This window comes from Adiantum capillus-veneris, chromosome 15, assembly GCF_014529385.1.
Source record: "Adiantum capillus-veneris isolate H3 chromosome 15, ASM1452938v2, whole genome shotgun sequence".
In the NCBI taxonomy this organism is placed as follows: Eukaryota; Viridiplantae; Streptophyta; class Polypodiopsida; order Polypodiales; family Pteridaceae; genus Adiantum; species Adiantum capillus-veneris.
The window spans coordinates 44,855,368-44,999,546 of record NC_140945.1 but is presented as its reverse complement, the minus strand read 5'-3'; the positions used below and the strand labels follow the sequence as shown (position 1 = coordinate 44,999,546).

Genomic DNA, 144,179 nt, shown 5'->3' with positions numbered 1-144,179 from the left:
AAATATGTTTCAATTCCCTTTAAGGTAGATTGAATCCCTCTATGCCCCGCATAAGGTGGAGCATGAGATTCATACATTACTTTCTCACGTAGTGAGTTAGTAATGCATAGTCTATTGCCATAGAGAAGATAACCATCTTGTAAAGTAAATGGTTCTTCTTTCTTCCCTAATGCAAGGGCTGACATCACATCTCTAAAATCGGGATCAATAGCATACTCATCTATCATTGAAGATAGATCATCGTGAGTTGCTATGGAAACCGCATTCACCTCGGCCGTCTTGAGAGTGCATCAGCTACTTGATTATGCTTGCCAGCAATGTGAGCAATATGAAAATGAAATTGCGAAAGAAAATTTGTCCACCTCATTTGTTTGTCGGAGAGCTTGGTCTGCGTCATGAAGTACTTAAGACTTTGGTGATCTGTTGACTTGTTGAAAGCTGGTGTATGTACAATGGGGATAGTGTTACCCATTTCCTTAGCACCTATATACACGTCTTTTTCCCTGAACTTAAAAGAGATTCTCCTTTCAGGGAATCTAACATTGGCAGCCAGGCGATCAAACCATGGTGCCCCTAGGATTACATCCTCAGGCTTGAGAGGAGAGATAAAGAAGTCCTCTTTGTCCACATAGCTTTGGACATGAAGCCTCAATTTCCCAATTAAGGGAGTGACTGAAGCTTCTTGCCCCTTGAAAGCACTGTCTACAGGTAGGACATCTCCCATCTATAGGCTTGTATCCAACTTGGTGGCCAACTCTATAGATATAAAATTGTGAGCAAAACCAGGGTCAAAGAGAATAAAAGCATCATGTTCTCTTACCTTTCCCCAAGCATGGCATAGAGGAGATCCTTTGTGGTGAGTTTGGTGAGTCTCGTCCTCTTGGATCTCAACCAAGGTAGCTCTAGGAGGATCTTGGATTCGGATCACCAAACTGGCAAAAAATTGGGTAAAAACTAAAGTTTGTACTGACTTTCTGAAACTTGAGTGTAAATTGGGAAAAAATTAGTCCAAACTTGATGAAATTTGATTCATAGGTTTGTATTGATGTGATAGACATGTGTACATGCTCAATTGATGAAAAAGATGCAAAAAATTATCAAATATAAATAATCACGATTATTTACATCTGCCCTATTTTTCAACTTTTTTGCCCAAGTTAGCATACCACTAGTTTTATCATGTTGTAATAAGCCCACAAACCAAATTTGGTGAGATTTGGATTTCTGGATTGGAAATTGTGACCAAATCTGCAAAGTTAGTTTGCGGACAGAAAACTGATGACCATTTGACCAAAAAATTGTCCAAACTTGATGAAACTTGGCTAGAGATCTTAAGTAGAGGTGCTTAACAGATCTGTGTCAAGGTTAGGACAAAAACTTGTAAAAAATTAGCTAGAGTAAATAATCGCGATTATTTATATTTTCTCCAAAAATTGACTACCTTGCATATTTGAGCATACCACAAGGTCAAGCATATCAAGTAGACCCCACAAATCAAGTTTGGTGAAATTTGGATCACAAAAATGAGACTTAAGCTACATTCTTAAAATCAGAGTCTGTGGACATGAAACAATTGATAAACTTGAACAAATTTTGTCCAAACTTATTGAAACTTGTCAAGGACCTTAACAGGTTGTATACTTGGTAAATCAAGCCAAAAAGGGTAAAAAGCTAACAAAAGTAAATAATCACGATTATTTACTACTGCTACACAGAGCCACCCATTTTGACTTTTGAGCTTGCACAATGTTAGACCAGTATAATACAAAGCCACTAGGCAATTTTGGGTTCAATCAGATCCAAATTGGTACATGTTCACTCAATTTCCAGGTTGCAGATTAATCCTTTGATTTATGCCAAAGTCGAGTTTGAAAATCTCAATTGTTGACTAAATTAGCTCGATTTGCAGTGATACACATAGACGAATCATAATAGCTAACAAAAACTATATTGTCTTTATAGAAGAATAGCTAACTTGATCAAAATTGCACAGGAATCAGGTTGCAGACGAGGAATCCGCAGGTCAGACAGAAAGTGCAATCCCGTCAAGTGGAAGAAATTGAAACACATAGACGAATCATAATAGCTAGCAAAAACTATACTATCTTTATAGAAGAATAGCTAACTTGATCAAAATTGTACAGGAATCAGGTTGCAGACAAGGAATCCGCAGATCAGACAGAAAGTGCAATCCAGTCAAGTGGAAGAAATTGAAAACAAGTCAATCCAAAGGTAAGTACTCTATTCAGGGCTTCATAAGTCTTTATGAACCTTAGATCTGGTCGTGTACTAGGAAATCAGGGCATACTTGGAGAAACCTCCATTAGAGTATCCACTAAAGAGAGCGTGAATCAAGGCAACTCCTTGCACACTATCCTTGAAGAAGTCTCATACACTTTCTCAAATTCAACATCTGAAGTGTCTTCTTATTCGACTCACTCGGAAACCGGAACGACAATGTGCTATAAGCATATACTCTCTTTTTATAAGATTAATCGCCATGGAGCTTAGGTTTACCTAGATCCTAACGAAGAGTATGCTATTCGTGTTGATGACCATGGTATTGAGTTCGAAGAGGAGATCAGGGCAAACAAACAAGGAAAAATGTACATGGATCGAAATAGAACTCAACATTTACAAGTCAAAGACCCTGACGTGATAGACAAATGGGGATTAGAAGTAAACACCATAATTCCAGATATGGCTGCAAAGGAAGGACCACCAACTTTAGAATTCGAGGGATACGATCAAGTTGATTTGAAGCCTTTGAAACGGCTTAGTATGGATAATCCTAGGGTTGGAGTCTATTGTTGGGAGGATAGAAATGTAAAATATCTTCTGTGGACTTTGCATACCAAATCAGGACAACTGACGGCCATGAAGATCATCTATATCTTCAAGATCAAGGATAAGGGATCAACAGACCTACCAACCTACCTGTTTAGGGATTGTTATGAAAACAACTTTGTTATGATGACTCCTGAGGAGGTAGAACAAACCAAATACCAAGGGTATTTCATAAGGGATTGGATATTGGGACAAGGACCAGAAACAATTCCAAGAGATGAATACCGTGAGAGATCATTTGAGAGTAATATTAAGAAACCAAAAACCACCTCATCACGAAGGAAACCAGGTGACACTAAGGCCAGTTCAGGGCTACATGAGTCACTATTTCCAACAAACTGGTTTGAAGGACTCGGAACAAGACCAACTACCAGGAGACCGGGAGTTGAACCAAATAGACGCGTCAGACCAGCTGATTTTCAAAAATGGGTCAAAAAATACAGTGGATCTGGGGATCCATACGACCACTTAGCAAGCTTTAAGCAAGTGCTAAGAGTTGAACACATATTTGATTTCCATACTCAATTCGAGGGGTTTGGAATGACATTAGAAGGGAAAGAAAATTTAACATGGTTCCAAAACATTCCATCGAGGTCAATCATGGACTTAAACACATTAATTCAAGGATTTGTAGCTGCTTGTTCCAAAACGGGGATCAAACACAATACAGTACCTCAAATTTATAGATTTAAACAGAAACATGGTGAGTTTGTTAGGGATTGTACAGCTCGAATGAAACAATACATTGCCAAATGCCCAGGGCTAGAGATACATGCAGAAGAACGACTAGTATCATTGTTTCTTGAGGTACTGCTAAACAAAGAACTTCATGATATACTCTATAACAAGAAGCATACAACCCTAGAAGAGTGTGTGTCAGATGCTATTGACTTAGGAGACAATTGTGATATTTTCCCGGGGCAGTCACTTATCAAAAGACCCCTATATCACGTGCGTTCAAGAGGTAATTAATAATACCCCAATATACATACTATACTTACACTGCGAGCCTATTTAAAAAACCCACCCCCCTCTGTATGTATACATTTTTATACATTTTGGTCTTTTAATAATCCTCTCCGGTTAACTCACGTGATATCATACACATTCTAAAAAGTGACCGCCCCGGGGATATTTTCAACGACGAAGATGTCCCTAAGGATAACAAAGTAAGAAAACAGCATCCACTAAACCAGCTCAAGTGGGGACAGCTGCTCCAGCACCACTTTCAGCCATAGAAGACATGTTCAAAAGAATGAATGACATGATGAATAACCTGCAAAAAGCACCTATTAGGAGACCAAGACAAGGGATACCTCAACAATGACAACCAATTAGACCACAAAAATGGTATGCAATCGAGGATAAATGGACCAACCATGAGACCAGTGAGTGTTATTTCCGACCAAAGTATGATGGGAATGTTTATTACGTGTCCATGAGTCCACAAGGACAACCCATGTACGGATACCAGCCTAACATGGCACCAGCTCAAAGACCACCGATGGGTATGGAAATACCTCAACGTGTCTTGGGTCCAAAACCTCCGTATCTAGGACATAATGCAGTACTTGTAAAGTATATGCATTCAAAAGGATTCATAGATGAACAAGCACTAGTGCCTGTTACACCCTATACTGAGCCTAGCCCATCTACAGCAATGGTAGAAGGAGATTGGTATAATTCACATCTGTTGAGATGTCGAGCTCTACACCTTGAGCTGGCATCCACTACGGGTCTTGGCCGCTTATGGCATTTACTCACTGGCGCGTTAGGTGACCGACATGGAGGATCTCTACCAGTGATTCTACAGCTAGACTACACTTATAGTGCCATCCTAGTACGCTTCTAGCGAGTTCACACTTAGTGACCGCATGTACATATGTGCTATTTTTCAGCTTTAGCACTTAGTCATTTCGTACTCTCTTTTCTGTGAAGAAGAAGAAGAAGCTTTCCATCTCTGTGTGCTTTGTGCTTGTCTTGTGTAGCTCTCTTGCATCCTCATTCTTTACATGGTATTAGAGCCTGGTGTAGGCAAGAGAGGCTAAGAGAGCAAGAGCATCACAATCCCTTCGTTCGCAATCCACGACCAGATGCCACACATTTAGGGGTTTAGGGGTTTTTCGCACAAGTTTTTGAACAGGTCTCCAAAGTACAGTATATAGAGATTTACTGTACAAGTACAGTGGTTGTATGTACGCTTGATTGTGGACACTCGTTGAGTGTAGAAAGCGTTACAGGTACCACGATAGCAGGTTCAGCAAATTTGCAGGTTTTTGCAGATTGCAGCTATTTTGTCTTAGTGCTTCAAGATGTCTGACGGTTTCAGCCAGATTGTTACTGAGAAGCTTGAGAAAAATAACTACCCTGCATGGAAGTTCAGAATAACAAATTTCCTAAAAGGAAAAGTTTATTGGGACTATGTAGAAGGAGACAATGAAAAGGAACCAGAGATTCCCGAGGCAAATGCTACAGCAGAACAAAGGAAAGCTTTGAGGGACTGGCAACAAGGCCAGAGCAAAGTGATGTAGTGGCTTTCTATGAGCATCACAGATGGCATGATGGGCTATCTACAGGATGCTGAAACCCCCGCCATTGCATGGAGAAACTTAGGCAGAGTGTTCGAGGTGAACACCAAGGCCAGGAAGCTTCAACTAAAGTCGGAGCTAAATTAGGTTAAGAGTAACAACCTCTCAATCAATGATTATGCCTTGAAGATCAAGAGTATCATTGAGGCTCTTGGATCTATTAAAGTCTCAGTGGAAGACGATGACATTGTCCGTGCATGCTTGGATGGTCTAGGAGATGAGTATGTACGTTTTAGGTCTTCCATGAATACAAGAGACAACATCCCCGTGTTCCAAGATTTGATTTCTATGCTTATTCTTGAGGAGAAGAACCTTGACACATCTTCTTCTCATGGCAGAAATAATTCTGAACAGGCCTTCTATTCTAACTCCAACAGAGGTACAGGTAGAGGTCGTGGTCGAGGCCCAAGGGGTTGCAGGGGCCAATTTCTGGAAGGTCAATCAAATCAAAACAATACAGGTGGCAGGGAAAACCAGTCTCAAGGCAGGGGGAGTCAAAGAGGTCGTGGTGCAGGATCAAGCAGGCAGCAACATACTCCAGATAGCAGAGAATGTTGGACTTGTGGTGAAAGAGGTCACATGTCACGTGAGTGTCCAAAGGGAAAAGCAAGTGGAAAGAGAGAACAGGGCAACTATGCATCTACTAGCAGAGATGCAGATGACAGCAAAAACGAGCGCATGTTTGTTATGCAGCAGGTAATGAATACAATGACTGCAGAGAATTCCACCCAAGATGATGTTTGGTATGTGGATTCAGGTGCCTCTAATCACATGACGTCTCGTGGAGAGTGGTTTAGAGATATGCGCAAACCAGATGTGTCAGGCTATGTGCAGACAGGAGATGACATAGCTCACCCCATTGCTCATGTAGGGGACATACCTCTAAATACGAAGAGTGGGAAATCAAAGTACTTAGCAGATGTACTTCATGTCCCAAACATTTGTGCGCTCCTTGCCGCACTGTCGAAGCAAGGGACTTGCCGATACACCTTGTGCGAGCCACAAATGGCTCCAAGCACACAACAAGACTAATCTAGCAAGCTCAAAAGAGGGCAATGGTATGTCACTCACCGCTCTATGCTCCTGCCGTGGAGGATTCCTTGATACGATGAAGAAGAAGCTGCAGTCGTGCCGCGCTCAACCGCTTCGCCGCCGTCGTGCCTTCGTAATGCTCGATCGCACACACACTCTCCCTCTCTCTCTCTCTCTCACACATACACACACACACGAGGAGGTGAAGAAGAAGAAGATGGAGATGGAGATGGAGCAAGAGCACTCTTCTATTGCACAAATGAGAGAATAAGTGAATTTTAGGTTTCGTTGGCTTTTATACGAGCACACCCCATTCACACTTGGGCGCCCATGCTTAGCCAACTAATCCCTTGAATGTCCCAGTTAGATTGCGCCTCTCATCGGCGATCACTCTTACCCTTTTCCTATTGGTCCGACAAGCCCGGTACCTGACTCTACCAAATACATAATACACGTCCGTCGTAGATGATGGGGTGTCCGTGAGCCGTGAGGGTTAACATGCCCCCCTTGTTGATGTAGATTCCGTCCTCGGAAGCTATTGAGTTGAAGCTCATTCGTCAAGGTGGAAGAGCATTTGAGATGAATGTCCTTAGCCTTCTTCAATCACTGCAAAATCAAACAACATTGGCACAGTAATTGCATTCTCATAAGTGATTAAAAAGCATATGCACTTTTAGGTAGACAAATTGATTGGTAAAAGAATTTCAAACAATTTGTCAGCAATGAACATTAAATTGCAATGTAATCAAATGCATAAACAGATGTAAAGGTAAAAAATTAAACAAGTCTGGGGTCGCTAATTTGACGATCGAAAGGCACTAAAGATCGAATATTAATACCATGGGTAAGCTTCTTAATTATCTGTGGTCAATTAAGTTGTTTATCGCGAGAGCCAAGTATTCATGTTCCAGGGCTGACTAGAGACTATATCTAGAAGACCTTGTAGTTAAGCTACCATAAAAGTAATTTCTCATGAAATCATCGCCTGACGGATTACTTTTTCTTTGACCCCCCAAAGTCTTTTCACAGTGATTCCATTTTTGATGTGTGTGCTTATTTTGTATGCCTTGGGTTTTTTGCTTTTCAAGTAAAAGCGCCCATACTGGGAACCTCTAGGGCTCTAGTACCATAGGCAATACATGTGAGTGAAGTACCAAATCAGGCTGAGATTTCTCTTCCAGCTTAAGATTTTACAGTGTGGCACTTTGATTTTTGTTTGTTCATTTTCAGCATTTTAATTTTGTAACTTTGGGGGGTCATATAACACTGATACACCTCCCCAGGCTCATCACACCAGTAAAATCCCTTTATAATACTTAAGCTAAAGGTCAATAGGGTCAATCCCACTAGAAAGCCCTAGTACATTTCACACAATGCTGCCTAAATCGGATTAAGAACCTAAGTAACCATTAATTATTAGGAAGGCATTCCCCATGGTATTGAGAGAAGATTTCTAACACCTAACTTGGTTAAACTAGTTTGTCGGACTGCTTGATTTTTAAACCTAGACAAGTGATTATGACAAAAAATTACATTGAATTAAATGTTTGATACTAAGCAAATGCGGTGAATATTAGGCTACCAATCACAATTAAAGCTGACAATCATAGATGCAAAAAAGATAAGGGGCAATGCTAATGGACAAGAAACACCTATTTGTGTCGATGGTCGCGCTTGATTTGAAGAGTGAGTCGACATAAAGATTCCATGAAGGTCCAAATCCTACCAATAGCAACACGTTCCTGTACACACTAGGAAACAAAAGGAATACCTCCAGGAGGCACATTAGTGGAAAAAGGTACCAACACTTATTGAACACAACAAAAAACATAAGGAACCCTAACCTAATTATTTGCACTCCCCCTAGAGAGTCAAGGGAATAGGATATTGTAGAGGTTGGGGGGAAACCCTAGGGCTAAACCCCTATCCTCGTCGTCGAGATAAACAAAGTCATCATCCATGAGACCATGTGTGCCATCCGTGTAGTCGTGTAAATTTTCTTCTTCATCATAGGTGCCCATGTTTACTAAGAAGGTCACTAGACGCCTATAGTCACCTTGGTCAAAAGGGTAGGCTTGTGCAATGGGAGAAACGCTCTCTACTAAGTATGGATCAGACGTGGTCAAGAGACGTATCAGCCATTCTAACTCCTCAAAATTCCTCTCACATGCTAGCGTACCTATCAAATCCCATTCACATGCAAGCACTGGAAAGACCATGTGAAATATTTGTGAAAAGTAACGAGGGTACCTCTCACCCAAGGCAGGAGTGGATGACTCTAGCATACTAGCCATATCTGTACACGCAAATAGATGATGGTTAGAGTGCAAATATTACAAGGGTCGTGTTCTTGTGCATAATTTGTTTTTATGATTTGTGTTATGGCTCTTGCTCTTTTACTTTTTTATCTTGTTTTTGTGAGTATAAGGCTTTATATATACATTCCCCAAGATTGGAGATTAAGAGGTCAGGGAGAAAGGTTGAGAGGGAAGCAAGTGAATAATGGATGTCCACAAACACTCCCCCCTTCCTTGGGTAGATCATACCATTTGAAATGATGCCATCACCCTTTGAAACCAATTGTTCCAGTTGGTAATAGGTGAGGATTTTTTCCAGTAGTTTTCTATTACCCTAGGTGCCTCGTCAAGTTGCAAGGGTGGTAAGGTACTCTCCCAGGATCGAACTTGAAGTGGTTCATCAGGTGATTCTTGAACACTGGGAGGTGTGGATTCTTTTGTAGCTTCATGGAGGTCCACTACTATAGATGGAGGCTGTGTAGAAGCTTTTACCTCTATGGATGAATTACATGAGGAGCTAGAATCTTCAGGGAACTCCCCCCTTCCTGAGCTAGGTGGAATAAATTGGTTTTGCCTTGGAGCCCAAACTAGCTCTGGACTAGGTGTGTAGCATTCTGTGATCTTTCCCTTCCCACGGTCTGCCATTGGTAGTGTTACACTGTTTGACTCATATGGGTTTGTTGTCGATAGGGAAGGACACATTTTACGTTTAGGTACCCAAATTTTCTCATTTCCATCATAGTAGCCTTGGGCTTCTAATAGTTGTTTTGGAATCCATCGTGATTTGGTCTTGACTCTCCTAGGGCGCGCTCTTGGTTTTCCGGGGAAATTTTTTCTTGGAATGGATGGGGGGTTTGAGGTAGTTGGAAGTAAGGACTTGGGGACCCATTGATATGTACTCTTAGGTCGTGCAGGTTGAGTACTTGCAATATTACTGCTTGCTGCAACTACAAGTGTTGAAGTGCTAGGTTCATGGGTAGCTGGCAAAGACGAGTTAACCACCTTGGCTTGTGAATGTTGGCTATCCTTCAACTTTGCTAGAGTTTGCAACGTAGGTAACTTTTCTTGAATGATAGGGGTAAGAGTCGGTGGTCGCGTCGTGACACTACCAGTATCCCAATCAATAGTGCATTTGGTTGCCAACATCCACGTGCATCCCAGGTTTACATTGCCTTCCATAGCTCCTACGGGCATGACTAGAAACCTCTGCACTATGCTTCCATTGTCATAGACAATAGGGGTCTGAAGGACTCCAAGAATAGCAGTTTTCTTTTTATTAATGCCCTTGACTTGCATCGTACTCGGGGATAGGGTCGGTTTCCCTAATTGACACCAAACTCCATAGGATAACAAATTGTGTTTAGCTCCCGTATCTAATAAGGCATTGTATAGTACTTTTTCATAGGGGCTATTTATCTCAATTGGTTATCGTAGGGGTGGCTCAAATTCTAATGAGTCGTCATCTGTGTCCTCGAAAAATGCTTGCGTGATTCCCAGATTAGCCTCTCGTTGGCATCTAAGACGTTGTTGTCGTTCTCAAGCCTCCACTCTTGCTTGGATTTTTTAAAGCTCTGCTTGTTCCTTGGCAGCCTTCTTTTGATGGATGGCTTGCAAATCTTCCTGGCTTAGAGGATCATAATATATTTTGAATTTACTCCCATTAAGGAATCAAATGGTTTCAACTCCATCTAGAGTCTCCACACGAATGGTACCTTGCGGGGTAATTTCACACACTCGATATGGTCCCTTACCAGCGTATTTCAATTTCTTCTTTTCATTACGTACCCCGTACATAAGAACTTTATCACCAACCTTGATGTCTTTATCCTTTAAATGGCTATCAAACCACTTCTTTCTCCTATCCTTCTCCACTAGATCATTTTGCACAGCTAATTGCCTCTCTTCATCTAGCCTTTCCAGGATATATAATCGCTCCACTAAGGGGTTACCATCCCAACCTTCTTGAGAAGCTACTCGAAGACTAGGAATGACAAACTCCCATGGCATAACTGCTTCTTGGCCATACACCATCTTAAACGGTGTGCAATTAATAGCAACTTTATACGCAGTACGATAATCCCATAAAGCTGATGTAAGCTTTAGGTCCCAATCAGTGCGATGAGCCTCGACTGTCTCTATCAAAATGGAGATGAGAGTTTTGTTGGTACTCTCAGCTTGGCCATTTTCTTGGGGATAATAGGGTGTAGACTTGTGGTGTGATATCATGAAGTTTGATGTGAGTTCTTTTATTACTTCATTTATAAAATGAGTTCCATTGTCACTCACAAGTTCAAAGGGGCATCCAAAACGTGTGATAATGTTCTCAAAGAGGAACTTAGTTGTTGTTTTTTCATCCGCCTTTCGTGTTGCTTTTGCTTCAGCCCATTTGGTTACATAGTCGGTAGCCACAATGATGTATCGTGATTGCGTGTTACGTGCAGCCGGACTAATCGGTCCTACAAAGTCTAAGCCCCACTTTTCAAATGGTTGGGTTACCTTGATGGGATGTAGAGGCATCCTATCACTTCTTTGTGGCTTCTTGAAGCGTTGGCATTCATCACATCCCTTTGCAAAAAGTGATGCATCCTTAAACAGAGTGGGCCACCAATAGCCTGACTGTAAGATCTTTCGGGCAGTCAAGTTTCCTGAAAAGTGACCACCAGCTACGCCCATGTGTGCCTCTTGTAGAATATATAAATACTCATCCTCGTGGGCACAGCGTCTAAGAACATCATCTTTTCCTCTCTTATAGAGAGTTCCAGCCAGTAAGCAATAGGGTTCGCATTCCTTGATTAATTTTCGAGCTATATCTTTTCGCAGTTCTTTGGGTGGAAAACCATTAACTAAGAAGTTAACAATCTTTTCACTCCATTCAGGCATTGTCTCAACAATGAACAAAGGAGTATCAGGCAATTCATCATCAACCCCCGTAGGAGCTTCGCCATTAGGGATACGAGATAAATGATCCGCCATGACATGTTTCCTCCCAGGCCTCACAACAACGGTGAAGTCAAACTCAAGAAGAATTAACAACCATTGTGTAATTCGACCTGTGGAACACGGCTTGTTTACCAAATATAGCAAGGCTTGATGATCAACATATAACACAAACTTGGTAGCAAGAAGGTAATAGCGAAATTTCTTTACTGCATAAATCATAGCTAGACCTTCGCGCTCTGTAGTAGTGTAGTTCATCTCGGCATCATTTAATTGGCGACTTGCAAAGCTAATAGGGTAGTCCAATTTATGTTCTCCTGGTTGAGTTAGAACACACCCAATAGCAAAATTTGATGCATCAATATGCACATGAAAAGGTACATTCCAATCAGGTGTTCGCAGGATTGGAGCACTTGTTAGGGCCTTCTTTAATAACTCATAAGATTGATGACATTCTTCCGTCCAGTGAAACTCGATAAGAAGCTTGTACAATGGACGCGCTATCTCGGCAAAGTTTAAAATAAATCTTCGATAATAACCAACATGGCCCATAAATCTTTGAACTCCTTTATAGTTCGTAGGTGGTGGCAAATCGTCAATGGCTTTAATCTTACTCTCATCTGTGGATATCCCGTTCTTGGACACTATATGCCCTAGAATGGCTCCATGCTTAACCCAAAATTGGCATTTGAAAGGGTTCAATGAGATGCGATAAAATCTGCACCTTTCAAATATTTTTCGTAGATATAACAAATGCTTCTCCCAAGAAGAATAAACACAAAGGTCGTCTAGGAAAGCTTCACAAAACTCCCTTAGAAATTCTTTAAACGCAGTGTTTATTAATCGTTGGAATGTAACAGGGGCATTCATTAAGCCAAAAGCCATAACACGAAATGCAAACACTCCAAACTCTGTGATAAAAGCAGTTTTAGCTTGGTCCTCTAATGCAATTGTGATTTGATTGTAACCAGAGTACCCATCTAAAAAGCTATAAGCTTCCTTGCCCGCAACTCTTTCAAGCACATGTTCTGAATATGGCAAGGGATAATGATCTCTCCTAGTAGCTGCATTAACTTTCTTGAGGTCCACGCACACTCTTAGTTTCCCATTCTTTTTTGGCACAATTACTATTGGAGAAACCCATTCTGAGTGCTCAATAGGGTATATGAATCCACATTGGATAAGTTTTTCAATCTCCTCTTGTACAATTTTGGCGTACTTAGGATTCATTGGATAGGGTCGTTGTTGGATGGGTTTAGCAGTGTTGATCATGGGAATTGTATGTTGCACCACAGAAGGTGGAACTCCCTTCATGTCATGATATGTCCAAGCAAAGATATCCTTGTATTCCTTGAGGAGCTCCTTAAGTACAGCCTCTTCAATTTCGGTAAGGTCTTGAGCAATAAAGACTGGTTTAGACTCCTCACCTGGTTCTGCTAATTCTATCTCTTTAACTACCGCTGAACCATCATAGACTCCACTGCTTCCATTGGTAGGTATTCGTTGGGCTTTGGCATACACAACCTTTCGCTCCCCCGTGGTATAAGATTTAAAATGTTCAGGAGCCGTATGTAAGTCAGCAGGCTCTTGTCCTGACGGAGACCTTTCTTTTAGTTCTGCCTCCTTTTGTTGTTGAGCTAACTCTCGGTTTTGACGTCTTCTTATAGTTCGACTCAATTTCGGCTCTGTAACCTCCAATTGGGCGAGGTCAATGGATCGCGGGCTGCACCACATGACACTCTGGAGATGTTCACCCCAATTGTCTACTAGCTTTCGATGAGCATCACATGCCCCTAGATAGCTAAGCCATTCTGCAGTAGATCTTTCCTTGTTTATCCTAGCTCTCACATTTTCTCGATATCGTCGTCTCTTATATGACCTTTGTTTCTTGTTAAGGTTTTGATTTTGGTAAATGTTTGAACTCGACTCGCCTGTTAGGTCTTCGCTTGTATCTTCTTCACTCTCATATGAATTACCATAGATGGTCGTACTAGGCCTTGAGTGTTCAGTTTCTATACTTGGTTCACTCGATGTTTCCTCAGGTTCTGAATCCATTTCTTTCTGAGATTCCGTTTCCGATGTCTATTGGCCTGAAGCCTTTGAGGCATCATCGGTTTCACTCTCAGGAAGGTGTGCCTCTTTCTTATCATCGGATGTTACATGCGCTACACCTAACATGTTTACTGGTGCAATGTGTGGTATCTCTTCCCCATCTGGTGTTACCCAGGTTGTTCCTCTAGCTCCCCATGTATCTATAGTTGCCCCTAGGTGTACCCAATCGACATTGTCTGACTCAGCCATTCCGGGTAGGATATCCATATAAGGAGAGTTCTCCCCAATATCCGTGTCTTCGTTACACGTGTAACAATACTGTAATGGAGCTAAGTGAATTGTTGTGTCTGATCGATTATCAATGATGAATTTATTTCCTAGAGGATGCGTTCGACCACTTAAAAGATCAACTCGAATGACAGAGTCTTGGAACTGTAAGTAGACGTGGTTTTTGGACCAGTCATGCACCATTTTTGCTTCCCTCATGAATGGACGCCCTAAGATCATCTCAAATGACATAGGATGCTTGGAAAAATCCATAACAATGAAAGTTTGCCTTACCTTGTGTCCCAAGACCTTGATTCTGAGATCCTTTAGCATTCCAATAGGCGTAACAATAGATCCATTAGCCATTTTTACCACTACGCTTGTGGCTTCAAGGTGAGGTCGCCCCATAGACTCCCAACAACTCTTTGTCACCATGCTGACTCCCGCACCACCGTCAAGGACTCCCTTTACAGTTAATCCTTTAGTAGTGATTGGCAGAGTAGCATTAGATTCATCACCTTCAAAGTATTTCCCCAACTTGTTAACGGGTACTTCAATTACAGATTCATGTCCCGCTAGGTCAGATGGTGGTGCTAAATGTTCCTCATCATTCATTACCGAGTCAGGTTTGTTCATATGTGCAAACTGTGGTAATCCGGCCTGTAATTCTCCATTGAGGAAGGCTCGAAGAGCTGAGACTAGCTCGGGGTCTTTATATAGTTTGGACATGATGGTGGTTCTAACTTCTGAAGACATGAAATCCATCAACTTGGCAACATTTAATGGCATCTTGTGGGACGTAGGACCCTGACAAGAGAATGGTGAAGATGGAATCTCCACTTCCTCAAGGGGGTCGGGCATTCCCTCACCAAACATTCTCTCTAGTAGGAAAGGTGTGTGTCCACTTTCAGATTTCCTACCCTCAATCTCTTCTTGAATGATACTGGGTATAGCTAACGGCTTGTAGTTCTTGTGAGGTTGAACTTGTGTGGGAAACACTGTGTCCGACATCTGGATATGTTTGGGTTCAGGTTCTAATGTTCGTTGAGTTTCTTCCACCAAACCCCTCAGTTGTTGGACTCGTTCAATTTCCACTGTTGGGTTTGGATAGGTTCCAATCTTTCTCTTGCAATCCTCATTTTTTGTCTCTCGTGGCTTATCTTGGGGGTTCGCAACTAGGTAGTTTAACTTTGAATACTCTTTTGGTGTTCGTCGTAATTCCCTCTCGTGATCCTCCTCACTGGCTTTTTCCTTTGTAGTAACAGTTTTGGTCTCCGTGGTCTCTATCGAATCTGAGTCATCCTAAGGGTCATTCATATACACGGGATCCTCTCCTGTCCCTATGTTAGTCTTTGAACTAGGTTTTGAGCTAGAAGCATTAAGGGATTTCTTTCTTCGTGTTTTCTTCTTTCTCGCTCGGCCAATGGATGCAGCATCTCTCTCTTCGAGGATGTAATTTTGCTTTTGGAGCATCGACCGTGTGAGTGCATTCACTGGTGCTATGTTTATAGTTGGTGGTGTCCCATCAACAATCTCTATTATGTTCAATGGTGTGATTTTCGGTGCGTTTGGATTGTTAGGACACTGTGCGATCAAATGATCTATGCCACAACGATTACAAGTGAGTATTGGCATTGCCAATGCACTCCCTTGACTTGTTTGCATTAGTGCAACATTCTTTTGCATTCTAATGGGGCACTCAGCTACTCGATGTGGTCCACCACATTCGTAGCACTGAAGAGGTGGTCTCCTGGCAAAACTATTAATGTTTTGGCCTCTTGCTGCTAGCGCAGTAGCTTGATATACCGGTTTGATTTGTCCCCAATGGTCTTCCATATAGTACATGGGACACTCCTCAAGCATGTCGACTCCATAGGTGATACTAGGGTCTATGTCCCCTTCGCAATCTACATAAGTACTAGATGACTCGCAACCTATTTGGTTCATAGGTGTAACTCTTGGATGAGGGGGTTGCGGTCCTAGCACTGGAGGTGGCAACGGTGTGGTTTGGACCACATTTTGGGTTCTAGGGACCATGTGCTGTAATGGCAACTGTTGCTCCATGGGTGGGGTAGGCATCAATGCAGGAACTCGAGGTGAGTCTGCCCAAGCTATAGGCGGTCTATTTTCCATGATGCATTTAAGCATTAGGCAATCCTTTGCTTGATGGCCATACCTACCACACACGTTACAAGTCCCGTTAAACTTTACTCTGAAAGTAGGGCATTCACTCGTAGTATGTGGACCCAAGCAAATTGAGCACCATTGTTGCTCCCTTCTTGGATACATATGAGTGTTTTGTGGAGCACGATTACCCCTAAGGCTTTCTTGGATGGCCTTGGTGAGATCTGCCAAAGTCATCTCAGATATCGTTTTCTCTTTCACGATTGGCTTTATCTTCATTGTCTCATGCCCTGATGCTTGCGAGCTACTTGACTTCGGCTCGGCAGACACTCTTTCTCCTGCAATCATTAAATTATCCTCCAATTGGATTGCATTCATGGTGACTGCTTCCCAAGTAGTGATACCTCTAATGACTAGGCCATTATAGATACTTTCATGTCGTAGTCTCCTAATGAATCTATCGAGCAATTGGTTGTTGTTGAATCGCTCGTTTGGATTGCATCGAGAGTTCAAATTCTTTAGGGGACTAATGAAGTCTCTCACGGATTCACCTTCTTCTCATTGGGCTTTCTGGAGCTGAGAGGCTACACCCCAAACTACTCCCTCTCGTATGTATTCTTTTAAGAACAGTCTCCTGAGAGTAGAGTAGATCGTTTTTTCTTCTACTCTTAAGGTTCTATACCAATCTCCAGCCTTTCCGCTTAGGGTCAAACTCAAAGCCTTACACTTATGTAGCTCATTGTGCTCTTCCAAGGAATCGCACACATGTTCAAAGACTTCCATATGCTTTCTAGCATCTCCGTCTCCATTGAATTTCTGTGTGAGCTTAGCTACTTGAACCGCCTTGCTCCTAGGCTCTCTATGTGCGGCTCTTGGGTCCCAAATTTTGTATGGTGGTGTACCAGACGGTGGTCCAAAGTTTACAGGCGTGGCCCTAGGCATAGGGGGTGCCTGATATGGCATGTTATTATTAAATGGCATGGCTCCACTTGTATAAGAGCTTGGATAATTCCATTGTGGATTGTAAGCTCTTGGAATAATCGGAGGTGTAGGAGCTACATGAGGCTGAGGTACGATAGGTGCACATGATTGATACATACATGTAGGTATAGTTAGGGGCACTGTGCTACTAGGCATCGGCGCAGTATTAACAAATGAACTCCATGGTGTACTTCTTGTCATGCTCACCACTGGGATATGCATGGTAGTCGTAGTGTCATTAAGAGAAAGAGGAGCTAGATCTGGGAAGGTAAAGCTGCCACTTGTGGGCTCAGATTGTACTGAGGCTCCTGGTGAAACAACATATGGAGGATCAATGGGGCTCACTGAGGGAGTCTCCATTTGTGACAGGGTTGGTTGGTTGGCCTTTCCCGTATCCAAGAAGCTCATTAGGCCTGTTGAAGGCCTGTTGAAGGCATGTTGATCCCTGTGTTCTGTCTTTCTAACTCGACAATCCTATGGAGGACATCACAGACTTTCTGTTGTTGCTCATCTATGCTAGTAGCACCCGATGTGGATTGTAGAACATCTAACCAACCCACATGATAGGTGTGTCCTGTGTACCGATCAGTTAAAGCTTCTTCTTGTAGGTCATACTCCCAATTTTCGTTTAGGAATATCCCATCTAGGCCTGGCGTGCTGGAGGTTTCCCTTGAAGTGGAAGCATTATTGTTCCCCATAGCTTGCCCCTCCGTGAGTGCTACCTTGGGAGCACTCGGTTGCTCGGCTGGCATGATTTTTGTCATAGGAGCCTTTGCTTTCAGGGCTCGACTTTGTTCTAGCCTTCGTAGGTTCTCAATTTCCCTCTCCCTTGTTGCTTGCATATAGCATTCGATCTCTTGTACTTCGGCAAGACTCCTACCATCGGGTAGTAAAACCTCAGAGGGAGATAGTCCTAAAGGATCAGGAGATGCAGTGGATGGAACATTCACATGCACACTCTCAAGAAGCATAGGGTCCATTTTAGGCATGAATGACGAATTTACTTCTCCACTCCCTTCATTTATTTAATTAACCGCATGTTCGGAGCGAGTAGCTCTACTAAGGGTCTCTTTTAAGCGGCTAAACACACTGGACCCGGGCCGTGAGCCCATGGCATGCATGTCTTGACTTGAACTATTAGGGTTTGGTGTAGGATACCCCTCCATGACTTCGTAGTCAGAGGAAGAATCACTAGACGCGATATGAGGATCTTGGGTCGCGCTACCTTGAGTCCCGGCCGAAGGTCCAGAACCTAGGGTGGAGGAATAATGGGTGCCTGTGTAAATGGAGGCACTACCAATATGATCGTGCTCTAACACTCGTCTAGAGCGTAGGTTCATATGACTTGGATCCCTTAGAAGTGTCAGTGAGGGCACGTGAAGGCTGCTCACCTAGTAATTTTGGGTGTTTTGCAACCCAAGTCTTTTCTTATTTTTTGATTTTTTGGTCCTTTTTTTTCTGACCCAGCTATAGAATAGAACGTATGATAGCTCAAAACGAGTGTCTCGGTCAGAGGGACGTGCCGTGTATTACAGCCCTCCATTTGGTCACTTTATGCCCTCGGAATCCCTAAAACCGTCAATTTCTAGTAGGGAACTAGGCCCGAATTAGAAAGTCTAAGGGTGCAACTGGGAAGAGAAGGGAGGAGAGTGGAGGACTTGCCCCACATGCTCTCATTCCCTCTTGAGGGGGTAGGGTATATATATAAGAGTGAGTCTAGTATATATCATAAGACTGAGGACTGAGGCCTAGGCTTGGGGAAATGATCCCGATCCCGATTTTTTAAAAATATATATATATTTTTTATTTTTTTGGGGCGACAACCGCGCGCGGATTTTGGTGACCCTTTCTTGGCCACACACACTCTCACCTACCTAACCTCCCAGTCAACAACTCACTACCTTATCTACTAACTAACTGTGCTGCTAACCACTAACTAATCTGTTAATTGCTTGCTGACAGTGAGCTAACTGTCCGCCTACTTCCTCTCTCACTACCTGCTATGCAAACACTGTGTGCAGCCAAACCTTGACAGAAAACTGTGTGCAGAACTGTGTGCAAACAGAAATTGCTAACTGCGTTCCTACTTATTCATTCACTGCAACCAAGCTAACGACTACTAATTGTGCAAAGACTGTGTGCAAACAGAAAACACAACATTATGCAGAAATCACAGAACTTGCAGACAACACAGAAATTAACAACATACAGAAAAACAACTCATTCCTCTTTCTCTTCCTCTTCTTTCCTACTACAAACAACTCATAGGAGAAGCACAAAGTGCCTCTTGGGCTTAGTGCAAGGCGATTCCCCGGCAACGGCACCAACAATGTGCGCTCCTTGCCGCATTGTCGAAGCAAGGGACTTGCCGATACACCGTGTGCGAGCCACAAATGGCTCCAAGCACACAACAAGACTAATCTAGCAAGCTCAAAAGAGGGCAATGGTGTGTCACTCACCGCTCTATGCTCCTGCCGTGGAGGATTCCTCGCCGCGATGAAGAAGAAGCTGCAGTCGTGCCGCGCTCAATCGCTTCGCCGCCGTCGTGCCTTCGTAATGCTCGATCGCACACACACTCTCCCTCTCTCTCTCACACACATACACACACACACAAGGAGGTGAAGAAGAAGAAGATGGAGATGGAGATGGAGCAAGAGCACTCTTCTATTGCACAAATGAGAGAATAAGTGAATTTTAGGTTTAGTTGGCTTTTATACGAGCACACCCCATTCACACTTGGGCGCCCATGCTTAGCCAACTAATCCCTTGAATGTCCCAGTTAGAGTGCGCCTCTCATCGGCGATCACTCTTACCCTTTTCCTATTGGTCCGACAAGCCCGGTACCTGAATCTACCAAATACATAATACACGTCCGTCGTAGGTGATGGGGTGTCCGTGAGCCGTGAGGGTTAACAGCATTACAAAGAATCTTGTTTCTGTTGGACAAATGGTTGAGCAGGGTTTGCAGGTTCGCTTCAATCCAAATGGCTGTTATGTAGAAGATTTCCAGAATGGCTGTAAGCTGATCACAGAGGGCAAATGTGTGGGCAGAATGTTTACGCTGAATGTAGACATGCCTGAGGTAAAAGCTGCATTATTTGCACAGGGCACAGGTGTTGTGGCTGATGTTGACATTTGGCACAAACGCATTGGCCATGTCAATGACCAGAGATTGCGCAGCATGCAATCAAAACAGATTGTAAAAGGTTTGTCCAAATTCAAGGTGGATGATATGCATAAAGTGTGTGCAGCATGCCAGTTTGGAAAACAATCAAAGGGCTCATTTCCACATGAGCGCAATGTATGTAAAAAGCCACTTGAGGTGGTGCACACAGATGTTTGGGGTCCAACCGATACTGCAAGTATACATGGTTGCAGGTATTATGTCTCTTTCATTGATGACCATATAAGGAAATTATGGGTCTACTTCATGCGTAACAAAAGTGAAGTGTTTGGTCACTTTCAAGACTTCAAAGTCATGATTGAGAAGGAGACAGATATGCAAATCAAGACATTGAGGTCAGATGGAGGGGGAGAGTACTTCTCCAATGATTTTTCAGATTTTTTGCGAATGCATGGTATACGCAGGCAGTTTACATGCAGATATACTCCACAACAGAATGGGGTCGCAGAAAGGAAAAACAGGCACATTGCAGAGGTTGCACGTGCATTGATGAATGCGAAGAACATGCCTCATCATTTCTGGGCTAAAGCCGTAAATACAACTGTGTACATTATGAACACGACACCTACAGCTGCGGTGCATGATGTAACACCTGAGGAAAAGTTTACAGGTACAAAGCCTGATTTGGCACACTTGAAAGTGTTTGGCTGCATAGCTTACGTGCATGTACCAGATGAGTTGCGTAGGAAATTGGATCCTAAAGCAGAGAAATGTATTCTTGTGGGATATTCCCTTCAGCAAAAGGGGTACAGGTGCTACAATCCTACTACACGAGAATTACGAGTGAGCCGAGATGTTGTCTTTGATGAGATGAGCAGCTAGTACAGTAATGCACATGGCACTATTGGGGCTGATGTAAAAGATGATGTGGTTGTACAAAATGTGAGGCCACGGTCACAGGTTTTGAGTGGACCACAAGAGTCCTCTTCTCGTGGCTCTGTTGAGAAACCATGGAATGGTAGACTACGTACGCAGGTTACTCCACCAACAGGTATAGGGAATGTATCACGAAAAGGAAAGGAAAAGGTTGATGAACCTCCCTTTATGGCTGATGCATCATCAGGTTTTTCACATGTAGACATGGATTCAAATGGTTCTGAACAAAGTCTTGATGAGGAATTTGGAATTCCGGCTGTCAGGACACCTGGTGTAAGGAAAGTACAAGAAGATGCTAGAGGGCAAAGGAGTGACCCAGGACCGCGCAGATCTAATAGAGTCAGAAATCCATTTCAGAAATTGACTTATGATGGGTATCTAGCACATCACCAAGCCTACATGGCTAAGGTGATACAGGATGTGGAGCCCACATGTTTTGAGGATGCAGTTGGAAATGTGCATTGGGATGATGCAATGAATGAAGAGATGGCTGCATTGGAAGCAAACGACACATGGGAGTTGGTGCCATTGCCAAGTGGCAAGAAATCTATTGGCTGTAAACGGGTGTATAAAACCAAGCATAAGGCTGATGGTAACATTAAGCGTCACAAGGCAAGGCTGGTCGCAAAGGGTTATGCACAGACGTATGGCATAAACTATGAGGAGACCTTTGCTCCAGTGGCAAAGATGACGACTGTGAGAGCTGTCATAGCAGTGGCTGCATCTAGAGGATGGATTATGCATCAAATGGATGTAAAGAATGCCTTCTTGAATGGTGAGTTGCAAGAGGAAGTGTATATGGATCAGCCACCTGGTTATGTCGATCCAGGTTACCGAGATTATGTATGCAGACTTCTCAAAGCTTTGTATGGTTTGAAGCAGGGCTCTAGAGCATGGTATGACAGGATTGCCAAGTATCTTGTCAATATTGGTTTTAGGAGAGCTCATGCTGATCATTCACTCTATGTACGTGAGAGTGATGTGGGGATTGTGGTCATTACCATATATGTAGATGACCTTATTATTGTTGGTGACAATGCTATGGAGATTGACCATGTGAAGGGTCTTCTCAAACAGGAGTTTGAAATGAAATATTTGGGCGAGTTGCGCTACTTTCTTGGCATTGAGGTGATCAGGACTCCAGAGGGTGTATGGCTGTCACAGAGACAGTATGCGTTGGACATGTTGTCAAAGTATAGTATGGCTGATTGTAAGCCAATTTCTATTCCCTTGGATGTGAATGCAAAGCTGAGTGCAGAGAAGGGTGATGTTGTTGAGGATGTCAACATGTACAGGAAGATTGTGGGTAGTCTAATCTATTGACTATCACGAGGCCAGACTTGAGCTACACAGTAGGCTTGGAGAGTCAGTTCATGGAGCTTCCGAGGAAGCCACATTTGGATGGAGTACGACGCACACTTAGGTATGTGCAAGGGACTCTTGACTACGCATTGTTCTATGCAGCAGATGCACCATTAGCATTGTATGGGTATACAGATGCAGATTGGGCAGGTAGCATTGTTGATAGGAGATCTACGAGTGACTTCATGTTCTCTTTTGGGAGTGCTGCTGTTACTTGGAGCAGCAAAAAGCACCCTACGGTTGCTTCATCGAGCACAGAGGCCGAGTACAGAGGTGCAGCAGTTGCGGCGTGCGAGGTAGCTTGGCTACGCACATTACTTGAGGACTTGGGAGTGCAGGTGGACCAGCAGATTGTCATTCATTGTGACAACCTCAGCAGCATGCAGTTGGCTAGGAGCCCAGTGTTCCATGCCAGGACCAAACACATAGAGGTCCATTACCACTACGTTCAAGAGCGAGTGTTGGCGGGCGACATCGACTTGGTCTACGTCAGCACAGAGGAGCAGATAGCGGAATATCTTTACCAAGGCCCTTGGAGCTGAGAAGCTTCGACGTTTCCGGACTATGCTTGGACTCTGCAACATGCAGAGCTCGAGGGGGAGTGTTGAGATGTCGAGCTCTACACCTTGAGCTGGCATCCACTACGGGTCTTGGCCGCTTACGGCATTTACTCACTGGCGCGTTAGGTGACCGACACGGAGGATCTCTGCCAGTGATTCTACAGCTGGACTACACTTATAGTGCCAACCTAGTACGCTTCTAGCGAGTTCACACTTAGTGACCGCATGTACATATGTGCTATTTTTCAGCTTTAGCACTTAGTCATTTCGTACTCTCTTTTCAGTGAAGAAGAAGAAGAAGCTTTCCATCTCTGTGTGCTTTGTGCTTGTCTTGTGTAGCTCTCTTGCATCCTCATTCTTTACAACATCCACCACCAATGGAAGAACCTGTGACTTATGCTCCACCAGAGCTTGCACCAATGTATTATGTAGCTAATCAAGGTGTTAGACCCATGGTTAAGCCAAGAACCGAAAATTGACATAAGTGTGGTAAGACCCATGGTTAAGCCAAGAACGAGAAATTGACATAACTGTGGTGCAGATGATCATTGGAAAAATGAACGCCCAGAGCCTGACAAGAACCTCAAGCCAGTTGAAACTTATTGCATACAATGTTGCAAAAAGGGAGGACACGTCCCAAAAGATTGTCCTAAAAATCCTTTAAACAAGGGTAAAATAGTAGTAAATGTAGTCCAAAGGATACCTAGTAGCTCATCTGAGAGTGAACCGATTGTTCCAATCAAGGTAATCACTAGAGCTCACGCTAAGAAAAAGAAACATACCTCCTCCGATGATTCGGAGAATAAAATATTTGCCTCTCAAAATACCAAAAGATATGAGATGAGAAGGCAAAAACAAAAGGCTGAAATCAAGGAGAAAGCAAAGAAGCTATTCCAGGAAAAGATGAAAGAAATTGGAAGTGAAATCAAAGAAACAATAGTAAAATCTGGAGGATCAATTTTGGTAGATAAAATTTTTGAGCCTATTAATACAGCCTTGGAAGCCTACCAAGCGGGACATGGAAAAAAATGGAAAAACTATCCTTCTCTAGACATGGAAGCAGCTAAGCTTGAAGCTTATCAAAATTTGGTAAGAATCACGCAAGAAATGCTGGAAAAACAAAAACCCAAGCTCAAAAGTATAGCAAAACCTGAGGATCTTGTGGTAAGAGAAACTAAAGAAAAATCCAAAGTGGTCGTAGAACCCCACCTTGAAACAAAAGAGCCAGAACTTATAGTGCCGAACAACGAAGATGCCTTAGAAAAAATTCCATTCTTAGAGGAAGACTAGCCATGACACTTATGGGAAAAAGTTAGAGAGATCCATGATGGGAGCCTAACTCTAAAGTCAGCTCCAATAGAGGCAGTTTGGCTAGACAACCTACCTCATGAGATATGGACATGGATATACAATCCTTGTATGGAGATTGTGGATCTGAAGCTTCAGGAATTTCTAAACCATTGACCTTGAAAACATTACCCTCTTACTTGAGAGATAACAAAGATGAATCCATAGTGTGTAAGACCACTCAAGCAAAAAGAGCAGAACAGACCTTAGAAATAGACAACATTCATTCAATCATGTCTACACCCATCCAATGCACTCTTACTTTAGGATAACTGTTAAAACTCAAACCATATTTATGGAATGATCTATAAAAAACCCTAGAGAAGGTGGGGATAACGGGGCTAGTCGCAAAAAATTTGGAAAATTTGAAAAACGAAATGGACAACAAAGAGATTCGATGTGTTCCAATGAACAGAGTTGGAGAATATTACGAAGGGAAGAACAAAACACAACCCTTCCAATGAAATATATTGACATTGAAACCATGGCAATACTGGATAGTGGAGCACTCATAGCCATAGCCACAAAAGCCGTATGGAAATCCTGGGGACAACCAGCTCGAATGAAATTGCAATTGGCTGACGGACACATTGAAAGACCATTAGGGCTGCTTGAAAAAGTGATAGTCAATTTCTGTGGGATTGAATATCAATGCACTTTTGTCATAGTAGACTTTGGGAAAAACTCAATTACGAAATCATATTGGGAAGACCTTTCATGCAACAGGTACAACTTATCCAAGATTGGGGTAGCAATTATCTACTTGAAGCAAGTGGATCTATAACAAGGGTTAATTTGAAAGATCACACTTATAGAGATGTCATGAAAACGCCCGTACAAGAGTTTCATTCAGTCTTCTCATCTGAAACTAATCTTCCATCGTGGTTGAACAAAGACACTCCTATTTGGATGTACGGAGCTTCAGAAAACGGGAGCTTAAAAAGAGAAGAATTGTATCCTAGAAAGGGGTTGCACAGATGAAGCCTATGAACCTGAACTCTATTTGTTTGAGCCATTTGAGTGGACTCAAATTTTAGTGCCAATGGATGTATGTGTGAATACGACAATGCGTACTCAATTTTGCAATGAGGACGGCTATGACATAATTCCCATCCACATGATTTCAACCCTTTACATCGAAGATGAAATTGAGGAACCCAAGGACTTGATGAAAGCTTAACAAGTCTTTTCAGACCTCTATTACGATGCAACAGATGAGTTAGATGAACACTCAGCTACCTTAGAAGATTCGAGGTCAAAAAAAGAACATGTGAGAGCTAAGCTACTCATGAAGGGAGGGGAGAAAAAGTTTTTTGACTTTCCTAACCAACAACCAAAAAGACAAAAATGGTATAGATGAAAAAGAGACACCAGAAACGTGAAAGCTAGACCTATGCCATCAGTCTCTAGTAGAACACAGTTCCTAATGTAGGTAGATGCACAAGATTGTGTCAAGGACAAAATCACTGGAAGATATCCTTCAAAAGAAAACCCAAAAATGTCAAAAACATCGAGAAAAACGAGGAAGAATACTCGAGCAAAGCCAAAAAAAATAAGAGAAGGAGCCAACCATGACACGAGTTGAGCGGAAAAAGAAATATCAAGAGTTGAAAAAAGCTCTAAAGGAGATATATACAACTGAAATGGAAACCACAGAAGAGGATAGTAAAGATGTAATGAGTGTTCCATCCCAGTACAAAAAATACTCTCTAAGGTCAGAAAATCATAGTAGAACAACTTGTTAGAGAACTGTGAAAACACAACGAGTCCTACGAAGGGCCTGAAAACGCGAAAAATATAGATTTGGTTGAAACAAGAGAAGAGCCTAGACTTGCCTACATTGCAAATAACCTAACAAAGGAAGAAGAAGAGATTTTGCTAAGCTTTCTAAAAGAATACCGAGATATCTTTGCTTGGTCTTACAAGGATCTCAAGGGTGTTGATCCAGAAATCTGTCAACATACCATACCCATGAGAGATGATGCGAAACCAAGTAGACAAAGGCCATACACATATAATGAAACATTTGCCAAGAAGATTAAAGAAGAGATTGAAAAACTAAAGGAAGCCGAATTCATTTATGAAATTGAAGACACAGATTGGGTGTCTCCAAGTGTGGTAGTACCCAAGAAGAATGGAAAATTACGAGTGTGCGTCAATCTCAAGAAAGTGAATGCAACTACCATTAGAGACAACTTTCCTCTTCCAATCACTGAGCATGTGTTAGAATGAGTTGTAGGAAAGAAGCTTACAGCTTCTTAGATGCCTTTTCGGGATACAATCAACTTTTGGCTGACCCAAAGATCAGCATAAAATTGCTTTTGCAACGAAATGGGGTATTTTTGCCTATTGGGTTATACGTTTTGGGTTAACTAATGCTTCTGCCACCTTTCATAGATTGATGAGCCATGATTTTAAAGAATATCTTAGGAAATTCTTGGAAGTATATATGGATGATCTCTGCATACATTCATCAATCCGGGCTGATCGTTTTGAACACCTAAAAAGGGTACTCGAGAAATGTAGACTTTATAGGATTTGCATAAATCCTGAAAAGCGCACATTCATGGGTAGACAAGGAAAAAACCTTGGACATATAGTGTCTAAAAATGGCATATCTGTTGATATAGATAAAATTCATGTTATTGCTGGTTTGCCTAAACCAACAACAATCAAGGGGGTTCAAGCCTTCATGGGACATTTTGGATATTACAGACGGTTCATTTACATGTACGATATAATTGCAAAACCCATGTATAGCTTGATTACACACTTTGAGTGGACTGAAGCATCTGAAGAATCCTTCATGAAGCTTAAGAAAGCTCTCACCTCAGCTCCGATATTGAAAGCACCAAATTGGAATAACATATTCCACATACATGAAGATGCTTCCAGTTTTGCCATAGGATGTAGACTAGCTCAACGAGGAGAGGGAAAATTGATTTTCCTATTTCTTATGCTAGCCAAAAATTGAACATGTCAAAAAAGAATTATACCACCATCAAAAGAGAAGAATTAGCAATGATCTATGCCGTAAAAAATTATAGACATTACCTATTAGCAAACAAATTTGTGTTCTTCGTGGACCACCAAGCTTTATTGTACTTGGTCAACAAGCCATGCATCACAAGAAGAATAGTGAGATGGTTCATCATTCTTCTGGAATTTGATTTCACTATAGGTTGTAAAAAAGGGCACTATTCATCAAAGAGCAGATCATTTGTCAAGGATTGTTTCAGGGGAATCACCTAAAGGGGTAGATGATGATCTACCATATGCCTATTTGTTCTCTGTGGAAATGATACCTCGATGGTCAGAAAATATGGTATCATTGATGACCATAGCTCAAGTGGACTTGCAAATACCACTTCCTATTACAATCAGATTAATTGAGCAATTGGCTATGTATCAATTACTAGCTGGTAGGCTACACAAAAGAAATCGAGATGGAATATTGCTCTTGTGCATTAATGCTGAAGAGAAACCCAATACCTAAGTCAAGCACATATTACCATAGTAGAACTTCACTTTGCTGAAGACCAAACTATGCAAAGGATCTTGAGACTTGGAGTATTTTGGCCAACTATGAGGAGTGATGTTCGCTCTTTTGTAAAGGATTGTCCTCAGTGTAAAAAACAAACACCCATACCTCATGTAACATTGTTTCAAATGTCGCATGTTCCTAAGTGGAGTAACTATTTAGTCACTTGCTTATCGAGCCAAACATTTCCTGAGGATATGAGTAAACGTTGTTAAAGAGCAATTGAAACTGAGCAAGAGACTATGCTCTTATTGGAAACTAGTTGTATCGGAGAGGTAAGGATCAACATTTGCATCTTTGTGCAAATGAAGACGAATATATTCAAATTATAGAACAAGCATATGCTGAATTAGCTGGAGGTCACTTTTCAATGAGACCACCGCAAGAGCAATCTTAATGGCAGGCATATGGTGGCCAACACTTTTTGCAGATGCCAAAGAATATGTTCGAAGGTGTGATGCTTGTCAACAAGAAAAAATACCAAAAAGAGTAGATAGCATGTCCTTAAGACCAATGATGGGGACTAGAGCTTTTGCAAAATGGGGTATAGACTTTGTTGGGCTAATACAGCCACCTGCTTATAGAATCCAAGTTCAATATATCATTGTAGCTACGGACTATTTGACTATGTGGGCCAAGGCTAAAGCAACTCAAAAGAATGATGCCAGAACCACTCCCGCATTCTTATATGAGTATGTGTTCACAAGATATGGACTGCCAATAGAAATTGTCAGTGATAGGGGAACTCATTTCCTCAATAAGGTGATCAAGTATTTGCTTAATGAATTTATGGTCATCCATAACAAATCAGCTCCCTATCACCCACAAGCAAACGGACAAGCTGAGTTTTGACTAAAGTGGTTAGTTCAGGAAGGACAGACAGAAAAATGAATCTCCATGCAGCTCTATGGGGTTATCGAGTTTCATTCAAAACAGCTTTAAATGCTACACCCTTTAACCTTGTTTATGGTCTTGATGCCATATTGCCAATAGAATTTCTATTGCCGACACTACGGGTAGCTAAAGATCTTGAGTGGACTGAACATGAATTGTTAGAGAGACTTGAAGATTTAGAGAAGCTAGATGAGCAAAGGCTAACTACTGTAGCTCACATCTATGCACAAAAGTTGAAACAAAAATAGTTTTTTGATTCACATCTAATTACAAAAATCTTCGAGAAAGGGGACTTAGTTTTAGTCTATTCCCTTAAGCAACACATTCCCAAGTTTAAGAAAAAGGGAAACGGGCCGTTTTTCATTGAAGATGTATCTCCAAGTGGAGTAGTTAAGCTATCCACCCTAGATGGTGAACCAATGGCTAATTGGATTAGTGGATGTTGTTTAAAGAAGTACAATTTGCCGCTAACCAAGGAATTGCTAGAAAGAATGCATGCAACTAAACAAAGGAAGATAAAAAGACAGCAGGTTATTGATGAAGCCCAAGAGGAAGCTTGGTTTTTGGTACTCAAAAGAAAAGCTGCTTTCAAGACTCAACAGACACCTATTCCCATCACACATTGGAAATAGATAACCGACAATGGGAATTGCCGAAATATGCAATGTCAACAGATGATAAATGGCTAGATGGAATGGACCTTTGTATCAAAGTACAGTTCAACAACCATAGCACAAATGCATTGGTCAATACAGGGGCTAGAGTAAATGCAGTCAGTTATTCCACGTACAAGAAAGCAACAAATCAGTCTTTGACAGTAGGAATAGCGACTATCAAACGATGCAACAAGAACCCAACACCAACATTGGGAGTAGTCAACCTGAATGTGATGGTACATGGATGCTCATGCCCTCATAAGTTTGTATGCTTACTAGATGAACACATGAACGAGACGATGATTATTGGAATTCCATGGATGCGAACATACAAGGCAGAAACCAGATTGGGATACAAATCATCTCAAGCTATCACCTAAAGGCGGACAACTCATTGTTCCAATTGCATCAAGTAAGGAGGAATGGAAAGGAAACAGTCAACAGACCAAACCACGACATAATCAATCTTCTCCATCCTATCGACAAGCAAATGCTACAGGTAGCATGCAAGAAGTCATGCAAATTTGGGTACCGAAATCACAGCTTAAGGACAAGCCGATTCAAATGTGGGTGCCCAAAATATCATCGACAATACCAAAGATGATTCCAAAGGTCAAAACACAGAGACGAGCATCTCTAAGCAGCGAACCTAACATGAAATTAATTTGGCAGAAAATAGAGCACTTATCTTCTCGGCAAACTGGAAAACCAATCAAGCAATGGAGAGTTAAGCCTCAGAAACCTCAACCACACCGTTCTATACCAAGCAAACCAAGGTATCAATGGCGAGTAAAAGATCGACAACAGTCAAAAGTGATACCAAAAGCTCAGGAAATTAGTGTGCTAAAGCATCCTAATGGCACAATCAAGCAAAGAGCACACACACTACAAGATTTGCTCTTTGGAAGACTGCATCAGAAAGCCTCGACATCATAAACCCTTAAGTTAATTACTCAAGACCCAACTCTTTCACAACATAATGGTTTGAACTGCATTGATCTTCAAAGCATGGTAGAGCCAACCCAAGGTATGCATAGACACGATTGTTCAACCCATGCACACAGTCGTCCTGGAGTACGCCAAATGTTTGAAGAGGGAGGAAAAAGTTTGATGTTAACGTGTGATTTTTTGCATAATGCCCTTATAAATCATCAACAAGGAAAATTTAACTGATAATATTGCCCCGATGAGTGTAAATAGTGTATATACTATCAGAAAATCATCAAAAAATACTCCTTTTTTATTATTTTTTATCATTTTTCTCGCTATTGAGACTTAAAATTGGAGAAATCCAACAAAAAACAATAAAGCTGTGTTTTTCAATGGATTTTCTTAATTATTGGATTTTCACTTTGCTTTTTTAGCGCATTTTTCTGTTTTCTTTGATTTTTTAATAAACAGGTAAAAACATAATAATAAATAGCAAAGGAGCTCCGGTGGTGATCAGAAAATCTAGGCGGACAAGCACAAAAAATTTCAATCAAATTGGAAGATGCAAGCGGGAAGCCTAAATTAGGCGGCCAGACCTACTTTTGTAAAATTCTTGCAGAATGAGCTACAGGAATCCGATTGGGGAAATTTTTTAGTCTAACATAGATTTCACGGCCTACTAGGACTAACGAGGGAATCTGAGGAAAAATGATTCGGAAAGCCCGAGTATAGATACCCAAGGTAGGCTAAAATCACCTCATTTCCACTTGTTGCCATTGGAGAGAGAGCATTTCGACTTCTTCGCGCGTACTTTCTGTTAAGTATGGAGCTTTATTTACCCTTGTAATTTTCTGTGGTAAAAGCGCACATTTGTAAGGCCCCCATTATGAGGAGAAGCCATCGTGCGTGAAGGAAAATCACTCACCGGAAACCAAAATTTTCACGGACAAGAATCAGGGGCAACGACTTTTTTTTTCGCCGGAATATTATTTTTCACCGAAATATTATGGCCGGACGGCGGCCGGAAAGTGGTCGGAAAACAACCGGTCGGTTGGCCGGTGGCCGGTAGTCAATGGCCGATGGCCGGTGATCGGAAGTCAATGGCCGGTGGCCGAATTCAAAAGCGGACTTGTCTTCTCAAGGGCGGCCACACATGGGCGGATTGGAGGGTCTGATTTGGACTTATTCGCACAAGGGCGGCTACTCATGGCTGTCTCTCATAAGAGAGGGCAGCCCTTTTGGCCTATAAAAGGAGGCCATTTCTACACACATTTCATAGTGTGAAGTTGATGCAACAAGGTGAGTGTGAGGTGGTGAGAGTGAAGCAAGGCGGGAGCTCCATTAAGGGTATAATCCCTTTGTAAACTACTTCTTGTTTTGAAGTACTAAAGCCATTGAGTGGCTGCTTTCCCGTGGACGTAGCCCACATTGGGTGAACCACGTATATCGTGTGTACTCTCTCTCTCTCTCTCTCTACTCTATAATCTCGTGTATATAAATCTGTCTCTCTCCATTAAGTAATCTACTCAATTATCTATTTAGCTACGTCTTATTTCCTAACAACTGGTATCAGAGCAAGGTTTGCTCGTAGCTAAATTATCTCAAGGAAAGGATTCCTTGAATTGAGTGGGAGTTATGGCGGAGGAAGGGAAGCTCAAGATTGAGAAGTTCAACGGCAAAAACTACCAACATTGGAAGATGCAGATTGAAGACTATCTCTACCAGAAGGACCTCTATTTTCCACTAGGCGGTCTTGCGAAGAAGCCTGCAACAATGGCAGATGAAGCATGGATTGTCCTTGATCGAAAGGCACTGGGAACAATCCGGTTAAGCTTGGCGTCAACGGTGGCCTTCAATGTTTCGGAGATGAAGACCACGGAGGACTTGATGAAGTCACTTGACGACTTCTACGAGAAACCATCGGCATCCAATAAGGTATTTCTTATGAAGCGCTTGTTCAATCTAAAGATGGCAGAGAATGGTTCAGTTGCAGAACACCTAAATGAATTTAACACAAACATAAGTCAACTTCGATCAATGAAAATCAATTTCGATGACGAAGTGCGAGCTCTCCTTATACTATCATCTCTACCGGATAGTTGGGACAGCCTTGTGATGGCTGTAAGTAATTCTATCTCTGGCACAAATACTCTTAAGTTTGATGATGTTGTGGGTGTTCTCCTAAGCGAGGAAATGCAAAGGAGAAGCACAGGAGAATCATCAAGTCCTGCACTATCAGTGGAAACAAGAGGAAGGCTTAAGGAGAGGTTCAAAAACCAAAAGGGTCGTGATCGCTCAAGGCGGAGCAAGTCACGCACAAAGTCAGTTCTTGAATGTTGGAACTGCGGAAAGAAGGGCCACGTCAAGAAGGATTGCTGGTCCAAGAAGAAGAAGGAGACAGAGTCTCAAGACAACAAGCCAACATCGGAGGCCAATGTGGCAGGTAAAGTAGAGCAAGATGCTCTAATTCTCTCATTAGACAATGTGTCTAATTCCTGGATAGTAGATTTTGGGGCTTCATTCCATGCGACACCACACAAGCAACATTTCCAAGACTACACCAAAGATAATTTTGGGTATGTATACTTGGGAGATGATGAAGCTTGTGAAATTGTCGGCAAAGGTACAGTTTCTGTCAAAACTGCTAACGGAAATGAATGGAAGCTGAAATATATTAGGCATGTTCCTTCTCTTCGCAAAAATTTGATCTCTACAGGAAAATTGGACGATGAAGGTCACAACATTGCATTCGGAAACAAACGGTGGAAGATCTCAAAGGGATCTTTGGTGGTTGCCAAGGGTGAAAAAGTCGGTACACTTTACTTGTGTACTGTTAGCACGCAACCTTCAGCTTGTGCAGCAACTACAGAAGTTGACAGTGCGGTGTGGCACTACCGACTTGGGCATATAAGTGCCAAAGGAATGCAAATCCTTCAAACAAAGAAGCTTCTACCAGGTTTGAAAGAAGTGGACTTAGAGTTCTGTGAAGATTGTGTTTATGGTAAACAAAAGAGGGTAAAATTTCAAAAATCAGGAAATGAAAGAAAAAATAAAAAACTTGAGTTGGTTCATTCTGATGTTTGGGGTCCTGCAAGTACACCATCACTTGGTGGCTCATTATACTATGTACCATTCATAGACGATGCGACTAGAAAAACATGGGTTTATGTCATGAAGAATAAATCCAATGTATTTTCTATATTTCAAAGGTGGAAAGCCTTTGTGGAGAATGAAACAGGTACCAAGGTTAAATGCCTCAGATCCGACAATGGAGGCGAATATTGCAACCAAGCTTTTGAAAGCTTTTGTGCTAGCAATGGCATTCGGAGGCAAAGGACAAACCCAAGGACACCTCAACAAAATGGGATTTCGGAAAGGATGAACAGGACAATCATGGAACGAGCACGAAGCATGCGGCTACATGCAGGCCTACCGCTTGAGCTTTGGGCGGAAGCTGTAAGTACGTTGTCAGGAGTTTTTTGGAGCAACGAATTGTGCATATGTACATATCCATGCATGGTGCATCGAATAAAGGATTTCCCATTTTCCAGAGCCAGGTGGTTACGTGGGGCCCACATGTGTACAGGTAGGACAGCATGTACATAGTGCATCGATTTTCACTATTACCAGTACCAGTGTGTTTTTTCTACAATAATGAGGATTTGGTAGCGCATAAAAATTCTTGAGGAAGCTATCCGCGGGCCGACGGCATGAGGTAAGCTGGTGCGTCAGATGGCATCTAGTGGCGTCAGGAGGGCGAATGGGGTCAATACTTGCACGCGGAGAAGTACGGACACAACGTGGGTGTTTGCTTGTGAGAATTATGCAGAAAGTTCATCATGAGGACCTTTTTTTGGGGCCACTTCACGTGGTTGAGGGATGCATTATTGGGGAAAGCTGAGTGCCAGGTGTGCGGATGATGCAAAAAAGGTGACAACTATGCACTGCGAGGTCAGTTTTTGGCCTGTTCGGGGTCCGTTTGAGGTCATCTAAAAAGCCAAGGGTGCCCAACTAATAAAGCTAAGTGTGGGAACTGAAAAAACAGAGAGAAGACCAGAAAAAACGTGGAGAAGAGAGGAGGAACAGCCGCAAGTGTGTTTTTTGGGTTTTTGGAGCCTGTTTTGGCCGTAAACTGCTCATCCGAGGTCGGATTTGAGCACTTTGACATTGTAGACTGGGGTTTTGGGTCGTTCCGGACGCGATGGCGCTGTCCATTTTGCCAAATTCCTCACTCTTATCCTGCTGTTTTTCTGTGTAAGTTCCTCCTATGAGCGAAGTTTCTGTTCCAGTTTGTGATCGTATCTGGCTTCTTTTACCCATATTGTGTGAGCTATTTGCCCTATTGGTGTTGGCCCAAGCTCAATTGTATCTAAACATCAAAAATTCTCCTCTTTTGAGCTGAGTTTTTTGGGTGTGTGTGTGTGTGTGTGTCTATGTGGAGTGGGCAAGTGGATAGTCTCTCTCCTCTCACTCCAGAGGTGTGTTCCCTGTCTCGGCCAGGTGTGTTGTGTAAGCCGAGTGGTGCCCCATAGTGTGTGTGTGTGTGTGTGTATCTTCCCAAGAGTGTGTGTCGGGTCGTTATAGAGGTGCTGTGTGTGTTTTCATCCCGCTCACATTCTTTTGGCGCCCCCACGGAGGATCTTCTTCGAGTACCTTCTGCTTCGAGCTTCGAGCTTCGGGATTACAGGTTGCAGGTTGCAGGTTGCAGATTACAGGTTACAGGTTACAGGTTACAGGGACAGGTACAAGTACAGGTGATTCACACAGGTACAGGTAGCTGGAGTACAGTGATATACTAGCAGTGATGTCACTTGCAGTTGTTGTGGGAATGCATCACTCGGTGCCTATTTGAGCGCATTGTCTGCTGGATTGTACATTACTTGTGGAAACTGCCATTGTACGCATTTGTGGAGCCATACTTGGTTGTATTTGGCAGTCCCAGCCATTTCTGAGACTTGGTCTGGAAGATAGTCATTTCTGAGACTTGACTATATGCGATTTGCATTAGCCTTCGTGTGAGGGTCGATAGTGTGAGGTTTTTATTGAGCTGGGGGATTCTCAAATGTGGAGATCCTTTCGGTGATACAGGTAGTTGGAGCACCCTTTTCATGACCTCTCCATAGGCTATGTACTAGTGAGTCCTATTTGATGCTCGGGTTATATTGTTGGCAGTTTATGCATACAGATACAGTCTATATTTTGGGTTCTCATTGCTCTACTTATGGGGAAACTCTGTCAAAATTTTTCCAAGTTATGATGGCTGGTCTTTTGGTGTTTTGAGCCATTTTATGTTGTTATGCTGCTGAAATTTTGGCAAAATCAAAGGATAAGACAGGTGTGCTTTCTTGGGAGCTTCATGGTTGGCTTTAATGGATGATCAAAATGGACCTCAATTCACTCCATTTCATTTAACTCAGAGAATCCAGATAAATGTTCATGTGTCAAGGAAGATTTTTTTCCAGCAGCGCATAGTCTTTATGTTCGGGCTAAGAAGATTACGAGAGATCCTGGAATGTCCTTTGCCTGTTGCAATTCCTATGATCAACTATGAAAACTCATTTGATGTGCATGTGTTTGTCCTTATCTAAAGCTGAGCTCCATTGAAGTTTCTGGGGATTGGGTAGTCAAAAGTCTTGGGTTCTTGCACGTGTGTTCGAAAGGGTTCTCAAAGCATTGTAACTTGGGTAGCCATGGCTTTCTCTTATCCGGAATTTCATGGAAGAAGTGGTGAAGATGCGGAAGACTTTCTGGAGCAAGTCGAGGTGGCATGCATAAGCAACAATATGTGTGATGAGGAGAAGATTTTGAAGCTATTTGGATTGCTTTTGAAAGATGAGGCCCGTGTTTGGTTCATGGATTTGGAAGCTAAAGAAGCAGTGGATTCTTCTTATGGTTTGAGTCTTGACAAGTTTATAGAAGCGTTTTTAGAGCGTTTCCAAGTTTTTGAAGATGCAAATGCAGTATGGAATGAGCTCAATGCTCTTAAGCAAGGTTCTTGTCAAGGTGTTGATGCCTATGTACACGGTTTTATAGATTTATGGACTCGTTGGTGTGTTGCTCTTAAGGATGAGACCCCCCCTTGTTCATTGAAGAAAAGTTTTTTTGTTGATGGTTTGTCACCTTGGTTGCGGTTCGAGGTTGAGTTGAAGAGGCCCGAGTCTTTTGAAGATGCGGTATGCATTGCAAAGCACAAGGAATGGAAATTTAAGCGTCTTGAGGAACATGGTATCAGTACAGGTATGCATGTGCAAGATGGATTTGACATTGAAGATGAAGTTAAGCCTAAGCAGGTGAAAAGTAGCCTATCCTATGATGTTTCTTGTTTCTTCCCAAGGTCTATTGTGAAGCGTAAAGAGGTCTTGCAGGTTGACAGGTTTATGGAAGAGACTAAAGAGGTGAGTAATGCTTTGGATACAGGATTGAAAAGTCTTGAAAAGGATGCATTGGCTACTTGTGTACCTTGTGATTCTGGGTGTGAGTGTGAGGTTGAGGTTATTGATGATGAGCATGTATCCTTGGATACTAGTTCCTTGGAAATTAGGGAAGAGGGCAAGGTTGAGAGCCATTTTGTGGATTTGTTGGATGTGGAGCATGTTTTGAAGCCATATTTTGATGTATGTGCAGTGATTGAACCGATTTGTGAGCATGATTGTGGTTTAAAGCAGGGATTTGTATTCTTGGAGACTGATGAACCCATACTAGAAGCTATGGATAGTGGTGATAGCCATGATTATGATGTGGATGAAGTTATGTGTGATGATGAGTATGCTTATGATGATGAGAAGGGGTTTGGCATATATGAGTCCAATCTCAGCTATGTGGATGCCTATGCTAGGGATATGTGTTCTGCGGGGATACTTTTGTGCTTTGGATATCAACAACTTTACCTTCACACAATGCTTTTAGCTACTTGGGTGCATGATTTGCAGGTTGTTGCTATGGCTGGTGAAGCCAAGATGCCAGGTGATGAGTCACTTGAGTTGTCTCTATCGGTTGGGTTGAATGTGGCAGGCAATATTTATGCTTTTGGAACTCCAGACAGGTCGGATGTGTTAGTTGGATATGCCTATGGTGCATTTTGGTTGATTGTTGACAAATGTAGGTGTGGTGTTATGATGCTTCTTGTGAATCACGCAATATGCCTTTGGCCTTTTGATCCAGGTGGAATGAGCATCTACTAGTGCTGCTGCTGAGCATGAATGCTCTAGCAGGCTAGGGGGTGGGCAATGTATGTCAGGAGTTTTTTGGAGCAACGAATTGTGCATATGTACATATCCATGCATGGTGCATCGAATAAAGGATTTCCCATTTTCCAGAGCCAGGTGGTTACGTGGGGCCCACATGTGTACAGGTAGGACAGCATGTACATAGTGCATCGATTTTCACTATTACCAGTACCAGTGTGTTTTTTCTACAATAATAAGGATTTGGTAGCGCATAAAACTTCTTGAGGAAGCTATCCGCGGACCGACGGCATGAGGTAAGCTGGTGCGTCAGATGGCATCTAGTGGCGTCAGGAGGGCGAATGGGGTCAATACTTGCACACGGAGAAGTACGGACACAACGTGGGTGTTTGCTTGTGAGAATTATGCAGAAAGTTCATCATGAGGACCTTTTTTTGGGGCCACTTCACGTGGTTGAGGGATGCATTATTGGGGAAAGCTGAGTGCCAAGTGTGCGGATGATGCAAAAAAGGTGACAACTATGCACTGCGAGGTCAGTTTTTGGCCTGTTCGGGGTCCGTTTGAGGTCATCTAAAAAGCCAAGGGTGCCCAACTAATAAAGCTAAGTGTGGGAACTGAAAAAACAGAGAGAAGACCAGAAAAAACGTGGAGAAGAGAGGAGGAACAGCCGCAGGTGTTTTTTTTGGGTTTTTGGAGCCTGTTTTGGCCGTAAACTGCTCATCCGAGGTCGGATTTGAGCACTTTGACATTGTAGACTGGGGTTTTGGGCCGTTTCGGACGCGATGGCGCTGTCCATTTTGCCAAATTCCTCACTCTTATCCTGCTATTTTTCTGTGTAAGTTCCTCCTATGAGCGAAGTTTCTGTTCCAGTTTGTGATCGTATCTGGCTTCTTTTACCCATATTGTGTGAGCTATTTGCCCCATAAGTGTTGGCCCAAGCTCAATTGTATCTAAACATCAGAAATTCTCCTCTTTTGAGCTGAGTTTTTTGGGTGTGTGTGTGTGTGTGTGTCTATGTGGAGTGGGCAAGTGGATAGTCTCTCTCCTCTCACTCCAGAGGTGTGTTCCCTGTCTCGGTCAGGTGTGTTGTGTAAGCCGAGTGGTGCCCCATAGTGTGTGTGTGTGTGTATATTCCCAAGAGTGTGTGTCGGGTCGTTATAGAGGCGCTGTGTGTGTTTTCATCCCGCTCACAACGTCTGTGTACTTAATCAATCGGTCACCCTCAACGGCATTGGATGGGGGAGTTCCAGAAGAGGCATGGACAGGTAAACCGGTGAATTATGCATTTCTCAAAGTGTTTGGGTGTGAGGCTTTCATGCACATAGATAGAAGCCTAAGATCAAAGTTAGATGCAAAGTCCAAAAAGTGTTTCTTCATTGGCTATGGAGAAGGAGTCTTTGGGTATCGCCTACGGAATGCTGAAGATGGTAAAATCTTAAGGAGTAGGGATGTAATTTTTAACGAAAAAAATATGTACAAAGATTACTTGGAAAGAAAACAAACAAAAGAAACAGGTGATGAGTACATGGAGCTTGAGGACGGTGAAGACTCAAGGACTGCAAATGGTGACAATGTTCAACAACGTCAACCAAATGAGGAGCCTCAACCTATTCCCCGAAGATCTACAAGAGCAAGTAGACCTCCAGAAAGGTTTGTTCCTTCCTTCAACCATCTCTTGATCTCAGATTCTGGAGAGCCGGAATCATATGAAGAAGCTATGCAACATGAATCCAAAGAAGAATGGACGAAGAGCATGCAAGTGGAGATGGACTCACTACATCGCAACCAAACATGGGAGTTGGTTGAGTTGCCTAAAGGTAAGCGGGCACTTCAAAACAAATGGGTGTACAAGCTAAAGGAAGAAGAAGGTGGGAAGAAAAGGTACAAGTCTAGGCTTGTGGTAAAAGGTTTTTCTCAAAAGAAAGGTATTGACTTCAATGAAATATTTTCTCCTGTTGTAAAAATGAACTCAATTAGGCTTGTCTTAAGCCTTGTGGCTGCTCATGATCTAAATCTCGAGCAAATGGATGTAAATACGGCATTCCCTCACGGTGACTTAGAGGAGGAAATCTACATGCTTCAACCAAAGGGGTATGAAGTAAAAGGTAAGGAGAAAATGTTTTGCAGATTAAAGAAGAGCTTGTATGGTTTAAAGCAAGCATCAAGACAATGGTACTTGAAGTTTGATCGATGGATGTTGGATCATGGATTCACAAGATGCAACTCGGATCACTGCGTCTACACGGAGAATTTGGGAGATGGGAAATTCATCATCCTAATGTTGTATGTTGATGACATGTTGATTGCAAGTGCTAACATGCAGGACATCAAAGACCTAAAAGAGGAGCTGTCCAAATCTTTTTCAATGAAAGATTTAGGTGCTGCAAAGAGGATACTTGGTATGAAAATATCAAGGGACAGGACGAAGAAGACAATAAAGCTATCTCAAGAAGATTACATCAAGAAGGTACTAGAAAGGTTTGCAATGCAAAATGCAAAACCAGTTTCTACACCTTTGGCTGATCATTTTAAACTAACGAAGGATATGTGTCCAAAGACACAAGAGGAGATAGCCTATATGTCTAAAGTTCCATATGCTGCAGCGGTAGGTTCTCTAATGTATGCTATGGTCTGGACAAGGCCAGACATTGCACATGCAGTGGGAGTTGTGAATAGGTTCATGAACAACCCAGGTAAAGAGCATTGGCAAGCGGTGAAGTGTATACTTAGGTATCTAAAAGGAACAACAACAAATGCTTTGTATTTTGGAGGAACTGATATTTTTCTAGAAGGGTATGCTGATGCAGATATGGCAGGTGACAAAGTAACTAGAAGGAGCACTATTGGCTATGTGTTCACGGTTGGAGGCACAGCAGTAAGCTGGGCTTCAAAGCTGCAAAAAGTGGTTTCACTTTCTACCACGGAAGCAAAGTATGTAGTAATGACGGAGGCAAGCAAAGAAATTCTGTGGCTTCACAGATTCTTAGAAGAGCTTGGATTCAAACAAGACAATTGTGTCTTGTACAGTGATAGCCAAAGCGCTATCCATCTTGCGAAGAACCTAGCCTTTCATTCAAGGACAAAGCACATTGAGGTGAGATATCACTTCATACGCACTCTTTTGGAAGAGGGACAACTAAAGCTAGGAAAGGTGCATACAAGTGAAAATCCTGCAGACATGTTTACAAAGGTGGTCAACAAGGAGAAGTTGAGCTTTTGCTCATCTTCAATCGGCATTCAAGGATAAGAAGCCAGAATGGAAAGCAGTCACAGGTTTGGTTTGGAGATCAGTCTCCAAGTGGGAGATTGTTAAGTATGGAGCCTGATTTACCCTTGTAATTTTGTGTGGTAAAAGCGCACATTTGTAAGGCCCCCATTATGAGGAGAAGCCATCGTGCGTGAAGGAAAATCACTCACCGGAAACCAAAATTTTCACGGACAAGAATCAGGGGCAACTTTTTTTTCGCCGGAATATTATTTTTCACCGAAATATTATGGCCGGACGGCGGCCGGAAAGTGGTCGGAAAACAACCGGTCGGTTGGCCGGTGGCCGGTAGTCAATGGCCGATGGCCGATGGTCGGAAGTCAATGGCCGGTGGCCGAATTCAAAAGCGGACTTGTCTTCTCAAGGGCGGCCACACATGGGCGGATTGGAGGGTCTGATTTGGACTTATTCGCACAAGGGCGGCTACTCATGGCTGTCTCTCATAAGAGAGGGCAGCCCTTTTGGCCTATAAAAGGAGGCCATTTCTACACACATTTCATAGTGTGAAGTTGATGCAACAAGGTGAGTGTGAGGTGGTGAGAGTGAAGCAAGGCGGGAGCTCCATTAAGGGTATAATCCCTTTGTAAACTACTTCTTGTTTTGAAGTACTAAAGCCATTGAGTGGCTGCTTTCCCGTGGACGTAGCCCACATTGGGTGAACCACGTATATCGTGTGTACTCTCTCTCTCTCTCTCTCGACTCTATAATCTCGTGTATATAAATCTGTCTCTCTCCATTAAGTAATCTACTCAATTATCTATTTAGCTACGTCTTATTTCCTAACACTTTTCAGAGTCTACAGTTGTCCGTTTTTAGCGCCGTCTCACACGAACATGAGGGGAGCCATGCAAGTAGCAAAGAAGGCCAAGAAGAAGATCAATCAAAAAGAAAAGTTGCAAGAGCTAACATCATACCAACTGGACCCCGATTCAGTCAAAACCGCCAAAGCAACCTATCTGTCAAGAGAATAGCTTGAAGAGCATAACACCACAGTGTTCACCAAAAGATTTAAGAGAGAAGAGGGACCTTAGGTAGAGTTGCATAACACCACAGTGTTCACCAAAAGATTTAAGAGAGAAGAGGGACCTTAGGTAGAGTTGCAACTTCTACCAAAAGAAGTTTACGATGTCGTTGCAAAGCCCCAGACCAAAGAAGCCAACCAAAGGCTTGGACTCGGAGATTTCTATGAACAAGAGCCGTGTGGAGTGGACTTCCAAAAAGCTTATGAGCTTTTTTCCACGATCAAAGAAGATGGAACCACTCAAATCTCTAACCCACAAGGGAATAAAGTTGAAGTGGTGATTACTAAGGAGATAGTGGCAGAGGCACTCAAACTGCCAACAGAGGGAATGACAATGAGGGCAAGAGATAGAAAGACGGCGGGTACTTTCACCAAGGAAACCACCGCTACAACATTTGCTGACCTCATCCATAAATATATGAAAGAGCTGCAAGGTTGTACCACCAGCATTTCCACTTCCTTGCCAAAAGACCACCAAGGTATACAACACCAAATCATGCGGTTGCCACAACCTTTACGCAAGTCCTCAAATCAACAACCAGGCAACCAATTCACCATGCATAGTATGTTTTTTCCACATTGAAAGGGACAAAGAAAGAAGGAAAAATCACATACCTGGGAGAACTAGAGGTTTTGACCGGGATTGCTTACCAGGCCATCGGCATGGCCTACAACTTATCGCCTGTCCCAGATCAGAACACTCGGATAGTGTCAGCACAACCTCCTCCTCAAGCTACAAGATCTACCAAGAGATCATACAAGTATGATGAAGAGTCTTTTGAGAGCTCGCCAGAACGGCACATTAGTGAAAGCTCTGATAACGAGGAAAAAAGAGAATGACGGAAAGAAATGAAGAGAAAACCTGTGGCAGCACACCAGGAGGAACCTGTACAAAACAAGCCCGATTTGTAAGAGAGAAGCAATCTTAGGGACGCAGCCTCCAAGCACAAGGCAAGGACCCAGCAAAAAGGTACCCATTGAGCTTAAACGACCAAGAACTAAGCATCATACCAGAAAACAGGCTGAAGATCCCACGGAATCACTGGAAAAGATGTATCAAGAAGCAAAAGCCTTGAAGCGAGAAGCCCAAGAAGCGGCAAGGAAAGAGAAAGAAGCAACAGAACATCAAAAGCAAGCAGAGGAAGCAATTGAACAAGGAGCAACACGGCATGGACAAGGTGATGTGTCTCCCCGCCCTTCTTCACCTTGTTTCTGAACAGCATGATCACCCCATGCCGAGCCCACCACCTTCACCATCAGATAAAGCCAAAGAACCTGAACCCAGCAAGGAGACAAAGCTTGAACAAAGAGAAGCAGCTAAATCTGCACAACGGGCAGCTGAATCTACAGAAGACCAGCAAAAAGAGCAAGACAAAGAGCCAGAAAGGGTTGCAAGTCCTGCACCAGTAGAGGACAGCACGAAGTTTGAGCAACCAAGAGAACAGGAGGCCGAGGAAACACCCTCTACCTCAACACGACAAGAGAAGGCTGAGGTATCCACCAAGCCTCATGATGACAAAGCAGAAGAGGATCAGCCACAGCCACAAGGGCAACAGCAACCAGTCGCCATGAAGCTACCAAAAGACACAAAAGAATATGCAGAAACATTAAAGCAACTAGCACAGAAAAAAGATTGGCAATCAAACGATGAAGTGATCCTGCAAGTTAACGAGTATGCCAAGAAAATACAGGACATGACTGAACGACTTCACTCAGCAGCACTTAGTCATAGCACAAGGGCAAAAGAATTAGAAAATGGTGATTGACACACTCCAAGGGGAGTTAGACGACCGACTAAACGTCATCACCGATCTACAAAGGCAAGTGCAGGAGTTGAAAGCGGAAACGGAACAACATCAGCTTGCAAGGGATAGACAGCAAAAAGAGATGGAGGATCTTGGTGATTTTCTTGCAAAATTGTCAGATGCATGCAAAGCAAAAGATGAACAGCTGATAGAAGTTACAAACAAACTTCTAACTACAACCCTGTTAGTTTAGAAGATTCAGGTTCAGTTAGATGTAGAAAAGTCTCCCTCCAGTACTCAGAGCAAAGAATAAATGATGAGGCAATTTTCTTGCGGCAAATCAGAGAAAATCCTGACGTAGCCTCGATCAAAGGAACAGACGAGGTCTACAAAGCATTAGAGAAGAAGAATAAAGACCTCGAGCTGGATCTTAAACTGGAGCAGTCTCAGCGCAGAGATCTGGCTTTAATGCGGGTCCAAAGAGAAGACAATGTGCTGAAAGAAATAGTTAAACTTAAAAGATTCAACCGGCTATTGAGAGAGGGACAGCCAGAAACACAAGAAGTGGCAAGCACTTCAGAGTAGCCACAGATAGAGATCCCCTCAGTTTCATTTGCTTGGATGGAGACACAACCAGCAAAAGAGCTAAGTGGCGAGGAGGAGTTTCAAGTACACATTACTGAAACAAATACAACGCCAATGGTCGAGCTCTCCAAGGCTGAGGAAGATACACTGAAAGAGAAAATTACACAAGAGGTAGATGAGCAGTGGAAGGCAGCAATGGATTGGGAGCTGAGAGTTCTTCACTCCGTTAACGTTACACAACTCGCTACCAATCAAATCAATGTGCAACAGCACCAACAATCCCTACCCTATCCTTTGATTAAAGTGGAGTTGCTACAAATGAAAGAAAGGCTTTACACAGACATGCAGGTCAAGGGCGCAAATCAAGACCACCCGAAGTGGAGGCTGAGCTAGTTGAACAAGAAGCCAGGTATTTGATTCGATTCAGAAGAGCACCTGCAGCCCTACAAAAGGATCCTACTTTATGTCCTATACCAAGAGTAAGGACTTGGGAAGTACATGAGGCACTAATAAAGAAGCGTCCAACTTGGTTGAATTACCCCAAATTGCCTGCTCCAAAAAAGGGACCACCGACGGAAGAGTACATGGTGAAAACCCTAACAGGCGCCATGTCCTTCTTCACAAGTCTACCAGATCTATCATGTGCAATGTTATACAAAATCTACCGAATGTTGCTCACCTACACCAAAGTATTCCATGATCCAGAGCAAGCACGTACCCCTTGGATGTCATACCTTGAGGGTAACAAAGGGTTGTGCTATTGAGGGCGAGCTTTTTGAAATGGGGCCTCTAAACCCAAACCAATGGGCCTACCCTCACAAAATGTTCGTAAAGAGGTACGCACACTACTTGGGGCACCACCTTCTTTTGGGAGTGGAGAAGGAAACCAATCAAAATAACACTTGCACTCACCCACTCAAGCAACACACTTTGAAAACCCCCTTACTCTATATACACTTTGGACACTTGAACACCGTCAACGATTATGCAACCCAATGCCGTGCATCAAAATGAAATATGCAATTTGTGGAATAGCATTCACCTTCTCCCCATAAGAATACCCATAATACATCCAAACTCTTCCTCTCTCAAGCACTCATCAAAAAATCATGCGCACGAGACTTGCCTCTCAAACACACAAGAGAATCACTTACATCAAACTAACACACTTTGCATAGAGAGCTCATCTCCATCTATGCAATGCCGTGACACAAATAAAATCACCATGAGAGGTAGCCACATGCATATGTAATGAAGCAAAAGAGAGTTGGAGTGAGAAATTTCTTTAGACCAATTGAATAAGTGTGGAGAAACAAACCAATGGTAAATTGAGAATAGAACACTTACTTGATTTCTCACACACCTTTCAAGGGGAGGACAGACGCTTGCTAACCATCACGAATTGCGACACTTGAAAGTTTTGAAGATGATTTCATGATCATTAACATAACCATGAGAGAGATCATGATGTATTTACAAGTTATTGAGGTGCTACAAATGATTTATTGGGTTGATGGAGTAAGAGAATGTAGAATGGAAAGAGTGGAGAATAGAGTTGCACTTCCTCCAAAGAGGAGGGTTAGGAGAGAGGATGTGAAAGAGGGAGAGTTGAGGTTTTCTCTACTATTGATCAAGAAACAACATGAAGTTGAAAATATAGGTGTGTGTCCTTGAGTCTCTCCAAGGGGGGCTATTTATAGTTGTGTAGGAGTGGGATTATGCTACACTTAATTAGAGTAAGTGATTAGACCTAATTAAGTGTCCTTTGACCACTCATTGAATATTGGACATAAAAGGGACTATTTATTCACCAAAAATATCATTTTAGACCGTGAAGGCTCCATAGGGGTGCATAATGTAGGTGGGCCCCACCATGAGGCCCTACGGGTGGCTCCTGCGGGGTATCTAAACTTGTCTGTCTTGGCATTTAGAAAGCATCTTTAGGTTGGTCCCATCACATGCAAGTGACCTTGAACACTCATTGCTCTTCTAGAAGATGAGTAGGGGAAAGATAAGATCTCACCCTCTTGATTTACTTGATTTACAGTTCCCTTTTGCTGCGAATCTGACAGATTTACACTATTTTGACCATAACTTTTTACCTGTAGCTCGGAATGACATGCTTCAAAAGGCAAAATTGACCTTCTCAACATGTTTGATATGAATTTGGACTATTCTTCACGCCCATGCACCAAGGAATTCGGTTTGGAAGGTCCACACTAGGCTAGGGAATTTTTTGCTTCCAAGTGTTCTTGTATGGGCCCTTTGCTTGTATGCATCCAAGGGGAATCATGCTTTTTCAAAAGGCTATGATGCTTAAACAAATAGAGGAAGGCCCAATATTATTTGCTTGTGAAAAGAATATACAATTGGAGTCTTTTTGAAAGGAGAGAAACTATATGTATATTCTTAAGAGATATTGGGCCACCTATGTAGGGGGCATAGAAGACTTGTAGAGAGGGACCATAATCTTTGGTAAAGACAAGTGGAGAGTTGATTTCCATGGGAATTTATCTATATGGGGTGGAAGATGGATATATTATTTTTCTACTACTAATTCACAAGAGGTAAGAAAGTTTGGGGGTATATAGTTGGTTATTGTATGCTTATTATATTTACAAAGCAAAAAAGAAAAGGGTGGTAATATAAATATATGACTAAGGTGACATTTTTGGGAAGAGTATAATGTATGTGTCGCCACAAAGGTTAAACGAAGAGGGGGAATTTACTCTAGATAACTTAATAGCGTAGAAAAATATATACACATATGAGGAAGAGGACGTTGAGTAGGCTGATAAATGTTGCAAAAAGATGGTTACCATTTTATGCCACTCATATTAGCCCTCCCCCAAGCCTAGAGATATTCATATCTTTAGGAGGACGGTGTTGCTTCTTTTTCTTCTTTTTTTTCTCTTTTTTTGTCATTTTTCCTTTTCCACTTTTTTTTTTTTTCAATAGGAGGAGTGTCATGTACTCTTTTACTCCATTAGACTTGCTTTTCATTACCTCAATCCCATAAATCGGAGATGGGAGGGTTGCCTTGGGTATGTTCAGATTCCAAGGTTGGTTCTTCTTTGCACATCAAAGCTTTAAAAATAGGTGGAGCATTTGCCAAGCCGAAGGGAGCCATGTCAATTTGGAGCTTAGACGATGTAGGCAGATGACTGCCTATCAACGGATTGATACGTTGAAAGTAGAGCTTTAATCTCCATCCATTGACTCTGGTCTTGTGGAGTTTTCCTGATAAATCTACTAATCTGTAACTACCATTCCCAAACTTTGTTTTTATCATGAAAGGTCCCTCCCATCTTTGCAAAAACTTTTTGTCAAGTCGAGTATCAAGTCGGTTATCATAGCGAAGAACCAACATACCTTCCTTCAATCCTTTCCCCTTGAGCTTCTTGTTGATTTTATCCCTTTGGCTTGTCGTTTTGGTGATGTAGTGATCAATGGACTCTTCTCTATCTAGCTCAAGTCGTTGGAGATCTAAGATCCTTTCATGTAGAACCTTTTTTGGTTTTTTTGCCACTCTTGCAAGAACACGCAAGCTTGAGAGCTCTACCTCAATGGGGAGAAGTGCCTCCTGTCCATAAACTAGATGAAAAGGGGTGAATTGGTTAGATACCTTGAAAGATGTCCTATACGCCCAAAGAGCAGCCGTCAAATGGAGATCCCAATCATTAGGCCGGTCCACAACCTGCTTAGAAATGATCTTACATATCATTCCATTCACTTTTTCCACCAATCCATTGCATTGAAGATAGTAGGGTGTGGAATGCAGGTGTTTCACTTTTAACCTCGTCAAGAGATCATTCAGAAGGTCAGCCCTAAAACCCGGGCCTCGATCTGATAAGATTTCTAGGGGTGTTCCAAACCTACTACAAATATGATCAAAAATAAACTTTGATACCTCTTCATCTGTGATTTGGGTTGTGCTTGTTGCTTCCGCCCATCGTGTCATGTAGTCAACACCCATGATGATGAAAACCTTCCCTGTAGAAGTACGAGGTAGAGGACCTATTGCATCCACACCCCACTTTTCAAAAGGGCCATAAGATATTATTGGGACTCGAGGCTCATATGTTAGTCGTCTATCCCCAATAATTTGGCATGGCTTACATGCCTTACACCAATATTGGACATCACGATGTAAGCTCGGCCAAATAAACCCTGCTTGTAAAATCTTCCTACTTGTAATATCTTGAGAAAAGTGACCACCACAGACATCATCATGACATGAAAGAATAATTTTCTCTATCTCTTGCACACCTGGTACTCTCCTCAAGACCAAATCTTTCCCTTTGTGATATAAATCATCCCCGATCAACTGGTAAGGTGTGGCCTTCTTAACTAGTCTATGTCTTTGCACCTTGTCTAAGTGTTTGGGGCACTCACCTGCTTGTAGAAAGAAGATAATGTCTTTTAGCTCCTCTTGACCTTGATATTTGGGTTCATATAGTTTCACACCTCCTACCGCCATTTGAAGCGTTTCATTTGCGAGTAAGTCTGCTTCCTTGTTATGAGTTCTCACAATGTGTTGTACCTGTGTTGCTTTAAAACCCTTCATCAAAGCTCTTACACTACTAAGCCACTCAAACAATGTACGATTCTTGCACCTCCAAGTCCCTTGGATTTGCCTGACCACTAGCAAAGAATCACCTTTTATAATAATTCTTTGTATGCCTAATTCTTTGCATTCTTCTAACCCAAGGGTTAGAGCAGCATACTCAGCCTCATTGTTAGAGTGAACACTGGGTAGAGTGATACCTTTTCTAACCATTACCTCCTTTTGTGGGTTCAAAATGATGATTCCCCCTGCTGCTTTGTCTTGTTGGCGTTGATAAGCTCCGTCAAAGCATAAAGTATGGGCATTATCAATCTCCTTCACTTTGAACTGTTTTGAGCCTTCCTCTCTTTGTAGTCGTGATCCTTCCCTTTCTCTCACTTTGTAGGTGAGAATGTCTGCAAGTCCTGCTCTTGTGCTATCTTCTACAAGGAAAGTGTATTCAAATTCTTGGAGTTCAAGCACCCACTTTGCTATTCTAGATGAGAGGCTCATGTGTTGTACTACATATGGTAGATTGTGCTCTAAGGTGAGAAAAACAAATGGCACAGGGAGAAGATACGATCGAAACTTCCTTACCGCAAACAAGATTGCAAAGACCACTTTCTCCATTTCAGTGTATCCCTTCTCGGCTGGAGTCATCACCTTGCTCACGTGCTTCTTCTAAGGTGGATGGGAATTTTAGCTCTACTTTAGCCTTTAAAAGTGGATACAAGCCAACCATGAATCTCTCTTTTTTTAGAAAGTTAGGTGCACCACCATGATTTTCTAATGTAGCCTCCCACCTACCCCATAGATTGACAAAGGTTGCTTCATAAGAGGGATAGTCTTCAAGTGATACCTGCTTATGTCCAATAAGACATTTCCATAGTCCTTCAGAAGTATCACCTTGCCCGAACTTGGAGAGGAAGCTTGCTCGCAGTCTCTCCCAATTGGACTTGATTTGGGGTTGCAAGGTCTCATACCATGCTTTAGCTTCTGCTTTTAGAACCAACGGGAAGGCTCGTAGCTTTACTTCCTCTTCATCTCTCCCGGATATGAGATGTGCCATCTCCAAGTTGTCAAGAAACTCTTGAGCATCTTCCCCACTTCTTGCATAGAACGTGGAAAAAGAACTTGACATTTTGTTAAGACTTTTTGAAATTTCTTTTTTTTAAAGAAAATTTTCTCTTACGGGCCGCACAAGATTGTTGACACTATAAATCTGATTACATTAAAATGAAGATGTACACATCCATTGTTAATTCGTACTTTATCATAGGTAGAATAAATGGATTAATTGAAGCATTGATTTCATTGAGGCGAGTGGATCCAAATATCCTCCTTATGATATATTGAAACCTAAACTTAGTTGCAATGATTATATGAATGGATTGTCGAGCAATAGGCCTAAAAGGTTCATTGTTTTGATCGTGATTCGTGTGCTACTCCTCGTTGTTGGTTTGAAGACCTCGTTCCTTCATATGGCCCTTGAGCACCCCTTCACCACTCCTTGTTCCTGCCTTTAAAACAAAATGAAAACGTGAACATCAAAAGAAGTTTCATAATTGATGATTGCAAGTATAATTGGATTGGGTGATGCCAGTATTTCTCTAAGTCTTTCTGCACCAAACATAAAAACAATGCGTTGCTGGAAAAAGACTTTTCTATCTATGTGAACATTTACTCTAATGTGTTGTGCAAAATGAAATGGATAGATGGGAACTCCATTGTTCATCACTAAAAAATTTGAAGGTAACTTGGAAATATGTTCCTCCGTGGGGGCACCACTTTATGAGGGCGAGCTTTTTGAAATGGGGCCTCTAAACCCAAACCAATGGGCCTACCCTCACAAAATGTTCGTAAAGAGGTACGCACACTACTTGGGGCACCACCTTCTTTTGGGAGTGGAGAAGGAAACCAATCAAAATAACACTTGTACTCACCCACTCAAGCAACACACTTTGAAAACCCCCTTACTCTATATACACTTTGGACACTTGAACACCATCAACGATTATGCAACCCAATGCCGTGCATCAAAATGAAATATGCAATTTGTGGAATAGCATTCACCTTCTCCCCATAAGAATACCCATAATACATCCAAACTCTTCCTCTCTCAAGCACTCATCAAAAAATCATGCGCACGAGACTTGCCTCTCAAACACACAAGAGAATCACTTACATCAAACTAACACACTTTGCATAGAGAGCTCATCTCCATCTATGCAATGCCGTGACACAAATAAAATCACCATGAGAGGTAGCCACATGCATATGTAATGAAGCAAAAGAGAGTTGGAGTGAGAAATTTCTTTAGACCAATTGAATAAGTGTGGAGAAACAAACCAATGGTAAATTGAGAATAGAACACTTACTTGATTTCTCGCACACCTTTTAAGGGGAGGACAGACGCTTGCTAACCATCACGAATTGCGACACTTGAAAGTTTTGAAGATGATTTCATGATCATTAACATAACCATGAGAGAGATCATGATGTATTTACAAGTTATTGAGGTGCTACAAATGATTTATTGGGTTGATGGAGTAAGAGAATGTAGAATGGAAAGAGTGGAGAATAGAGTTGCACTTCCTCCAAAGAGGAGGGTTAGGAGAGAGGATGTGAAAGAGGGAGAGTTGGGGTTTTCTTTACTATTGATCAAGAAACAACATGAAGTTGAAAATATAGGTGTGTGTCCTTGAGTCTCTCCAAGGGGGGCTATTTATAGTTGTGTAGGAGTGGGATTATGCTACACTTAATTAGAGTAAGTGATTAGACCTAATTAAGTGTCCTTTGACCACTCATTGAATATTGGACATAAAAGGGACTATTTATTCACCAAAAATATCATTTTAGACCGTGAAGTTTCCATAGGGGTGCATAATGTAGGTGGGCCCCACCATGAGGCCCTACGGGTGGCTCCTGCGGGGTATTTCAACTTGTCTGTCTTGGCATTTAGAAAGCATCTTTAGGTTGGTCCCATCACATGCAAGTGACCTTGAACACTCATTGCTCTTCTAGAAGATGAGTAGGGAAAAAATAAGATCTCATCCTCTTGATTTACTTGATTTACAGTTCCCTTTTGCTGCGAATCTGACAGATTTACACTATTTTGACCATAACTTTTTACCTGTAGCTCGGAATGACATGCTTCAAAAGGCAAAATTGACCTTCTCAACATGTTTGATATGAATTTGGACTATTCTTCACGCCCATGCACCAAGGAATTCGGTTTGGAAGGTCCACACTAGGCTAGGGAACCTTTTGCTTCCAAGTCTTTTTGTATGGGCTCTTTGCTTGTATGCATCCAAGGGGAATCATGTTTTTTCAAAAGGCTATGATGCTTAAACAAATAGAGGAAGGCCCAATATTATTTGCTTGTGAAAAGAATATACAATTGGAGTCTTTTTGAAAGGAGAGAAACTATATGTATATTCTTAAGAGATATTGGGCCACCTATGTAGGGGGCATAGAAGACTTGTAGAGAGGGACCATAATCTTTGGTAAAGACAAGTGGAGAGTTGATTTCCATGGGAATTTATCTATATGGGGTGGAAGATGGATATATTATTTTTCTACTACTAATTCACAAGAGGTAAGAAAGTTTGGGGGTATATAGTTGCTAATTGTATGCTTATTCTATTTACAAAGCAAAAAAGAAAAGGGTGGTAATATAAATATATGACTAAGGTGACATTTTTGGGAAGAGTATAATGTATGTGTTGCCACAAAGGTTAAACGAAGAGGGGGAATTTACTCTAGATAACTTAATAGCGTAGAAAAATATATACACATATGAGGAAGAGGATGTTGAGTAGGCTGACAAATGTTGCAAATAGATGGTTACCATTTTATGCCACTCACTATGATCTCCCATGGCCAACCTTCCGTCCTCTATGGCTTCTACGCCACATGTATGTTTTTACATTCTCATAATATGCTGGTGTTTGAGGAAGCCACACGGTTCTTCACTTGGCGAACGAAGATATTTGGGCCAGTGATCAGCAACCTTACTTCGAGATTTGTAGGCTACTCAACAGTGGAGCTTAAAAACAGAGTAACAATGAAGTTTTTGCAGATACCAGACAAAAAGAGAAAAATCAAATACGAAAAGGTCCTAAACGTGCTTAAAGACCGCCTCGCGAGTCGTCAACCCAAAGACTCGTTTATCCCATAAAGCTGTGTCAAGGGACAACACATGCGAGAAGGGGGGGAATACGGATATCATTTTTTGGAGCTCCCATGTAAAAACACTTAGTATTTTTTATAAATCGGGAATATTGTAACTCTCATTTTTCGAGTAAACCTTGTAATAATTGAGCCGGGGCAACAAGCTTCCAGATTGTATTAACCTGTCATTACCTATCTTTAGTTAGAGCTCCCAAATTATTAGTTTTAACCACCAAAAACCTTGGCTAAGGTATAAAAGCCAATTTTTGTAAGTTATTTGCAAGTTTTGGATAATGAAATACACAGTGTGAGTTAACGGCACTCACTTCTCTCCTTCTCGCGCTTCCTACTCCCTCCCCGCTTGTCACATTTTAGTAGCGTTTGTTGCATTGCAACCGCAGGTAAGAGCTCTATGCATTGACATAAACACATCACAGTATTTTGTAGCTTTTGGCATCGCCGACCCACGGCCTAATATCATCTTAAGTAGGAATTTACACTTCAAAATCAAAAACTAAGCATAGGCGGGGTACTGGGGCATCATTGCTAAGCATTTAGGTGCATTCTGGGTCGAAAACAACTAGGTCAAAAATCCACTGCAGCTAATAATCACGATTTTGGCACTTGACCTAAAGTGGGGTTTGAGACCATAAGCATGTGTGCTTAGGTCTTATAAACTTGTCCTAGAAGTTTCGTTACATTTGGATGTCATTTGATATTGTAACGGATGTGATTTGTTTGCCGATGAGCGATTGGCTTCTGGTGATTTCAGTCACTTGAGTGTAGCTTGAGTTAGATGCAATTTGTCAGTTGTTTTTCGAGAGATTGACAACCTCTTGTAGCCTCTATGCACTAGTTGATTCAACTTCGTCCCATGGATTGACAATTTAATCGTGGTTCTCGCTAAAATTGCAATAAAATACGCTAGTGAGGTTAGACACCCGTCCCACAGAGAGAGAGAGAGAGAGAGAGAGAGAGAGAGAGAAGGGGGGGGGGGGGTAGAGAGGGAGTGGGTTAGAAAGAGGGAGAGGTAGAGAGAAAGTGAGTGAATGAGAGAGAGACAAATAGAGAGAGAGAGAGAGAGAGGTAGAGAGAGGGAGAGAGAAAGAGAGGGAGGGATAGAGAGAGAGAGAGAGAGAGAGTGAGAGAGATAGAGATAGAGAAAGATAGAGAGAGAGAGATAGAGAGAGAGGGGGGGGGGAGGGGGAAAGAGGGAGAGAGAGGGATAGAAAGAGAGGTAGAGAGAAAGAGAGAAAGAGAGGGAGGGATAGAAAGAGAGAGAGAGAGATAGAGATAGAGAGAGAGAGAGAGAGAAGCAGAGAGATAGAGATAGAGACGGAAAGAGAAAGAGAGAGACAGAGATAGAGGGAGAGAGAAAGAGAGAGATAGACATAGAGGGAGAGAGAAAGAGAGGTAGAGATAGAGAAAGAGAGGGAGGGATAGAAAGAGAGAGAGGTAGAGAGAAAGTGTGTGTGTGTGTGTGTGTATGTGTGTGTGTGTGAGAGTGAGAGAGAGAGAGAGAGAGAGGGATAGAGAGGGAGAGGGAGAGATAGAGAAAGGGAGGGAGAGGGAGATAGAATGAGAGGGAGAGAGGGGGATAGAGAGATCTAGATAGAGGGATGGAGAGGGAGATAGAGATAGAGTTAGAGAGAGATGGAGATAAAGAAATAGGGATAGAGAGAAAGAGAGAGATGGAAATATAGAGAGAGAGAGAGAGAGAGAGAGAGAGAGAGAGAGGTATGTTCTTGTGAGCTTACAAGGAGATAAAGAGCAATGGTTGTAGGCAAAGCAACCATTTTGTGGTGTGCATAGTGCAAGTATGCTTCCACTTCTGTATAGTGCTTTGATAAGAACCTTCTTTATTGAAAACAATGGAATTCAAAAACAACTTTCTACTCTCTTGTCCTTACCTTCTCTATCTTTCTCTCTCTCTTCTTATCTCCCTCTCGCTTTCTCCCTCTCTTTCTCACCACAGACGTGGCATTAGGCTGGATTTCTTTCAACGGTATTGTACCTTCGAATGGAGGCAGGCATGCAATGTGCACAGTAATCCCTCGAACAAGGAGTTGATGTGCAAGAAGCACAATAAAGAAGCTCCTCTTTAAAGCACTCTACAGAAGCATGAGCACTCTTGCACTACACACAACACAAAATGATGGCTACATTTATGTGATGTATATACTTAAATTATACTTAATTGTAGAGAGTATGTAATTGTATATACTTAAATTATAGGGAGAGAGTGTACGTATATATTTGTTTATGCATGTATATAGGCACTAAGTACGGGAGCATAGCATCAAAAGGTTTGACGCTTCCTCTTGGGTATAGTCCTTTTTAAATTGTGGTGTTGCAGTCATTGATCTACTCATGCATGGATTACCGCAACGTGCCTGAACACCTCTTTACGATGGTGCACAGTACTCAATGATCCAGGCATTATTGGAATTTCTCAACTTGCAAGAAACATTCGGTTGGAGCAATGCAGGTGTCGATGCACTCCTTGGGTAAGTTCGTTATATGGCTTTTTATACATCTCTCTCGCTTCATGGTGCCTCCTTGAAATTTTATTAATACGCTTGTTTGTTGTAGTTTGATGGGGAAAATGGTGACAAAAGATCACCGCATGCCTCCAGATCATCGACGAGCTAGATCGTATGTCACTGCACTTGTCAAGGAGTATGAGCGCATCCACGCGTGCGTCAAAGATTGCATACTATACCACAATGAGCACGCACATGCTACCTCATATCCCGTGTACAAAGAAACATACTACAAGACTGGAGTGAGCGGGGTGCACCTACCCTGCAAGGTATTGAGACATTTTTCATTAATCACTCGCATTCAACACATGTTTAAAATCAGGTCTATCGTGGAGCTTCTCACATGGCCCACCAACCACCACTCAAATGATGGAATGATGCGTGTCCTTGCCAATTCACCTACATGGAGGCACATCAAAATTCAATGGCCAGAGTTTGGGTTGGAGCCTCCACACTTGAAGCTTGGGTTAGCAAGTGATGGTGTCAACCCCTTTGGCACTAAGTCTACTTTATGGAACACTTGGCCTGTGGTGATCGTCAACTACAATATTCCACCATGGGAAACAACCAAGAAGGGCAATATACTTCTTTCCTTGCTTATGCCAGGGAAGTATAAATTGATGTATATTTATTTCTACCTCGAGCCCCTCATTGAGGAGTTGGAGGAGTTATGGAGAGGCATCCCTGTTGTAGATATCTCATTTGCAAAGGGGGGAGAGAAGCCATTGTGAGAGGACTCCTTATGTGGACTATGCACGACTATCCTGGGCTTGGAGAGATTTTTGGTATCTCACTTTTCCTTCTCTCTCTATTTCTCTCCCTTTAGTTTGAAGCTTCTCTCTAACAATATGATATGTATGCAGAGTTTTCCACATCGGGCCACAATGCATGTCCTACTTGCGGGACATCATTGGTGACAGAGAGGCCATCATTCAAACAACCATCATTTCTTACCCCAAGGTCATAGCAAGCACAAGGCTCTAACAAATGGGAAGATGCCTTTAAAGCTCACGATGGCAGATTGGGCAACTATTTGGGAAGAGCACTACAACAGCAATCTTGCTCCGAGCTCTCCACCAAAGGTATGTCAAGGTATTCCATATTTTTAAGGCTTCCATATTGGAAGGACTTAAAAATACAACATCTCTTGGATCCATGCACACATTCAAGAATGTAGCCTAGACCCTGTGGGACCACATTATTGGCAAGGACTCATTGGGGGCAATGGAGGATTTGAGGGTCTTGAAACGTCGCCCCGCCTCTGCTACTCCATGCCGTGCCCCCAATGGGAAGATTGTTCTTTTGAAAGTGCCATGGATGGTATCCAAAGAAGAATTGGACCAAGTGAAGGGTACCATTGTGTCTATTCACACACCAACAGGATACATGAGGTCGCTAAAGGGATCTTTCACAAAAGCGAAGAAAGGTGGAAGCATTCAATTTTATGGGTTGAAGTCCCATGATTGGCACAAGATGCTTCAGGTAATGTCCCTTTCTCTATTCTCTCTATTATTTGTTTTTTAGGACACATATAATTTGTGTGTATGACTTTCTCTCACTTTCCCTTCTTTCAATCTATATTGTAGTTCATTCTGCCGGTGAGTATGCGCATATGCCGGGACAAGAAAGTGAGAGATGCTATTTTTAAACTTGGAGAGCTAGTAAGGTACACCACAAGACTCCACTCAACTACACTTTTCTATGTACATAATAACATCAACTAACACTTAGTGCCAATTCTTGTGTGTTTTCTTACAAATTTGTAAGTTCCAAAGAAATTGAAATAGATGCTATCCCTACTGCTCAAACACTTGCAGTAGAAACCACGTATGCCCTTGAGGATGCATTTCCTTGATCAGTTCACCTTAGTCAAATCCACCTCTTCATTCACGTTGTTGGGGGATATGTGTTTGAAACATTAGCCAGGAAGGCATCGCGCGCCTCTGGATGTGAGATGTGTGAAAGAGAGAGAGCAGTAGCTACTGAAAGATCTGGTAAGCATCGTCATCATCAATTAATTGAATAATGTTTTCAGTACAACTTAATCCTTAGCCAAGGCAGACTGTTAGCAGCATCGTCACTTGGACAAGCTAAAAATTAGGAGTTTAAGCTCTCTTTTTACAAAATTAATCAGGTTGTTATTAACAACATCGGGACTTAGCAAGATGATTAATCAATCTCTAGCTGATGAAGGTTATGGAAATATTCTTCAATTGCCCTTGGATTCTGCCACCTTTAAGTTTGAAAGCGGCCTCTTGCTTCATCTCCATGCTTGTCCGAGAGAGAGAGAGAGAGAGAGAGAGAGAGAGAGAGAGAGAGAGAGAGAGAGAGAGAGAGAGAGAGAGAGAGAGAGAGCGTGGCTAAACCTTACTCATGCACGCATGTTTTTCTCTTCTCTGCCAAAAAAAACTTTGTATCTCCCCAAAACTGTCAAAGAAACTCCCTTTTTAAGGTGCGTTCAATCTCTTATTTTTATCCCTCCCTTCCTCCTTATTTAGCTTCTACATGTCGTTTTCTATCCTCACTTTTCCCTATTTTTTGCCCCTTTAAATGCTATTCTTAGCTTGCCTTAAGCTCCACGGCTCAATCCTTGAATATTGGTACTGGTCTCCTGGGTACTGGTGCTAGACACTGGTAATACTGGAGATGTTGGCTTGATCTTGAGACACTGATGCTGGAGACTGGAGACACTGGAACTGGTGACACTGGACACTGATACTGGTTCTCGAGTTACTGATGCTCGAGACTCTCTAACAATGAACACTAGAAATACTGGAATTGTTGACACTGAAGATGTCACTAGAACTGGTGCAGTTGGTTGTCAAGACGCTTCGACACTCTAGCACTGGAGACTAGAATTGGAACTGGTTCTCGAGACTGGCTCCTGAGATACTTTGACACATGTAGTACTGGTGCTGGCTGGTAGTTTTTTTAATACTGGCTCTTGAAACTATCTTTCTAGAAACTAGAACTGAAGACACTAGTACTGCAACTGGAGCTAGAACTAGAGACACTGGCATCGGACACTAGACACTAGAACTCAAGATACAGGCCCTCGAGATACACTATCACTGGTGCAGCTGGTACTAGAGATACTGAACACTGGAATTGGTACTAGATCTTGAGACTGGCTCCCGAGATACTCTCGCACTGGAGACATTGGACACTCTCAAGACACTGACTCTTGAGATACTTTGATACTAAACACTGGAAATGCTGGCGCTGGAACTGGACACAGGACTTACTGACACTAGCTCTCGTGATTGACACTGGAGACACTAAGCTGGAGACTGGCTCTTGACTTATTGACGCTTGAGACTAGCACTGGAACTGGAATTGGTTCTCAAGTCACTGACGCTCAAGACTCTCTAACACTGAACACTAGAAACACTGGAACTGGTGACACTGGTGTTGTCACTGGAACTGGTGCAGCTGGCTCTCGAGACTCTTCCGCACTTTGGCTCTGGAGACTAGAACTCAAATTGGTTCTTGAGACTGGCTCCCAAGATACTCTAAAACACGTAGTACTAGCATTGATTGGTACTGGTGCAGCTAATATTGGAGATGTTGGCTCCCTTTTAGCATCATTAAGGCTTTTGTTGGCCCTTTAAAGCCACATCTTGCATACACTAACCATAAAAATAGCTTGTTACCAAGCCTTGAACACTCATCATCAATCAAGTAAGCTTCAAATAAGCTCGACGTGCATCTTTCTAGTATCTTCCTTAGCATAGGAGCGGAGATGCATGACATCCACCTCCTCTAAACCTTCACAGCCTCCGGTCTATGCCAACTACACTTGAGAAGCATCATCAAGAGCATCATCAGACTCATCTTCTGATGCATACATAGCATTATCTTCAGGAGGTTGATCTATGTTAAAATCTTCAATATTAATTTCACCTTTTTGTTGCTTAAACAACTAACTCTTTTTCCTGCAATAGGCACTTTAAGCTCAATGCCATCAAGCTCACATAGCTTATAGGTCGCATTATCATAAACATCAAGTACTACATATGGTCCAAACCATCATTTAACCATCTTCCTCATAGCAGTGTATTGATACAAGGATCCAATCCCCATCTTTAATAGCATGAGGTTGTAGTCTATGCTTACCATCAAATGCTGCTTTATTCTTTAACCTTGCTTCCTTAAGCTTCACTTTGGCCTATTCCAATATCTTCCTGACGCCTTTCAAGTTGGCGAGTGTGCAAAGAAAGCAAATATTCTATAGACATACCTTCTTCCCATGGCATTATGGTCCAAGAATTAATCACTTCCTCTGTAGATATAATGGGTTTTTGCCCATGCATCAACTCGAATGGCATAAAACATGTAACAGAAGTGTGTGTAGTACAATATGTTGGGTATGCAAGCCCTTGTGTGTCTACTTGTGGGAAACTCCCTCTATAGCATGCAGATCAGCTTTAGTTGCAAGTCAAGTTATGCATGGCAAAGTTCTGCTATTTATATTGTAAGGTGTTTATACACAAATTATTATCAATCATAGCGTTGTTGTTCTTTGTTGCTGTGTCGACTCTTTCTCTCTCTTATTCTCTTCTGTTGCACGCCCTCAAGACCATGGCTATTCTCAGGCGGCATCCCCAATAGCTTCGCAGCCCAACACGATCAGCCCATAAAGAAAATGGTAAGAGTTTATGCCAATCACCAATATGTCCCTGGCATGCCTTTGCTAAAGCTTTAACAATAGGCGGATGCCCTCTTTCACTTTTTCCATTCCCTTCTGGATTGTATGTTGTAGTGAGAGCTAGTTTAATGCCCAGCCGAGCAAAGAAATCCTGAGCTTCATCAGCATCCAACTCTCCTCTACCAACAGTAATTCTACCAACACATTCACACCTGGAAATCACATCTTCAAGCAAGAACTTGCATACATAACTGGTAGCTTTGGTATGCAAAGCTCTGCCTTCCACCTGATTAGTAAGATCTTCTCTGGCAAGAACAATGTACCACATCTACCAAACACCTACTGGCATGGTAATCAGTTCCACCACCCACTTGTAGTGCATAGCCAATGGATATGTGGGATGAAATCCATCTTGATGTCGCACATTAGAATATTGTTGGCATATTAAGCAGGTCTCCACAAACTGAGCCACATCTTTATACATACCTTTCCACCAGTAACAATCCTTAATCTTGATAGAAGTTGACAAAATTCCTCTATGTCCATCCCATAAACTTTCATGAAATTCCTTGATAATAGAAAGAGTCACTTTATCACAAACAACCCATTGTGATACCCCTCCATAGCGCTTTGGTTGCTTCCATAAATGTCCATCCTTCATAAAATAGTTGTAAGCCTTCGTTCTGATCCTTTTATACTCTTGATCAGCCCACCCTTCATGCTTAGTAAGAGTGCTAAGGTAGCGACCAATCAAAAGCCACTCTCCATCATAGAACTCCTCAAAAAATACCTCAAAAATATGAGCAATATTACCACAATTTTCATGTAGATAAGAAGACATATAGAACTTCAAGCCAACATCATCACTTGTGGTTAGAATCTCTTCCTTATCTTCAAAACCTAGCTCTTGATAACATATCTGCAAAACAGGATTATCTCTTCCTGCAATATGACAAAATTCAGGGTTAAGAGACTAAATATAGGCTATCCATTGCAACATAGCAATATTCGGAGTAGAGCAGTTTACAATTCCTATCAGTGGCAAGCAATCTATCTCTACCACAACTGAAGCTCTAATAAAGTATTCTTTGTCAGACCTTGGAGCAGTAGAAACGCCCCAAAGTTCTCTCTTACCTATTGATAGCCTCGTTGATGAGCATTGAGCACTTTTGCTCCAAATCAAACCGCATACATGTGCCCTTCTTCATCATTCTGACCTATAATCCATTCAATATCCGTAGGGCTAGTGTCAAAACTGTTAAAATTACTGGCCTTCCACATTTGTAGTTGACTTTCCTCAAAATGGGAGCCTCGAGAAGCATCTTCTCTAACTTCTTGATGGCTCATGTGTGAACTTCTTCCCAAACAAATCTTTTACCTTTTCTCAGCAGTTGATAAAGCACTTCTTCACCATGAGCAAAATGTGGTAGCCAAATAAAATAGAATACATATGCACCCAAAAACTCACAAATTTCAGTAACCGAAGAGCACATTTCCTTCATCTTTTGAATAGCTTCAACTTTAGCCGGACTTGGCCTTCTACCTTCTGGATTGCACATATGCCCCACAATTAGAACCTCTTTAGCACCAAAAGTTGATTTTTTCCTTGAAAGTGTTAACTTCTTCAAGCCTAGATAAAATAGCATCACAGTCAGCACTATGTTGAGCAATAAACTGTCTGCACCCCCTCTGATCTTTTACCTCATCTTTTGAGCCTTCCTCACATCCTTTAATTGGTAGATCATCAATCAAAGGCATAGTAACATGAGGGATAAAGTCCGTTCTTCCTATGAGCTACAGAATTAGAAGCACCTTGTGGCAAAGTGCACATCCTTACCAACCTAAGAGGTGTACGCATTGTAGTAAAATCCCTCCTCTCCAAAGCTAAATGAAATTGATCATATCCAGAGTAAAGATCACCCATAGAGTACATTAATCTACCTGCAAAGGCCTCAACAAATTCTGTTAAGTATGGAGCCTGATTTACCTCTTGTAATTTTCTATGTTACACGCACATTTTTAAGGCCCTTGTTATGAGGAGAAGCCATTGTGCGTGAAGAAAAATCACTCGCCGAAAACCAAATTTTCACGGCCAGTCTCGAGCTGGAATATTCCTTTTCGCCGAAATATTATGGACGGACGGTGGCCAAAAAGTGGTAAGAAAATCGCAGGTCGTTTGGCCGATTTTTCGATGGCCGAAAGTCAATGGTTGGTGGTCGGTGGCCGATTTCAAAGGCGGACTTGTCTTCTCAAGGACGGCCACACATGGGCAGATTGGAGGGTCCGATTTGGACTTGTCTACACAAGGGCGGCTACACACGGCTGCCTCATGAGAGAGGGCAGCCTATAAACGGAGGCCTCTTCTACACACAAAAACGGATTTGTGAAGCATTATGTTTCATTGTGAATTTGATGTGAGGTGGTGAGAGTGAAGCAAGGTGGGAGCTCCAAAAGGGTATAATCCCTTTGTAATCTACTTCTTGTTTTGAAGTACTAAAGCCAGTCAATGTCTACTTTCCCATGGACATAGCCCACATTGGGTCAACCAAGTATATTTTGTGTACTCTCTCTCTCTCCCTCTCTCTCTCTCTACTATATAATCTCTTGTGTGTGAAAATTATCTCTCTCCCCATTAAGTAAACTACTCAACTATCTACTTAGCTACATCCTATTTCCTAACATCTGGTATCAAAGCAAGGTTTGCTCGTAGCTAAAGTATCTCAAGTAAAGGGTTCTTTAAGTTGAGTGGGAGTAATGGTGGAGGAAGGGAAGCTCAATATCAAGAAGTTCAATGGCAAGAACTACCAACACTGGAAGATGCAGATTGAAGACTATAGAAGGACCTTTATTTGCCACTAGGCGATCTTGCAAAAATAAGCCCGCAACAATGGCAGATGAAGCATGGATTGTCCTTGACGAAAAGGCACTGGGAACAATCCGATTAAGCTTGGCATCAATGGTGGTCTTCAATGTCACGGAGATGAAGACCACGGAGGACTTGATGAAGTCACTTGACGGCCTCTACAAGAAACCGTCGGCATCCAATAAGGTATTTCTAATGAAGCGCTTGTTTAAACTAAAGATGGCACAGAATGGTTTATTTTTAGAACACCTAAGTGACTTTAACACAAGCATAAGTCAACTTTGATCAATGAAAATCAATTTCAATGATGCAATGCGAGCTCTCCTTAGACAATCGTCTCTACCGGATAGTTGGGACAACCTTGTGATGGCTGTAAGTAATTCTATCTCTGGAACAGATACTCTTAAGTTTGATGATATTGTGGGTGTTATCCTAAGCGAGGAAAAGCGAAGGAGAAGCACAGGTGAATCATCAAGTGTTGCACTGTCAGTGGAAGCAAGAGGAAGGCCTAAGGAGAGGTTCAAAAACCAAAAGGATCGTGATCACTCAAGGCGGAGCAAGTCATGCACAAATTTAGTTCTCGAATGTTGGAATTGTGCCAAGAAGGGCCACGTCAAGAAGGATTGCTGGTCCAAGAAGAACAACAAGCCAAACATTGGAGGCCAATGTGGCAGGTAAAGTAGAGCAAGATGCTCTAATTCTGTCATTAGACAATGTGTCTAATTCTTGGATAGTAGATTCCGGGGCTTCATTCCATGCGACACCACACAAGCAGCATTTCCAAGATTACACCAAAGGTAATTTTGGGTATGTATACTTGGGAGATGATGAAGTTTGACCTAATCTCCAAGGAGTAGAGATGTATTTCTATTGGCCTACCATGAAAGTGGACATACAAGAGTATGTTTCAAAATGTGTGGTATGCCAAAAGACCAAGTATGATAGAGGGAAGCAACCTGGATTACTCCAGCCATTGCCTATTCCAACCATGGGAGAGTATTTCCGTGGATTTTATCTTTGGATTACCCAAGTTTATCCATGGGAATACGAGAATATGGAAAATAGTCAACAGGTTGAGCAAGTAGGCACACTTTATTCCTGTCAAAAACACTATTAAGGTACACCAAATGGCAACTCTTTTCATATCACATATTTTCAAACACCATGGATTGCCAACATCCATCGCGTCAGATAGAGATACTAGAATGACCAGTAATTTTTGGAAAGGTCTCTTTGAAAATCTAGGAACAAGATTGAATTTCTCTTTGGCCTATCACCCACAAACGGATGGCCAAAGTGAGATAGTCAATCTTACAATACTCAATCTACTAAAGACTTATGTTACCGCAGTAGATCAACACTCACAATGGGAAAAGTACTTACCTCTTTTAGAGTATGCGTACAATAATATTGTACATATTTCTACGAGAAAAGCGCCTTTTGAAATCATTGAGGGAGGACCTAAAACTCCCTTGCTACTTAAAGTACATGGGAAGATATTAGTTGCCAATGAGTATGACTTGACCTACAAGAATCTTTTCAAAAGATTAAGGAGGCTATATCCATCTCTCAACAAAGGCAAACAAATTTTACTGACAAGCACAGAAGGGCCTTAACATTCAAAGAAAATGATTGGGTCTTACTTAAGTTTCCCAAGGCTTGATTGAAACAAACAACATGAAAAAATCTGACGGGCCATCAAAAGTATTATGCTAAACTAGCAAAAAGATACTATGGTCCTTTTCAAATCTTGAAGCCAATCAATGAGATGGCTTATCAACTCAAGTTTCCCAACCATTGGCTCATACACAATTCTTTTCATATGAGCCTACTTAAGACCTACAAAGGAGAGCCACCAAGTGAACCAATTATTGAAGATCCTCCCAAAATCGAAGACCAAGAAGAGGTGCTACAACCGGAAGCTATCCTTCGGCATGAAGACAAGGTACTACGACATGGTAAGATTATTCAATGGTATCTTATTAAGTTCAAAAATTATTCTTTTGAAGATGCAAGATGGATGCAAGGAATAGAGCTCAAGGATAGTATGAACCTTGTCAATGCTTTCAATGCTACATTAGAGTCAGCAAATGTACAAATTTCTTTTGAATGACCAATGTTTTTGTCTTATAAGACTAGTTCTCTTTTTATTGTGCACAAATTTAAATAGTATGCATGCTTAAGATCATGTTTGTGATGATGACATACCTCAAAGACCCAGTAGAATTTGTCACTCTACTTGAGAAAATGAAATGGACTAAAGAGCAGACATGCTTGCAGCAGCTATGTCTCCCAAGCACCAAATGGATTACTCATCCATCTTGGAATGATGTCGTAGGGTAAAAAGGGATCCTCTACCCGTTAAGAAAAGTTCACTAATGACTAAGGCTTATCTCTTCTACCTCATAGTCAAGGAAGACTATGATTTCAAGAGAGAGGTAATATCATAAAATATAATATCTAACCAACCCAAATGATTTCCTCATATTAAATTGATTATTTAATGTGGGAGAATCAATAGGAACAAGGGTTAGAATATAGACAGGTCTATCTCAACACGGGGCCAATGGTAAAGGTGTCCAAATGAGAGATGATCTGTCAAAGAGCAAGGCTAGCCAATGGAGCTTAAATACCTTAGGGTTAGCTTCATTCAAGACCTCCAATAGTTAGTGTTAAAAGTCCTTTGACTTAGGTAACCTAGGTTGGAGCTTGAGGTCGGAACATTGCTTTGTCGTGCTTGCCAACTAAGATGCTTGAGGTGCTTGTCGTGCTTGCTGACTAAGATGCTTGAGGTGCTTGTCGTGCTTGCTGACTAAGATGCTTGAGGTGCTTGTCGTGCTTGCCGACTAGGGAGCTTGAGGTGCTTGTGGAAACACTACCCAAGCTTGTCGTGCTTGCTGTGACTAAGGGGCTTGTGTTCCAAAATTCAACAGCGTCCCTACAAAGGACGGGGAGAGCCCTAAATCTAGGGGGATGAGAGAACACACACACACACACACACAAAAGATAAGCCAAGCCTCAAGTGGAAGCAAGGACACGTGTTAAGCCCCTAGCCATGTTGCCCAAAAGGTGTTCCTGAATCATATTGGATAGCCTCCCAAGGGGTCCAATGATAATTTAGTTGATTTAATTAATTTATTTTGCATTTATCAAGTCCTCTCTCTCAAAGGGTAAAGGGGGACACTTGTCTCAAGAATACCCTTGTTGCTTGATATGCCTCTTGCATGTGATTGTCTAGGCCTGGAGGGGTCCAATAAGATTCAAGTATGAGCTACATGTTCGGATAGGCATGACCTTCTATAATCATGGGAAACGCCTCTATACTTGTATAGCTTACTTACTATATGGCATCTAGCCCACGTGTTGTAAGGTTTTCTATTATGGCTATGGCTATGTGTAAGCCAAAAAGATGAGGAGCTCCAGCCAGATATCTACTCCAGGCTTATAAATAAAGCCCTCTATGTACATATTTTTATGCTATGGTGTGTACTTTAATGTAACACCTTTTGAGTCAAAATCACAAGTACTCTCTCTCTCTCTCTCTCTCTCTCTCTCTCTCTCTCTCTCTCTCTCTCTCTCTCTCTCTCTCTCTCTCTCTCTCTCTAACTGTATAAACTATGTCTGCACACACACACACACACACACACAAACCTCCTTGAGCACTCACCCATACACACACACACACACCATCAGCCTCAACAATTGGTATCAGAGATAGTTGGCACCACCATGAGCTTAGCAATCTTAGCACTATTATAGAGATTTCCAATCTTTTGATCTTTTAAGAAATTAGTCACTGATTAGAAGGTGATAAAGAGGCCCAAATCAGCCCCTTATTTGAAGAAAATCAAGAGCATGGCTTGAAGTTGCTTCGATCCGAGCTCGAGGATGTTTTTTCGGCCTTCACTAAGGCACTCTCTCGTGCAACTTTGGATCATGCAAAGCTGAAAATTTCAACCAATTGCCTCATTGGACTGCTCCGGCTTCGCTTCAAAATCTCTTCCCGACCTTGGAGTTTCACCGATCAGCCCCTACAGATGCAATCGCAGCTGAAAAAAGACCCTCCCTACACCCCTTGATAGAGTGTAGCTACAAGTTCTTGCTCAACAAGCCAACTAGCGACACCTGCTTCTCTACAGCTCTCGCCACTTCTTAGCACAGGTCGTTTTTCTTTTGATTTTTGATTTCAACTTAGCTTTGAGCTCACAAGGTGCTCGTTCACACCATGTGAAGACAACCTCACTATCAAAGTGGGAGAATTCAAACTTAATCCCTTCGAGGCTTACAAGGCAGCTGCCGCCCACACCAAGCAAACTAGCCCTTCAAATTGTATACACACGACAGCTCTTCATGCTTTAGCAAGACGAAGAGAATCAAATCTAAACAAGAAGGCAAAGAAATTCAAAAATCTTCACACGAAGCAATGCAAAGCAACCGTAGTTTCTTTTAATTCTCTCAAGGCGGAATAATTATGTGAAGGGGTGCTTCACAAATCTTTTGTGAAGGGTGACTTCAGGAATTGTTTTAATCTCACGCCACCTATTGTAAAGATGCAGACAGTGACCTTGACAAAGCATCAATTGTTAAGACCCCTCTATTGGCACTATGGGAGAAAAGGGAATTAAAAAATTTAATGGCGAAGGCTTCCACACCTGGCAAACCAAGCTGCGAGGATATCTTATGAAAAAGTAATTGTGGTGTGTTGTAAAACCAAGAGTAAGCAAACCAACCACTATGAAGGCACTCTCACTAGGGCCCAAATCACACAAGCACAAGCTAAAGATGAATAAGCACTCGACATAATTATCACATCACTCCATGATAATTATGTGCACTTTATAGATAGCTACACCACTGCAATCCAAGCATGGGATGTTCTGGAACATAACTTTGGTGCTAAACAAAAGCAAAGTAATATTAGCTTAAAGAAAAATCTTTTAAGCTTACTATTCTTCAAGAGGAGGATGTTTCAAGCCTTGTTAACAGACTAATGAGCTTAATCACACAGCTCACTTACATTCAGTACTAAGTCCCGGAAGAAGATCAAGTCGTTGTGCTCCTGAGTGCTCTACCTAAAAGTTTTGACATCATAGTCACAATCTTAGAGAAAAAGGAGCCCATGCCTTCTCTACAATATGTTACAGGGGCAATCCATGAAGAAGAAAAAAAAAAAAAAAAAAAATCTGAATCAGTGGGAGGAGCTTATTTTACATCATCATCATCACCTAGATTAAATAACAAGAAGTGTTATGAGTGGACACTTCTCCAAGGACTGCTACAAGAACAAGTATTGTAGCAATTACGGCATCAAAGGTCATCCACCATCAGAATGCCAAGGAAGCAACAACAAAGACAAAAATAGAGTCGATCTGGAAGAAGAAGAGGACGGAGATGCAACTCAACAGGCAGAGAATTGTCTCCATGTGTGTACCATCCCCCAACTACTTTTGCGAGTATACTGATGTACTGTAAATGGTCTTCCACCTTCTTTGTTTAAGGGGAGGATTTATTAGTCTGTGTGACACCACATGATGAGACCACTCAGTCTGTATGACTTTTGTCTGACTACCTCGGTTTGTGTGACTATTAACCTGTGTGGATTTAGGTCTCAATTCAGCTTCATTCAGCTTAGTCCATGCCTAAGGGGAGGATTGTTGGGATAGCCATGTCCTTCTGTAACCATGGGAAACGCCTCTACATTTGTATAGCTTACTATATGGCATCTGGCCCATGTGTTGTAAGGTTTTCTATTATGGCTATGTGTAAGCCAAAAAGATGAGGAGCTCCAACCGGATATCTACTCCAGGCTTATAAATAAAGCCCTCTATGTACATGTTTTTATACTATGGTGTGTACTTTAATGTAACACCTTTTGAGTCACAATCACGCGTACTCTCTCTCTCTCTCTCTCTCTCTCTCTCTCTCTCTCTCTCTCTCTCTCTCTCTCTCTCTCTCTCTCTCTCTAACTGTGTAAGCTATGCCTGCACACACACACACAAACCTCCTTGAGCGCGCGCGCACACACACACAAACACACACACACACCATCAGCCTCAACACTACAAGGGGGGGTCAACTAAAACAATAAGGGGGGCTGCTTGGGGGTATAATCTCCCACATACACTCACACACACTCTCATTGTGTGAAGTGAAAAGTGCAAGAGCTCCATCTCCTTCTCCAAGCTAGTAGAGAAGTTAAGAGCCTACACCAACACTCCTGGCTATGGAATGCAAATCCAACCAAGACCCATGCTTCAATGATTAAGCTTTCCATCTTCTCCATTTTCATTACTATGCTATTATGTATGCTAGCAAAAAGAGTGATGATAAGTGAGGAACTACTTCTTTCTCCTATGGAATGTTTCTTCTTCCTCTTCCTCTTCCCTACCCTCATTCCCTGCTAGCTCTCTCCACCTTCGAAGGTGTTTGAGGACTTGGGACTGAGGCTTGGGATAGTTAATGCTTTTTACAAATTTTCTGTTATGCTTGTGATGCATGAAGTTTTCCATCTTCATTGCATCACCTAGGTCACAAGGAACACAAAGATTGTATTGTACCAAGTCTCTCTTAATGGGAGAATCTATAAAACAAATGCCTTTTGGAGGGGGGACCGGCTCCACATAAATCCGATCCTCAACTCTTGTCAAGTTCTCTAAACTCTCTCGCTTGCAAAAGTATTGTTCATGCCAAGTTAATTAAGTACTATGTTTATGTTGCTACCATCAATTAAGTTCACTGTTCTCAATGTAACCTCACAAAAATGCTCTCTTTGATTCTCCTTCTGCTATTCTCAAAGTTCATAGGCCATTTCCATTACACCTAATATCTACTAACTATTTAACTTTGAAAACCATTCTACATATCTATTTAGATTTTATGTTATCGGCTCGTGTGTACTCAAATTTTTCATTGTCATTATTTATTTTAGTAGAAAATCACCACCACTTCTCACCAGGTTTTTCACTACAAACTTGCATATTGCTACTAATAAATTTGATATGTAGGTAAATCCTTGGTTAAATCTAGCAAAAAACCATCTTAAGTGCTTTTTCTTTGAGAAACAAATTTACAGGTAAAACTAAACACTTGAGTTAAAGTGACTCAAAATCATTGTCAAAACTTGTATGTGTTTTCCTACTCAAACAATGTATATTCTAAATGAGCTTTCTTTTACAAAGTAATGTAGTTTGCTTATCAGTTTGATTACTAGCTCTTTCTTCAAAGAACCTCCAGGTACGTAATTTCTCATTGTATTCTACTAATATACATCTAATGAAAGCATTGGCATGTTCTTTGATGATTCAATTCTCTCTATAAGCCCAAATGTCGTATATAATGCACCATCTTAGTATTTCTTCTATTTCCTTTTTTATCTTAGCATCCCCACATTATACACCACCTTCTACAAGATCTTTTCATACGATAATCCCCCAGTTTGATACACTCGTTTGAAAAATTCTCTCTTTCTTTTAAGTTACACTCCTTGTTGTACATGTACCTAAGAGGACACACCCAGGAAGTTATGTAACAAAGACCAACACCATTGATTTTGGCAGGGCTCTTTTACTTGCCTGCATTATCTTATGAGCTATCAAATCAACAATTTCTAACGTTGTTGCTATACTTGCAATTGAATGGAAATACTATTGAGACCATTTGACATTAAGTTATGAAACTACTCACACGAGCTGAGGTACTTTAGATCAAAAAAACAGTTTGCAAGTACTTTGCTACTCAATTATACTTCAATGTGGTGTCAAAAAGGTACTAAATGTTTTTCTCTTTTATGCCTTGCCTAGTCCATTGGTCACATGTACATAGATTCGTTGATTTAGGTAGTGTATAAATTCTCATTCTTGTGTAGTTCTTTGATTTAGGCAACACCGGTTATCGTGATTATTGATATCCTAATCCATCAAGATATGTCATATACTGCTTATTCTCATGGTATAAGACACTAGAATATGCAGTATATGTGGATGATTATAGGCATAAGTCAAATTATTTGTTTAAATTTAAGAGTTTTATTTCTAGCAGTGAGGTATGTAATGGAAATTGAAAAATACTTATTTATTACAACTGACAGGTGGCAAAAGCATAAGCGGTCAATGGACTATGCAAAAGGATATCACATTTATGGACATTTTATTATTTAAGTGCTCTTTATGAGCTATGGTCATTATTATGTCAGGCCAAAAAGTCTGCAATCATTTTGAGAATTCAAGAAATGTATAAATAAATATGTACAAGAGGAAATGCTCACTCTTGGATGCAGAGAGATTGCACCCAGTGTCTATGTATTCCTTATCCTCTCTCCCCTCTCTTGTCTCCCGTGCTTGTGTAGCACTCCGCTCTAGGAGGTACAGTTGTACATTCTTTTCCCCTCTCCCTCTTACTCTCTACCTCTCTCATGTCGATCTTGCTATGGATTCTATGCATACGTAGTTGTTCAGGTATGCAAATCTGTTGATTTTATCGTCGATTTCTTGCTGTTTGTGTATTTTACGATCCCTCTTCCCTCACGGTTGTAGCAAAAAATGGACATGAAACTTTGTAGAAGCATAGAAAAAACTCTATTCCGGGCCTCTACAAAGTTTCATGGCCATCTCTCACCATCTTGATGGTTAGGGGTGGCTCGAATGCCAATTGTTTGCCATTGGACCCTTAGCAAGCCCAATGGCAAAAAATTGGCGATTGTGTGATGCCACACCAATGAGACGGCAGCAGATGACTATGAAACTTTGCATGGATAATAAAAACACTTTACTTTCCACCCTTGAAAATTTTCATGGCCATCGCTCACCGTCTCAATGGTCAAGGATGGCTAGAAAGCCAATTTTTTTCCATTGGACCCTTAGCAAGCCCAATGGCAAAAAATTAATCATTGTGCAATGCCACACCAATGAGATAGATGCATATGGCCATGAAACTTTGTAGAGGTAGTAAAAGCACCTTACTCCCCACCCCTACAAAGTTTCATGGCCATCGCTAACCGTCTTCTCAATGGTCAAGGATGGCTCGAATGCCAATTTTTTGCCATTGGGCCCTATGGCAAAAAATTGGCGAATGTGCAATGCCTTGCTAGAGAGATGACAATAGATGGCCATGAAACTTTGTAGGGGTGGGGAAAACACCCTACTCCCTACCCTTGCAAAGTCTCATGGCCATTTTTAACCGTCTTGAGGGCGGGGACGGCCCAAACGCCAATTTTTTACCATTGGGCCCTTGGCGAGCCCAATGGCAAAAAATTGGCGATTGTGCAATGCCACACCAATGGGTGGCAATGATACTTTTAAGGGCAGGTGAAAGAATCCTACCCCTACAAAGTTTCATGGCCATCAACAATCAAGGGTGGCTCAAATGAAAATTTTATATTGTTGGGTTCTTAACGAGCTCAATAGCAAAAAAACAAGAGATTGTGCAGTGCCTGACCATCAAGATGGCAACATATGGCCTTTGTAGGGGTGGGGAAACCTTGCTTACCTTTGTGAACTGATCATGCACATAGGGCATTGTAAAGTGTGATCTTTGTCCTAAAGTGTGAGTCAAGGAGAGAAGAGTGGAATTATCCCACATGCTATGGTGAAAGGATGTAGAGCTACTTAAAGCTCATTTCATAAATGACTAAACACAACTCTATTTTGCACTACATGCTTGTCTATGGTGAGCCTGTACTAAGCTAATTCAATACTCAAGATTGTGTTTATGAGTCCAAGCTAACTCTATCTTGGAACCTAATTCACTTGAGTGATAATTTTGCTTACACACACGCTTGCACTATGTTTCCCTTTCATCCACCCTAGCTAGCATGATCCAATTCTTAACAAGTATCAGAGCTTTAGTGTGCTAGCTAGGTTATTGCCATGCATTTATGCTAGTGTGATTAGCACTTGGTAGGATTAGTATTCCTTTGCATTGTATAATTCCCTTCTTTGTTTAATTACATGCTAATCACTCTTTTTTGAAGCTAATCAACGATGGGATATGCACCCTTGAAAGGATGTGCCACTACCCACGTTCATTGAGCTGATGAAGGAGGATTGGCCATCATTAGAAGTATGCTAATAGGCACTTTTGCATAAACGGTTGCATTTTAGATTGCCCTTTTGTGTCAATTTTTGCATCATCTTTCCTCTTCAATTATATTCATTGAACTCATTTTCTCTTTGCATTACTCTCATTTCCTTGACGTGCTCAACACAAGCTTCTCGTCGAGATTTCAAGCACTCAAATCCGAGCTCGAGAACCCCCTAATTTAAGTATTTTTTGCTTTACCTCACACAATGGCCCATGGGGCCCTTTGGCTTAGCTCATTAACACTCTAAAAGGTGTAGCGTGTGGAGTCATGGGGTCAACAACCGGATTTGGAAGGTGGGCTCGTGGGCGGATTTCAAATTGGCGGTCAACTGTGCCTTTTTAAGGCTTGGTGGGTCCGCTGGGTTGGAGTCCCACAGCCGCGTCATCTTGTCGGCAGCCTTCAAAGGGCTCTCCTTTTGGCTCCATTAGCGGGCCATCCCACGGCCTCCTTCATCTCCCTCGGCCCTTAACAGGCTCGCTTTCCCACAGGGATTTCAAAGGCCACTAGCCTTTTTAAACCCTTCCTTCAAGACTAGGTAGTGCAATGAAGATGAAAGCTTCATGCACTAAGCAAAACACTTAGCAAACACAGCTTGAATTATCCCCGTTCTCAGACCCAAGACCTCACACACCTTCGAAGATGGTGAGAGCTAGCAGGGTATGATAGTAGATTGAGAGGAAGAAGGATTATCTTACGAGAAAGATGTACATCTCCTCACATAATCACTCATATTAGCATAGCTTAGCTTAGTAATTAGCTTGGTAGAGGAGATGAGCATGCATTGAAGCTTGGATCTTGGTTGGATTTGCATCCACATGCCAAGAGTGTGTTGATGTAGGCCTCTATCTCACAAGCTTGGAGTAGGTGATGAGCTCTCCATTAAAGCTTGGGAAGAGATAGTCTTCTCTTTCTTCACACATCAGATTGTGTGAGTGTGTGTGTGATAATGCTTTGCAAAAATCAGCCCCCTCTCTCTCTTGGGCGAGCCTTCTTGCTATTTTCTCTTGCTCCAGCCTCATTGGCCCTCCCCAAGTCAAGCCAATGACCATTAAGCATCATAAGTGATAGCCTTTTGACATGTGTCCCCCCTTTCCCCTTTTGTGAGAGCTTTAGGTAATTTAATAATTAAACTAAACTCTCATTGGACCCCTTTGCCTCCTGGCCAATAGGAATCAGGCAAGCCATTGGGCTCCTGAATGCTCATTGGACCCCTTGGGAGACTGCCCAATAGTCTTTTAGGAGACTTAATTCTCATTGGTTCTTTTATTAAGTGTTTTTAAATTAATTAAACTAGATTTACTCTAGCTTAATTCTCATTGGTCCACCTCCAAGGCCATCCAGTAGGAATTGGGCACACCTTGTGGGCATCTGGGCTAGGGAGCTGACATGTGTCCCTAATTCCCTTTGTGTAAAGGGAGCCTCTGTGTATGTGTGTGTGTGTGTGACTTTCTCTCTCATCCCCTACCTTTAGGGCTCTCCCCCTCATGTGTAGGGATGTGTGTTGACTTTGGAGAGCACACAAAGCATCCAATTCCCCCTAAGCTTTAACCCTTTGGACACAACCTTTGAATTTTGGAACCTTAGCATTTTGGAAGTCTTAATGGGCTGAACCTTAGGGTCTTTTTAGCCCATTGTTGCACATGGCTCTTTTGCAAATGGCCTCCCCTTTGGATCCCTATTTTCCCTCCTTTGGATCCCTACTGTGGCCGGTCTGCTAGCTTAACCAATATTCTAGCTTTTTCTCCCCTGGCACTTCCCCACATTAAATGATCAGTTTAATATGAGAAAATCATTTAGGAGAATTAGATATTGATTATTATGACATTACCTCTCTCTTGAAATCATAGTCGTCCTCGACTATGGTGTAGAGAAGATAAAGCATATTCATGAGTCCTTTTCTTAGCGGGTAGAGGATCCCTATGTTACCCTACGACATCATTCCACAATGGATGACTAGTCCATTTGGTGCTTGAGAGCCTGAGGCTACCGCAAGCATGTCTGCACATTAGTCCTATCAATCTTCCATAGTAGAGTGACAAGCTCTACTTGGTGTTTGGGAGACGTCGTCTCCGCAAACTTGATCTAAGCATGCATACTACTTCATTTTTGTGCACAATAAAGAAAAAGAGAGTCTTATAAGACAAAAAAAACTTTGTTCATTTTTAACATTTTGTACATTTGCTTACTCTTGGGAAGCATTGTAAGCATTGACAAGGTTTAGGTTATCCTTTAATTGTATGCCTTGCATCCATCTAGCATCTTCAAAAGGATAATTCTTAAACTTAATAAGATATCGTCGGATAGTCTTACCGCCTCTTAATACCTTGTCTTCATGTCGGAAAATGGACTCGGGCTGCAGCACCTCCTCTTGGTCCTCGATCTCCGGTGGGTCTTCAATAGTTGGTTCTTGAGGTGGCTCTCCTTTGTAAGGCTTTAATAGGCTCACATGGAAAGCATTGTGTATGAGCCAATGATTGGGCAACTTGAGTTGATAGGCCATCTCATTGATTGGCCTAAGAATCTGAAGGGACCATAGTACCTTTTTGCTAGTTTAGCATAGTACTTTTGGTGGCCTGTAGGATTCTTGCCCATCGTGTGCCTTAATCGATCCTTGGGAAACTTTAACAAGACCCAATCGTTTTCTTTAAAGGCTTGGGCTCTTCTGTGCTTGTCAGAAGTAGGCTTTTGCCTTTGCTGTGAGATAGAGATAGCATCCTTAATCTTTTGAAAAGATTCTTGTAGGTCTGGGCTATACTCATTTGCAGCGAAGATCTTCCCATGCACCTTAAGTAGCAAGGGACTTTTTGATCTTCCCTCAATTACCTCGAAAGGTGTTTTTCCCGTGGAAGTATGTACAGTGTTATTGTAAGCATACTCCACTAAGGGTAAGTACTTCTCCCATTGGGATCTTTGATCTACTTTCGTTACATAGGCTTTTAGTAGATCGAGAATGGTTAGGTTAGCTATTTCACTTTGGGCATCCGTTTGTGGATGATAGGCCGAAGAGAAGTTTAGCCTTGTCCCTAAATTCTCAAAGAGACCCTTCCAGAAATTACTGGTCATTCTAGGATCTCTATCCGACACTATAGACATTGGCAAGCCATGGTACTTGAAAATTTGTGAAATGAAGAGGGTTGCCATTTGATGGGCTTTGATAGTCTTTTTGACAGGTATAAAATGAGCTTGTTTACTGAACCTGTCTACTATCGTCCATATTCCCGTATTCCCATGGATAGACTTAGGCAATCCAAAGATAAAATCCATGGATATGCTCTCCCATGGTGAATTAGGGATTGGCAAGGGTTGAAGCAATCCAAGTTGCTTCCCTCTATCAAATTTTGTCTTTTGGCATACCACACATTTAGAAACATACTCTTGTATGTTCACTTTCATGGTAGGCCAATAGAAATATGTTTCAATTCCCTTTAAGGTAGACTAAATCCCTCTATGCCCCACATAAGGTGGAGCATGAGATTCATACATTACTTTCTCACGTAGTGAGTTAGTAACACATAGTCTATTGCCATAGAGAAGATAACCATCTTGTAAGGTAAATGGTTCTTCTTTCTTCCCTAATGCAAGGGCTGAAATCACATCTCTAAAATCGGGATCAATAGCGTACTCCTCTATCATTGAAGATAGATCATTGTGAGTTGCTATGGAAACCGCATTCACTCTCGGCCGTCTTGAGAGTGCATCAGCTACTTGATTATGCTTGCCAGCAATGTGAGCAATATGAAAATGAAATTGTGAAAGGAAATTTGCCCACCTCATTTGTTTGTCGGAGAACTTGGTCTGCGTCATGAAGTACTTAAGACTTTGGTGATCCGTTCGCAGAATGAAAGGAGTCCCCAATAAATAGTGCTTCCATGAGTCTAAGGCATGTAGAACTGCAAGGAGTTCCTTTTCATATATGCCTAGAGCTTGCTCAACAGGGTCGAGCCTTCGACTCTCATAGCCTATGGCATGCCCTTCTTGGAGCAAAACAGCTCCAAGGCAATCACCACAAGCATCACATTGGACCTCAAATGGTTTTGAGAGATCCGGTAGTGTAAGCACAGGTTGAGAGATAAGCTTTTCGAAAGCATTGTTCTCCTTAGCATACCATGTATACCTAAAGCTTTTCTTTGTTAGGTCATGTAATGGTCCCGCAATTTGTGAGAACTTTTCTATGAAGCGTCTATAGTATGCACACATACCTATAAAGCTTCTTAGTTCATGAAGATTCCTTGGTTTAGGCCATCCTTTTATTACCTCTAACTTTGATGGATGATTTGGATGCCATCTTGAGAGATAATGTGACCTAAATACTGAATCTCTTGCAAGAAAATTTCACTTTTCTTTCGATTAACATAAAGTTTATTCTCTCTCAAAACTTGAAATATTACCTGGAGGTGTTGCTTGTGTTCGTCTAATGAATTAGAGTAGATGATAATATCATCAAAGAACACTCCAGTGAAGGTTCGATGAGGCCTGAACAGCTTCTCCATCAAGCGATTGAATGTGGCTGGTGCATTGGTCAAGCCAAAAGGCATGACAATGTATTCGTAAAGACCAAATGTGGTGCGAAATGCGGTCTTTACAATGTCTTGATCAACTATCCTTATTTGATGATAGCCACTTTTTAGGTCAATCCTACTGAATTAGGTCGATCCTTGTAGCTTATCAAATAGGTCTTCTACCCGTGGAACGGGAAACCTATTCTTGATAGTGATCCTATTTAGTGCTCTATAGTCGACACACATATGATATGTGCTGTCTTTCTTCTGCACTAGTAGCACAGGTGAGCAAAATGGAGATGAGCTTGGCCTAACCATACCCTTCTCAACTAACTCATGCACTTGCCGCATAATCTCCTCTTGTTGAGCTTGAGAAACTCTATAAGGAGGTTTGTTAGGCGGTGAACTTCCCGGAAGAAGCTCAATTGCATGGTCATCATTACCTCGTTTAGGAGGTAGCTCACAAGTGATGTCGTCAATAAAAACATCTTGAAACCCCTTGAGAAAATTGGATAACTCTAATTCCTTTTGGTTACTTTTATTTTCCTTTGCTAAAGCATTAGTTTCTTTTTGAGAATCTTTAACAAAAATCATGCACACGGAAATAGAGCTCTTTATTGACTTGTTGAAAGCTGGTGTATGTACAATGGGGATAGTGTTACCCATTTCCTTAGCATCTATATACATGTCTTTTCCCTAAACTTAAAGGAGATTCTCCTTTCAGGAAATTTAACATCGACAGCCAGGCGGTCAAACCATGGTGCCCCTAGGATTACATCCTCATGCTTGAGAGGAGAGATAAAGAAGTCCTCTTTGTCCACATAGCCTTGGACACGAAGCCTCAATTTCCCGATTAAGGGAGTGACTGAAGCTTCTTGCCCCTTGAAGGCACTGTCTGCGGGTAGGACATCTCCCATCTCATAGGATTGTATGCCTAGCTTGGTGGCCAACTCTATAGATATAAAATTGTGAGTAGAACCAGGGTCAAAGAGAATAAAAGCATCATGTTCTCTTACCTTTCCCCAAGCATGGCATAGAGGAGATCCTTTGTGATGAGTTTGGTGAGTCTCCTCCTCTTGGATTTCAACCAAGGAAACTCTAGGAGGATCTTGGCGGTTGTTCTTTTGGGGACAAGCGTGGTACGCATGCCCTTGCTCGCCGCACTTGAAACACCGGTTATCCTTACGATAACGCTCAAGCTCTTCAGGAGAGAGTTTGTTCTTACCTTTGTAAACTCCCTTCTCTTTAGCTTTGTTGGAGTTGCCCTTAGGAGACTTTTGGACATTGTCCTTCCCCTTAGGCTCATTGGAACCCTTGTTTTCCGTGGGCTTATTATTTCTTTTAGCCCCCGTTTGGAAATTGATTCGAGAGGCCACCATAGTATGGTGTATTACCGCCGATATGGTACGTGGCCTTTGAGAGTTGACATACTCCGCCATTTCTTCGGTTAAGCCCGCAATAAATTGTTGCTTTTGTTCTCCAAAATCCAACTTTTTGAAGACAGTGGCTTTGAGTTGTAGGTCCCAAAACTTGTCTACATATTTGTGGATGGATTCATTGGGAGAGAGCTTTAAGCTTCGCCATTCGGTGAGTACTTTGTCTTTGGCATCGGTGGCCAAAAACTGCTTCATAATGGAAGCTCTTAAAGCTTTCCATGTTCGTGGAGCTTCACCGTTGGCTCGTAGGCTAGACCACCATTGTCTGGCGGACTTTTGAAAGTGCATAGCTACATGGCGTAGCTTCGAGGACTCCGTGAAGCCCTCATCTCCAAACGCCACATCAAATTGCTCGATAAAGGCCAAGACTTTGTCCGTAGCACCAAAGGTACCATCATAGGTAAGGAAAGAGATGCTCTTCCCTCCCTCTTTGAATTGCTTCAATTTGGACAACCTCTTCCATGCGGCATAGGATTTCCTATGGCCTCTTCTTTTTGATGGTTCAAAGGTTGCACCATCACTTTCTTCAGAAGATGAAGAATTTGAAGAAGGTGGAGAAGAGGGTGACCTCTTTCTCGCCTTTTTCTTGTCTTGATCTTTGTCGTCTTCACCATCGCTTTCATAAGAGGAAGAGGATGAAGAAGATGGAGAAGAGGGTGTCCTCTTTCTCACCTTTTTCTTCTCTTGCTTTTTATCATCCCTCTTTGAATTATGGCGTGGAGAAGAGTGTGATGGTCTTCTCCGTTTTGGTGGTGATGGAGAGCGTTTAGCCCGCCGTCTTCGTGGAGCCATCTCCACCGAGGTGGCGGAAGACTCACTTCTTTCTCGTTCCTTTGGTGGAGGCTCTTGAGTTCTCCTTTGGGAAGGAGATGCATCATCAAGAAGTAAATTCTTGAGCCCTTCATATGGATTCTCTTCTTCTTCCCGAATCGGAGAGAGACCTCTTTTGGTAGTCTCACAAGGAGGCTTCCTAGGTGTTCTCTCGTCATGGTGATGAGCTTGGAGAATCCCGTGAGCACGAAGCTGCCGTTGCACTTCACTTTGGAGAGATGGATTGCCCATGGCTTGTTGAATCCTAGAAACAAGATAGTTAACAAGCATTGAAGCATCATTAGTAGCTTGCTCATGAGCAAAATCAAAGTTATCAACATTAATTTCACTCTCTTTACTATTGTCAGCCATTCTAACAACCTTTAGGTGTAAACTTTTTAGGTGTACTTTGGCACTTCAAGCCCTAGCTGCTACTCCTCTTTACACCTTTAGATAAAGCACTCAAGCTACTATACCCGCGGCTCCAATACCATTAATTGCAAGGAATAGAAGAGATGGTCTTTCGACACCAAAACAGCACCAGCTCCTGTCAAGCTTCTAATAGCTCAATAGTGGTTAAGCCGTAGGCAAGCCCCGTAGGAATCCATAATTAAGACCATAGCTCTCGACGGTGATGCCCCCTTAACTGCACGAAGGCAGGCGCACTGCAAGGCTGAAAAATCCCTATTCTACTTACTCACAGGCAATTAATAATACCAACCATTTGTAGCTAGCTTGAGGACCTCCCTTCTTGAGCAAGAAAAGAGAAACCTTGAGCTCTGAATCCAATGTAACATTTAATGGTCTAAAAACTTATGTGTAGCGGAAATTAGCATGAACATAGTGGGCATTTCATTAGAATAGATTCCTAATGAATTACAAGAGTGCTTGGGTGGATAGAGAGCAACAAAAAGCATAACACCTAGTTAGATAGCATCGACAATACTTTCAAAAGAGAGAGAAATTACGCTAATGACAACATTTGAGGACTGGATTTGCATGGAGCCAGTCCCCCCTCCAAAAGGCTTTGTATTATGGTTTCTCCCATCAAGAGAGACATTGTACAATACAATTCTTTGTGTTCCTTCAAGACTAGCTAGTGCAATGAAGATGAACGATTCATGCACTAAGCAAAACACTTAGCAAACACAACCTGAATTATCCCCGTTCTCAGACCCAAGACCTCACACACCTTCGAACATGGTGAGAGCTAGCAGGGTATGAGAGTAGATTGAGAGGAAGAAGGAGTATTTTACGAGAAAGTGTACATCTCCTCACATAATCACTCATATTAGCATAGCTTAGCTTAGTAATTAGCTTGGTAGAGGAGATGAGCATGCATTGAAGCTTGGATCTTGGTTGGATTTGCATCCACATGCCAAGAGTGTGTTGATGTAGGCCTCTATCTCACAAGCTTGGAGTAGGTGATGAGCTCTCCATTAAAGCTTGGGAAGAGATAGTCTTCTCTTTCTTCACACATCAGATTGTGTGAGTGTGTGTGTGATAATGCTTTGCAAAAATCAGCCCCCTCTCTCTCTTGAGCAAGCCCCCTTGCTATTTGCTCTTGCTCCAGCCTCATTGGCCCTCCCCAAGTCAGCCAATGACCATTAAGCAGCATAAGTGATAGCCTTTTGACATGTGTCCCCCCTTTCCCCTTTTGTGAGAGCTTTAGGTAATTTAATAATTAAACTAAACTCTCATTGGACCTTTGCCTCATGGCCAATAGGAATCAGGCAAGCCATTGGGCTCCTGAATGCTCATTGGACCCCTTGGGAGACTACCCAATAGTCTTTTAGGAGACTTAATTCTCATTGGTTCTTTTATTAAGTGCTTTTAAATTAATTAAACTAGATTTACTCTAGCTTAATTCTTATTGGTCCACCTCCAAGGCCATCCAGTAGGAATTGGGCACACCTTGTGGGCATCTGGGCTAGGGAGCTGACATGTGTCCCTAATTCCCTTTGTGTAAAGGTAGCCTGTGTGTGTGTGTGTGTGTGACTTTCTCTCTCATCCCCTACCTTTAGGGCTCTCCCCCTCATGTGTAGGGATGTGTGTTGACTTTGGAGAGCACACAAAGCATCCAATTCCCCCTAAGCTTTAACCCTTTAGACACAACCTTAGCATTTTGGAAGTCTTAATGGGCTGAACCTTAGGGTCTTTTTAGCCCATTGTTGCACATGGCTCTTTTGCAGATGGCACCCCCTTTGGATCCCTATTTTCCCTCCTTTGGATCCCTACTGTGGCCGGTCTGCTAGCTTAACCAATATTCTAGCTTTTTCTCCCCTGGCACTTCCCCACATTAAATGATCAGTTTAATATGAGAAAATCATTTAGGAGAATTAGATATTGATTATTATGACAATGCATGAGGAAGATGATATGGACACTTTCCTTGCTAGTGTGAAGGATATCAATGAGCAGCTTATTTCTGCAGGTGAAGTCATTTCAGACAGTTCCCTTGTGCAGACTGTTCTTGATGCCTTACCAGATTCTTACCAGACTTTTGCTAGTACTTGGAGATTGATGACCCAAGGAAATCCTGAAGTTGTCAAGTTTGATGCATTATGCACATTGCTATTGCAAGAGTCACTTTCTAGAAAAAACAGGACTAGGCAGCGTGCAGTTGAACAGGCTTTTATTGCTTCTCAAAGAAAGGGTGGTAACAGTAATGCAGCCACTTCTTATGGTTCTGCTGCGAGTGGAAAAAATTATGTTCCTAATGCTTCTGCTGGCAGTACTTCTTCTGGCAATTCTGGTGATAAGGGCAAAAAGAAGATGCGTTGCCATTATTGTAAATCCAATGATCACTTGATCGAATCGTGTCTTAAGTTGAAGGCCAAAGATGCTAAGAAGAAAGAGGGTGGTTCCATTGCAAATGCTGGTTCCACTACAAATGCAGCCATTTTTGAGTCTTCTGTGAAAGGAGACTGTGTTGCTGATGTTGATGCAGAATGGGCTTTTAGCGCAGAGTGCACTTACAATCCTGTTGTCCATGATGCATCATTAGGAAATTCCAGAGGTCATTTGGAGGGCCATATGAAGAGAGAGAAAAATAGAGCGCGTCCAATGAGCATGAAGGCTACGTTACGTAGGAAAGTACGTGGAAAGACTCAAAAAATAGGAAAATAGCATAAAACTTTCACGAATCTAGGATTGTAGCATAGTAATTTCCTTCATTTTACCGAGCTTTTAGGTGCTTGCATGTGGTCCCACTTCTGATATTCTCTTATGGTCATTAACGTACTGGAGGGTGACCATTAAGCCCACACAAGATATTGGAATTCTAAAACACTTTCCCTCCATTAGAATGCTTTCAAAGTGAATCTCCCTCCACTAAAGCTTTTCTCTGGCAGCTATGGCGTCCACGTCTTCTCGCCCAAGAGGCTCCAGGTGTTTACTGTCTCTCACACCAACAACCAACAACTGCAATTTGCCTACAAGGCCAAGTAGTAGCATATCCTCAATTACAATACCAGCTTCAATAAGTGCAGAGAACCAATGGGTTGGACAAAGGATAAACAAAGGTTCATGGGTCCTCATGCAACCAAGAAGACCTAAGAGGTCTAGTGGTATCAATGTTTACCGCTCAGCATGGAAGGCCAGAGTGTTGGATTTCAAAGTTGAAATCGGCAAAAGATCTGTAAAGGAAGTTCTTGTTCAGCATGTGTTTACCCATCCTGAGGTGATAGCAAATGGTGGAAATGTATCAGATATACATCAACCACGTTGCAATTGTAAGTACTCTTGACATGTGAACTTACTGATACTCTCATTATAACTTTTCTTATATATTTTGCAATGTTTCTCCCGCTTATTATGAGTAATGTCTCCATTCTTCACAGCTTAATTACATTAGATTTGTCATTTGTACTTATTGATACTCTTAGTTTAACTCTTCTTATATATATTGCAGATGTTTATCCCTCTTCTTATGAGCAATGGGAGCCTGTGGAGTGCATAATAGGCCTCTTCCATGTTGTTCATGCCCACATTGGTTCTCTACAGTACTCAGAGAGGAGCAGCAAAAGACTGGCTGATGAGGGAATCTTTTTTTATGACCACTTTTACCAACTCAGCTCAGGGAATAAGAATGGCATGTTGGTGAAAGTGCCTCTACCAACCGATTGGAACACTGTGGACTGGCCAGTTCCCGAGGAAACAATGGTGGAGGCAATGCGAAGTAAGCTCTACAAGGATATACAAAGGTCTCTACGTAGCTCTATTCCTACCAAACTGGTTAGAAGTGCAAACTTCTGTCCTGTTGCACTCTTCATAGAGCTGTTTCATAGCTACAACATCCGAGTTACAAAAACTATGTTCATGTGCAAGTCATTTCAGCAGTCATCCTGTGACAAACTTCTTGACAAAGGATGGTATGCAAAGCAAGAGATTGGTTTACGGTGCGAGGTCGCGCTTGATACTCTAGTTGTCAAGTACATGATTGCAAGCCAATCACTGTTACTCTCGTTTTGGTATATGCGATCACAAATGCTAAACGGTAAGTACATTCCTATGGACCAGGTTTCTGCAGGTTTGGAAGATAATCCTACTGTGGATGTGGAAGTGATTGATAAAGAGCATGGCCTACTATTGGTGGTTACAATAAGGGAGCTATGCAGTCTTCAGCATTTGCGAAATGACATCATTGAAGAGTCAATGGACAAGGATCTATCAGATTTTTCCTTTTTCCTAGTTGGCCGTAAGGTGATGCGGCGAAGGGAAAAATATATTTTGTGCAAAGAGTTGGATGGTCGGGTTGAAGTAGTGTCAATGTAACAGATATTCTTGTGAACCCGAGTGTATACAAATGACTTTCAAGACATGAAGTTTATTGAGCTCATTTTTCAATTGTGCCCTGTGAAAAAGTGTGTTTGAAATACATTTCTTTACCACGTCAAATCTCTCTCTCTCTCTCTCTCTCTCTCTCTCTCTCTCTCTCTCTATATATATATATATATATATATATATATATATATATATATATATATATGTTAGACAAGACAAAGACATGATAGAAGAATCATCTTAATTCATTAGAAAGTACAAACTCGTCCGTGAACAATGGACTGAGATACAATTTCTGTAAGTATGGAATCAGAATGTCTTCAAGGTAAAAATCAAAGGAATGCCCCTCGAAAGAAGGTGGTGAGACAATTATTCCCGGCGGATTTAGTTCTCCCTTTTCAGGAGTATCATCAATTAGTAGTGTATTAGTTGCATCAAAGGGTACACCGATTTGGCTAAACGGTTTGTACAAAAGAGGTAAGTGTGGTTTTTTAGGGTGGTAGTGGCCCTCAACGGTAACGCATTTTCTTTTATCATACAAAAAGGCAAAATCTAACGTGTGAGCATGGCATACACTGCAAACTATTGCAACTAGTGGCGACAAGTTTTGCCTTTGCATTGAAGACCATATGGCAACTCTGAAGCGCGGAAGAAGAAACTGAATAAATTCCTTGGTTCCTGGACGAACCACGACTCGACAAGTTCCCATCCGAAACGTTTGCAAATCCTCAAAGGGTCCTCTGTCACCGAGAGGCACCCGCATCAGCAGCAATCCATTGACGTCCAAGATAATCAACCTCTGTAAAAGTTGACAAGTACATATAAGTAGTTAGAAGCTGAACATATTTTGCCATACTTGAATAGACATTACCGGAACAACCGTATCTATAGGTAGCAAGGGTCCATACTGGGTCTCTGTAGTGTTCATGTCGTTGTTGCTCTCCTCCGCTTTATCTTCATAGTCATCATTCACATCTTCATCAGGGGTCTCCCCCATGGCTCTTTCTGCCTCATTCAAGGTTTCCTCCAAGGTCTTTTCGTCTCCCTCGGTTGATCGGCTTGCCTCATACATCCTTGCCTGATCCATATCATTTTGCTCATCCCTAGGTCTGCTTTCCTCATCCATATCCTTTTGCTCATCTATAGGCCTACTTTCCTCATCTTGGGTTTCAGCCATAGGCTCTTTTGGCTCTTCCACTGGCTGACTTGGCTCCTTCATTGTCTCCTCTGGTTGTACCTTAGCACCTTCCATATGCTCATTTGACCTTTCCTCATCCTCGGCTCTTTCATCTTCTGTTGATATGACCCCCTCGGCCCGTTGTGATTCCACTATATCGGATGTAGGGGTTTGTCGTGGTGGCACGTCATGTTTTGTAAGATCAATAGTGCGCTCATCCAAGCCGCTATCTTCAAGCTCCCTAGGGCTAGACATAGTAAGCAGGTGTTTGTGCACTCCTTGCCGCACTGTCGAAGCAAGGGACTTGCCAATACACCGTGTGCGAGCCACAAACGGCTCCAAGCACACAACAAGCCTAAACTAGCAAGCTCAAGAGAACAAAGGGTGTGTCACTCACCGCTCTACGCTCGCCTTCGTGGTGGATTCCTCGCCGCGATGAAGAAGAAGCTGCAGTCGTGCCGCGCTCAACCGCTTCGCCGCCGTCGTGCCTTCGTAATGCTCGATCGCACACACACTCTCCCTCTCTCTCTCTCTCTCTCTCTCTCTCACACACACACACACACACAAGGAGGTGAAGAAGAAGAAGAAGATGGAGATGGAGCAAGAGCACTCTTCTATTGCACAAATGAGAGAATGAGTAAAAATTAGGTTTAGTTGGCTTTTATAGGAGCTCACCCTATTCACACTTGGGCGCCCATGCTTAGCCAACTAATCCCTTGAATGTCCAAGTTAAAGTGCGCCTCTCATTGGCGATCACTCCTACCCTTTTCCTATTGGTCCGACAAGCCCGGCACCTGACTCTAAATAATACATAATATGGTTACAGTGTCCGTCGTAGGCGATAGGGTGTCCGTGAGCCACGAGGGTTAACATGCCCCCCTTCCTGATGTAGATTCCGTCCTCGGAAGCTATTGAGCTGAAGCTTGGTATGTCCATGTTGTAGAGCATCTAGATTTGAATCTGCAAGGCAAAGTCACTGTTTTAGCAAGCGGAATTATATTGCCATAAATCATGAGGGGAATGTAAGGTACATGTGGAAATGAGTAATTGCAAGACTTATGAAATGTTAGACTGCCATTAAGGACAAATAAATTGCACTTTGAGTAGATTAATTAATCAAGAGTTTTGAGCTTATGGGTGAGTCTATCAATTAGTTAGCTATGACTAAGGTTAAAACAACTACTCTAGTACTAGCTAAGCTAAGAAGATTATCTAAATGCAAGATTCCCTAATTATGCTTTTCAGCTTTGATTAGCCAACTCGCTCTCACAACTGCAAACAAAAGCTTCAAATGTTAACTGTAAGCTCAATGGAAGTCTTTTAATTTTTCTTGATCTTTTTTTAATACTTTTTCACTTTGGGTCACAATCATGTGACGTGTGTGCTTATTTTGTATGTCCGGGGTTTTTTGCTTCTCAAGGAAAAGCGCCCACACTGGGAACCTCTAGGGCTCTAGTACCATAGACAATACATGTGAGTGAAGTACCAATTCAAGCCAGGATTTCTCTTCCAGCATAAGATTTTTCATTTGTGGCACTTATGTTTTTTTTTTTTTTTTTTTGCTTCCATTTCCTTGGTATTCGCACTAGTGTTTTTTGTTGTTTGAGTGAGCAAGCCTTTCTCTACCTAAAACATTCCTAAGGTCTCAAATACTCGGATAATTTTATTAGCTAGGCCTAGTGGTCAAGTAAATGAGTTAACCTAAAGTCACGGTCTCCTAATCTCCAGGCTCATCCATAAGATTAAACTGGAGTTCAATCAACTTAAGCAAAGACAAATTTATACATCTATAATGGCAGATAATAATCATAACTATTGCACTCAAACAAAGAATGAAAAATCATTATTAGCAATTACACATATCCACCAACATGAATCATGGAAAGTAGTACACCTGGAGGTATGGAGTGGCTCATTTCGTTGAAGCAGATGTCCTCAGCCATGTGGATGGAGATCCATATAAGTCCTACCTAACACATCCAAAAATAGGCACTATACCTCTAGGAGGCATGTCAGTGTGAAAAATTAAAACTCCTAAAAAACAAACTCAAAACACAATCTAGACCCCTAACCTACCTATCTGTCACCCCTTTTAGAATCAAGGAAAGAGGATATTATATAAACCGGGTGGCCACCCTAAGGCTAGGCCTCTATCCTCATCATCTAGATAAATAAAATCGTTGTCTGTGAGGCCATAGTCTTCCTCGGTCTCTATTAGTTCCTCTTCATCATCCTCTTGTGCAAGCATGCTAATCAAGAACCTCGTGATGCGTGGATACTCATCTTGTGCAAAAGAATAAGCATGTGCCATTGGAGACACATTCGCTACTGGGTAGGGATCACTAGTTAGCCATAGACGTATCAGCCATTCTAACTCCTCAAAATTTCTCTCACATGCAAGGCTCTCTATCAAATCCCATTCGCAAGAAAGTATAGGGTAGCATACGTAGAACACTTGAGGAAAAGACAAAGGGTACCTTTCATCAAAAATAGAAGTGCATGCCTCTGGTGAAGTAGCCATTTCTGACAAGACAGATAGATTTGGTTAGGCCTTTAAAACATAAGAGTTGTTTTTGTGTGTTGCTTGAATTGACACGGTGAATTTGGACTTATATATAAGATCTGATAGGGTGCTCTCTCATTGCTAGGTGCTCTTGCTCTTTACTATTTTTGTTTTTTTGTGAGTATAAGGCTATATATATACATTCCCTAAGATCGGAGATTGAGAGGTCAGGGAAAAAGGTTGAGAGGGAAACAAATGAATGATGACTGTCAGCAAACACTCCCCCCTTCCTTGGGTAGATCATACCGTTTGAAATGAGCTTGTCACCCTTTGAAACCAATTGCTCCAGTTGGTAATAGGTGAGGATTTTTGCCAGTAGTTTTCTATTACCCTAGGTGCCTCGTCAAGTTGCAAGGGTGGTAAGGTACTCTCCCAAGATCGAACTTGAAGTGGTTCATCAGGTGATTCTTGAACACTGGGAGGTGTGGATTCTTTTGTAGCTTCATGTAGGTCCACTACTATAGATGGAGGCTGTGTAGAAGCTTTTACCTCTATGGATGTATTACATGAGGAGCTAGAATCTTCATGGGACTCCCCCCTTCCTGAGCTAGGTGGAACAAATCGTTCTTTCTTTGGTACCCAAACTAGCTCGGGAGCGGGTGTGTAGCATTCTGTGATTTTTTTCTTTCCACAATCATTGATTCGTTTTGGAGCTACGGGATTGGGCTCACTTGGGTCAGGTGATAGGTAAGAGCACAATCTACGTTTTGGCACCGCACCCAGATTTGATCATTTCCTTGATAGTAGCCTTGGGCTTCCAATAGTCGTTTAGGGATCCATCGTAACATTTTCTTACTTTTCTTGGAGCGAGTGGTACGTTTCTTACAAGGCTTCTGTTTTTAAGCATTAGCTATGGTCACTAAAGAAGCTTTAGGGACCCACTTGTATGTTTTCTTCGTGACATTAGGATGAGTCTTGTCGAAAGCGATATGCATTGCTTGTAGCATATTTAAGGGTATAGGCATTTCATCCCCCTCAGGTGTTACCCAAGTCGTCCCTCTATTTCCCCAAGTGTCTATGGTTGATGCTAGGTGGACTCAATCCACATTGTCTGATTCCGTCATACCCGGTAACACATCCATGTAAGGAGAATCTTGGCCAATGTCTGTATCCTTCTTACAAGTGTAACAATATTGTAGTGGGGCCGAGTGAACTGTGGTGTCAGAGCGATGATCAATAATGGTTTTACTCCCTAAGGGGTGTACCTTACCAGTCACCAAATCCACTCTAAGGACAGAGTCTTGGAATTGCAAATAGACATGATTTTTAGACCAACCGTGAACCATTTGTGCTTCCCTCATGAATGGTCGTCCTAAAATCATTTCATATGACATAAGGTGTTTAGAGAAATCCATTACAATGAACGTATGTCGTACCTTGTGTCCTAGAACTTTGATCTTAAGATCCTTGAGCATCCCCATAGGTTTGGCTATGGTACCATTTGCCATCTTTACCACAATGTTAGTAACACTAAGGCGGGGTTTTCCCATGGATTCCCAACAATCTTTTGTAACGATGCTAACTCCCGCACCACCATCAAGAATTCCCTTTATAGTTAATCCCTTGGTAGTGATGGGTAGGGTCGCATTAGACTCGTCGCCTTCAAAATACTGCCCTAATTCGTTAATGGGTACCTCGATCACAGACTCGTGTCCATCTAAGTCAAGTGATTGCACATGATTTTCCTCATCAATCATAATCGAGTCAGGCCTATTTGGTTGCGCAAACTGCGGTAATCCCGTTCGTAGCTCTCCGTTAAGGAATGCTCGAAGTGCAAGGAATAACTCAGGATCTCCATACAGCTTTGCTATGATCGTGGTTCGGACCTCAGAAGACATGAAGTCCACTAGTTTGGCAACATTCATTGGCGTTTTGCAGGGTGTAGGTCCTTGACTAGGAACTGGTGAGGATGGAATCTCATATTCCTCAATGGGATCAGGTATTCCTTCGTTAAACATCCTTTCCAACAAGAAGGGTGTATGCTCACTTTCTGATGTCCCGTCCTCACTCCCTTCTTGGATGATACTAGATATGGCTAACGGTCTATGGTTCATGTGGGGTGGATGAACTTGCGTGGGAAACACTGTGTCATGAATTTTGGCATGCATGGGTTCTGGTTCTAGTTTCCTTTGAGTTTCCTCCACTAAACCTCTTAGATGTTTCACCTGCTTAATCTCGTCTACTGGGTTTGGGTACGTCCCAATCTTCTTTTTACGATTTTTCCCCTGCGGTTTATCTTGGGGGTCTTCGATTGGATTTGGAAACACTTGTGGTGTTTTCAGAGGCTCTTTATGATTTTCTCTTATTCGGTTTTCATTTGGTTCCATGTTACGGTTTTCTTTGTCGGTCTTTCTCTTTGTGGTATTGGTTCTAGTCTCCATTGTCTCGACTGAATCTGAATCATCCTCGAGGTCATTCATATACACGGGGTCATCTCCTGTTCCTATGTTTGTTTTGGAACTTGGCTTTGAATTTTCCGTATTCTGCGACTTCTTCCTTCGTGTCTTCTTTTTCTTTGCTTGGATAACTGACGCGGTATCTCTCTCTTCGAGGATATGGCCTGGCCCTTGAAGCATGGACCGTGTAATCGCATAAGCGGGTGCGACGGGTGGTATTGGCGATGTCACACTAGCAATTTCGACCAAATTTAGGGGTGTGATTTTAGGCGCATTTGGGTTATAGGGGCATTGGGCAATCAAGTGATCTATGCCACAACGATTAGATGTGAGTATTGGCATTGCAGACGTGCTCCCTTGATTCATTTGCATCTGTGCAGCATTCTTTTGCAGCCTAATAGGGCACTCCGCTGCTCGATGTGGTCCACCACACTCGTAGCATTGAAGAGGTGGCCTCCTAGCCTGGGTGTTGATATTTTGACCTCTGGATGCGAGAGCAGCAGCTTGATAAACCGGCTTGACTTGCCCCCAACAATCTTCCATGTAGTATATAGGACACTCTTCCAATGTATCAAGTCCGTAGGCAATACTAGTGTCTATTTCCTCCTCACAGCCATCTGGATAAGCATTTGATGGCTCGCAACCCACTTGGTTCATAGGGGCGACTCTTGGATGCGGGGGCTGCGGTCCTAGCACAGGAGGTGGTAGCGGTGTAGCTTGTACAACATTTTGAGATCTAGGGACCATGTGTTGCGGTAGTTGCTCAACAGGTGGAGTAGGCATCAATACAGGAGCTCGAGGCGCATCCGTCCAGGCTACAGGTGGTCTATTTGCCATCATACGTTTGATCATTAAACAATCCTTAGCTTGGTGACCATACCTACCACATGCGTTGCAAGTTCCATTAAATTTTACTCTAAACGTAGGGCACTCACTAGTGCTATGTGGACCTAAGCAAATGGAACACCATTGTTGCTCCCTTCTTGGATACATGTGACTATTTTGAGGGGGTCGATTATCCTTAAGAGACTCTTGGATTGCCTTGGTGAGGTCTGTCAAGAATGTCTCAAATACCTTTGGCTCATTGGCAATGGGCTTTGCAGTCATGGGTTCATACTCAATGGCTTGTGAGCTAGTGGATCTCGTGTCAATAGACACCCTCATGCCTGCTATCATCAAGTTGTCCTCTAATTGGATTGCATTGGCAGTGACATCTTCCCAGGTTGTGATACCTCTAATCACTAGTCCATTATAGATTCCTTCATTCCTCAACCCTCGAATGAATCGATCAAGCAGTTGGTTATTGTTGAAGCGCTCATTTACAGGGCAGCGAGAGTTTAAGTGCTTTAGACGACTAATGAAGTCCCTTACTGACTCTCCTTCCTTACGTTCGGCCTTCTGTAGCTGAGATGCTACACCCCAAAGCACACCTTCTCGTATGTACTCCTTTAGAAACAACCTTCGAAGGGTAGGGTAGATTGTTTTCTCGTCCACCCTTAGGGTTCTATACCAATCTCCAGCCTTCCCACTTAATGTCAAGCTTAAGGCATTGCACTTATGTAGTTCGTTGCGTTCCCCTAAGGAATCACATACTTGTTTAAACACTTCAATGTGTTTCCTAGCATCTTCGTCCCCATTGAATTTTTGCGTGAGTTTGGCAATTTGTACTGCCTTACTTCTAGGCTCTCTATCAGATGCGTGACGCATATTTTCCGCGATAGATCGGCCTATGGTTTGAGCAAACGCTGCCAAGTCACCTATGTGAGGAGGCAGGGCCGGTGGAGGTACTCTTGGAATCATATGTGGGAGAGGGACGGGTGCCGGTCTTGGCATATGTGTGGATGATGCAGGATATGGAACATAACCGGGCATAGGTCCACTCGGATAAGAGCTAGGGAGCGGCACTCAAGGAGCATAAGCAAGTGGTACAATTGGAGGTGTGGGGGCCATGTGTGCATAAGGGGCTAGAGGCACATATGGTCGAGGCCCCATATTAGGTACTACGACACTAGGTAGTGGCACTGCGCTAACCGTAGATGTCATCGGTACATTCTCTGTCAGGCTTATCCCTGGAGTGAGCACTGTGTTTTCCTTAATAGAGGGTTGAGCCAAGTTAGGGAAGCTAAAGTTTTCGCTCGAAGGCTCAGATTGCATAGAGACCCCAGGTGAAATGACGTAAGATGGGTCCATGGGGCTCATTAGAGGAGTCTCCATTTGTGATAGAGTAGGCTGTTGAGCCTTGCTCGTATCCAGAAATCTCATGGGGCCAGTTGAGAGTATATTTACCCCTCGGTTTTGCCTTTCGGATTGAATAATGCCATGGATAACATTACAGATCATTTTCTGTTGATCTTCGATGCTCGTGGCACTAGAGGTGGATTGTACAATCTCTATCCATCCTTCATGGTAGGCATGGCCAGAGTGTAGATCCGTCAACACCTCAGTGTGGAGGTCGTATGTCCAATGATCATTAATGAACAATCCTTCTAGAGTCGACGTGTTAACGGTTTCTTGTGAGGTAGAAGCAATGTTGCTCCCCGTGGTTTTACTTGTCACCAACGGTACTTTAGAGGGAACTTCTGAAGGAGGCAGCTCAACAGGGCCTTCTTGGTAAGAAGTTGGTAGGATATCCACATGGACACTCTTTGGGGGTGTGGGGTCCACGTGCGATGTGAAAGGATAGTCCACTTCCCCACCCCCTTCGTGTGCTTCATTTGCATCAGGTTCCGAGCGAGTAGCTCTACCTAATGTTTCCATGAAACGGCTAAACATACTAGTACTAGGCTGTGGAGCTTCGGGAGGTGCATGGCCTTCTCTCTCAGTGTTTTGGGTAGGGTATGCTTCCATGATTTCTGAGTCGGGGGAGGAATCACTAGCGGCTATTTTAGGGTCTTGGGTGGTGCTACCTTGTGTCCCCGCTGAGGGTCTAGAGCTTATCGTGGATGGGTAATGGGTGTCCGTATGAACAGAGACACCCTCAATATGCTCGTGTTCTAGCACCCGCCCAGAGCGTAAGTGCATGTGCTTTTGATACCCTAAGGTGTCAAAAAGCTGCTCTAGGAGGCCTTGTGACTAGTTTTTAGCGTGTTTTTTGTTTGTTTTTTTGCTAGATTTTTTAGAGCGTGTCGTGGAATGGGCCATGTGATAGCTCGAAACGAGAGTATCGGTCAGAGGGTCGTGCCGTGCTTTACAGCCCTCCGTTTGGTCACTCTATGCCCTCGGAATCCCTAAAACTGTCAATTTCCAGTAGGGAACTAAGCTCAAACTAGGAAGTCTAAGGGTGCAAGTGGGAAGAGAAAGGAGGAGAGTGGAGGACTTGTCCCACATGCTCTCATTCTCTCTTGAGGGAGTAGGGTATATATATAAGAGTGAGTTTAGTATATATCATAAGACTGAGGGCTTGGGCTTGGGCTTGGGCTTGGGGAAATGATCCCGATCTATCTTTTATACAAACCAACCCGTCCGTTTTAAGAGTCACGTTTTTTATTTTCGGAAAAAACCACCGCCCGCTCACTCGCGTTTTTATTTTCCGAATTTTTTTTTATTTTTTTTTCCAGATTTTTTTTTAAAAAAAAATAAATTTTTTTTTTTTTTTTTTAATAATGCAGAAAACGCAGAAATTGCAGAAATTGAAATGCAGAAAACGCAGAAAATTGAAAAAACGCACAGAAATTGCAGAAATTGATGGAACTTGACAGAAAATTTAACACAGAAAACGCAGAAAATTGCAGAAATTGAAACTTGACAGAAAATGCAAAAAACGCAAAAAACAGAAATCTCCACACACTCCTTCCCTGCCTTTCCTATGATAGAAATTGCACCACAAGGAAGCGTAAAGTGCTAACCGAGCTTAGTGTAGGGCATATCCCCGACAGCGGCGCCAAAAATGTGCGCTCCTTGCCGCACTGTCGAAGCAAGGGACTTGCCAATACACCGTGTGCGAGCCACAAACGGCTCCAAGCACACAACAAGCCTAAACTAGCAAGCTCAAGAGAACAAAGGGTGTGTCACTCACCGCTCTACGCTCGCCTTCGTGGTGGATTCCTCGCCGCGATGAAGAAGAATCTGCAGTCGTGCCGCGCTCAACCGCTTCGCCGCCGTCGTGCCTTCGTAATGCTCGATCGCACACACACTCTCCCTCTCTCTCTCTCTCTCTCTCTCTCTCTCTCTCACACACACACACAAGGAGGTGAAGAAGAAGAAGAAGATGGAGATGGAGCAAGAGCACTCTTCTATTGCACAAATGAGAGAATGAGTAAAAATTAGGTTTAGTTGGCTTTTATAGGAGCTCACCCCATTCACACTTGGGCGCCCATGCTTAGCCAACTAATCCCTTGAATGTCCAAGTTAAAGTGCGCCTCTCATTGGCGATCACTCCTACCCTTTTCCTATTGGTCCGACAAGCCCGGTACCTAACTCTAAATAATACATAATATGGTTATAGTGTCCGTCGTAGGCGATAGGGTGTCCGTGAGCCACGAGGGTTAACAGTGTTGTATTAAACTTACCCGGTATCTTTGCAAATAATCATATGTGTAGTTTTTTAAAGCACTCTGCAAAATTGAAAGACCACATGGTGAGAATTCTTTTATAGACTAAACCAAAACTAACTGAATGCATTGCCAAATGGGTACCTTAGTCATGAAAGGTTTTAATGCAAAGTAGCTTTGCAGGACATATTCTGCATGGAGAAGACATCTCCAGCCGCAAGAATTTCCATCGGTTTGATTTGGGACAGGTACTTCTTTGATTGGGGCCTTGTATAGTTCATACCTTCCACATAGCTTGCCATAGGCAAGCAACAACCTCTTTATACAACTGCACAAAGCAATGTCAAGATGTTAGCATGAGGCTTCAAATTTACATGGATATCTATAAGAAACACTTTCTGATACAAAACACTTACAGCCTAATTTCAGGGTGGGTTCCTTTTATTGAATTGAACACCCACACTGCTGGTTGGTCAACATCAAGGCATATGAGACTCCAGTGATGGTTGTTCTCATATGGAAAGATGATCACAGTAACTTCCAGCATAGCACAGTGGAGAAACCAACTCTCAAAGGTCCCAGATGGACTGTTCTTTTGTCTAATAATCACTGACATTTGTGGATCAAGAAGAAACACCTCTATGTGAGTGTGCAATGGGAGTTGACTTTTGATCAGGCTGCAGAGACTCTACCTGAGTTAGCAAACCTATTATCTGAGTTTTCAAAGCTAGCAAGATAGTAACACTTACTTAAGACAAGCATAGATAATTGTGTCTGAAATCTGAGCATCTGGATTCTGCAATAAATTAATGTCCACTTTTTCCAGAGCTAGCTTTCTGGCTCCATCTACAAATGGTATCTCTGCAAGCAAACCATCCTTCATTGAAAGTAGAGTTTCTTGATTGCTTGCCTCTATGGACAGGGTCACATTGCACTCTGTTTGCCTCTGGGACTCCACTGCTACTTTTGCTTTCTCCTTAAGCTCTGCTTCCCTCATGTTCTCTGTTTGGCGAGCAATAGTCTCTGCCCTTGCCCTTGTATTGACATCATGTGTGACATCTACAACTGTGAGTTGTGGCACTAGCTCCGGGGGGTATAACAAAATTTCCCTCATTTTCTTATCCTTGCAGACATTGGGGACTAGTAGTTTGTCATACCTCCACCTTATTCTTTTCAGTGTCTCACTATCTTTGTCCATTATAGTAACCCTGTGGGCATCGGCTGCAACAATGGTCATGTCACTAAAGTACTCCAGTAGGAAGTCCTCTGCTGCTTCTTGTAGAGCCATTAATGCCACCACCTTCCACCTTTTGGTGCCTCAGGTAGCTTCATCACATATGGACCTCACCATCCTCTGGAAGGGCAGCTTTGGTATGCATAAATCTACACATTTCTGTGCCTTTCTGATTTCTCTGAAAAGTCCCATGCAGGTTTGCAACTTCTTCATCCTTGGCCCTTTCAGAATTTTATTTGGTTTTCCAGGTCTTTTCTTTGGGGTTGCAGATCTGCTACTTGCTTTAGATGCTAATCCTGGTCCCTTGCCTGCCTTCCTTACAGTGGCTTTTGTTCTAGCCATCTCACTGTACACCAAAAGAAGAGTCTCAATCCCTTTCTCTCTTTCTATGACTCTCTCTCTCTCTCTCTTCTCTCTCTCTCCTTTCTATAGCTTAGCATATTTAAATAGAGAGAGAGAGAGAGAGTGTGAGAGAGCCCATTACTAAAGGCGCGCGCGGAGCACGTTTTTACCTCAACAAACACCTCCGCGCGCCGTTAGTATAGGGTAAAATAAATACACACATACTCTCTCTCTCTCTCTCTCTCTCTCTCTCTCTCTCTCTCTCTCTCTGGTCAATGCACAGTACTAACGGCGCGCATAGAGACATGCACTACGGGTATGCCTCTCTACGCGCGCCTTTGGTATAGAGAGAGAGAGAGAGAGAGAGAGAGAGAGAGAGTGTGTGTGTGTGTGTGTGTGTTTGTATTTTAAAGATGTGTGTCTGTGTGTTTGTGAGTGTGTGTGTGTGTGTGTGTTTGTATTTTAAAGATGTGTGTCTGTGTGTTTGTGAGTGTGAGTGTGTGTGTGTGGGTGTGTATGTGTGTGTGTGTATGTGTGTGTGTGTGTGTGTGTGTGTGTGTGTGTGTGTGTGTGACTGTTTGTGTGGGTTGTTTGCTAAGACTGTGCTTGGTACTGTGACAGAAACAGAGATAAACTGATAGAGGCAAAGGCAGAGGGAGAGGCAGACCTTCGTTATGTCGATGGGTCGGCTTGCTGTCGGAGACGCAGACGACGGCTCTCTCTCTCTCTCTCTCTCTCTCTCTCTCTCTCTCTCTCTCTCTCTCTCTCTCTTTCACTCACTCTCTTTCACGAGGTGTGGTTTTTCTCTCTCTTGACCTCTTTATATGACGTACAAAAGTATACGGTCTCAATAATGACCACACATGTGACAGCATACAAATATACTCTAATTTATAGTGACACGTGGGGCGCCGCCGTGTGTATCCGTTATAAGTGTGATTTTGAGAGAGAGAAAGAGAGAGAACAATAGAGAGAGAGAGAGAGAGAGAGTGAGAGAGCGAGAGAGAGAGAGAGAGAGAGAGAGAGAGAGCCATAGAAAGAGAGAGAGTGATAAAGAGAGAGAGAGAGAGAGAGAGAGAGAGAGTCTTAGAGAGACAGAGAGAGAGAAAGAGAGAACAGATTGTGAGAGAGATAGAGAGAGGGAGAGAGGGAGAGACACAGATTGAGAGAGAGATAGAGAGAGGGACTCCTTACTCTCAAAGAGAGAGAGAGAGGGAGGGAGAGAGACAGAGTCAGTTTGACACACAAAAAAGCAATGGAGGAGACACCTCCCTTGGAGTTCCTGCAAACCCCACCAACAAAAGGTGATCTCTCACTCTTTCTCTCTGTATTTCCAACAGTTGGTACAAATTGTGTGTGTGTGTGTGTGTGTGTGTGTGTGTGTGTGTGTCTAAACAAAGAAAAACCCAGACTGTTGTTCAACACACACACCTCAATACCCATACTTCCATAGACAGAGACACAGACGCACATACACACAGACACACACACAGATATATACACATTGTCTCTCTCCCTCCCCTCTCTGTACATGTTACTAACGGCGCGCATAGCCAACCAAATACTGGCTCCCGCTCTCTCCGCGCGCCTATAGTATGGTTATGACTCTCCCTCAATTGTACTTAAGGCGCGCGGAGAGAGTTGCAAAAAGCACTTTTCCGTCCTTGCGCGCCTTTAGTACAAACAGAAAAATACAAAGAGAGAGAGAGAGAGAGAGAGAGAGAGAGAGAGAGAGAGAGAGTGTCTGTGTGTATTTTTTTAGTGTTCTTTGGAGAGAGAGAGAGAGAGAGAGAGAGAGAGAGAGAGAGAGAGAGAGAGAGAGAGAGAGAGAGAGAGAGAGAGATCATGATGGTTTGGTTTTGGCAGAGTTGTCATGTTTCCTGATGAATAGGATTAAGGTCCAGTAGGCAGAAGAGGCTGAAACCTGATCCAGAGCTTGTGCCAGGATTTCAACCCTTGCAGGCTCAGTTGCTTAATGTATCTGCCAAAAGAACTGTTGACTTTTGTCAGAACATATCTGAAGAAAAGTCAATTGGTGAAGATCAATCAGAGAGGTCACCAGGGCAAGAGGATCCCTCACCCTACAAGGCTGTGGTGCCCTCTTTAATACTTCTGAAGAGAAATACAAGAAAGAGGAATATAGACTTCTCAGATGATACAGATGTGCTAGAAGGAAGTCCCTGTGCAACTAAATGTAAAGACAAAGAGGATGTGTCTTCTCTGGAAGACCCAGCTGCAACTGATGAGAGGCTGTTTGATTTTGGAGCATCTTGTGGTGCTGGGGACAAGTTTGATCTAGTTCATTCTATGTTTAATCCAAAGTTTGACATTGAAGACCTGTTAGCTTAGCACAGTAATTTCTTGCAGTCCTACAGAGATAAGTTTGAAGTGATGGTGCAGGTAGGAAGGGTTGTTCTGCCTACTATGACTCTTGTGCATTTAAATGACTGTGGTGGAAAGGGACAGGGACTGAAGAAGTATAGGGAATTACCACCTTCTTGCCGACATTCAGCCTGCCCTTTGCATCAAAAAGAATGCAAACTCATTCAGGAAGCCTTTGGCTTTATGATTTACCTGAACAGCCTGTTTGGATTCCTCATGCAGAATCCTGATGAGGTGTTAGAGGAGCAGGATGCAGCACCAGATGAAGAATGCGAGGAGACAACTCATATGCAAGAAGTCGAGGAGGTTGAAGACACAGTCGACCTTGAGGTTGAGGCAATTGAAGTACAAAGAAGTAAGATGCTCTCTGTGAAAACCACAGAAATCAAACTTCCATTGGATGTCAGTAACTTCACTGAGAAGCATGCTCAGATGATGTTGCCTGCTGTGCCTGAGTTCAGGATTGGAGACAGGACCTATATCTTCTTACATGATGTGCAAAGTGTCTTTTATTTAAGGGAGGATTTCTCCCTGGCTATTATTTCCAGAGTCCAAGAGGAGAGGAGTGGATTTGTTTCAGAGGATAGTAGTGATGATGAGGCAATGGAAACATCCAGCAATCCAATGGAATGCCTTCGAAGATGCTTTGAGAAAGCTGAAAAATACAAGGAGACACTACCTGATGAAGCCACCTTCCAAGCAATAAGACAAAGCCTAAGACCATCGAAAAGTAACAAAGAAGTGGAGGATTCGTTTAACCATTCAGGTCAGGGGTCAACTACATCTGTAGACCTGTGGCAAGAAAACCTCTTTCTGCAGGATGAGAGCTTCATGGTAACTCTCTCTCTCTCTCTCTCTCTCTCTCTCTCTCTCTCTCTCTCTCTCTCTCTCTCTCTCTCTCTCTCTCTCTCTCTCTCTCTTTGTGTCACTTCTGACATTGTATGTGCAGTCTTGGATTGCTGACAAGGATGACTTCCTTCGGCGCCGGACAAGAGAGTATCGAGGAAGGGATGCGGCCCTAGCACAGTACCTTTCAAAGCTTTGCGAGTCGCCGATAGTAGTTTTTCACAATTCCATGTCACAAGAGGGTTCAATAGCAACTTACACATTCAAGACACTATCACGCTTCTTGGGTGGACCGGTGCTTCCCAAAAGTGCAGATAAAGTCATTCTTGTGGACAAAGTGTTTGCTAGAGATTGTTTTGGTTACTGCCCAGGCTATACAGGTGGTCAGGCAGCGTATTACTACACCTACACAGCAATGGCACTAGCTCTTGGTAGACAAAACCCAGATGAACTTTTAGAGTATGGCAAACATCTCATGATTCGTTACAAGGGTGACGTGCCAAAAAACAAAATTGAACCTGCAAAATCTTGATACACTTCAAGTAGCAATTGTATAAGATCATGTATTACATAAATTTTGTACAATGTCATCCACTCATAGTATCTTTCTCCACTTGTGATTCACATACACCATTGTCTTTCTCCACCTTCGTTGACTTTCACGAGCTCCGGAGTTGTTGTATGCCATTGATCTTTTAGCTTTTTGTTGTTGTAAATGTCTGATGGCTTGTGCTGTTGCTAAATTTGCCAAGACTTCTTTTGCCTGCATTCGATGAATGATTCTACGATAGAACCATTCAAATAGTTCTCTCAAACTGTTAGCCTTGATTCGAGAGCCACCATGTCGTGTGTGCCTGAAATAAGCATTTCTCGCCATGTAATGAGACTTTTCCATCCCTTGGGTATTCCATATTGCCGGGTTCCCATACTTCTGTATAAAATATGGCAAATGATTGAAGATGATGTGCTGGATATGAATACAGATTAGTTAGAATGTTTTACAGTCACATATTTGCACATAAGAGAGAAAGAAATACATGATAATACCATGTAGTGAGTAATCTGGGTGTCTGTCCATGCTGTCTTGAATGATTTTTTCAGAAGGTTGAGATTTTCCTTGAACTTGTTCATATCACCTTGTGACCAGTCATCTTTGTCGCACATCAAAAATAGGATGTCTATTGATCGCCAAACTTCAGCCTTCGCGTTACGAGTAGTTGGTTCGTGGTCTTTGACTGCAATATGTAGCTTTTTCCAGCTCTGATACTCTACCTTGCTAACATAAGATGTGTTATATATTTTTCCATGTTTTGTTAGCTTTGGATCTCTTGTACCTTGGGGCTTAGATAAAAACCTCCGTGCCTTCACCCCAGCGATGGATGGTTTGCATGGGACATCCTTCTCAGCAGTTGATCTCTTTTCATCCCGCTGGATTTTCACATTGCCACCATGAAGCCCCATATCCGACAATACCATTTCTAAGCACTGCAGGGCTACTTGTCGTTTTGCGGAGTTCTTAATCTTCCAAGCAAACCCGATGTATAAGTAGACCAATTTCTCCACAATTCTACAAAGGGCATGCATTGTACAAATGTGGACATTCACAAGTGGTATTTTCAAAACCGGTCGAAAAGCAGGATCCTCAATGTGACGTGTTGGAGCTTTTCTCCACCACTTTGGGTCCATGACCTTTGCAGGCTCCATGCAGAACAAACACGGTGACTTTGCCATTGCACCCATTCCACAATTATACATGCACTTTAATGTTTTAAGGTCACCTGCAAGATGCCACTGAACTTGAAAGTCTCCCCTTCCATCTAAACGTAGTACGTCTCCCTGGTTAGTCTGTCGATCAATCACCTCCGGAATATTAGTTCGATGGAACACCCAATATAGAATCTCATGATCTTCTTTCTTTACCTGCAACACAAAATAAATGAGACTTAAGTAGATCTGAACATTTGAGATTACTTGAGAATCTCGCTTACCTCAAACGCACCAAGCCACCATATGTTAGATTTTGATTGAACACTAAAATATAAAGGATCATCACTGGGACACTTTGAGAGGGCTCTATTCATTAAAGTAATAGTAACACGCTCTAGCTTTTTCTCTTTAACAAGCTCACACTCATCCAGTTTTAACACAAAATGTAATACCCCACGTGACTCTTCAAATGTGATGTTGTAAAACTCCACCATTCTCTTCTGTAATATCCGCAGGTCCATAAAAATATTGTTGAACTCATCATATGCCATGTTTGCTCCATGGCCACTGTAAGTTGCTTTAATATGAAAGGGCTGTCCAAGATAGTCTCCCTGTGCCTCGTTAAGCTGAAGCCTCTCTTTCCAAACACTTGAGGCTGATAGTAGAAGTTTGGATTTTATACCCTTCCTAACAAAGATGGATGAGACAGACTTTTGGATAGCCGAATATCCTCTTTTGCTTACACCAAGTGAATCAAGTGTGCCTTGTATCTCTTTTGCAGGCACTGAGTTCTCTGAAATAAAGCGGTCCACTACATTTCGTTGTAGGACCTTAAACTTCTTGTCATGTACTATATCTGCTGCCAGGCTTCTACTTATAAGTGGCTTCAATCTCTTTCCTATATTGGCTTTGGGGTCAATGTTTTCCTTGTCAGGATAGATTGAATCTCTACATGAAGACAATGCATAAGTAAATAACAGAAAATTTGCTTCACTAACACTATTTAGGCACATGAAAACAATGCATAACAAGAAAAAACAAAAAGATTACTTAACTAAGACAATGTAGCCAACCAAGAAGCATCACCTTAATGCTCGGATTCTTTTCTTGAGACCTCCTGATGCAACCTGCAATGTTTCAAGATTGCGCAATTTCTTCTTTCGGATACGACCACCCAAGATGGTGTCCTTCATTTGACAACTTCGCACCTTTCCTTTCAGTTCTTGTACCTCTGTTTTATGTTGCAAAATGGTAACCTGATCTGTAGAATGTAAATGTGAAAGGCGAACAATCTCACATTGTTGAGCTTGGAGAATGCTCTTGTAAGTTTAAGCTTCTCTTGTAAGTGATTTACAATAACCCAGAAGGCCCTTTTCTCCATCACCAGCAAAGGTCAATAAGCTTGTAGGATTGACAAACGGTGGAGACGCATTAGTTATTGGATTCTTAGGGTAGAGAGAGCCTCTCGTCCAGATATCTATGTGTTTAGCTCCTTGAGCTCTGAGCGTGTCTATGGAAGCGGGAGGTATATGTGTGTTTGTTTTACTGCGCTTAATCAATGGTTGGTACTCATTGTCCAAATCAATGTGAAGGTGATATTTGGCTCGTTTCTGGGTAACATTTGTGCCATTTGAGGAGTGCGCCATTAGCCAAATGTGCAGGTTTAATGGAAAGTGAATAGCGGCTGCGGATTCGTCCCTCCATGTTAGCCTCATTCCCTCCATATTGACGAGGTTCATTCAATGCAACTGAAAAGAGGATTATCCCTCAATCACTACGAACGAATGTTCAGAAGAGTAAGGAATCTACTTAAAGTACACTTTTTGAAGTTTTACTATGAAAGACCCAGCTCTTTTATTTGCCATTTTTTCTAGAGAGAGAGTGCAAAAAATACATTTTCTTAGAAGGCCCTCCAAATGACCTCCGAAATTTCCTAATGGCTTGTTAGTTGCTGCAGATTCACATGTGTGGTATTTCGACAGTGGTGCTACAAAGCACATTACCTCACATCATGAATTGTTTACCTCTCTCGAGTGTGTCCCTCATGGGAATTCAGTCACTTGTGCCAACAATGCCTCTTATCCAGTTCAGGGAGTTGGAAAGATTGTGCTTACTGCTGCTAATGGCAATTCTTTCACACTTGTTGATGCACTTTATGTACCTAGGATCAAGAAGAATCTCTTGTCTGTATCCGCACTTGCTAGACTTGGACTTGTAGTCAAATTTGTGGATGACAGATGTACAGTTCATGATCTCAATTTTGGTGATGAAATTGTTGCATCTGGCCTTTTGTGCCGTGGGCTATATAAGCTCACTTTGTATGACAAGTGTGGACAAAATTTTGCAAATGTTGTTGCAGATTCAAGGGCTATTTCAGATGCAAGACTTTGGCATGCACGTTTTGGTCATCTGAATTTTGCCAGTTTGCTACGTTTACAGAAATCTGATATGGTTGCTTCTTTGCCACCTCTTGAAGCACCTGTCAAACATGTTTGTGAAGGCTGTATTTTGGGTAAGATGCAGCATTCTAAGTTTCCAAAGGATGGTTCAGTTCGGGCCACATGCAGGTTGCAGCTTGTGCATAGTGATGTTTGTGGGCCCATGCAAACTCCGTGCTTGGGCAATTACCTGTACTTCGTGACTTTCATTGATGATTACTCCAGGCATGCATGGGTATTTCTGCTTAAAGCGAAGTCAGAAGTTTTTATGTGCTTCAAACAATTTCCGGCTATGGCTGAAAATGTCTCGAAATGTACTATGGGCACCCTCCGTTCTGATCGAGGGGGAGAGTATATGTCTCATGAATTTAATGCATTTCTGGCTAGTCGTGGGATAAAACACCGATTTACAGTGCCTTATACACCTCAGCAAAATGGTGTTGCTGAGAGGAAAAACAGGTCACTGACGGAAATGGCACGATGTATGGTCAAAAGTCAAGCTTTGCCGCATTCTTTTTGGCTTGAGGCCATTATGTGTGCCACTTATGTACTTAACAGGTGTCCTACGAAAGCTTTGCAGTCTATTACTCCATATGAAGCATGGCATGATAGAAAGCCTTCTATTGAGCACATGCGTGTTTTTGGCTGTTTGGCATATGCTTTGGTGCCACAAGTGCAGCGCAAAAAATTGGATGATAAGACTGTCAAATGTATTTTTGTTGGTTATAGTGCTGAAAGCAAAAGTTACAGGTTGTATCATCCGCAAACAAAACGTATTCTGGTTTCACGGGATGTAGTGTTTGTGGAAGATTCTGTTCAGCCCTTGCTGTCATGTACTAGAGACAGTAATGTAAGCTCACAAAACATTTATGACACATTGTTGCCTCTTTTCAGTGGTGTAAATACGAATGTAAGTTCCAATGAGGCAAATGTACAGCCTATGGGGGTTTTTGAAAATGATTTAGATCAGCCTATTACTGATGCAGATGTACATGATGTACTTGATGAGGAAAGGGCTGAAAATCAGCAGGCTAGAGGTATGCCAAAATGGCTGGTGCACACTTTGCGTGACAGTAAATTGGATGCACCTTTGTCTAGTCGTACTCGTTCAGGCTCTCGCCATGCATCTTATGCATCAGATTGTTATGCTTTGGCTGTGTCTAGCTTACATGATGTTGAGGAGCTTTTGACTTTTGATAAAGCACAAAATTCAGAAAATTGGATGGCTACCATGCAATCAGAATATGATGCACTTATAGAAAATGACACATGGACTTTATGTGATTTGCCTCCTGGCAAAAAGGCCATTGGTACGAAGTGGGTTTACAAGTTGAAACGCAAGCCGGATGGTGACATCGATCGCCATAAGGCTCGACTTGTTGCAAAGGGTTATGCACAGCAAAAAGGCATAGATTATGAAGAGACTTTGGCTCCCACTTGGCGTATGACTACTGTGCGTTTTCTATATGCATTGGCAGCTCATTTTGGTTGGGATGTACATCAATCACACATTGTTATTGCTTTCTTGATTGGTGACATATTTAAGGAAGTTTATGTAACGCAGCCTCGCGGTTTTGTCATAAAAGGACAAGAGGACAAAGTGTGCAGATGTAAGAAGGCTTTGTATGGGTTGAAGCTATCTCCTCGTGCTTGGTATGAGAAAGATGACACTCATTTGGTCAAACAAGGCTTTCGTAACAGTCCAACAGAAAGCTTCTTTATGTTGATGATTTGTTGATCACTAGACCAAATGAGAGACATATTGCTGAATTTAAGGCTGATTTGAATGCTACTTTCAAGATGAAAGATTTGGGGTTGTTGCATCATTACTTGGGTATACAGTTTAAGCAGTGTGATGGTGGTATTGCTTTGTGTCAAAAAAGTTACATAGAGACATTGCTATGTAAGTTTGGACTTGAGGATTGCAAACCTATTGCCACTCCCATGGAAACAGGTTTGAAGTTGAGTCTACATGATGCTGGTGATCCTACTGATGTCACTCTTTATCAAACTGTTGTTGGCTGCCTCATTTATGTGTGCAACATGAGGCCGGATATTCAGTTTGCAGTCTCACAGGTCAGCAGATTTATGCATAGCCCAGGGTCTAAGCATTGGCAGGCTGTCAAGAGGATTTTCCGCTACCTTAGTGGCACTTTACATCTTGGCTTGTTTTATCCCAAGGGGGGATCATTGCCTGCAGACTTACATGCTTTTTCGGACTCAGATTGGGCTGGTTGTTTTGACATGCGAGTGTCCACAAGTGGTTTTTGTTTCATGCTTGGCAGTTCATGTATATCATGGTTGAGCAAGAAGCAACCTATTGTGGCCACTTCGAGTTGTGAGGCTGAGTACAGGACAGTCTTCACAGCTACGGTTGAGTGTGTATGGCTCAGACGCCTTATGGCTGATTTGGGTGTTGGACAGGACACTGCCAACACTATCTACACTGACAGTCAGAGCGCATTGGCAGTTGCGAGGAACCCAGTTTTTCATGCTCGCACAAAGCACATTGAGGTGCATTACCACTATGTCAGGGAGAGGCTCGTAGCAGGAGAGATCGGCTTGGCTTATGTGCCAACACAGGACAACCTTGCAGATCTTTTCACAAAGGCATTGTCTCGTGAGAAGCTTGAAGCTTTCCGCAAAGCTTTGGGCTTACTCCCCTTTGTGGACTGATCCTGTCCTCAGGGCATGGCACTTCCCTTTACTCATGTGCCATCTCTCGTTCACCGCATCACTCCAGGGGGGATTTGTTACCTTATACATGTGGTAGTGATGTGTGTGAACACACTAGGACCGCCGGGGCATTTTTTTCCTCTTTAGGAGGTTTTTTCCCCCGTGCATTGTATATACGCCCATCACTCTAGGGCTATCTATCTTTCCATTGCACACTAAGTACCACACTCTCTATTGTGTCCCTTGAGCTTCCTTCGTCTTCTCCAAGCTATGTGTGTTTCTCTGCAACCCTAATTCCAACAGTCATGAACCGGAAGAAAGTGTTATGAATGTGGAAGAATGGGACACGTAGCGAAAAATTGCTACACAAACAATCCTTGTAACAAATGTGGTAAGAAGGGACACCGTCCTTCTTGATGCTACTCAAATGGAGGCAGTAGCAGTGGAGAAAGCAGCAGCAGTAGAAGCAACAACAGAAGCTACAAAGGCAAGAGACATAACAAAGGATCAGCTCACATGGTAGAAGACAAAGAAGACAAAGGAGAGACCAACCTTGTCTTTTATGAAGACGTACTTTGAAGATGCAGCCTCTCTACTTGTAGGGGAGGACTTTTTCATGTGTGGATATTATCATCCTGTGTGGATTTTGTCAGCCTGTGTAGATTTTACCATCCTGTGTGGATTTTGTCAGCCTGTGTAGATTTTACCATCCTGTGTGGATACCAGCTTATCATCCAGTGTGGATAATGCATCTTCAGTATTTCGTCATAGTCCAAACCTCAAGGGGAGGATTGTAAAGTGTGAGCTTTGTCCTAAAGTGTGAGTCAAGGAGAAAAGACTGGAATTATCCCACATGCTATAGAGCTACTTAAAGCTCATTTCATGAATAAATAAACACGACTTTATTTTGCACTACATGCTTGTCTATGGTGAGCCTGTGCTAAGCTAAGTCATTACTCAAGATTGTGTTTATGAGTCCAAGCTAATTCTATCTTCAAACCTAATTCACTTGAGTGATAATCTTGCTTACACACACGCTTGCACTATGTTTCCCTTTCATCCACCCTAGCTAGCATGATCCAATTCTTAACAGGCATGATACTTCCCTATATGCTATGTGCCAGCTCGCATTCACTGCATCACTCCTAGGGGGGATTTGTTGCCATGTATATGGTAGTAATGTGTGTCAACACATTTGGGACTATTGGGACACTTTTTCCCTATCCAGGAGATTTTTTCCCGTGCTTTGTATATATGCCCATCGCACTAAGGCTAATTTATCTTGTATTTTCACACCTATTAATTGATTCTTCATTTTGTTCCTTGAGCTTCCTCTCCATCTCTAAGTTGTGTGTGCATTCTATAACCCTGATTCTTGACTCCAACATAAAAGGCACATTGGTCAAAAGGTATCTTCATAGGAAATGGAAGTCAAAGTCTTGCAGTTAGGAGAGAGGCATGTTGTATCTTGGAATTTAGAATGTGATCTCTCTCTTGTTTTTGTAATGTTTTGTGTGTGTGTGTGTGTGTGTGTGTGTGTGTGTGTGTGTGTGAAAGAGAGAGAGAGCATGTAGAGGTTGAGCTTGTACAACACTATTGTTCAATAGCAATGGAAATTGTAGCACCAACCGAGATTCCTGCAACACCAAAATGGGAGATTTGTAGAATCCCAAACCTTTGCATTCTCATGCAAAATGAACACTGAGGACATGCACAATCCAAAATGAACACTGAGGACATGCACAATCCAGAGGACTATAGAGAATTGCAAAATGCATGATCTCTCATGAACATTATTAAAATCATAGATCATTGTCGATGCGGAATGTCTCCCGAGAATGTGGTGGTGGTGGGGGGGGGGGGGGGGGGGGGGGGGGGAGTGTAGTACCAACACACGACAAAGGACAATGCAGTAACCCTTGCCCTCAAGCACCTCTATGGCTACTCTTGCTTGCCACTCACAACTCTTTAGACACAACTAGGCTATGGTGCCATGTGAAGAAATATAGAAAAAAAGAGCTTGAGCTCTTGCAAGTGCGCACACACAACCAAGAGAGCACACAATGGAGATAGAAGTTGAAAGGTGTTTCGTTGTTTTTACAACTCAAAATTATGATAAGGTCTACGAAAAAATACATGGAAAACACAACATAATAAGAACTATGTACAACCATAAATGCTAGTGAGTGAATTGGCAAGATAAATGGCCATCACTCTCTGAATGTAGACAATGTTTATGAAGTGAAGTTGCAATAACATTGGCGATGATCCTTGTGCTTAGTACTTTGTGTAAGTGATAAATGTAAGGAAGAAGTAGTCTAGGCATACCATGTTGAGCTTAATATCTCAACACAAAGATATTGCCATATGATCAAGCTACACACTTGTCTTCCCTTTTCATAAATACAATAATTGATTTAAAAAAGATCATTTTGAAGTATATAAAATTCCCTATGCAAGATAGCATCTCCAAAGGTACCTTTGAAAGGTACTCTAAGAGCACCTTTTATAGTTACTTTCAAAGTGCCTATAACGGGTAACTTTCAAAGTCCTTGTCGTAGGTCCTTTGCAAGATAAAAGCCCAAGGTAACAGGTTCATTGAAAGCTACAAAAATTTTCAAGGTACCTTGAAAGTAATGGTACTAGGCACATCAATCAGAGTACTTGAGAAGGAACTTTAAAAGTACTTTGGCTCTTTCAAAGTCCATGTCATAGGTAGTTTGAGAAGTAAAAACCCAATGAATTTTTGCAGGTGGTGAGTAGGGCTAAAATCTCAAAGAAAGCTTCAAAGCACGATACGGGTTTTCATCGTGGCGTTCAGAAATAGCGTGCGGCAATAGTTTACAATTACACCAATTTAAAGCAAGAGCAAGATTTTCATCGTGGCGTTTAGAAATAGCGTGCGGCAATAGTTTACAATTAAACCAATTTAAAGCAAGAGCAAGATGAAAATTCCCACTAGAAATTTAAGGAACATGGTGTAAATTACCCAAAAAAAGGTATGAATTCCCTTACCAAAAGAGAGAGAGAAGTTTGTGTGTGGTTTAGAGGGCTCCCCATAGGCCTATTAACAGCGCCTTCACAGGGCCCTTTACGAGTCAAACTATAGCTGCATGAGCGCTCAATTGTGTGCATTTGAAACTATGTCTAGTAGCTTCGCTAGGGGGTGATTTGACCAAGAGAAGCACTTTTACACTATCTCAGCTACGTCCCACCTGGTTTACTACGTGTAAAGGCTCCTCAAAAGGTTTCATTGCTATCGCCAGAGTTTATGGGGGATGCGCAAAATTACCTAGAGGCCACTACAGGGCCCTCCAATGTGTGGGGGAGTCCTCTATCACCCAAGTGTGGTAGATTGGTTATGCCATTTCCCTCTTGAATAACAGGTCTTGAGTTCAACTCCTCGCCAACTACATTTTTAAGGTCTTTTGGGATAGTTTCCTACGACGTTAAAATTCTCTTCTTTTTCCACGTGTGTGCAAGGGTGCTCTTGTCGTTAGTTACACGGAGAAGCGAAGGAATATGACAAACGTGTCGATGAGCGCAACGGGGAGGAGGGTCATTACCTACACATAAACGTAGCAAGGCGCTCTAACTGCCACTCTAGTGCTGCTGCTGCTGCGCTCTCTCTCTCTCTCTCTCTCTCTCGTGCGGGCGCGGTTGCGACCTCCGCGTGCGACGTGGGCAGATGCAATTCTCTGCCGGCGCACCTGTCTGAAATGAGAGAGCTCATGCAGAGGAGGCCGGCGCTCTGCCTGGCTTTGTGGGCGCTTGCAGTGCATTTCTGCGTGTTGGGGGACTTACCGGTTTGCAGGGCTCTACAAAGCGAGGCGTCGGCCCGCCGCTTGCTATTGCAGCAGGAGGGCGTTAATAATATTGGGCATGATAGCAAGGTGGACATCGGCGCCATGGTGCTTGTGGTTCTTGTGGTCCTCGCCTTCTTGCTGGCCCTGTGTGAGTGCTGCCCCTCTCGCTCCTCCTCCCCCCACGAGCCCTTTGAAATCAAATACCTCATTGAGAAAGTTGCCCTTCGCACTTCCCCTCATGACTAGTTAATCAGTCACCTATTATTATTGCTTTGTACATTTAATTAATAATTCACTCTTGTTCTTCTTAACGATTGGGTTTGAATTTCGAGCGCTAGTGCCTACGTGACACTAGTGAAAGTCATTGATTTAAGGATCTTGAAATTTTTAATGGCGATGGCTTCTCTCACATAGGCAGAGAGAGAGAGAGAGAGTAGCAAAAGCTCTTGCTTTTATCAAAATATGTGCAAATTTATCACTAATTTTTTCTTAGCTGCCTGCAATATGTAGCCCACCGAGAGAACCAGGTTTGATCTTCCCCTTTGTTTAGCTCCTAATCTGGAGATTGTCATGCACTATCCCCACCCTTGTAGTAATTATGAAACAATGGCCCATGGCTAGCTAATCTCTCTCATCGACATGAAATTACCTGATTTGCAAGTTCATATACGTCAAGAGCTTGTAGAAAGTATCTTCATCATGCTGATAAAGGAAGAAAATTACACCTGGATTTGAGAAAGTGGCCCAAGATAGTGCTAAGACTTTGTCAAGCATGGCAAAACCTACTCTCATACCAATTGTTGGAGATAGGGTTGCATGCTCACCATATATCATATTATATATCTAAGAAAGTGATCTTGAGGGTGCTCACAACACTACCCAAGATGCCAAATCTTGCTCAAATACCAATGGTTGAAAATAGGGTTGCGGGAATGCACACAAAGATGGTTGTGAGCAGATTTATGCCAAGCTGAGTCAATCAATAACCATTGACATTGTTGATTTAAGTTGATTTTCTTTCACTATTTGGTGCCTGTTTGCATGTAATAATGTTTCTATTATGGGTGATGGGCCAAAGCGTGTATTGGTGGTCAATGTGACATATCAACGAAAAGTTTCTGAACGGAGAATATTGAATTGCAAGATTTATTGACTTTTTAAGCACATTTAGAACAAGGGATCATAATATTAAATTGCAAGCTTTGAACACTTTTTCAGCACATTTAGAACAATTTTGTTCCTCCCTGCATTTTTTGAGGATACTACCAAAAGCATGCAAAAATGAATGGTGCCACCAATACATGCTTTCACCCTTTTTCTTTTTAAATGGCCCATAGGGATTTTGTGGATCCAAACGTTGTACATGTGTGTGGAGACGTTGTACTCTATCAAATGTCTTTGAGACATTGCCATACTCTTTATGCATATTACAGTTTGGTTTTTTGGTTTCATCAAAATTTTATCAAATTTTCATAGACTTAGATTTAATGATTGTGTAGTATTTGTTCAGAAAATAATCTATTTACCCTATTCAAGATGTTTAATGGTATCAACTTTTTTTTCTATAAAAAGAGAAGTTTTAGGATGTCATTGTATAGAAAAAGTAGTTAAGACCATCAGATAGTGTAGCTGCTAAGCAGGATATAATATGTTTGATCAAGACTGGGAAGTATCTGAATTTTTTTTCCCTTTAATGATGACAATACTTGATGGCCCTTCTATGTGCACATGTTTACTTTCACACATGCTTTTGGTAATAAGCCTTATTAATCTTAGCCACAAAGGCAAGTGTGGTACTCTTTACCCATTACATGTTGTAAAAATAACTCAATAGTCAAACACATCTATATCTATGTGGCACAGCTAGTTGGGCCACATAAGCCAACGTGGAATCTCATGGGATTCACTGTATAATCATGTTAATATCCTACATGGGTTCATCAGAAGGGGTTTTTTGTTGTTGAAAATTTAAGGTTTTTTTCAATTTGATGATGTGCAACAACAAGTAGTTTTATAGTATTGCACCCACACACCCATGCTCGCATATTGGAGGGTCTAAACATAGGTACATTGACAAGAGGGGTTTTTTAAATCCATTTTGAAGAAAACCCCCTTAATTTGTCAAAAAAGAGGGTTCAATCCATTTGTGTCAATATTTTAAAAGAGGGTTTTTGGCCTACTAAAGGCTTTAGTGCACTATGGGTGAAGGTGTTCAATCTTCCTTCATTAACAAGTGTCCCCCTTGCTTAACAAGTGTCCCCAAGGAGCCTTAAAAAGTTTGTGAATGAAAAGAAATTATGGTTTTTTAAATGCCATTCTTTAAAGTTGCATTGACCTTTTTGGATTAAAAAGTGTATTCATAAGAGTTTCATCCCATGATGTAAAGTATTGATAAAGAGTCTTTGATTTAAAGACTTTATAAAGATTTATTTTATTATTTTTTATGTTTATTAAATTTATTTTTTTAATTAAAAATACTAAAATATTTTTTTAAAATTGTTTTTATTTTACTTTTTTCTCATTTTATTTTGCTTCAAAATGTAGATGTGCATTGTGCACCTTTCACATTATTTAAGTGGAGCCCTTCATAATATACAAACCATTTGTGATTATATATGTATATTAGATAATATAATTTGATATTAAAACATACTAAAAAATCCATGTGATTGTAAGCACGTATTTAAACTTACACTCCCTCATCTCTCCGTAACTTAGTAGGCCTTCGTGTCTCCTCACCTTGTTCAAAGTACTTTGCAAACGCATGGAATGAAAGTTCTTTCTTTCTTATTTGAGTTGTGTGCCACTTAATACAACAAGTAAAAGGGTCCCGGTGGCTTTCTAAAATAGTAAGAAAATGATAATATCACTAGGTTGAGTTTAACTAAAATTATATAAGGTGGAGCATTGTTCGCAAATGTCTCTTTTATTAAGCGTAAGAAGCAAACGGGAAATACTAGCAAAAGTTTTAGATTTTGAAACGTTTTTGAACTAAGTTCTCACATATTTCATCTGTTTTTCTTTCCTTTATCATGGTTTTTCATTAATATGTATGTGTGTGTGTGTGTGTGTGTGTGGAATTTATTAAAATTATGCAAGGTGAAGCTTCACATCAAGCCATGCGAAATGAAAGGTGAAACAAGTGAAAGGGTCACGGTGGCTTTCTAAAATAACAAGAAAATGATAAAATCATTAGGTTGAGTTTAACTAGAATTATGTAAGGTAAAGCATTGTTCAGGAATATCTCTTTTATTAAGGGACTGAGTTTCCTCCTTGCAAAGAAGCAAACCGGAAATAATAGTCAAATTTTTGAATTTGCAAGATTTTTGAACTAAGTTCTCACATATTTCATCATTTCTTCTTCCCTTTACCATGGTTTGCTCATTTAGTGTGTATATATATATGTGTGTGAAATAAATATATATATGTATATATATATGTGTATGTATGTATATGTATAGTATCTAGTAGAATTATGCGAGGTGAAGCTTCACTTTAGCATTCTAAAATAATAGAATGCAAGTGGAGTCAAGCCATGTAAGGATGTGAAATGAAAGCTGAAATAGAAAGATTCATTTAATATTTTAAAATGGAAATAACATTAAAAGTAAGTGTCCATCATGGCACTGAAAACAATGAAAGTATGCCTAACCCAACTCAACACTAGGGCTTCCTTTAGAAAGCCAATAAAAAGACGAAAGGTGAAATAAAAAGATGTATATAATATTCTAAAACCTAAATAACATTTAAGGTAAGCCTCAATTATCATTGAAAAAGTTGAAAGGATGCCTAACTCAACTCTCTCTAAGGTTGTTGGAATTAGGGTTGCAGAGAAACGCACACAGCTTGGAGAAGACGAAGGAAGCTCAAGGCAGACAATAGAGAGTGTGTTACTTAGTGTGCAATGAAGAGATAGATAGCCCTAGAGTGATGGGTGTATATACAATGCTTGGGGGAAAAAATCTCCTAAAGAGGGAAAATGCCCTGGCGGTCCTAGTGTGTTCACACACATCACTACCACATGTATATGGTAACAAATCCCCCCTGGAGTGATCAAGTGAACGAGAGAGCTAGCACATGAGTAAAGGGAAGTGCCATGCCCTGAGGACATGATCAGTCCACAAAGGGGAGTAAGCCCAAAGCTTTGCGGAAAGCTTCAAGCTTCTCACGAGACAATGCCTTTGTGAAAAGATCTGCAAGGTTGTCCTGTGTTGGCACATAAGCCAAGTTGATCTCTCCTGTTGAGAGCCTCTCCCTGACATAGTGGTAATGCACCTCAATGTGCTTTGTGCGAGCATGAAAAAATGGGTTTCTCGCAACTGCCAATGTGCTCTGACTGTCAATGTAGATAGTGTTGGCAGTGTCCTGTCCAACACCCAAATCAGCCATAAGGCGTCTGAGCCATACACACTCAACTGTAGCTGTGAAGACTGCCCTATAATCAGCCTCACAACTCGAAGTGGCCACATTAGGTTGCTTCTTGCTCAACCATGATATACATGAACTGCCAAGCATGAAACAAAAACCACTTGTGGACACTCGCCTGTCAAAACAACCATCCGAATCTGAGTGCGAAAAAGCATGTAAGTCTGGCGGCAATGATCCCCCCTTGGGATAAAACAAGCCAAGATGTAAAGTGCCACTAAGGTATCGGACAATCCCCTTGACAGCCTGCCAATGCTTAGACCCTAGGCTATGCATAAATCTGCTAACCTGTGAGACTGCAAACTGAATATCCGGCCTCGTGTTGCATACATAAATGAGGCAGCCAACATCAGTTTGATAAAGAGTGACATCAGCAGGATCGCCAGCATCATGTAGACTCAACTTCAATCCTGTTTCCATAGGAGTGGCAATAGGTTTACAATCCTCAAGTCCAAACTTACATAGCAATGTCTCTATGTAACTTTTCTGACACAAGGCAATACCACCATCACACTGCTTAAACTGTATACCCAAGTAATGATGCAACAACCCCAAATCTTTCATCTTGAAAGTAGCATTCAAATCAGCCTTAAATTCAGCAATATGTCTCTTATTTGGTCCAGTGATCAACAAATCATCCACATAAAGAACCACAATGAGAAGTACATCACCCTCACGCTTTACATTCAATGTGCTTTCTGTTGGATTGTTACGAAAACCTCGTTTGACCAAATGAGTGTCAACTTTATCATACCAAGCACGAGGAGATTGCTTCAACCCATACAAAGCCTTCTTACATCTGCACACTTTGTCCTCTTGTCCTTTTATGACAAAACCGCGAGGCTGCGTTACATAAACTTCCTTAAATATGTCACCATTCAAGAAAGCAGTAACAATGTCTGATTGATGTACATCCCAACCAAAATGAGCTGCCAATGCATATAGAAAACGCACAGTAGTCATACGACAAGTGGGAGCAAAAGTCTCTTCATAATCTATGCCTTTTTGTTGTGCATAACCCTTTGCAATGAGTCGAGCCTTATGGCGATCGGTCTCACCATCCGGCTTGCGTTTCAACTTGTAAACCCACTTTGTACCAATGGCCTTTTTACCAGGAGGCAAATCACATAAAGTCCATGTGTAATTTTCTATAAGTGCATTATATTCTGATTGCATGGCAGCCATCCAATTTTTTGAATTTTGTGCTTCATCAAAAGACAGAGGCTCCTCAACATCATGTAAGCTAGACACAGCTAAAGCATAACAATCTGATGCATACAATGCATGGCCAAAGCCTAAACGAGTATGACTAAACAAAGGTGCATCCAATTTACTGTCACGCAATGTATGCACCAGCCATTTTGGCATACCTCTAGCCTTCTCATTTTCATCCCTTTCCTAATCAAGTACATCATGTACATCTGCATCAGTAATAGGCTGATCTGTAACATTTTCAGAAACCTCCATAGGCTGTACATTTGCCTCATTGGAACTTACATTCGTATTTCCACCACTGAAAAGAGGCAACAAAGTGTCATAAATGTCCTTTGAGCTTACATTACTGTCTCTAGTACATGACAGCAAGGGCTGAACATAATCTTCCACAAAACACTGCATCCCATGAAACCAGAATACATTTTGTTTGTGGATGATACAACCTGTAACCTTTGCTTTCAGCACTATAACCAACAAAAATACGTTTGACAGTCTAATCATCCAATTTTCTACGTTGTGTTTGTGGCACCAAAGCATATGCCAAAGAGCCAAAAACACGCATGTGCTCAATAGAAGGCTTTCTATCATGCCATGCTTCATATGGAGTAATAGACTACAAAGCTTTCGTAAAACACCTGTTTAGTACATAAGTGGCACACATGATGGCCTCAAGCCAAAAATAATGCGGCAAAGCTTGAATTTTGACCATACATCGTGCCATTTCCGTCAGTGATCTGTTTTTCCTCTCAGCAACAACATTTTGCTGAGGTGTATAAGGCACTATACATTGGTCTTTTATCCCACGACTAGCCAGAAATGCATTGAGTTCATGAGACATATACTCCCCCCCTCGGTCGAAACGGAGGGTGCCCATAGTACATTTGGAGACATTTTCAGCCATAGCCAGAAATTGTTTGAAGCACATAAAAACTTCGGACTTTGCTTTAAGCGAAAATACCCATGCATGAATGGAGTAATCATCAATGAAAGTCATGAAGTAAAGGTAATTGCCCAAGGACGGAGTTTGCATGGGCCCACAAACATCACTATGCACAAGCTACAACCATGTTTGACAAGTGCTTCAAGAGGCGTCAATGAAGCAACCATATCAAATTTTTGCAAACGCAGCAAACTGGCAAAATTCAGATGACCAAAACGTGCATGCCAAAGTTTTGCATCTAAAATAGCCGTTGAATCTGCAACAGCATTTGCAAAATTTTGTCCACACTGGTCATACGAAGTGAGCTTATACATCCCACGACACAAAAGGCCAGATGCAACAATTTCATCCCCAAAACTCGGATCATAAACTGTACATCTGTCATCCACAAATTTGACTACAAGTCCAAGTCTAGCAAGTGCGGATACAAACAAGAGGTTCTTCTTGATCCCAGGTATATAAAGTGCATCAACAAGTGTGAAGGAACTGCCATTTGCAGCAGTAAGCACAATCTTTCCAACTCCTTGAACCGGATAAGAGGCATTGTTGGCACAAGTGACTGAATTCCCATGAGGGACAGACTCGAGAGAGGTAAACAATTCACGATGTGAGGTAATGTGCTTTGTAGAACCACTGTCCAAATACCACACATGTGAATCTCCAGCAACAACTGACAAGCATGCATCATGGACAGCAGGATTGTAAGTGCACTCTGCACTAAAAGCCCATTCTGCATCAACATCAACATTACAGTCTCCTTTTACAAAAGACTCAACAATGGCTGCATTTGTAGTGGAACCAGCATTTGCAGTGGAACCACCCTCTTTCTTCTTAGCCTCTTTGGCCTTCAACTTAGGACATGACTTGATTAAGTGATCATTAGCTTTACAATAATGGCAACGCATTTTCTTTTTACCCTTATTACCAGAATTTCCAGACAAAGTGTTGCCAGCAGAAGCATTGTGAACAGAAGTTTTGCCACTCGCAACATAACCATAAGAAGTGGCTGCATTGCTGTTACCACCCTTTCTTTGAGAAGCAATAAAAGCCTGTTCAACTGCACACTGTCTAGTCCTGTTTTTTTTGGAGAGTGACTCTTGCAACAACAATGTGCATAATGCATCAAACTTGACAACTTCTGGATTTCCTTGGGTCATAAGTCTCCAAGTACTAGCAAAAGTCTGGTAAGAATCTGGTAAAGCATCAAGAACAGTCTGCACAAGGGAACTGTCTGGAATGACTTCACCTGCAGAAATAAGTTGCTCATTGATATCCTTGACACCAGCAAGAAAAATTCCCATATCATCTTCCTCATGCATAATCTTCGACTCCAGCTCTTTACACAGCAAAGCAATTTTAGCCTCATTGCGACTTGCATAAAGACCAGCCAAAATATCCCAAGCTTGTTTTGCAGATTTTGCTGAACGGATGTGAGGAACAATGGTGTGCTTCACAGACAATGCAATCAATGCATGAGCCTGTGCATCCTTACATCCCAATGAGCTTGTTCTGTCGTAGGCAAAACAACTCTAATAGCACCAATCCTTGCAGCAAGACCTGCAACATCCTCAACATCGCCTACATCCTCCGAACCGGGACGTACATCAATGCCCTGCACAATATTCCAGACGCCCTTTGACACAAGAACGTGTTGCACCATATAAGTCCACATAGGGTAATTGTCCCTATCCAACCTGTCCTCAGCAGGAAACATCTTGAAGACATATGTGTTGTTGTCAACCATGGTAAATGCTGCACCTGATGTGAAAACTGCTCGAAAATAGGAGAAATGGAGCTGGAACAACACGTGCTATATAGCACAAACCGTAGAAGACTGTAAGGCACCTGTTATGCAAAAAACGGCACTGACAAAAATTCTGCACAAAATGACGAAATTGCTTGTGCATACCCGACTATAGTGAAAACGGAGGCCGAAATGAGCCTGAATCAAAAATCTGAGCAGACTGAGCTCTACGAGTTAGCCCAAAATATTTGTCTACGTGCGAACGCTCTCAAACCTCACTGTAATGGGAGAAATTGAGCAGGCGTGTGCTGGAGCAGCTGGCAACTAAGCCCGGGAGGACATAACCTACTCTGATACCAATTGTTGAAATTAGGGTTGCATAGAAACGCACACAGCTTGGAGAAGATGAAGGAAGCTCAAGGCACACAATAAAGACTGTGTTACTTAGTGTGCAATGGAAAGATAGATAGTCCTAGAGTGATAGGCGTATATACAATGCTCGGGGGGAAAAACCTCCTAAAGAGGAAAAAAATGCCCCGGTGGTCCTAGTGTGTTCACACACATCACTACCACATGTATATGGTAACAAAGGCTTCTTTTAGAAAGCCAACAAGTGTGTGACGCTGTGTGTGTGTGTGTGTGTTTTTTTTTTTGACTTTAGCATTCCAAAAGAATAGAATGCAAGAGAAGTCAAGCCATGTGAGGATACTAAATGAAAGGTGAAGATATAGTAAACTTGGAGGTTCTTCAAGTCAAATTTCACATAGGAGGCCAGTGGTTTGACCACGTGGCCAATCTTTTTTAGCCAATATTTTTTGAATGGAATTTGAAAGCATTTCCTAATTAAACCATAAGAAGTTTTCCATTCTCATGAATTAAATTAAAATTTGACCATATGGCCAAACATAAGCCCTATGTAACTTGCCAAAAATTTCAAAATTTCCTACAGTATCTAATATGGTGTGACTATTTGAATATTTTTTATTTTGAGTATTTGAGAATTTGGTTTTTGATGAGCAAGCTAGATGAGCCCATAAGAGTTTTTCAGACAAAATGGGGGTCAAGAAACTAGACCTAGTACCTTCAGATGCTTGTGGGCCTATGCCTACCAAGCTCGGGGGGTGCACTTATAAGAAACCATCTATATCATGTGCATTCAAATGGTAATTTTTTAAAAATCTTTCTATAGGTAAAATAATTTAAGCTAAAACAAAGCTTATGAATTAAAATACCCCTCCTATTAAATACGCATCATTTTTTGTGCCCGTCGAGCTACCAAGTCAATAGGTAGTGCTACATAGTTCATAGCATTCATAGGTTGTGCAACTTGTAGAGTTTAGACATATGCTATGGCTTGATCAAATAATGCATTTTGGTGCTTGTCTCTCAATCAAAATCACTAAGGGAAAAAAATAGAGTTTAGACATATGCTATGGTTTGATTAAATAATGCTGGTCTCTCACTCAAATAATGGTGGGGACTATATCTCTAATGATGTCCAATGTTTTTGTGATACAAATGGCATTAAGAGAGCTTATTACTACTCATAATTCTACTTAAATTGGTGTTGCAAAGAGAATGAATGGCATGATATAAGGGAAATTGTGTACCATGCATTTTGATGAGATTTGAGTTTAGCTTTACTTGGGGTCTCCATGTGGGCCAAACTGCAAGAAATTGGATCTGCATCAAAATTAAAAGAACGCTACTAGTTACATTTTAGCCAGATGCACTAATTGTATTTTAGATCATGTGACATTTTTTAGAAGCAAATAATGTAGGAACAGAGCTTACTTCCTATACCTTTGAGGATGAAGCTTGCTAATAACAACAGTGAGAGAATGAATGAGTGTGAGTGTAATTATCTATAATCTTAATTTTCTCTGTAATTGAGTTTGTGACTCTTAGGAGTGTATAAATTATTGATTTAGATGTGTCTACATGGTTATTAATATAAGGTGTGTCTACATAGTCATCAATCTAATTAGGGTGTGTTTTGAATGCAAAGTGCTTAGATAGTTTAAAATTTGGAATACCAATTTGAACATTTGAAACACAAATTTGATTCTTTGATACCATTATGAATTTGTTTTTCATTTAGTGAGTTGGTGATTAAATGATCAGGAGAGAGAGAGAGAGAGAGAGAGAGAGAGAGAGAGAGAGAGAGAGAGAGAGAGAGAGAGAGAGAGAGAATTGGTAACTTTAAAAATACCAAAAAAATTATTTATACATATTACATATAGATTTATATTTATATATTTATACATATTGATCTATTCATATTATTATATAACTACATAATACATAGAAATACGAATATACATTACATTAATCAACTCACAGATAGATATTATTATATCACTATAGAAATATTATGATATAATAGTATTGTGAAATATTATCGACATATTTATATGCATTTTATTTTAGTGGTAATTCATCTAGTCATGCATGGCATTGTGTGTGTGTGTGTGTGTGTGTGTGTGTGTGTGTGTGTGTGTGAGAGAGAGAGAGAGAGAGAGAGAGAGAGAGAGAGAGAGAGAGAGAGAGACATTTCACTATTGTCCTCAAAGGTTAAATATGACCTAGGGAACAAAAGAAACATATCTGCGTATGTGGTGTGTGGAGCTAATAAGTGACTCTTGAAGCTCAAGCATTGTGGGAATCAGCATCACAATTGAGAGTTTACATTGTGGTTTGAGAGGAATGTGGTTGTGCAGAGTTCGTGGCTGAGAATTTGGAAAAACTAAGCTCTAATGTGCTGCAAATGTAAGTCTGGTGTGATACTCAGACTCACAAACATGCTAAGCGCATAAATTACATAGTTGATATGAGTCCATTTAGTGCTCCAACAACCTTTTTTGCATTGCAGAGAATGAGAAATAAACCGGATCGAGGCAATAGTGTATGGATATGATTCTCTCAATCAATGAAGAAGATGGTGTGTGGTTGGGAGTGATGAATCATTGCCACCAAAATGAACAAACTTATTGCCTTACATTGGAAAAGTAAGGCTATTTTTGGGTAAAAAGAAGGCAACAGGAAGAGGAGGGAGTTTTTGTTTTGAGGTAGATATGTTGCTTGATATGTTGGTGTGTAGAGAAGGGAGGAAGAAGGGTTATGGCATAGAAGGAGATGAGAGGCTGGCTCACCATGCCATGGTGGGAGAAAATCAACCGACATGGAATTCTTCTTCGTCAGGTGTCCTCCTTCTTGTTGGGGGAAATTTCCTCTTGATGGGTGGCCTTGCTTGAGAATATAGAGTGGAGGTTTTTTCTTGTGGACAGAGTGAAGGAGGAAGAGAGGGATCCTCTTCTTAGAAGACATGGCTACTTCTCTTGTGCTTATTCTAATTCAATCATTTGAGTCTACTTGGAATCTCTATCTGTCGGTTCTCTTGTCTTTGTTTTGATATGTCTATCTAACAACATAACCTTGTATTTTGTGAAATTTCTCAAAATGCCCCTCAAATTTCAAAAATTCCCAAATGCCCTTGCACCGATTTTTGATGGATTGCTCCAACTTTCAGATACCTTTTCCTTTTTACATAATAGAGATCTATCTTTAAAAGTCTGAGAGAAACATTTTCATGACAAATAATGTCGTTTGTTTAAATAAATAATGAACAATTTGATCCCAAGAGCCCACAATTTGATCACAAATCGTACTCCTATTTTGAATTAACAACGGAGAACCAATGCAAAAAATTATGTCTTGCGAGAAGTATGCGGGATTAAATTAGGAGCATATTCAAAATTTTGATAAAATTGAAGGGCATTTTGGGAACTTTTAGCCAAATAAGAGGGATATTTTGGGAATTTTTGAAATTTGAGGGGTATTTTGGTAAATTTCCCCTTAAAATTTTTTTAAAAACTTTGTAGGTAGCTTTGAAGCGGCTTTGATTACATAGCTTTGAGAACTTGCCGTAACTAGCCCGCGCCGGCGTGGACTGGTTGCAACAATTTCACCAGGGCTGGAAAGAGGCATCCGCAGTGAGGAAACCTGCCCCTGAATACCGACTTCACTTGGCTGCTCTCTAACTTGTCCACGATGAGCAACTACTACGTGTAGATGATAGGGATAAGCATGAGTCACAATTTTCTCTCCCTCCCACCGGACATCTTCAATATCGACCCTCACAACAATGGAAACAGCTAAGTTCACGAAGATAATCCAAGAAAGCAGGGGGCATTCATCGCCATTGGGAAACAAATAAACTCTAATGAGTGGAATAGGGTCATGGGCGTTGCAATGACTGACTTGCATGGGTAAATGTGTGGGCTTATCCTTTGGCATGGGGTGGCTCCCCTATCAGCAGATGTATCTTTGATCCTTTGAAGATGTCATGGCTTGTCACAAGCATGGAAGGAATTTGTAACTTTTTGGTTATGCTAATATAATCTACTCACCGTCGTGAGTTTTGGAAAAATAAAAATAAAAATTTAACTTCCTATATATGCTTCGAGTCAATTTCCTATGGTCATTGCAAAGGGACGAGCACTAGTCATTACCCAATGGAGAGACAGATTGAAGCTTTTGTTGTCTAGGTATTCTTGTATTTTTGGTAGGACAGAGTCTCACACACAAAAGAAAATCGTCTCAAATTCTCCTTACTACCCCAATCAAGCTCATTTGATGAATGTTTTTTAAATTTTTTGAAGTAGTGGAGACCATTTGACACCGCAGATTTTTTAAGTCGTGGAGACCATTTGACACCATTTGAACACAATCGTTTGAGGTTGATGTGAACTACGGCAGATGTGAACTTGCATATAAACTTTGCAAGTTATGTGTATTGCAGTTTGGTGGTGTGAATTGGATGTGAACTCGGCGATAACTTGGTGTGAACGAGAATCACTAGCATGTCGAAACTACTCAATATAATGCTACCATCTACCCCAGAGGCAAAACGCGTGCGCTAGCGTAGTGGTAAGGCATTTGCCTAAAGATAGGGAGGGTCCTCATGGGAGACCCTAGCTTTTACATTTCATTTCATTTGCGTTGCCCTTCCCCTCCACCTCGACGGCGACAGAAAAAATGTAGGGAAAATTACTAGAATACCCCTCTTATTTGTGGAAATTCCCAAAATACCCTCAATATTTTGTCATAAATTGCCAAAATGCCCTTCAAAGTTTCCAAATTTTCTGAAATGCCCCTAATTGTGAGATTAAATTACTCCAAGGATTAAAAAATTTGTAGTTTTTCATAAGAAAATTGATTGTCTATCAATACAAGATGCTAAAACTTGAATTTGAGTTGGTTATGTAGGCTTCGGAGATGAATTGCTTCGTTATTTTTAGACATGACAAATTACATGCTAAGCACTCAAAAACGGATCTCAATTGTCACAAAGATTATTTGAACAATCCAACCAAAATATATATAAGGGCATTTTGGGAATTTTTTAAATTTGAGGGGTATTTTGGGATTTTCCACAAATTAGAAGGGTATTTTCCCAAAAGGGTTCTTTCTCTGAGTCTGGACGGTCTGCTGTATCAGCGACGAAGCGATGGCTCCTACAGCACCGAAGAGCGGGCTTGCGGTAGGCTCCAACAAGGGCCACGTCGTCACCAAGCGCGAGCTTCCTGCCCGTCCTTCCTCTCGAAAGGGGGTTAGTTCTCTGCGTATGTTTGTGTCTCTGCCTCCATTGTTTTTACTCGCCATTTGACTCGTTATCTCTTTCTTCGTTTCTACAGAAAACTGGAACGAGAACCTCCTTTGTGAGGAAGTTGATCCGAGAAGTCGTAGGGCTAGCACCTTACGAGAAGCGTATAACTGAGCTTCTGAAGGTCGGAAAGGACAAGAGAGCTCTGAAGGTTGCAAAGAGGAGGCTTGGAACACACCTGAGGGCCAAGAAGAAGCGTGAGGAGATGTCTGCCACTCTACGGAAGACAAGGTTTGTGAAGACTTGCTACACACTAGTTTGACGTAACATACGGAGTGCATTAGTTCCTGACATTTTCGGCAATCACGCAATGGTCTGTGCATACACAGCTGCATGGGTTTTTGTATATTGCCTGCAATACTTGGCTGATTGATCTCATCACCTCTGCAAGTTTGTATGCATTTGATATGGACTGGTGAGAGTATACAAATGTCAGATGTGATCTTCCCACTTTATTGGAGCAATACTGAAGTGTGTGAATCATGTGAGCTATGTACGCTCAGGAGTGCACAGGATCAGGTGTTTGTAATGCGGAGTGGGGCTAGAGTCCATTATATGACTGTAAACATTTCACGCAAGCAGGTAGGGCCTATTCCCTCGATTGACTGTCTACCTAGCCTGGAGCGTCTTCTTGTAAAATCACATGAGGATCGCCAACACACATGAGGCTTAAATTAGCCTCCACCATCGGGGTTTGTGGTGGGATTTGCGTGATCCTCGGGTTAGGTTTTTGTTTGGATCCTCATGCATAGTGAAGCTGGTGTGCTTGTTTTTTTCTAGTGAGTGCCCATAGTGTACCTTGAGTTGTATATAAATTGCCACTTTCTGATTATTTGTGCTGGTGGTGGTTTGGAGTAGGATGCACTACCGCTGGCCCTGTGTAGTTTTGCAAGTCACTTAGAAGTGGGTGTGTTATCTAGAAGTCCTAATATTCATGGGTACAGATTAGAAGGTTTCTTTTGATTTGGATTGGGTTATTTCCACCACGGAGGTGCTTGTTTGACCATATGATATGCGGCCCAAGGAGTGTGCTTTTGTTACGCTATATTTCAACGCGGTTTCCAGATAATTTTGGTTTTTCTCAATTATTGTATGGAAGTTCTTATTTTGCTATTGTTTTGCATTAGTTTGGTGAGTGGTCACCAGGGTTAGGTTGGAGGGTGGGTGTGTTTTTTGGCGTCCATGTCTTATGCTTGTAGAGATGCAGTTTCTTTCTCTGATTTGTCTCTTCTATTGCAGATCTGCTGGTGGCGCTGAAAAGAAGAAGTGATGAAGATTGGAATCGATTTTACTTTCGAAAGATTTTGTAGCTGAGTAGCCCTAGCCTTTTTGTGCGGCTGGACTTGAAAATGTTATAGTTTGAGAATCATTACACTTGCATTGCTTTGTCATTGACTGCATTGGAATGAGAACTTTTAAGCCGCATTCATGCATGGAGGCCCTACGGTCTCATCTTTTAATAATAGTTAGTGATAGTACCATCCTATAACCTCTTTGCTGTGAGCTTATTGGATTCATGGTTGAAGTCCTTCACGCTGGTCAGAGTGCCTTTTGGTCGTCTCGCACAGCAATAGGCAATATTCAACTGGATTTGTGCGGACCTCAATCTGCTTCTCTCAGGGTTTGAAGTTTGAGTGGTGATGAGAAAGCACAATGTGGAATCGTCACTCATGAAATTGATAGCACAGTTGGTGATGTTTCGCATTGTGCCTTGTTCTGATGTGATGTGTGTTTATATCAAATGAATTGAGCAGACTTGATGATGGCAACTTTTTCTTGTGGATTCTATCAAGTTAGCGACTGTAAGTACATGTCGAAATGGTATCATGGAATGATTGCCCAACTTTTTCCTCATTTTGAACTTGCTCATGAAAAAATGGTATCATAGAACTTTTTAAACTTGTGCAAAACATGCCTTTCTGAAGTTGGATGGATATTCATTTTGTAGGTGAGAGAGTTGATAGCTTTAGGACGGTCTTTAACCAGTTTTCAAGGTATCAGTAGTTTGGTCAGATAGTCTGCCTGGCATCTGTGGAGTTATGACTGAAACTCAGTATGCAGATCTTTGTATTGATGTATTGCTCGTGTATGTGTATGTGTACGTGTATGTGTGTGTGCGCGATTGTGTGGGGTGTGGGTGTGTGTGTGCGCGTTTGTGTGGGGTGTGGGTGCGTGTGCGCGTTTGTGTGTGCTTGTTTGTTTGATCACTTTGATCCTTGTTCACCAGAGATGCATGCGATGGGGCTTCGTAGAAGTTCCATGTTCCGACTTGAGCTGCGATGCCTATATCCCACAAGCTTTCAGCAAGTCTACTGTGTTTTAGTTATATGCTCTTGTGTGGAATCAAATCGATTATTTGTTTATAGTGCTTTTTTGAAGACCAGATATGAACCCTGGGGGATTCACTTATATTTAGGGGGGGGATGTCCATTGCGTGCAATCATATGGGAAACTTGTAGCACTAACCCAACCACTAATCTACAAATTCTAAAGAACTCATGTACTTCCCTTTCTACGGTGCTTATAGAGTCAATTTGACCCCCTCCGGAATATATATACAGGTTGTAACAATTGTCATTTTTTGAGATTTTGTTAGTTTTCTTTGTACATTAACACTAATTTCATATTTTTGATAGCTTCCTTTGTACCTTGACTAATTTAAAAATATTGTTATTTTTAGATAGCGTCTTCTTTGTACATAGTTAGAAATTTCGAGTTGACACTACTTTCAAAATCTCACTAGGTACGATGGGGAGCAACAATAAGAGAGAGGGGAAGCGTGATGTTTCCAAGGAGATTCTGTGTTTTGTATGCCTCCTAAACAATTAAAAAGGGTGAAATGGTCCCTTACGGCAAGGAAAACTTCTTTATTTGGGTCAGCTTGTGCTTGTAGAATTGTAGCAAATGTTCTCTACAGATAATTTTGCAATAATCTCATCATTGCAACCAAAATCCACCCTAGCAAGCAACATTTTTGATAAAGGATTCTACAAAGGAACCTCGATAATCTTCATTCCCAACTTACCTTAGTGAAGTGCAACAAGTGGAGGCAACCCCTAGCGGTTGTGCTAGGAAGCCAAGCAAGATGCATCTTGTTGATAGATTGAATCCGTGTTTTGTTGCCCATGCACAGCTTGTGACAACACCACTACAAGCTTGATAGTCAGCAAAACCGACGTACCCAAAAAGATTGCATTGTTGCTACTAAATGATAGTATCACGTTGAATATAGACTAGGGGACTACCATTGCCTCTACCTTAGTGAGTAGGGTAGTCCCATCCGCAATTGTACTTTGTCGCTTGTGAGTTATCAATTAACACGCGATCAGTCTTAGAGTGCAATGTGCATAGATTTTCGTGATGAGTCATTAGAGAAATGTTGTAACTCTGACTTGTAAGCAATAACTGAAATGTGATGATTGCATGACGAGCCTAAGAGTCTAAGAGAGGGAGTGGATGGCTATTTGACTGTAGGAGATGACCCTTCTTTCTTGTTGTGGATGTACTAGTACCCAGTGCCCTCTCTCTCTCTCTCTCTCTCTCTCTCTCTCTCTCTTTGTGTGCACAACCCACACAACCACTTTGCTACAGGCGCAGTTGTTCCTCTCAGCCTCAGGAAGACCCCTCCCCTCCATAGCGTATACGGTTCCCTTATAAAAGTCAATAGACATTTATTTATCTAAATAGCCTTGGACATATCTAGAATGTGATGAGGAGTTTTGACACTCGTCATCTTTAGAATATCTTTGATGAGATTGCTCTCTTGCTTCTTTTAATCCTTTGGTGTGCCTTGGAAACTACAAGTGATGACATGCTCATGCTTCTTGCTTCAAGCTGTTATTATTTGATAGATAAAGAAAGGTGGAGATGCAAGAGAGAGAGAGAGAGAGAGAGAGACTTGGTGCGTGTGAGGCGAGGGATGGGCATCGATAATTGATGATGAAGACCCGCCCCCCTCCCTCTTTTGGAGTTTCCCACGCATGGCCCGCAAACAGAGCCAAAGTTATACAAATTCAAAGATAGTAACAACTAGTATGTTGATTTTTTTTGAATTAAAAAAAATAAAGGCAAGTTTTTCATGTACATGATGATGAGGGTGATGCCCATTGTCTAGTGCCGACTTTCAAGCTTGCTTTTGTTAAGGCCCTTGTTTGTCGATGCTTCTGAGTACGCTTACATTAGTTCTTATGAAGCTTTCCTGTAGCACCACGTGTCGATACGTGGAGCTACAAGCAACTCTGCAAAGGGCTTAAAGCCCTATTGAAGATTCCTATAGCGCCATGTGCTAACACGTGGCACTACATGCAGCTTCATAAATATGTAGCTTCACAAAGTGCTTAAATTAGCCCCTTTCAAGCTTCCTATAGCACAACGTGTCAGCACGTGGTGTTATAGGTAGCTCCACGAAGCGCTTAAATTAGCCCCATTTGAAGCTTCCTATAGCACTACGTGCCGATACGTGGTGCTACAAGCATCTCCATAAAGCAATTAGCCCCTATGAAGCTTCCTATAGCACCACGTGTTGATGCATGATGTCATACTAAAGCGCTTAAATTAGTCCTTATGAAGCTTTCTATAGCACCACATGCCGACATGTCGTAGTACAAACAACTTCTCAAATGGCTTAAAGCCCCTATGAAGCTTCTTATAGCACCACACGCTAATATGTGGTGCTATAAGTAGCTCTGCAAAATGCTTAAAGCACCTATGATGCTTCTTATAGCACCATGTGTCGACATGTGGTGCTACAGGTGTCCTAGCCTTCCAGACTTGAAGTAATAAAATTTAGCATTTTGTGTAAAAATTAGGAGCGCTTTGTTTTTCATCACCTTCTCTCCTAAGAACATAATGTTCTTGAAAAACTTTATCTTCTAGGTCTTTTGAATCCATTTGCAAATCTTCCCTGCTAGGCTACAAACCGCCGGGTACTCCTTGAATAAGTGAGGAAGGTCTCTCACTTACTGTTTTGCACCCTGAGCATCTATCTAAGCCATTACCTCTCGTTAGAATCTTTATGCCTGTCGACAAAGCCCGCCATAGAACCTCCCACAAAAGGATCTTCATCGAAAGCGGCCATTGTGGGATCTAGATGTTATTCGTCGCTATCGCCACCCATCTTGATTCCGACCATTGCTTTCCTCACTGTTTGTTGAGAGAGAACTAGTGAGTCCTAATCATTAGTGTGGTAGATATCCTTGGTTTGCAGTTTGAAGAAACGCATGCCCTTGGGCCACCGTTAGGCTGTCCACTTGAACTTGGACTCACATCTAGGCAACAAGTCCTTCTTCATCCCTGCTGATTAGCAATATTTTGATACCATTAAGGTGGAACTGGGTAGCCAATTGGTATGTTCCTTTCCAACTTTTGTTATTGCTATCCCAAAAATGGGCTAGTAGTCTAAGTCCTTTGTTATTGACCTCTTTGGCAATTTCTCTCCAAAAGTGGGTTCAATACGATGCTCCCTGCTTAAGAGAGCCAAGGGAACCAGTGAGTTATGCAGCTTTGAAAATACCTTGTTAGCTCTCCTCACTCCAAAGTCTCCCTTGCTCTAGTACACTTTCGTACCAGCTTGCTCGTTGTGCCTGTAGACGGCTGGATAGTTCACTATGTGGGAACGTCTTCTTAGAAGATGGGCAGCGAATTACTTAGTAATTACTATGGTAATTACTACACTAAACCCGAAGTGTATAAATAGGGCCCATTACATTGTAATCGGGTTGGCAGTTATTATCATTTGGGTTAGTTCCTTGGCTATACTTCTACATGAGAATCATTGGCAGTATTGTCGGCTGTACTTTCTCTCTGTAAATCATATTTGCTGTAATCTTGATCTGTAATCCCAATCATGGCATATATTTCAGTTATACTTACTTCTCGTCCAGTCTTATGAATCTGAATCTGAATCTGAACCTTCTTTCCAGTACATAAGTCTGATTCTTATTTCAGTATCCACATTCCAGTCTAGTCTCTGATTCCTGTCCAGTCTGCTGTCTGAAATCTTCCCACACTAGTAGCTAAAATCTTCCAACACTAGAATTAGCTATCTCAAGAGATCAGCTCTAATTCCATTTTGGCGATCACAGTGGCTAGAGCTGAAGCTCGTTGACTGAAAGACTCTTCTCCCAGTTCGAAGTTTTCAGCAATGGCACCAAAATCCAATCGAGGCCGAAAATCAACCATTCGTGTTGACTCCATTTCTGAGGAGTCAAGAAGAGAGTCTGACCCCAAGCAAGAGAAGATGACTGACACTGAGGCTCATGAGGAGCATAGCCAGGCTGATGAGGCGCATGACTCACAACACTCAAGTCATTCTCGACGCCGACGGGCAGAACAGGAAGCACGGAAGGCAAAGAGTTCCAAGAGTTCTCGATCTCGGCAAAGCGATGAGGATACCAAGGGCAGTAAGGGAAGTCACCGTACTTTTAACAGACAAACCAGAGAAGACACTGACACTGAGACAGAGACAGAGATTGATTGGGATGCTGACACTGAAAATTGTAAGAAGGCTCCCAAACGTCATTCTGAATGTAAGAGGAGAAGTGGCAGGATCAGTAGTAATCGAAATGATTACACAGCTTCCCTGAAGATTTCCTTTCCAATATTCAAGGGGGGGAAAAAGGATGATCCGGATGTTCACATACAAGCTTTCGAGCAGTATGATGAACTAAAAAACATTGATGAAGATGATTGGGGGGAATATTTTCCACAAACCTTGAAGGAAGCAGCGAGGAAATGGTATTACCATTACCCTGCATGCCAGCTGAGATCATATAACAAATTTCTTAAGGCCTTTAGGTTGGAATATTTCGACAATAGAGGGGACGAAGATATTCTCTGTGAATTAGATAAGATCAAACAGAGGAATTTGTTAGTCCACAGCTATGTGGAAAAGATAAAGGAGTTAACCAGGCAGTTGCAAGAACCGCCATCTGAGAAGAGATTGAGGGCATGGTTCTTGAATGGGTTCAGAAGCAAGAAGCTTAGGGAACAAGAGGTACCAACCCCTACAAAAAAGTTCAATGATCTGGTCCAAAGGGCATTAAAGCTGGAACAGCAGGCTAAGAAGGAAAAGAGCCACAAGAAGCGAAGGACTAGTAGCAGTGGCTCTGCTACTGAAACTTCTGATTCTAGTGAAATGTCCAGTAGCTCCGAGAGCATCTCTAATGAACGAGCAAAGGAGAAATCAAAGAAGGGATCATGGACCAAGAAAATTGAAGAGATGGCTAGGCAGATTGCCGAAATTAGCCACACAAGACAGCCAGTCCGAAAGATGGAGACTTGGTGTTCAAGATGCAAATCCAAGGACCATATCTCCACTGAATGTCCACAATGTACCTACTGCAAGGCCTTTGGTCACCTATGGAATAATTGTGGCATCAGAATTCACCACTTTAAGAAAGGAAAGGATGTCAAGGACGTGGCAGATACCAACCAGGAATGGGCAGAGGCAGAGGAAGAGGCAATTTTTAGAACAGGAGCATGAATTGCTATACTTGTGGAAAGTATGGTCATTTTGCAGCCCAATGTCCAGATGCACCTGTAACGACTACTATTGAGGCTAAGGCACCAGAGCCAGTCCCAGTCAGGGTAGTGTCAATCTTAAGAGCAGCAAGTGGGCTCAACAAAGAGAAGTTTGGAAGGCTAAAGGTAAAGAGAAGGTGGTAGATGAGTGGCAAGAGCAGAGGGAACTAGCAGCTAAAATCACGGAGGATTTAGCTAAGAAGCTGCCAGAGTAGCCAGAAAGTTCCGAAGCTAGAGTCATTCAGAGGATACCAGCCCAATCGACTGATAAAGATCAGTCAGTACCGGCCATGACCGAGACCATGCTGGCTGTGGTACATGGACTAGCTGATAAAATGGGAGTGGATGGAAAGAGTGGAAGCACTGCAGAAGAAGAATGGCAGTGTGAAGATACCAGCTCTTCAAGCTTTGACAATTAGTCTGACCAAGAGAGAGAAGAAATTCAGGTGAAAATTTTTGATAGAATCCAGAAGCTGACTGTAGAGCTGGAGGATATAAGAAAAACCTTGCCTGAGGTGGCCAATTTTATCAGACAACACAGGAAAACTGAGGCAGAGGCCAGAACAGTGGACCTGACGGCTGTTCGAGATGATGAAGTTCCACTTATTCAGGTAGACTACAAGGTCAGGAAGCAGTGGGAACCTCTCTCAAGCGTTATCCTGGATGGAGGGGCAGGAGCCAACATACTGGGAGCCCATCTTCAGCAAAGAATGGGTATCACTAATATGAGACCAACACCATTCAAAGTAAGAATGATAGATCATAGAGTCGTACAGGCGACGGGTATGATTGAAAACATGCAGATAAGAGTTGGGAGGGAGAAATTCAAAACCAGTTTCCTAGTCCTGGATGTGCAGGGAGCATATGGGATGCTACTAGGGCGGCCATGGTTGAGAACAACACATGTTGTTCATGACTATGCAAATCAAACTTTGACCATAGAAGAGGCCAGTGGCAGAATCCAAATCCAGACCAACAATACCAGGAGCTGGAAAAAGGAACTGAGGCCGAAGGAGTCGTGCTAGAAGTACAGAGCCAAGAAGTTCGAGCGAATGCTAGTGACTATGAACATATTTCCTTTGGCAGAAATCGACTTGAATGCAGTCTTGCTGAACAAAGAGCAGGCTGACAAGCAGAAGAGACAATTCCCTGATCAGTTTACTGAAGTCAATACAGGGGAAAGAACAGTTCAGCTAACTCGAAGGATAGTGGAACAAGCTGATACTGGTATAGTAGAGGAACCAGTGTGTTCTGAAGAGTACCCACTGGATCAGAATATTGATTCAGAAAGGAATAGACTATCCTGGGATTACGCTGAAGAATCGACCAAACGAAAAGGAGGCGGACCAAACTGGTTGCTTCCAGATGACCAAGAGGTAGAAGAGTGGAACCTAGGATCAGAGGAAAATCCTAGAATGATCAAGGTTAACAAGCACCTCAACCCGGCAATGAAGGAAAAGGCACGAAAAATATTCCAGAACTATAAAGATGTGTTTGCATGGGATCATACAGATCTGAAGGGAGTAGATCCTGAAGTCTGTCAGCACCGAATACCACTGAAACCCGATGCTAGGCTAGTAAGATTGCAAAGATACCCGATGAACCCCAACTATGCAAAGAAAGTCAAGGAGGAGATTGATAATCTTCTCAAGGCTGGGTTCATTACGGAAGTAGCAAGCAGTGATTGGCTATTTCCCATAGTCGTCGTCCCCAAGAAGAATGGAAAATTGAGAGTTTGTGTCGACTATAGGAAACTAAATGCCCAGACTATAAAGGATCCATTTCCCTTACCTTTTACTGATATGTTGCTTGATGAGATCGCAGGATATGAGATGTATAGCTTCATGGATGGTTATAGCGGCTATAACCAGTTATTACAGATTGCTCCTAAAGATAGAGCCAAGACCACTTTCATCACTGAGTGGGGAGCTTTCATGTATCTGGTGATGCCTTTTGGCCTGTGCAATGCACTAGCTACTTTTCAGCGGTGTATGATGGAGATGTTTAATGAATTTATTCATCGGTTCCTCGCCATTTTCATGGACGACTTCACTATCTATTCAGATGAAGAACAACACCTTCTATTCCTAGAAATGGTTTTCAAACGCTGCCAGGAGAAGTGGATTTTGTTTGAATCCATTCAAATCTGTTTTTCTAGTATGGAAGGGATAGCTACTGGGACATGTGGTTTCCCGCAATGGAATAGAGATGGCCAATGACAAAATACAGTGTGTTCAGCAAGCGAAAGCACCCAGAATTGCTTCCGAGTTGAGTTCTTTCTTGGGTTATGTGAATTTCTATAGAAGATTTGTACACAAGTTTGCTTCTCAAGCAATACCACTATATGAGCTTACAAAGAAGACCAGTAAGTTCAAGAGTGTGAGGAGAGTTTCCAGAATCTAAAAAAAGCCATTGCCAGTAAACCAATCCTTAGGCAGCCAAATTGGGATATTAGTTTCCACGTACATGTAGATGCTTCGGGATTGGAAATGGGGGCAAAATTAGCTCAGCCAGATGGAAGAACAGACTATCAGGTTTATTTTGCTAGTCGCAGATTCAATCAGGCTGAACAAGGCTATACGACTACTGAGAGAGAAGCCTCGGAATGGTTTTTAGCGCCACAAAGTTCAGGCATTACCTGTTGGGAAAGTTATTCCATTTTTATGTGGACCATCAAGCTCTTCTGTTTCTGATTAACAAAGTCATTATTCAAGGCAGGTTGATAAGGTGGATGATGTTACTTATGGAATTTGAATTCAGAATTTTCCATAAGCCTGGCCGAAACCATTGTGGAGCTGATTTTCTTTCAAGAAGTACGGAAGGATATACAGAATCACCCTTTAGAGATGAACCAGTGGATGCTGATTTATTTCAGTTAATGACAGAAGAATCAATGGATCCTGAATGGTATGATATTTATCAATTCCTTTCCCAAGGTGCTTTTCTAGAGGATTGGAAGCAGAATCAGAAGAAAGCTCTAATCATAAAAAGCCTAAAATTTACTATCATAGGAGGATTACTTTATCGACTGGGTGTTGATGGTATACTTCGACGATGTGTCCCTATGGAAGGAAGAATGCAAGTAATTTCAGAAGCACATAATGGTGAATCTGGTGGACACTTTTCCAACGAAGTAACCTATAAGAAGATTCTGCAAGCTGTTCTGTGGTGGCAAACACTGATTGCTGATGTCAGAAGTTTCTGTAACACTTGTAATATATGCCAAAGAATGGGTCGACCAACATCTGCAAATATGATTCCCTTGATGCCAATACAACCACTGGGAGTATTCATGAAATGGGGACTGGATTTTATGGAACCTTTTAAGAAGGTGACTCCCAGGAAGAACAAGTACATAGTAATGGCTACTTGTTATGTTACCAAGTGGGTTGAAGCTAAGGATCTTCCTGACAACACAGCCAAGTCAACTGCAAGGTTTCTATTTGAGAATATTGTCTGCCGATATGGATATCCAGTAGAGATTGTGATCGATCAAGGAACACATTTTATCAATGACACTATGGAAATCCTATTGGATATGCTTTCATTCAAGAATCGGAAATCCAGTCCTTACTATCCCAGATGCAATGGACAGGCTGAAAGTAGCAACAAGACAATAAAGACTATTCTCACAAAGGTGGTGCAAAAGAAACCAGACCAGTGGGATTTGAAACTTCAGACTGCTCTATGGGCTTATAGGACAGCTTATAAGGTAACTATTGGAATGACACCATTCAGAATGGTGTATGGTACTGAAGCTGTGGTTCCTATGGAGTTTGTGATCCCCAGTCTCAGAATGGCTATGAAGTATGGGTTAGACTTCAACCATAATCTTAAAAAGAGACTAGAGGAACTGATGCAGTTAGATGAACTCAGGCAAAGGGCTATGTTGGAACAAGAAATTGTTCAACAACAAAGGAAGCACTGGCATGATCGCCGAATTAAAGTTCGAGAATTCCAGAAAGGAGGCTTAGTGCTTCTATATCAGTCTAGACTGGGTCCAAAGAAGCCAAACTTGAAGATTGCCTGGGCAGGACCTTTTGAGGTAGACTCGGTGTTTTCCAATGGCACAGTCACATTGAAAGATTTATCTGGACTGATGTTGCCAGGAGTATATAATGGAGCAAAGATCAAGATTTATTATTCAGAGACCAGAGAAACTGGGCCAGAACAAGGTACTAAGGAACTGGAGTTTGCTGATCAAGCGATACCAGAATCAGACATTTTTGGACTTATTCATGTGCAACCAGTTCCAACTTCAGAACCAGTACCAGAAGGACCAGATCAGGCTGACCTTAGAATCAGTACCAGTATGGTCGACCCAGACTGGAAATCAGTCCAGTACCAGTGTGGACACACTTTCCAAATTTTAAGCGCCCAACGATCAAATGGTCCGCCAGTGGTAATTATTTCAAGGATGGGTCGCAATCTTGTCCAATGCATGTCTGCCACGACAGCAACGATGCACACAAGTCTAGGAGCGGCGAGTGGTGAAGCTTTTATAGCGCGAATATGTATAACAGTAAGGAGAGTTAGCATTTTTCCTCATAAATCCCCTGCGCGACGATTTCCTCCTATTAACCATTCGCCATCACCAAGCTCCGAGGTTTCTTCGCTGCTGCAACCGCAAACTTCGACCTGTAAAGAGACATTTGACTATCAGCTAACCTTGCCAGCAACACTAGGGAACGGTTTCGACACGACAAGTAAGTCATCTTCTCCTTTGCCTGTTTCATCGTCATTGACGTCACAGTGTATGGGTAGAAGGAAACGCTCAGAGAAGATGCAGGAGCCTCTTGAGGAAACCCAGGTCATAGTTGCTGAGGCATAGGCAAGCCTTCCCATTATCCCGTACAGTAAAATCCAACGTTATGTATTTACTGATCAAGCAATGACTCTGCTACAACTCTGGGATCTTCGAGTTGTGTTGCAAGCTACAAGAATTGCTTTTGATGCAGATATCATCAAGCAAGTTCTTGATTCCTTCGACGCTGAAAATGGCAGTGCCATGGTAAATAGTAGGAAGGTGTCAATGACACCAGAAGCCATAGCATTTGCATTCCGAATGCCCAATGAGCCCAAACCTTCTGTGGCAACTGCGTAGCAGATAAGTATAGCTATGAAGGAGGATGAAACGGCTAGACGAAAGCGCAAGGCAAGTGCTCAAGGAGTTCCAGTAGTAGCACGACTGGAAGCCTCCACTGCTTACATGTTTGTAGCCGAAGAAGTAAGCCTTAAAAACAACCCAACGTATGTGTCCGAAAAATTGTTTGCTATGCTGTTGGCCAAGATTTTGGATCCACAGGTTCGTATTAATCTTTGTCAAATTCTCTCGCACAATGTACTCCAGCAAACTGCCAAGCTAAAATCTCAAAATGTTTTCAAAGCCTGGTATGTTTGGCAATTCCTGTATTGGGCTACTGTAGCAAATGCTAATGAGCAGGTAGAGAAGACTTGGAGTGAGAAGCAAATTTCTGAGCCAAAGAACATTGAGCTATCCTCAGACGATGAAGAAACGGACAGTCAAACTATATCAACAGACCTGAAAAGGAAAGCAACTGCAGAACAGGCTGGCAGTTCAAAGAAGCCAAAGACTACACTGACAAAAAGCAGTGAGTTTTTGAAGCAGATCGAGAGCCAGGTCAAGACAGTAAACACTGAGAAAGCTGTAGTGAGCCAAACAGGGCAGCAATCTGCTCAGAAGATTGTGGCTAACCAGTCAGTAGCAAAAAGTGCAGTTGCTACTAGTTCTGGAAAAGATCAGGCCAAGCCAGCCACTACTGAGAAGATTGCAGACCATTCAGGGGACAAAGGCAAGAGCCAATTGGACAAAGGGAAAGCTCCAATTTCCTCAACTTTACCTGGTGGAGTTCCTACTCCAAATACTGGAAACCTTCTGCAGCTGGTAAAACAGGACAAGTTGCAGCAAATGCAGACTAAGCAATTGAAAGGGCATCTTATGCTAACCAAAGCTGATTATGCAACTTTACCCTACATAGCTCCAGTGGAAATATATGAGCCTACTGATTCTGATCCAACCACAGTCAAAGACAGATGTTCAGTCCTCATACAGTCTTCTCGGAATACCATTGTCAGTTGTATGGGACAACTGATGGAGGCTTCTGGATTAGAAGATGAAGTGAAAAAGCTCAAAGCTAATTTGACAGAGGCACAAGATCACATTCAAAAGCTCCAAAAAGACCGGGAGGAGCAGAACATACAACACAGGGTAGTGGAAGCTCATTCAGAAAGGACTAATGAGTTGCTAAACAAAAAGTTAGCTAAGGCTGAGTCTGAAATAATGATCATCAAAAATCAACAAAATGAAGCACTGAGAGCTGCAAAGCGGGCTGAAACAATGCTCAGGATGAAGCGGGCGGAATTCAAAAACCTGCTAATGCGCCATACCGCTCTGAAGGCCTCTTTGACTGAAAGATACATCTATAATATCTTGGCTGAAATTTTAAATCCATCAGGCAATGCTGTTTTCAATTTAGAGAATTTAAGTCCTTGATGGAAAGTATGCAGAGCGATTTGCACGACAAGGTGACTCAGTACAATAATGCTCTGATGAATCAAGCTGTATTAGATTATATTGAGCAGCAGACTTCTCCGGATGAGGAAGAAGAAGACCAGGAAGATGAAGCTAATCAGGAGGAGGATGATCAGGAAGCAGGGCATACAAAGGATGATGATGATGCCCCACCACCATCTCCACCTCCCGGACTTGGTACTGGTGGGACAGGGCCGACTGAAGGAGGCCAGTCTCACAGCCAGACCAGCCAGGCCAGAATGAGGGCTAGCAGGAAGGACAGGCTGAAGGACACCAGTTGGGTAACCAGCAGAATGAAGAGCAGCAGCCCAGTCACACTGGGAATCAGCCAACAGAACAGTCCCAACTCAGCAGAGATACTAAAGGAAAAATGAAAGTGCAGGAAGAGGGACCAGTTGCTGATCATCAACATTCACTGCAACTCATTACCCTGAATAGGCAATTGAGACATCAACGGGCCTCCATAACCAGACAGTATCTGGAGGATGATGATCTCTTATCTGACTTGGAAAGATTTCAAAGGTTATATGTGGGAGCCAGGGAAATGGTAGAACATTGGAAATCAGCAGCTTTCCATGATAGAGAAGCTTGCCGACTACCTGCGCATCCCAGTACAGTTCAGCTGCTGGAACGAGTTCCTGAATGGATACTCAATGCTGATGAGAGAGTCGCAAATCCGCACTGGCAAAGGAAGTCTACTGCAAATTGTCGCTCCCTAGCCCTGGTACTGGAACTTCTGCTGGGTAACAAACCAACTTACCGCTGTATGAAGGATGTTAGGGTATAACTCAAGGAAGTTTTGGTGCAAATGCAAACTGCCAGAGGTGTTTTGGATTAGAGAGTCAAAGCCATTCTTGAGGACCAGACAACCACTATAGCAGAGGACCTCAGATGCGAATGTCAGTCGGAGCACAGGCAACTGCTCTCCGAACACTGTTCCAGCTAGTGAAAATCACCAGAAAGATGATGCAGCAAGAGAACCAGGCTGTTCTCAATTTCTTAGAATTTGTGCTTGATTCTCCAGTTCTCTTGTATGCTGTTCTAGCAAGAGAAACAAAGCTGCCAAGATTTTTTCCAGCGTTGTATCCTCAACGTCCAGAACTAGTTGATCGTCTCACATATTTCAAAATCACTGATGAGCTTCAGGATTGGTATGAGCAATCAACTGTGGAATGGAAGACTTGGCAGACGCTGTTCAATGATGCTCTCCAAATCAACGACATTCAGGCACTGAAAGAGGAGATGCATAGGATCCAACTGTGTATGGGCCAGTGGAAGATTCAAGTCAGAGGACTGACCAGGATTACTAATCAGTTGCTACAACTTACGGTCGAATCTTCTAAATTGCCTGAAAAAGACATTGCAGCAAAGCCGGGTCCGACACCACAGTACAGGGAGATGACTGAGATTCTTTTCGAAGCTCGAGTCAAAACTAATCAGCCTCTTCCAAAAGGATGGATCCATACTGCTTCGCATTGTCATAAACTGGCCAGAACCAGACTGAGTAAGGGCAGGCGTACACTCTATGATCCTGACACCAAAACCTATCATTCCCTCACGCCTTATGAAGTAGAGATGACCACCGACCGGCGGGATCACCTTGAGCAGGAGGCCATTTACCGACTGATTCAGAAGGAGAATGCTGGTACTGGGACTTCTCAGGCGCCATCCAGGTCAAAGGGCAAACAGAAGACGGTCCAATGGAAGGATACTGGGTAGTTCCATCTTAGAATTCAGTGGTGACTTTTCTTCTTAGCAGGCAGGCGGAGATGACAGCTCTACCTTAGCCTGATGACAGCTCCACCTTGGCCTGGTGAAAGCTCCACCTTGGCCTTTTCAGCTACCTCTCGCAATCCTTGGCCTTTTCAGCTGCCTACTCGCAATCTTTGTATGGCCATTCTATCAGTGGTCAAGCCGAAATCCCAACATCAGAACCAGACGATGGATTTTTCAGTTTCACATCAGAATCAGACAGGGGAATTTTTCAGAAATTTTAAAATCTTGCCAAAATTCAAGAAAGAAGGGAAGGATGTAGACGGTTGGACAGTTCACTATGTAGGAACGTCTTCTTAGAAGATGGACAACGAATTACTTAGTAATTACTATGGTAATTACTATAGTAAACCCGAAGTGTATAAATAGGGCCCATTACATTGTAATCGGGTTGACAGTTATTATCATTTGGGTTAGTGCCTTGGCTATACTTGTACTTGAGAATCATTGGCAGTATTGTCGTCTGTACTTTCTCTCTGTAAATCATATTTGCTGTAATCTTGATCTGTAATCCCAATCATGGCATATATTTCAGTTATACTTACTTCTCGTCCAGTCTTATGAATCTGAACCTTATTTCCAGTTCATAAGTCTGATTCTTATTTCAGTATCCACATTCCAGTCTAGTCTCTGATTCCTCTCCAGTCTGCTGTCTGAAATCTTCCCACACTAGTAGCTGAAATCTTCCAACACTGGAATTAGCTGTCACAAGAGATCAGCTCCAATTCCAGTGCCACCTAGTCTCAGGCTGGCCCACCAAGAGGTTAGCAGTTTATCGTGCACCTCTAACTTTTTCCACCCGCCATCTTTAGAGAAGACTTTTGCCTTGTCAATCATGTCTTTTGTCATAATATCCCATGTATGCTCTTGCTTTGTGATTGAGGTCACAAACTTAGCACACTGGGCCTCTGCATGGATAGCCGGGTTGAGGATCCCAATACCATCTTGCTCCACTGGTCTAGTGACAAACTCCCATTTGGCTTACTTCTAGGGCATCGAGACTTTGGTGTTGGTTTTTTATATAAATCTTTGCACTAATTTTAAGAATTGTTTCCAGTTGTATTTGGCTAACTTGAGGAGCGGAAGGCTATGTACGTATGTACGAATTAATCATTGTCACCCTGCTTGGGAAGGAAAGTAACACATACTTAAGCATGTTGATTTTGTCAGCTTTCTATCTTACTCGACCTTCATGATCGACCGACTTGCATATATTCTCATTGAATCCAACATTTTATGAAAACAATTAATTTTTTCAATGGAACCAAAGTACCACTAATCTTCATAGTGTTTTCCACATAAGGATATATTACACATGTGCAAGCTTGAATTGCATGTACAACTGAAACTTATCACACATAGACAACACTTGAATATTGTATGTAAGAGATGGATATCAACTACAAGAGCTATTTGTAAAGTTCTGTTGATAGGTGCGGTATAGTAGACGCAACAAGTGGTGTTTTCATAGACACAATTGCACCAAAGTGTTCTGTCATGTCAATGTGTTGAGAGGGTGAGAGACTCCACTCAAAACCTTGTAGCAAGGAAGCTAAAATGAGGTTTATAGTAAGTAAGGCAAGCCTCAATCCAGGGCAGATTCTACGACCTGCCCCAAAGGGAAGGAGCTCAAAATGCTGACCTTGCATGTCTATAGGATCAACTTCTAGGAACCTCTCCGGTAGAAATCGATCAGGATGTTCCCACACTCGAGAATCTCGTCCAATGGCCCACACATTCACATAAGCTTGAGTATTTGGAAGAATTTGAAAGTTCAAGATTTCACATGCTTGGTTGGTACCATGGGGCATTAGTAGTGGCACTGCTGGATGTAATCTCATTGTCTCCTTGACACAAGCTATCAAATAAGGAAGATGAGCTATGTCCTCTTCCCCCACTACGCGTGCTCGTCCTACCACTCGCTCTATCTCATCCTGTACTAGAAACATCTTCTCGGGGTTTGTAAGTAGCTCTGCAAATGCCCATTCAATGGTTGCTGCACATGTGTCTGTTCCTCCTACAAAAAATGCCTGCACAGAAATTTAAATGGTAATTAGGTCAAAATTTAGAAAAGAAAACATGGTAATTAGGATAAATTATAAGCTAGTTTCACAACCAACAAAATCTCAATTGTCCATGCTTGAGTTACATTTATGCCTAACCATATAAGGTCAATGCGATGTGCCAAGGCCCAAGGATATTGCTTGGACTCTTATGTCTTCATGCCATATATACACAAGAAGATTTAGAAATTTTCTCATGTAGGAAATGGGAGCCTTTTTCAATGTTTTTCATACAATGCATAACATCATGAGCTTTTGCTCGGGAGGCACCGCATACCTAGCTAGGTACGATTGGGGGAAGGGGACCACCGGCCCGCCGCCGGGCCGGCGGTCCCTTGCCCCCAATCGTACCTAGGTAGGTATGCCATGCCTCCCTCACAGAAGCTCATGATGTTGAGGTAAGTCATAACGTGGCAATTATTGTGAGAATCTGTCCAAAACTTCTTGTGATATAATGAACATTCACCTCTTAAATTCTTCACTAGTAGGGCCAATTACGGGATGGGGTCCAAGTATGGGACTTGCTCACCCCCCAAAAAATTAATATGTTCAAGCACCATATCACATACACTATCAAGTGTTGGATACTGGCAATCCGATTGTTGGTTTGAGTCTTGCCAATAATCACACCAAAACTTGTGAAAGTTTGCCGGTTTTCTTCGAGGCAAGGTCATAATCTAGCCACGATTTTGCAATTTTAGCGAATACAAATACACTAACTCGGGTTTTATGCAAACGCTACAGAGCTCAGAACTAAACTATGCATATGCTTGGCTCTTGTTTTGTTGACTATTGCCATTGGATGTCTTTAGTTTACAAATAGTTCATTTTCTTCTTCATCCCTCACTTGAAAGTTGGTCTCAATGTGAAACTGCCCCATTCGTGTGCAACAACCTTTCTCCTATAGTGCTACAGTTAGGTTATGGTCACACGAAGCTTAGTTATCAATTATAGATAACTATGCTAGACAAAGATTAAATGAATAACTAAGACTCTTGCATGGTCACCCAAGGCTTAGTTATTCATTCAACCTCCCAACTATGTTTTGAACTGCACAACTATACCAAAATCGGCATAGTTACAAAGTGTAGGCATAATGATTCATTTAATGCTCTTTTTTACATGTGACCAAGAATGAAGCTTACACATTAGGAGATAGGTGCCCTCACAACTCCTATGGCTATCCATGCTTAGATTCTAGTCCAAAAGCCAGTTGTAATGTTTGGATGTAGTGCTTCTAGTCTTGTCTTGATGTAGTGCTTCTAGTCATATCCCCTTGGCTGGCTTCACAGCCCTAAGATGTAAATTTTTTGTTCTCTCTAATATATTTTCATCGCGTTTTTGGTATTTTACAAAAAAATGAGGTTTAGTTATCGGTTCAAATAATTGATAACTAAGCCTCATATGGCCATAGCCTTAGTAGACCACATGATCCCATTCTTGTCCTTCTCTTGACATTAATTGAGGTGATGCTCATGTGTATAGCTTAGTCAAACGAAGATTTGGACGTTTAACAATGCCAATTTTGACATAAGCGAAACTTACAATTAAGGGCTGCATGTGAGCA

General features: G+C 42.0%; 3 protein-coding genes across 3 annotated transcripts in view; 2 read left to right on the top strand and 1 right to left on the bottom strand.

The window, feature by feature from the left end:
* The first annotated feature begins 44,311 nt into the window (after positions 1-44,311).
* LOC147440603 (uncharacterized) lies at positions 44,312-111,024 on the top strand. Its single transcript, XM_086483318.1, has 2 exons — positions 44,312-44,446; positions 110,408-111,024. The coding sequence occupies exons 1-2, from the start codon at positions 44,312-44,314 to the stop codon at positions 110,957-110,959; spliced, it is 687 nt and encodes a 228-aa protein (XP_086339444.1). The 3' UTR covers positions 110,960-111,024.
* Positions 111,025-124,490: 13,466 nt separating this feature from the next.
* Positions 124,491-126,308, top strand: LOC147440602 (large ribosomal subunit protein eL36z-like). The gene is made up of 3 exons (XM_086530314.1): positions 124,491-124,648; positions 124,734-124,933; positions 125,942-126,308. The coding sequence occupies exons 1-3, from the start codon at positions 124,547-124,549 to the stop codon at positions 125,970-125,972; spliced, it is 333 nt and encodes a 110-aa protein (XP_086386440.1). The 5' UTR covers positions 124,491-124,546; the 3' UTR covers positions 125,973-126,308.
* Positions 126,309-141,908: 15,600 nt separating this feature from the next.
* LOC147440601 (cytochrome P450 76C1-like) overlaps positions 141,909-144,179 on the bottom strand; it is a 20,744-nt gene continuing 18,473 nt past the window's right edge. Inside the window, exon 2 of the mRNA XM_086530313.1 lies at positions 141,909-142,579. Within this exon, the coding sequence (XP_086386439.1) occupies positions 141,959-142,579 (621 nt within the window). The 3' untranslated portion in view covers positions 141,909-141,958. The remainder of the gene's footprint in view (positions 142,580-144,179) is intronic.

Bases quoted from the DNA above. Each gene is read 5' to 3' on its own strand.
- LOC147440602 (XM_086530314.1), top strand. From the start codon at position 124,547: ATGGCTCCTACAGCACCGAAGAGCGGGCTTGCGGTAGGCTCCAACAAG. The intron at 124,649-124,733 runs GTTAGTTCTCTG...TCGTTTCTACAG, and splicing joins GTCCTTCCTCTCGAAAGGGG to AAAACTGGAACGAGAACCTC. The intron at 124,934-125,941 runs GTTTGTGAAGAC...CTTCTATTGCAG, and splicing joins GCCACTCTACGGAAGACAAG to ATCTGCTGGTGGCGCTGAAA.
- LOC147440603 (XM_086483318.1), top strand. From the start codon at position 44,312: ATGGAGACACAACCAGCAAAAGAGCTAAGTGGCGAGGAGGAGTTTCAA. The intron at 44,447-110,407 runs GTAGATGAGCAG...TCTTGTCGTTAG, and splicing joins AAGAGAAAATTACACAAGAG to TTACACGGAGAAGCGAAGGA.